This window comes from Chiloscyllium plagiosum, unplaced genomic scaffold (assembly GCF_037043375.1).
Source record: "Chiloscyllium plagiosum isolate Xiang-an unplaced genomic scaffold, Cpla_swu_hap1 HiC_scaffold_10, whole genome shotgun sequence".
NCBI classification, from domain to species: Eukaryota; Metazoa; Chordata; class Chondrichthyes; order Orectolobiformes; family Hemiscylliidae; genus Chiloscyllium; species Chiloscyllium plagiosum.
In genome coordinates this window covers 31,390,373-31,505,168 of record NW_028270148.1, presented here as the reverse complement: position 1 = coordinate 31,505,168, position 114,796 = coordinate 31,390,373, and the positions used below count along the sequence as shown (strand labels likewise).

Below are 114,796 nucleotides of genomic sequence, written 5' to 3'. Positions count from 1 at the left end.
CGAACAATGGAAGGAAGATGCGAAAATACAAACATCCCTCCCACCCACTTCAGCAAACACTGGTTTCTCGCCTGTGGCAGAGTATGCAGATTCAGCATTGGATTATTTCCCCATCTCAGAATCCACATTGGAGTGGAAAAAAGTCCTCAGGTAATCCGTCAGTTTTGAAAATAAGATGACTGATCTGATAATATTGGCAACTGCATTTTGCTGCAGTTTGGATTTTTGCCCAACAATGTAAACCCACTTATGGCACAATTGTAATCAGTGATTCAAAAAAAATCATGGACAAGCAAATGACCAGATCTGGAGCAGTGCAAAGATCGAGGGCTTGAGCATTTTCAAGATATAGGAAGAGGCAAAGTCAGCGAGAAGTTTGAAAATTAGTTTGATAACTGGAAAAAACTAAATGTTGCCAAATCTAGGACTATGTGAGATAGACAGCACAGGGGTGATGGATAATTGGGGCTTGGTATGAATTAAGGCAGCAGAGCTTCAGATGATTTTAAGTTTATGGAGAGTGCAAGTTATGACACTGACTAGGAGAACATTGGTATGGCTGAGTCCAGAAGTAACAAAGTATGTTTGAGGGATTGAACAGATGAGCTGAAAGAACTGTGCAATGACACAATGCAATGGAGGTTGAAATATAAAATCTTAAGTGATGTTGGAGCATAAGTGAGCATAATCTCATCTCAGACTCAAATATGATAGATTACTTTAGCCTCAAACAGTAATCAGGGAGAGGGACAGAGTCAGTAAGCAGAATGACTGCATGTGAAAATATTCCTTAACACTCAATAGGTAGTAAAGCTTGAATCATCCTATAAAAGTCAATGAGTTGACCACTGGAGTTTTTAAAATCAGACAAGAGTATTTGTTCGAGTGTTCACACAAAAACCCCTGTTGGCAAAAAGCTACCAGAAACCAATTTAAATTTGCCATTGCCAAATCTGTAGTCGCATCTCACTGAGGTAGTACATTGTAAACAAAGCCCCATTACTCCTGAAATACTCGCAAACATTAAAGATTTTATCAAAGTACTCAAAATTCTGTCTTTCAGACCCAGATTGACAAAGTACAGACCAAGTTTCTGTATGTAACAAGAATTACTATTTATTAAAAAAAATTCCAGCTACAGTTAAACAAATATATACTGTTGACATGTAACTCTCAAACCCTCTTATAAACTCCCCTACACCTACAACCAATCACAGGATTGGTGCAATGCGTGGAGAGAAAAAAACTGAGAGGGAATTTCAATGGTCCATGTCCACAGGGTTTTCGGCGTATCAAGATTTGCTGTTCATTGATCTCCCTCTCAGGCATTTTGCATTTCCTTGCAGAAGACAGAGAGTGATTGGTTCACAAGTTCTAAAGTCTCTGGCCTATTGGTTAAAAGTCACAGCTTATTTGAACTGCAGAGGGAAAGTAAACTTGCCTTGAGGTTGTGTGTGTCTTTTTACTGCATTCCTGTCTTTCCGGAGGTCCAAGGGTTTCTTGCTATCTTATTCTCTCTCAAACGCTCATATACACAAGCTTGTCAGCAATGTGCAAGATACTTGATGCCAGAAGAATTTCATCTTGCGCACATCATCTGCAAGTAAATATTTCCCTTGCATTGAATAAACAATAGTATCAATAGTTCTCGTAGCTTGCGACTAAAAACTTCAACAATTCGTAAAGTCCTTTTCCTATTTCAACCCACAATCAAAAATACAGGAAAGTTAAAAGAAAGATCTTTGCACTGCAAAACCAAGATATTTCAAGTTTAGAAGCATCCCAATATGAATAAGCGTCAAAAGGGACAAATGAAATAAATAGGCTTTAGATTGTATATTGGAATTTGGCATGGCATAGAAGTTATTTTAATTGTGAACACGTCTCCATCTAAAATACATCTGTTATGAAGATATGGGTGTACTGTACCTTTAAGAGAGTTCAAAACTAGCAGAACTACCTGACAGCACCAAGTGTTCTTAAAAAAGATACAATGTAATATGTGCCCCAGCTACTGGGGTAGCTAGGGTAGTTGGTTGCTTGGAAGTGACAAAACAGATTTGAATTAGGCCAATTAGTTTAAATTAAAATGCGGAAAATACCAAACTCCAATTCAGTTTGAATTTAGTATGTTGACAATCTTAAAAGCCAATGACACAATCCAATGCTTTGGGGGTATAAGACCAGGGAAAATTAAATAGTTGAGAGGAGAACTGCCAAGCTACCAGCATGTAAAGACTGTCTGAAGAAATAACTCTCTTAAAAAGTACTTTTATCAATCAGTAACCTTTGAAGCAGAACCCCCAAAAAGAAGAAACGAAGACAGAGAAAACTGAAAGCTGCATGGTTTTGAGATAAGAAGTTTTGTTTTGTAAACTTAATGGGGGGGGCTTATCAGATGAGTAGAAGGGGAAGATAAAAGATAGATTAGAGGAAGGACCTGTAAATAGTTGTTAGTTAATTATTCTTTGTTATACTTTAAGAAATAAAGTTGTTAGTTTTTACTTTAAATAGTGCTTGGCCTCTTGAATTTTCACAGATTACTGCACGGGATAAATCTTTTCTGTGTGGCTGTTTTAAATTAAGCAGGAGTGTTTACCCCGTGTTGTTAAAGTTTGGGGGCTTGGGTCTGTGATTTGAGTAGATTTGGGGGTACGAGAAATACAAGGTTTAAACACTCGCAGGTTAGTGTCCTAGATCTTTAAATAAAACGTAGGTGAGACAATTTGTTTAATTTCGGTGACTTGTGGTTGATTAAATTAACAGGGAGAGAAATGGTTCTTAAAATTGCTAAAGTGGTTCTGGGATTTGAAGATGATTCTCAAATTTGCCAAGAACGTTTAGAAGGAAAGAAAACAGCCATATTTTTAGAATTAGCAAATAAGTTAGATTTGTGTTTAACCAAGGACAAAAGTAAAGCTGAAATTGTAAGGGAATTACTCAAACAATTAGGAGTACCAGAGACACAGACAATTGCAGTAGAGGTAGAAAAACTTAAACTACAATTGAGGAAAATGGAGTTAGAAGATATACAGAGAGAGAGAGAGAGGAAAAAGAGAGCTCGTGAAGGTTCTTGGCTGAACAAAGAGAGAGAGACAGAAGAAAGGGAGAGAGAGGGAGGAGAGAAAAAAAAAGAGAGAGGAAAAAGAGAGAGAAAATTCTTAGCTGAGCAAAAAGAGAGAGATTTTGAACTTGAGACGTCAGCAAAGTCAAGTTAACAGGATGAAGGTTAAAAGAGAAGATATTGATATTTATAAATATGTCAAAACTCTGCCACACTTTGATAAGAAAGATGTTAAAGTCTTCATTATTACATTTGAAAAATTGGCTAGGCAGATGGAGTGGTCCAAGGATTTATGAGTAATGTTCTGGGTAAGACAAAATTGGTAGGCAGAGCTAGTGAGGTATTTGCCGCACTCTTGATGAGGGGTCAAGAGATTATATAGAGGTTAAATAGGCTATTTTAAGTGTTGATGAATTGATACCAGAAGCAGTTCAGAAACACAAAGAAGGAACCAGTTCAGACCTATGTTGAGTTCGAAAGAATTAAACATAGTCATTTTGATCGATGGCTGCGTGCTTTGAAAATAGATAAGACCATTGAGGCTCTAAGAGAGATTATTCTGCTGGAGGAATTTAAAAACTCACTTCCAGAGATGGTAAGAATTCACATGGAGGAATAGAAAGCTCAGGAAGTGAGAAGGGCAGCAGAATTAGCAGATAAGTGCATGTTGGTGCATAAGACAAGCTTCCGGACAGAATTTCGTCCTCTGAGGGATAGAAGTTGGGAGAAGGGGAGATCCTACACAACAAAACTAAGAGTGGAGAGTGCTGGTAAGAGTTTACCACAGGATTAAAAAAAAGAAGCCGAAGAGGGTGGAAAGGAGGTGAAAGGCCTCATGTGTTTTCACTGTAATGGAGTGGGACAATTACAGAAAATTACAGTGCCACTGGTTTCAAAAGGGTATAGGGAAAAGGTGTTTTCACTGCCAAAAGGTGGGGCACATAAAGTCACAGTGCTGGTTGTTAAAGAAAGGCACTGTGGGTAAAGCTATGGTAAAAAAAACTAAGCCAGTGGCATTACTGAAGATAGTAAAGGAGACCGCAAAAAGAGCCGAGGAGCTGCAGGAGAGTGCACAGCGTAGACAGGGGCTGGGTATGGAATTTATACGTGATCTCAACAAAGAATTTGCCTCTGCGGGTAAAATTTACTCAGAAAGAACGGGGGAGAAGGAAAAGAAGTTATAATTTTGAGAGATACAAGATCTAACCAGTTGCTAATGTTAAGAGATGAGTGAATATGCACTCTTTCTGATCTGTTACCTGAGAGTGTGGTAATTTGTGGAAGAGATGGACAGAAATTTAGCATTCCCCAATGTAAGATCAGGTTGGGATGCCAACTCAAGACTGGGGAAATTACAGTGGGAGTGATTGACAGAGTGTCAGTTCCAGGAATTCAGTTTATTCTTGGGAATGATTTGGCAGGATCCAAGGTGGGAGTGACACCCCTTGTTGTGAGAAGCCCAAGGTAAACCGAGAAACTGAGGAGTTAAAACAGAAATTTCCTGGTATTTTCCCAGACTGTGTGGTAACCAGATCCCACTATCACAAGTGACAGCACAAAGTGAAAAGTAAAGAGAAAGATGAAGGAGTTGAGGTTCAGTTAGTGGACACCCTGTTTGACGTAATGGTGCAGGAAAAACCTGAACAGGCAGATGGTCAGACAGAAGTGTTTAGTCCTGAAAGACTAAGAGACTTGCAACAGTAAGACAAGACAATAAAAGATATATATGTGGATGCGTATTCTGAAAAGGAGGCAGAGAATATTCTAGAGAGTTATTATGTGAAAGATAGAATCCAAAGACGGAAATGGAGATCATGACAGGTTAGTGCAGAGGAGAATTGGGCCGAAGTGTACCAGATTGTGTAGTTGGTAGCATACAGGCAGGCGGTGTTATGGATAGTACATGAACTACCTGTAGGAGGTCACCTAGGGGTTTGAAAGACTTAGGCTAAGGTACAAACACATTTTTATAGTCCTGGAATGTACAAAGGTGTGGTTAACTTTTGCCAAATGGTAGGTAAGCCACAGGCAGTATTAAAACAAGCACCTTTGTTGCCAATTCCCGCATTTGAAGAACCCATAATTGATTGTGTAGGTCTCCTCCCGAGAACTAAAAGTGGGAACCAGTACTTGGATGTGTTGTATCAAGGCAAAAAAGGTGCTAGAGGAGTTAATAGGAATTGACCAAGTGTCAAATTTTAAAGCTCAGCTGTTTAAGGGGGTTATGGATAGCAGAGGTATACAGCACTTTAAATCCAGTGCGTATCATCCTGAATCCTAGGGAGCTTTAGAAAGGTGTCATGACCATGTTGAGAGCATACTGTCAGGATTACCCTAACGATTGGGTTAAAGGTATCCCATTTGTATTGTTTGCCATTAGAGATGCCCCAAATGAATCTACTCAGTTCACTTCCTTCAAGTTAATATTGAGTCATGAAGTGAGAGGCCCTTTGAAATTAACGAAAGAAAAACTCACAGGACCAAAGTCGGAGATCTCACACTTTGATTATGTATTGGAGGTGAGGGAGAGGTGAAATAGAGTAGGTGAGTTAGCTAAACAGCATCTAAAGAGGGCACAGTGTAGAATGAGGCAGGTGGCAGATAAAAGCTCTGAGACTCAGTTTTCCTGACAGGATGACGTTTTAATACTGTTACCAGCAATAGCAGATCCCTTCAAAGCCAGGTTTAGTGCTCCCTATCAAATTGAGAAAAAGTTGAGTCACATGAACTATTTAGTAAAGATGCCAGATAGATAGAAAAGATATCTGATATGTCATGTGAACATGTTGAAACTGTATTATATGAGAGAGAAAGAACTGGTGAAACAGGTGTTGGTTACTGGCCCAGATTAAATCCAGATGATGTGGATTTTGATGTGCCTCAAATTTGTTTCAAAAATGAAGAAGCCCCTGAGGAGTGAGATAGGATAGTAAGCTATATGTCTTGGGAGCATAGAATGCAGTTGAATGATTTGTTACTGCAGTATAAGAACATATGTAAGAATCAGATGGAGGAGGACTAATGCTACCGCACATGAAGACTGCTCCAATGAAAATAACGACCCTTTTGGTTTAATCATTTCAAAGCCAGGCAGGTCCAGATGGAGGTGGAAGCCATGCTTGATGAGGACATCATTGAACCAAGCCAGAGCGAGTGGAGTTCACCAATCATCTTAGTTCCCAAACTGGACAGGACTCAACGATTCTGCATGGATTATTGGAAGGTCAACAGTGTTACAAAATCAGACTCATATCCAATTCCTAGATTGGAAGACTGTATCAAGAAAGTCGGACAAGCCAGTTACATCACCAAGTTGCACTTAATGCATAGTTACTGGCAGGTACCTTTATCAGAGACAGCGAAAGAAATTTCTGCGTTTGTAACCCCAAATGCGCTACATTAGCTTGGGATGAAGAACGCACTGCCATATTCCAAAGACTCATGAACAGAGTTGTGGCTGAGTTAACAAACTGCACAGTCTATATTAATGATGTAGTGATCTTTAGTAAATCCTGGAAAGGTCACATAGTACAGTTGACAGAGTTCTTTAAACGATTATGAGAAGCAAATCTGGTGATAAGTTTAAATAAAATGGAATTCGCGAAAGCAGAATTGGGATATAACATCGGTCATGGAAGGTTGACCCCACGGAACGCAAAGGTGAAGGCCAATGAGGAATCTCCAATACCAATCTCCAAGAAAGAGGTGCTTCGATTCTTAGAACTCAGGGGATTCTATTGGAAATTTGTTCCAAGCTTCAGCAGTGTAGTGGCACCGTTAAACGATTTGCTGAATAAGAACACAAAGTGTGGGTGGACAGAACAATGCTGGGAGGCATTCGACCATTTGAAAGTCATAAACACTAAACCAGTCTTAGCTACACCAAACTTTTCAACAATTTAATGTGTACATCACAAACAATGTGTCTGAGACAGTTGTGTGGACGGATCACAACCTGCTTACATTTTTAGAATGCTTCAAAGACAAGAATATGAGACTGTTTCGTTGGAGTCTTATGTGACAGACTTTAAATGTAAAAATCATACATATTGCGAATTGTAAGAATGTAATCATAGATGCATTAACTCCATCCTTTCATTCTGATGGTTCATGTTTTTCTTAAGGGGAGGTGTTATGAAGATGTGGGTGTACTGTACCTTGAAGAGAGTTAAAAGCTAACAGAACTACCTGACAGCACCAAGTATTCTGAAAAAAGATACAATGTTACATGTGGTCCAGCTACTGGGGTAGCTAGGGTAGCTGGTTGCCTGGAAATGACAAAATAGATTTGAATTCGGCCAATCAATTTAAATTATACCCTGGAAAATACCAAACTCCAATCCAGTTTGAATTTAGTGTACTGACAATCTTAAAAGCTGATGACACAATCCGATGCTTTGGGGGGGTACAAGACTAGGGAAAATTAAACATTTGAGAGGAGAACTGCCAAGCTACCAGTATGTAAAGACTATCTGAAGAAAGAGCTCTCTTAAAAGGTACCTTTATTGATTAGTAACCCTGTGAAGCAGAATCCCCCCCCAAAATAAGATAGGAATATAGAGAAAACTGAAAGCTGCCAAGTTTTGAGATAAGAAGTTTTGTTTTGTAAACCTTAATCAGGGGTTTTATCATCTAATATTGTAGAAGAGGATGGTAAAAGGTAGGTTAGAGGAAGGACTTGTAAATAGTTGTGAGTTAATTATTCAATGTTATACTTTAAGAAATAAAGTTGTTAATTTTTACTTCAAATAGTGCTTGGCCTCTTGAACTTTCACAGATGACTGCACAGGATAAATCTTTTCTGTATGGCTGTTTATAAATAAGGAAGAGTGTTTACCCTGCATTGTAACACATCTAATTATTTGGAATGAGAATCTGTGCCACGTTCGCTTATTGGTTAGCACTGCTCACTCACTGTGGCAGAGATCTGGGTTCAATACCAGCCTCTGGCAACTGTCTTTGTGGAATTTGCACATTCTCCCCGTATCTGCGTGGGTTTGCTTCCGTTTCCTCCCATAATCCAAAGATGTGAAGGGCTGGTGAATTGGCAATGCTAAATTGCTCATAGTGTTCAGGGATGTGTCGGTTAGGTGCATTAATCAGGGGCAAATGTAAGTAATGGTGAATAGGTTTAGGTGGGAAACTCTTCGTCGGGTCAGTGTGGATGTGTTGCGCCAAACAGCCTGTCCCCACACTGAGGTTTCATTAAAAAAAACACAATGATCATCTGTTAGATAAACTGTCCCAAGTAGAAGCCACGAGCAGCTCGTGATTCAGGAGAAATACTAGAACTACAAAACGTGGAACGTACTTTTATTCTGTGACATTATCAAATCATCGCTAATCAGAATACTTCCAAGTGTTTGAGATGATAAATCCTTTATCAAGAACTCTCTTAAAATCACGAACTTCTCCATGCTGGTTACAATACGAAACGAACGCAGGATGCGGAAAAAAAACTCAGCAAATCTTCCAATATGTGTGGAGACGAACAGCAATCATTGCGAGCTGGGTGTGACTTAAGAACGTTCGGACTCGAAACATTAACTTTTCCTGTCCATTTAGTAGCAGACCTGTTGAGTTTCTTCAGTGCTCTCCCATGGTGCTTTTTCATAGTGCTTTAATACATTTCCGAAAGTTTTAAAGCATTCATGAATAGACGAACAATATGTGAAAACTAGCACAGTGTAACAATAAAAACAGCAGCGTTGCCTGTACGACACAGGTTGTGTTTCCTTTACGTCCGGTAACTCAATTGTTAACGTTGAATTTTGATGTTTTCACTCAACATTCCCTGACACCGCGCTCACGTATCAAGCAACGTCAAATTAAATCAAAAACTTTGATGATGAGTATATTGATCAAAATTCGAGAAACCATCGAGGTCATGAAACTCATTCAAGAAGCAAAGACCACGAACGTCCCTGTAAACCGTAAATTTGAACCGTTGAACTGTGGGAATTGTAGTCGGTTCCGGGCCGCGCGGTTACCCATAGGTCTCTGTGGACCGGAAGGTGGCGCCGGGTGGATCGGCAGCAACCAACGGTTTTCCTCGCTCCCCGTTTTCCCAGCGCAATTGCGCATGCGCGGCCAAGGCATTGAAGCTCTGTCTGTTGCATGCCGCCGGTCCTTTAGACAATAAGGGATTGCGTCATCGCTCGTTCGTTAGTCCGCTTTTTGTGAATAGAAAATAGTCGCCGGTTGTCGTTGTTATCGGTGTACTTGCATCTCCAGCACAAAGGGGAACGAGTGTGAAGACGCAGTCATGTCGGCGGATCAGATCACGACGTTGTGCGAACAGTTGATGAAGGCGGTAAACGTGATAATGGATGGAGGCTCGAGTTCGCGCTACCGGCTGGAGGCCCTGAAGGCGAGTTCTCCCTAATCGAGGAGGCAATAGGACACCTTTGTCTAAATTACACCACCTGTGCTCCAACCACCCCTCTCTCATTACATTTTCGTTTCTTTATTAATTTAGCAAGAAGCCTGATTTTTCTTTCGCAGATTTTATTTGCCACGTTATGTTAGCAGGAAGTTAATCAGCAGCTGCACTAAACGTGTTCTGAAGGTGCGCGTCTCAACCTCCTATATTAATTTTAAATTAATCCACGGCCAAGAAACACTAGCGCCTTTGCGACGTGCTTTGCGTTTCATTCATTCTGTGGAGTTGCTGGATCAAGAGGTGCTTTCGTGCCAGCAGCTCCATGTATTAGCGATGCACGTTAACGTAGGGAGCTGTCCCAAGCGTTTTGCATAATTCGTATCGGCGAATTTGACACATGAAGTTTCTGCTCTGTGTTTCCTTTTATTTTGTCAGAATATTGGTTTCACTTTGTGCATTAAGAAATTTTCTTGCAGATATAGTTCACGCATAGTTCATGTACATAATAATGCATATGCCGGTAGAGTTGTGAATTGATGAGTTTTGGAAGCAACAGTTAGTTGGTTATACCTATTGATCTATTTCAGTTAAGTACTGAAATAATTTGCTACATATTTTGTCGTCTTAGAGTTGGAATGCCTTGATAGACTTTTCAGAATAATGTTTCTAGGCAGAATAAAGAAGTGATTGGTTAGTATCTGGAATATGTTGCCTGTGTGTGGTGGAAGCGGGGTCAACTGTACCTCACAAGAGGAGATTCACAGATGTACAGCATGGAAGCAGACTCTTTGGTCCAACTCCTCCATGCTGATCAGATATCCTAAATTAATCTTGTCCTATTTGGCTCATATCCCTATAAACCCTTCCTATTTGAATACCCATCCAGATGCCTTTTAAATATTGTAATAGTGCTAGGCTTCACCACTTCTTCTGGCAGTTCATTCCATACACACACCAATCTCTGCATGAAAAATGTGCCATTGAGACCCCTTTTAAATCTTTCTCCTCTCACCCTAAACCTATGCTGTCTGGTTGTGGACTCTCTTCCCCCCCCCCCCCCCCAACTCAGGGAAAAGACCTTGTCTATTTACCCTATCAATGCCCTCGCAATTTTAGAAACCTCGATAAGGTCACCCTCAGCCTCCGATGCTCTAGGGAAAACAGCCCCAGCCTATTCAGTCTCTGAAGCTGAAACCCCCTCATCCTGGCAACATCCTTAGAAATTTTTCTGAAGCCTTTCAAGTTTCACAACATCGTTCTTGTAGCGGGGAGATCAGAATTGCACACAATATTCCAAAAGTGGTCAAACCAATGTTCTGTACAGCCACAACATTCTCTCCAATTCCTATACTCAATGCTCTGACCAATAAGTGAAAGCATACCAAACACTGCCTTCACTATTCTATCTATTTATGATTCCGGTTTCAAGGCACTATGAACCTGCACTCCAAGGTTTCTTTTTCAGCAACACTCCCCAGGACCTTACTGCTAAGTGTATAAGTCCTACCCTGTATTGCCTTTCCAAAATGCAGCACCTCACATTTATCAAAATTAAACTCCATCTGCCACTCAGTGACCCATCTGAACAAGATCCCATTCTACTCTGAGGTAACCTTTGCTATCCACTCCACCTCCAATTTTGATTTCATTTGCAAACTTACTAACTACACCTCCTATGTTCATATCCAAATTGTTTACATGAGTGATGAAAAGCAGTGAACCCAGCACTGTTCCTTGTGGCACACGACTGGTCACAGGCCTCCACCACCCTCTGTCAATTATCTTTGAGCCAGATCTGTATCCCAATGGCAAGTTTTCCCTGTATTCCATGTGAACTAATCTTGCTAACCAGTTTACAATGAGGAACCTTGTCGAACATCTTACAGAAGTCCATATAGATCGGCTTTTGCCCGAAACGTCGATTTCGCCTGTCCTCAGATGCTGCCTGAATTGCTGTGCTCTTCCAGCACCACTGATCCAGAATCCATATAGATCATACCTACCACTCTGCTCTCATCAATCCTCTTTGTTACTTCCTCAAAAAACTCAATCAAGTTTGTGAGACATGACTTCCCACGCACGATGCAATGTTGACTATCCCTAATCATTGTTTTTACCTTATCCCTAATCAGTCCTTGCCTTTCCAAATACATGTAAACCTGTCCTTCGGAATGCCCTCAGTTTGCCCACCACCAATGTCAGGCTCATTTATCTCTAGTTTCCTGGTTTTTCTTTGCCATCTTTCTGAAATAGTGCCAGCCCGTTAGCCAACCTCCAGTCTTATGGCACCTCACCTGTGACTATTGGTGATACAAATATCTCAGCAAGAAGCCCAGCAATCGCTTCCCATGGAGTTCTAGGGTACACCTGATCAGGTCCTGGGAATTTATCCGCCTTTGTGTTTTAAGGCATCCAGCACCATCACCTCTTTAAATGGACATTTTTTCAAGATGTCATCATCTATTTCCCCACATTCTCTATCTTCCAAGACTTTCTCCATAGTAAATACGATGCAAAATAATTGTTTAGTATCTTCCCCTATCTTCTGTGGTTCCATACATAGGTTACCTTTGAGGGGCCCTATTCTCTCCCTTGTTAACGTTTTGTCCTTAATGTATTTATAAAATCCCTTTGGCAAATAGGGTTAAGGAGAATCCAAAGCTATTTCATGTGCCCTTTTTGCTCTCCTGATTTCCCTCTTGTATACTCCTACTGCCTTTATACTCTTCTAAGGATTCACTCAATCTATCCTGTCTCTACTTGACATATGCTTGCTTCCTTTTTCTTAACCAAAACCAAAGTTTCTTTCGTCATCCAGCATTCCCTACACTTACCAGCCTTTCCTTTCATCCTAACAAGAATATACTGAATCTGGATTTTCATTCTCATTTTTGAAGGCTTCCCATTTTCCAGCCGTCCCTTTCCCTGCGAACATCCGCCCTTAGTCAACTTTTGAAAGTTCTTGCTGAATACCATCCAAATTTGCCTTCATCCAATTTAATCTTCAACTTTTAGATCCGGTCTATTCTTTTCCATCACTATTTTAAACTATAGAATTATGGTCTCTAGCCCCAAAGTGCTCCCCCACGAACACTTTTATCCCAAGAGTTGGTCAAGTTTTGCACCTTCTCTAATTGGTACATTCACATACTGAATCAGAAAATTTTCTTGTACACACTTAACAAATTCCTCTCAATCAAAATCCTTAATACCACAGCCGTCCCAATCTATATTTGGAATGTTAAAAACTCCTACCATAACCACCCTATTATAATAGATAACTGAGATCTCCTTACAAATTTGTTCTCAACTTCATGCCCACAATTGGGTGTTCTCTTGTACAATCCCAATAAGGTGATCATCCCTTTCTTATTTTTCAGTTAATGTCATTCCAAATAACTTCCCTGGACCTATTCCCAGGAATATCCTCCCTTAGTACAGCTATAATCCTATCCCTTATCAAAAACGCCACTCCCCTCCTCTCTTGCTCCCCTTTCTATCCTTCCTATAGCATTTGTATCCTGGAACATTAAGCTGCCAGTCTTGTCCATCCCTGAGCTACGTCTATGTAATTGCTATGATATTCCAGTTCCATGTTGCGAACCATGCCCTGAGTTCATCTGCCTACCCCATTATGCCTCTTGGATTGAAATAAATGCAGTTTAATTTACCAATCCTACCTCGTTCTCTGCTTTGCACCTTTCTGCCTTGACTGTTTGACTTGTTCCTTTTCCCAACTGTCCCAGTCTCAGTTTGATCTCTTTCCTCACTATCTCCCTGGGTCTGATTAGCTCATAGAAAAATACTGTTGTTGGAAAAGACAGGTGAGTTGCACCAGTAGAATTATTCCTTCAGAAGGCTTGTAGCTGCTTCTGTGACCATTGCAAGATTCCAGTTATTTTGGGATGTGAAAGGGAAACTGCTTTCAATTTTGGAATTGATCAACGTTGAGACAGTTGAGATCTGAATTTGTTCCTGATGGAATTGACTAGCCTCAGTAATTAAATATCTGCACCAATTTCTGATTTCATGAACGACAGCATGATACAATTCACAATTCCACACATTTGAACCAAACTGGTGGCTGGTGAGAAAAATTGAAACAATGTAGATTTTCTTTGAGTTATTTTCTGTGGTAGAGTGTTTACATTTGTCTGGGCTTGCTACTGCCTGATCTGGGGTGGCTTGGGTATTAACTGATAAAAATGAAAAGTCCCTTCATATTGGTTGTATGATGGACGTTTGTGTATATTCCAGGCTATAGCATTGACTTAAATTATCTTTAACATCCTTGTGCTGTTTGAAACTCCCCAATTGCAGTATTACACATAACCACAGCTGTCTACTTCAGGCATGTCACTTTGTTCATAAACTTCCATTTGATAAACTTGAGGTCATCCATCGAAGGATTGATGAGCTAGATGTGGTTGGCATTTGGACCTTTTGTTTCCTCATCAACATGTTCAGAAAGATGTTATTACACACCTCTGAAGTGGGTGAGAGCCAGGCTTCTGGGTCAAAGGTAAAGGACACTACTTCTGCACAAGAAAACGGTGTATTGAATTGAGGTTACAACCGGATCTGTCATGATGTTTGGATGGCAGACAAGGCTTGAGGGATAAATGGCCTATTTCTAATTTGTATGTTGGTATATTTTTCTTAAGATGCTAAACTGAGGCCCATCTGCCTGCTTGAATGAAAATATAAGATCCCAAGACACTCATCTGCAGATGATCAGGAGGGTTATCCCTTGTGTTCCTCTAACATTTATCCTTTAATTAACATCTCAACAACAGCTTATTATCATATTGTATGCTGGAGCTTGTATGCACATTGGCTACCACATTTCTGACATTAGAATGGCCTACACTACTATTTTGTGTTTCTACGTGCTCCATTGGTTGTGAAACACTTTGAGATGTACTTTTTGTGAACAGTTCAATATAAACACTTAATCTTCTTTGGTTTGCTCAACCTGGAAGCATGTGCCGTGTCCTTTGGAGAAAAGAGTCGGTCATCCTTTCTGCTGTGCCTTTTGAAATGTGGATTTTGAAACTGAAGAGAGCCAGAAAAGCGGGTTTTACATTGGAGAAAAGGTGTGGAGGAGCATTCGGAGCAGAAGAGATGATCAGGAGAAGTGTACAGGATGAGAAAGATTTGAGGTCATAAATAATATTGCAAAAGACCGAGAGAAATCATGTTTTTAGATAAAATAAATAGGTTCAGAATAGCTATTTAATTGCAGAATATAGGCCAGTTCTGCTGAAAGCAAAACCAAGAAAATAAAATAGAGAACATGAATTCATGGTCTGAGGTTTTTGAATTTCATGTTGAGCTCATAGAGCTGTTAAGTAGCAAAATGGAAAATGACCTGTTTCTCTGATTTGTGGAATGTTGCACCAGACCGAGGACACAAATTTGAACATAAGAAGAGGCAGGATATGCTTGGAGACTGAATAAAGGTGTTCTTCAGAACAGTCAACCAGTCTGCATTTGGACTTCCCAATGTGGAGGAAACTGTATTCCTGATTGCTGTTTCAAGTGGAAAGGAGTGTTCGGAGCCTTGGACAATGATATAGAATGAACATAGCAACATAGTACAGTCTGTCAAACAGTCTGTACTCCACCAGTCAATGTAATTATGGACAGCGATGTTTGCAAAGATTTGTCACTCAGGTTGACGGGTAATTGAACACGTCAATGACTTTTACCCATCCTATCCTTAACCCTGTATGCCATTCGTAATCTGAAATCCGATCAATCTGTGCCTTGAATATATTCACACCGATGTCCATAACCTTCCGCAGTAGAGAGTTCCACAAATTCACAACCTTCAGATTTCAGGAAAAAAAAATCTCTTCTGTCGGACCTAAGTGTCATCTTATTCTTAACTTGCGCTCCTTGGTTCGCAAACAGGAGAAACATCTTAGCTGCATCTAGACTGTCTACTTTGTCTGTTTGTTATGCCTCACTAGGCTCGTGTGCTAGAAATAAAGCACAAAAGTCAAAATCACAAAAGTGAAAGATTTCAAAAAGCATGCAAAATTCCCCCCCCTTACCTGACTTTCCGACCCAGGTTAACAGAAACCGTGGACCAGATTTCTGAACTTATTATAAATAAATTCTAGCTGCATTTTATAAATGAAAGGAAAGAATGGGAAGACAGTTCACGGGTCCATGTTCGAAAGATTTGCAGAGATGATTCTTGTGCTAATCAGAATACTTCTTGATCTTCATTCCCTCTGTCCTTTCCCTTGCTTGCAGAGATACAGGGTGACTAGTTCGCACTTAGAAAGGCCTCTGACTGAACAATTAAAAATCACAGATACTGCTGAAGGAAAAAACAAACTGGTTTTCTTAGGCTTAATTTGTTTTGTTGCTGCAGATAATGACCTGATAGGGAGAAGCTATCTTGTTCACAGCCCAGAACTGTTCAGCTGCTTGAGAGCCAATCTCTGATTGGCAGGCAGAAGACCTTTGCTATCAATTGTGGTATTATTGCTGGACTGTTAATCCAGAGATGAAAATGTGTTGCTGGAAAAGCGCAGCAGATCAGGCAGCATCCAAAGAACAGGAGAATCGACGTTTCGGGCATAAGCCCTTCTTCAGGTTAATCCAGAGAGTCAGGTAATATTTGAGGGACCTGGGCCGAAAGCCTGCCACAATAGGTGGTAGAATTTAATCCAATACAAGTTCAGTGGTGGAATTCAGAGCCTAATGATGAGTATGAATTCTTTGTTGATTGTTAGAAAAGACTCACCTGGTTCACTGACATCCTCGAGGGAAGGAAAGCTGCTGTCCTTACCTTGTCTGGCCTGCGTGTGACTCCAGACATACTGCAAAGTAGTCGGTTCTTAAGGCATGGCAATTAATGCAGGCCTAGCTAGCCATGGCCTCATCCTGTGAATGTTGCTGCCTTAATCTCAATTTGTGCACCCTCCTGGGCTCCAGCTCCTCTGCAAACTTGCCATGCCTGTTGAACTGGCAGCTGTGTGAACAACACTTTGATCTCATGTCAAGTTGCTTGATTTCAGAAGTGCAGCAATCTGTCAACAATCCTTGGTTTTAAAAAGTTATTTTTCATTTCAGTTCACAGTCAAAAATATGTAAAAATTAAAACACACGGTCTTTACATTTTCAATAAGATCACCTTTTTGAAGAGAATGCGTTCTCCGTTTGCTTGATCACTTTTCAAAGACTGTCTCATTATCCCAGGACATATCTGGTCAGCATTTTTTGGGTCTAAATAATGATCACCGCCTGCCAATATGAGAGAAATCCATATATTTCTGTTCTTTTTCTATCTATTAACCAATTATTAATCCATGACAGTATATTATCTCCTATCCTACGTGCTTTAATTTGTCTAATCAGCCTCCTGTGGTGGCTTTATCAAAAGTATTTGAAAATTCCAAGTGTACTATATCCGTTGGATCTCCAATATTGGTGACTCAGTGGTTAGCACTGCTGCCTCACTGTGCCATGGATGTGTTTGATTCCAGCCTTGAGTGACGATGTGTGGAGTTTGCATATTTCCCTGTGCCTCTGTGGGTTTTCACCCACAGTCCAAAGTTGTGCAGATTAGGTGGATAGGCTGTGCTAAATTGCCCATACTGTCCAGGATTGTGCAGGTCTAGTTGAATTAGCCATGGGAAATGTGAGGTTACAGGGATCGCGTGGTTACAGGGTGGGTCTGGGGTAGTATGTTCTTCACAGTGTCACTGTGGACTCGATGGACTGAATAGCCTGCTTTCACACTGTTGGGATTCTATGATATTAATTTTGTTAATATCATCAAAAAAATGCTCCAAGCCCACGTTCATCAAACACTGTTTTCCAAGTGCAAATCCATGTTGACCAAGCCCAAATTTGTATCATCTTTCAGGTTTCTATGTATTCTATCTTTTATAATTGATGCGAGCAATGTCCTATGATTGATGCAAGGCTAATGGGTCTGTAACCATTTTTCTCTCTCACACCCTTGTATAGTGTGTTGACATTTGCTACCATAGGATTCATTCCAGAATCTGTAGAGTTTTGACAAATTATAAATGCATAGGCTATCTCTATAGTCCACCTCCTTCAAAACTCCAGAATGTAGATGAGTGGATGCTGGAAATCAACAATTTTCAGCCTCATGAATTTGTCCAGTGCAGTTTTGTTATGAATGCTAACTTCCTTCAACTACTAGTTGTCCATAATTATCCGTTTCTTATACACAGTCTTGACTTTTGATGCATTTCCCATTTCACCTCAGCAAATTTGTGCCTCGTGCCATCATTATTTCCCGGATTCAAATTTAATAACTTTGCTTCAAAATGAGCCAATTCACTTAGATCTTAATATTATGTTTCAATCATTTGTGGCCACTCATTTCTTAATGGTTCTTTAACAAGAAGATTGTGAATTTGACTTAAAATTTGATTTAAATTTGTATCCAAGTTGAATTATCTTCATTTTGCTTTAGAAAGCTTGACTCCACAGTTTTCTGCTTGGTTGGTTTGCCCAGTCTATAGGTGAAAGTGAGGACTGTGGATGCTGGAGATCAGAGTCGAAAAGCATGGTGCTTGACAAGCACAGCGGAGCAGGCGAAACCATGTTTTGGGCATAAGCCCTTCATCAGTCCAGTTTATATACAGGTTCAACTCAACTACAATAACTGTTGCCCACGCTCCTTGCTCATTTCATCTCCTGACTCGTACCGTGCCCTTCATTGCCATTACTGTTTAGTGAACCATAAATGAACTCTAACCCATATCTATTCACCTTACTGTTTCTTATTTCTACCCAAACAGGTTCCGCACACTTGTTTTCCTGATGCGAGATCCAATCTTCTTAACATACTGATCTCATCTTTTACTAAAACAGCACAATTCCACCTCCTTTTCCTTCTCAGTGTTGTTTATCCTTAAATATTCCGTTCCCTGTTCTGGTCATGATGTAGCCTTGTTCTTCAATGGCTTTTAGATTGTACCATGTATGACTCGTGACTTTAGATGGTCTGCCTTGTTGCAGAAGTTGCATGCATTCTGGTCAAGTGCTATGAACTTTGCCCTTTTGATGCCATTCCATTTTTGAAGCATACTTGATTCTCAGCTTTGTTTTTCCTGTGCTTTAGTCTCCCCAGTATATTTTAGAGTTCCTGTTAAGAATGTTACTTACTTCTGTAAGACCATAAGAGATAGCAGAAATAGGAGCCGTTCAGCCCATCGAGTCTGCTTGTGCCATTCAGTCATAGTTGATATGTTTCTCAACCCCATTCTCCCACTTTCTTCCATAATCCTTGATATTCAAGAACCTATCTATCTCAGTCTTAAATATTCTTAATGACCAGGCCTCCACTGCCTTCAGTGTTAATGAATTCCAAAGATTCACAGCTCTCCGGCTGAAGTAGTTTCTCCTTATCTCCATTCTAAAATGTCTTCCCTTTACTGTGAGGCTGTGCCCTCTGGTCCTAATCTCTCCTATCAATGGAAACCTCTTCCCAACAGCCACTCTGTCCAGGCCATTCAGTATTCTGTATGTTTGAATTAGATACCCCCTATCCATCTAAACTTCAGAGATCCCAAACGTTCCTCATATGTTACAAATGTTCCTCATTTGGGTTATTCCTCAAGTCCTATCCATATGACAAGCTAATTTAAATTCAGACGAACAACATAAGCAAATTTGCCTGTGAGGCTCGAAGTTCCTGTCCCAATCTCATTAAGGTGTAACTTCTCCAGCTTGTACAAGTCCCACCTGCCTGAAAACTGGTCTTTGTTCCTCAAATCAGATGTCATTCCTTTTGACACCAGTTCTCTAACCATTCATTCAGTTGGTGAATGCTCCTGTCTTTGTGATCTGTAGCATGTGGCACTGGAGTAATTTTGAGAGGAGGTCTTCTTGAGGTCCTCCTTTTTAATTTCCTTCCTAACTCTCTCAAATCTGGCTTCAGGGCCTCAAACCTATTCCCCTCCCAAGACTGGAATCCTGCATTTCCTCCGTTACAAACTTGTCCTTGGCACCAGCGAGGCAACATACCATCCTGGAATCCCATTTATTGCCACAGAAATTCGTGTCTGTTTCCAACTAGTGAGTAAGCCTATAATTATTTTTCTTCCTCCCCCTCCTCCTTCCCCCACCCTTTTACAGTTGAATGGACATGTAAGTTTAAAAAAAAGCATGTTAAACCTCTCGCGATTCCATGGGTGGGGGTTGGGTCAGTGAAGGGCAAAGAGTTGGGAGTGATAAGTAACCCAGGGAATCATGAAGGGAGTGGTCAGTTTGGAATGCTGACAGTAGAGGAGGGGGAAAAGACATCTTTGGAAATGCAATGCTTGTTACGGTGGCTAATGGGGTGGAAGGTGAGGGTAAGGGATGAAAGAGAAGTGATGAAGATGTGTCGGGATTATCATCCATGCTGTTGTGGGGAGATCCTTGGTTGAGGAATAAGGAAAGTGTGTCAAGCATTAATATGGAAGTAGAGTCATCAAACAGAAGCAGTGGAGAATGAGAAACTGGAAAATGCAGAAAGTGGGGCATAGGTAAGTGTCATCCAGGTAGCTGTGGGAATTGGTAGGTTGGTTAAATACAGTCTGTCTCCAGAAATGGGAGTAGTGAAGTCAAACTTAAGAATCAGAGATGAACTGTGTGGTGAGAGAAAGATGGAAATTGGAAGCAAAATTAATGAATTGTTTTTCAGCTCCTAAAGAAAGAAGGAAAGTACACCGATAAAGTAATCAGTATACCAGAGGAAGTGTGTAGGAAGCATGCACTTAGGGTGAATTATTCTAATGGAGAGAAGTCAAGTGTATGAATATGGCATCACATGGTACTGTCTGACTCTTGGATTGTGGTGCAAACTGCAAGCGAAACTGAGGACTGCAGATGCTGGAGATCAGAGTCTAGATTAGAGTGGTGCTGGAAAAGCACAGCAGGTCAGGCAGCATCCGAGGAGCAGGAAAATATCTGTTTTGGGCAAAAGTCCTTCATCAGGAATGAAGTCCAATGTCTTGGAGATACCTGCAATTGTGGCTAGATTTGGTATATGAAGGCTGGAATTTCAGTTGGAATCTGTATGGATGTTTGGAGCTGGATGAAATCATTTCAGGAAGGAGATGTGGCTGTTAAAGTGAATTTTGGTAAACACTGGAAAGGAATTAGAAAGCAGTGAAGCTGAGCAAGCTGAAATATGGAACAAAGGTGGAAATCTTGACAAGAGCAGGATTTCATGGTAATGATTCTGGAAGAGCAATGACAGTGGATTAAATATCAAATCAAAAACAAAATACTGTGCAAACTTAAAATCTGAAGTAAAACATATGGAGCATATTACCAGGTCTGAAAGCATTTATATGTAGAGAGAGAGAGAGAGAGAGAGAGAGAAGCAGGGAATGTCTTGAGTTCAGTATGACTTTGTTTTCATCTGAAGAGATGTAGAAATGTGATGGGTGGAATATAATGAGCAAGGTCAGTGAAAGGCTGAGACGAGAGACTAGAGATCGTAGTTATCACTGAACAAAAGGTCCAGAGAAAGGTAATGATCCTTTTTAAAAAAAAAAAATAGGAGGTAGGTCCAGACCAGGTGTTAGCAGATAATAGTTCAGCTCGGCTGAAGGTAAAACCAAGAAATCCAGATTTTGTGTTGAGTGGGGGAAGATATATCTCCATATTGAGTTTTAGTAGTAAACTTAACAACGAGTTGGCAGGTGCAAAATGTGCCCAGGACAGAGGACCTTGATGTTGTGGTATCCAAGCCTGAAGGACACAGCTGCTTAAGTTGGTCTGAGGTGATCATAAAACAACTTAAGGAAATAACCTATTAGATGTTGTCATGGCTGAACTTTGGTATTATTCATTTGTTAAGGGCAATGCCCTCTTGGTAAATGAGGCTGATCATATTTCCCTTGAGTCAATAGAATATTCAAATTTCCAGAACAAACTATTTATGTTGTGGATTTGTTTCAGTAGTTTGTTTTCAAAAGTATAAACAATGCAACCAATAAAATGAAAAATAACTTTGAATATTCAACTTAATCTGCTTGATTGGTTTGAGCCAACAGTATTTGGATAGATGAGGCAAACATTCTTGTGTCACCTCTTGGATTTCTTTTCAGCTTTTGATAGCATGCAACCAATCAAATTTGTTGAAGTATTTAAACGAGAAACTTTGACAATCCAACTCTACATCAATGATTTCTTTCACAAGAAGACCCAACAATTACTGTATTGAGCATTTAGCCCACATTAAGAATACTGCATCTCATCAGCAATTGTGTACTTCTTAGCTTGCTTTTCATTCTCAATATGAATGGTTAATTGTCGATCTGAGATGTTTGCGGACAATATAATGCATCTGTACCTCATCAGGAATAAACAAGATGATCATAAGCACTTAGTTTGTAAAATGGTGCAGACATTTTTTTTTGTTGTTTAACAAAATAAAATTCAAAAAACTACAGACTTCTAGAATATCAAGGAATAATAGACTTGAGGAAAAAGTCCATTCATGATGTTCCATCAAGTTTCATGACATAAACATTGAAATGTTAATCTATATGTATCTTTGTATCAAACTAGATAAGTTGAATTTGAGGGAGCAGTGTAAAGATTTGGTGGCCAAGAAATATATTTGGTCCAACTTCAGAAAGTTAAAATCTTTTCAAGTCGAACCCACAATCAGGTAAGGATTCCTGATTGTGAGTCCTACTTGGCTATAGTTGAGGAATGCTATTCTTTTTGGATATCCATCCTGATGATGTCTGAAAAGTATACTCTTCAAGGTTACAAGCATGATTGAAACAGTTTGGAAAGGTATTTGAGCAGATCTATTTTGATCTGTATTTGAAGAACTTTAGTGAAAGTAAAATATGTTATGACCATGAGAATTACCTACTGTCAAAGTGCTACTGTTGGATTCATTCGGGGAAAAGGGTACAGTTCTTAAAAGCAGAAAATGTGTGTTCTTGCACTGCTTCATGGCCTCCATTTTAACCGCTTTTATTAAGGGTTTGAATGTATGAAGCTCTGATGCCTGATAAGACTTGTTGATTTTAAACTGTCAACTAGTTAAGTGCTCCAAAATAGTTCTGTGATGGGATAATTTTTACTTTATGATTCATTTGCTTGTAATTTTTAATGAACAAGTAATGTACCTGAATGAATTTCTGTACTGACAATAAATTGTAATTAAATTGACTCTTGAATTTAATGAATATTTTTCACCTTTTCTTTCAGCAAGAGTTCACTTCCACTTGCATAGAAACAGCTTTTTTGATAAAGAACAAAAGTGGTGTGGACTTTTTGCTTGATCATGCACAATGAAACACTATTTTCTCACCAACTGAAAGTAGTTTTGTGACTTCATGGTGTGTGCACATTTTTCTCAAGTAGAATAACAATATGATCTTAAGAACGTATGCAGTAACAGGAATAGGCAATTCAACCCTTCAAGCCTGTTCTGCAATTGCGATCCTTGCTAATCTCATTTTAGCCTTGACTCCATTTTCCTGCCCAGTCTTTATAACATTTAAATCCATTACTAATTAAAAATCTGTCCATCTTCCCAAATTTTCTGAATGCCACGACATCCATCTCACTTTGGTTCCAACCTTTTTCAGAGAAGTAATTTCTCCTCATTTGTTTTAAATCTGTTCCCCTTTATCCTCAAACTAAACTTATTGTTCAAGTTTGCAACTAGAGAAAACGTGAGAAAACATTGTCTCCCTGTCTACTTTGTCGGTCTCTTTTAGCATCTTGTATACCTCAACCAGATCTCATTCTTCTAAACTCCAGTGAATATAGACCTGAACTGTTCAATCTTTCTTGAAAAGAAAAATCGCTTATCTCTTGAATCAACCTTCACTAAAACTGCTTCCGATACAACTACATCCTATCTCAAGGGGACCAAATTTGCATGCAGTGCTCCAGATCTGTTCTCAGTAATGGCTTGTGCAGGTGCAGCGTAACTCCCTCCTTTATACTTTATTTCTTTTGCAATAAATGCCAAATTTCCTTTTGCTTTTCTTATTACCAGTTGTACCCGCATTCAAGTTTCCTGCAATTCATGCAGGAGGACACCAAAATCCCTCTGCACTGAAGCATTCTGAAGTTGCCCTTAATTTAATAGTAAGTTGCCTTTCTATTCCTCTGATCAAAATGGACACCCTCTGACTTATTCATGTTAATCTGCATCTGCCAATTTCGATCTGTGCATATAACCTATGTGTCCTTGGTGAATTTCTTAATTATTCTTGCAGCTTACTTTTCCATCTGTTTCAGTGTTGCCTACAAATTTGTCAGTAGTACTTTGTATCTCTCCATTCAAATCATTAATGTAGATTGTGAAGAGTTGAGGCGTGTGGCACTTAACTGTTGTTGTCAATCCGTGAAAGACCCATTTAACCTGACTCACTCCCTTCTATTTGTTTGCTAATCTTCAATCCATGCTAATACATTACCCCTAACTTAATGTGATCTTATCTTCTGTGTTCACTTTGTGTGACACCTAATCAAATGCCTCTGAAAGTTCAGATGTATGACATCTACAGGATCCCCACTATCCACATTGCTTGTTACATATCTAAAAATATCTAACAAGTATGATTTACCCTTCATAAAACCATGCTACCTCTGGATTGTATTTTGACTTTGCAAATATTCTGTTATTACTTTGTGATGGATTCTAACAATTTCCTAATGACGTATGTTAAACAAACTGCCCTACAGTTTCCAACTTTGTTATTCTGCTTTTGAATAAGGATCTGATAAAGCACTTTTCTAATCCACTGGAACCTTTCCTGCAACTTAAATTTTGGAATATTATAATCAATGAATCCATTATATCTGCTGCCACTTCCTTTTAAGATCTTTATAGTCATTTGGGCCCTACGGAATTTCCTGTCTTAAATTCCAATGGTTTGTTCCATACTTTATCCCTATTGATGATTATAATTTTCTCCCTTTCTATAATGTTTACATTACCTGCTACTGTTCAGTTGGTACTGGTATGCACCGAAAACAATGTTTCACTTAATATGCTCTGCATATGAAAAACAAATATCTGGATCAAATTCAGCACATATTTTGTTTAAATGCTTTAAAATAGTGGCAAGTTGTGTGATTTTTTTTCTTTTCAAACTACATTCAATAATGATCCTTTTCATATTGTTCACAGGAATAATTGGATGCCATGCGTCCTTGTTTACTTCTGAAGATGAGCATCAAGTTTCACAAATGCTCTGTCACCTGGCTTTAGTAGTGTGGCTCTGAATTTTATATTTTGGTCTGCATTTGTTTTCAGTGAGCTTTTCTGTCCTCTGATTGCATTTGTGCATATGTTGATTGTTAGCTTCACTGGGCCACAACTTAGGTGAGCACAATTAGGTCATTAGCTACATTGAGTTTGCCCCGCTATTTGAGCATGGCTGATATGCTCCTCAACCCTATTCTCCTGTCTTCTCCCTATAACGTTTTGTTCCACTTAATATGCGCAATGATTTGGCCTCCTCTGTCTTTTGTGGCAATGAGTTCCACAGATTTACCACCTTCTGACAGAATAAATTCCTCCTCATGTCAGTCCCTTCACTCTAAGGCTATGCCCTCGGGTCCCAGTCTCTCCTCCAAGTGGAAGTATTTTCTCCAAGTCCACTCTATCCATTGAGTATAGATCGAGTTTTCACCCGTTCCTCAAATGACAAGCTTTTCATTATCAGGATTATTCTTGTAAATCTCTTCTGGACCCTCCCATAGGCCAGCATGTCTGTCCTTGGATAGGTCCTTGAAAACCGTACACTATTTTCTAAATACAGTCTGACCATAGCCTCAGCAGTACACCTCTTCTGTATTCGAGCCCTTTTGAAATAAATGTGAATGTTGCATTTTCCTTTACCTTCAGCTCTACCTACAAGTTAACCTTAAGGCAATCCTGAGGTAGGACTCCCAGGTCCCTTTGTACTTATATTTCCAAAGCCTTTCCCTGATTAGAAAAGAGAATAGAATCTATTCTTCCCAGCAAAGTGCATAACCTCACACTTTCCCACATCGTATTCCATCTTGCGCTTCTTTTCCCACTGTCCTAATATAAGTTCTTGTGCAGCCTCCCAAAGCTGAGACCACCCCATGAGAAAGGCATGAAGATAAACTGCAAAGATGAGTGTAGCTTGCAGCATTTGTGGAGCTGAGTGAGGAATTGCTCTGTAATTGTTAACAACGTAGTGCAACACATTTAAAAACTTGATCCCAGTCATTACGGAGCACTGCTATCATAGTGTGTGTGAGTCTTGATTTCTCCATGAGCTCTGAATGCAGTGTAATGTATTATTCAATGAATGAAATTTTGTAGTTTCTGAATTTACTGACCTCATTTCTATTGAATGGGGGTACGTTGTCACTCGCTTGAGGGATGGTCCAAAAATCAGGTCATGCTTTAGGTTGACTGCTTTAGTCGAGGTGAAGTACATGTAACTATTTCTGAACTGGAACCCTATTGTGGTTACAGGGAACAGATGTAACAGCGAGATCAATGTGAACTTGGAAGGTATGTAAGAATTTGGTTGTGTTGTTTGATATCATAAACACTATTTCATTGTTTATGCTCCACAATTTAGTATATTCTTGGGAATCGTATCTTTTCCTGAAGGAGGTAATTATGTTGACAATTTCTCCTGATGGCTATCATGTTAGATTTTGAACATGTTCTCTGGCTGTGGAGTGACGTTAGTCAGCAATGTCACTTCGGATGTGGAAGCAGCTCAATTCAAATATATGATCTTGCAATGTATTTCGACCATGCTCTCGCAATCATGTTTATATTCCTTAAATTTCATACAGCTGGAATTTTGCACCATTGTCTAACTTATCCAACTTTCGCACCACATTTACATTCACACAGTCAAGATGTTGTTCATCAAGTGATTCCCCCAACTTAAGTAGCACCCAATTGTAGGCAAAGGATGACATGAAAGAGGAGTTAGATCAGTTGAACTTGCCTGTATTAATTTTAAAATAGAGCTGGATCTCTTGTAGTATGATCCACTGTTATTTTTGAACATTATTTGTTGTGTAGATTGTTGTACAGACTTACCAGTGACCTACAATTGGTTATTGCCTCAAAATTGCCATTATGCATATGGAAATGGAAGTGTAAAGCACTTGACGTGATTGGGAGTGCTTTTGTCTGTTTGTCAGGAGCCTTGTTTTATGGGCCTGACAATTGTTGGCTAATTTGCTTTGTCCTTTTACTTGAGAATTGTGCTGAAGCCAGCTGGACTTGTCTCCGTGACCAGCAAGATAGAAGAGAAAAAACATACAAAGTGATAAAGATTAAAAGCTGACAAAAGATAACCAAAAAATAACCAAGAGGCAGCAAATAGATGAGGGCAAATGAAGAAAAATGGACAGCAAAAACATCTCAGTCAATGGGGGGAAAGATGGCCAAGTGGACACAGGTCCCTTTTGAGAACGAGGCTAGGGAAATGGTAGAGGAGCTGAACAAATACATCCTGATAGATTTCACATTATCAGCATTCTATAAATACTAAATCATCAAGGGACCCAAGAGAAGTGATGGGAATAAGCAGAAGAATAATCAATAGAGCAAAAGAACGAGGGAAACTACCCATTGTGCTGCTCTCTGAGAAGGGCGGCTGGGGATGATGTAACCTGAGGGTCACCATATCTCAGATGATGGATTGGGGGGGGGGGGGGGGGGTGGAAGGTGAGGAGTGTCCCTTATGGTAACCTCAGCCAATGCAAAGATTTTGAGGGATTTTTGAAGAAAGAAGCTTAAGAGATTATGAATGCATTCCTTGTGTTATAGATTATCTTTATTAACTTGCTCACCACTTGCTTTCTTCATTTATACTGGGTTCCTGTTCAGTCATTCATGACCCTTTACTAACCCATTGTTTACTCTAACATGGTTTTATTCATTTATTCATAAAACTGCGGTTCTGTCATATATTTTACTATCATAAGATAGACCAAATTCAAGCAATCCTTTCAACCATTACTACCTTTTCACATCGAAACATAGAGATGTACAGCATGGAAACAGATCCTTGGGTCCAACCTGTCCATGCCACCAGATATCCCAACCCAATCTCGTCCCACCTGCCAGCACCCCGACCATATCCCTCCAAACCCTTCCTATTCATATACCCATCCAAATGCATCTTAAATGTTGCAATTGTACCAGCCTCCACCACATCATCTGGCAGCTCATTCCATACACGTACCACCCGCTACGTGAAAAAGTTGTCCCTTAGGTTTCTTTTATATCTTTCCCCTCTCACCCTAAACCTATGCTCTCTCGTTCTGGGCTCCCCCAACCCCAGGGAAAAGACTTTGTCTATTTATTCTATCCATGCCCCTCATAATTTTATAAACCTCTATAAGGTAACCCATCAGCCTCCGACACTCCAGGGAAAACAGCCCCAGCCTGTGTAGCCTTTCCCTATGGCTCAAATCCTCCAACCCTGGCAACATCCTTGTAAATCTTTTCTGAATCCTTGCAAGTTTCATTACATATTTCCGATAGGAAGGAGAGCAGAATTGCATGCAATATTCCAACAGTGGCCTAACCAATGTCCTGTATAGCCACAACATGACCTCCCAACTCATGTACTTAATACTCTGACCAATAAAGGAAATCATACCAAACGCCTTCTTCACTATCCTATCTACCTGTGACTCCACCTTCAAGGAGCTATGAACCTGTACTCCAAGGTCTCATTGTTCAGCAACACTCCCTCGGACCTTACCATGAAGTGTATAAGTCCTGCTAAGATTTGCTTTCCCAAAATGCAGCACCTCGCATTTATCTGAATTAAACTCCATCTGCCACCTCTCAGCCCATTGGCCCATCTGGTCCAGATCCTGTTGTAATCTGAGGTAACCCTCTTCGTTGTCCACTACACGTCCAATTTTGGTGTCATCTGCAAACTTACTAACTGTACCTCTTATGCTCGCATCCAAATCATTTATGTAAATGACAAAAAGTAGTCATTTACCAGCACCGATCCTTGTGGCACTCCACTTGTCACAGGCCTCCAGTCTGAAAAACAACCCTCCACCACCACCCTCTGTCTTCTACCTTTGAGCCAGTTCTGTATCCAAATGGCTAGTTCTCCCTGTATTCCGTGAGATCTAAGCTCTCATGGGAAACCTTGTCGAATGCCCTACTGAGGTCCATATAGATCACATCGATATGGCACGCAGAGGGTGGTACGTGTATGGAATGAGCTGCCAGAGGATGTGGTGGAGGCTGGTACAATTGCAACATTTAAGAGGCATTTGGATAGGTATATGAATAGGAAGGGTTTGGAGGGATATGGTCGGGGTGCTGGCAGGTGGGACTAGATTGGGTTGGGATATCTGGTCGGCATGGACGGGTTGGACCGAAGGGTCTGTTTCCATGCTGTGCATCTCTATGACTCTATGACATCTACTGCTCTGCCCTCCTCAATCCTCATTGTTACTTCCTCAAAAAACTCAATCAAGTTTGTGAGACACGATTTCCCACACACAAAGCCATGTTGACTATCCCTAATCAGTCCTTGCCTTTCCAAATACATGTACATCCTGTCCCTCAGGATTCCCTCCAACAATTGCCCACCACCGACGTCAGGCTCACTGGTCTGTAGTTCACTGGCTTGTCCTTACCACCCTTCTTAAACAGTGGCACCAAGCTAGCCAACCTCCAGTCTTCCGGCACCTCACCTATGACTATCGATGAGACAAATAACTCGGCAAGAGGCCTAGCAATCACTTCTTTAGCTTCCCACAGAGTTCTAGGGTACACCTGATCAGGTCCTGGGGATTTATCCACCTTTACCCGTTTCAAGACATTCAGCACTTCCTCCTCTGTAATATGGACATTTTGCAAGATGTCACCATCTATTTCACTACAGTCTTTCTTTTCCATAACCTCTTCCACAGTAAATACCGATGCAAAATACTCATTTAGTATCTCCCCCATTTTCTGCAGCTCCACCTGAAGGCCGCCTTGCTGATCTTTGAGGGACCCTATTCTCTCCCTAGTTACCCTTTTGTCCTTAATGTATTTGTAAAACTCTTTGGCAAATAGCTTTGGATTCTCCTTAATTCTATCTCATGTCCCTGTTTTGCCCTCCTGATTTCCCTCTTAAATATACTCCTACTTCCTTTATACTCTTCTAAGGATTCACTGGATCTATCCTGTCTGTACCTCACATATGCTTCCTCCTTTTTCTTAATCTAACACTCAATTTTTTTAGTCATCCAGCATTCCCTATACCTACCAGCCTTTCCTTTCACCCTGACAGGAATATAGTTTCTCTGGATTCTTGTTATCTCATTTCTGAAGGCTGCCCCTTTTCCAGCTGTCCCTTTACCTGCGAACATCTGCCCCCAATCAGCTTTTGAAAGTTCTTATCCTGTCTCCAATTTAGAACTTCAACTTTTAGATCTGGTCGATCCTTTTCCATCATTATTTTAAATCTAATAGAATTATGTTAGCTGGCCCCAAAGTGCTCCCCCACTGACAGCTCAGTCACCAGCCCTGCCTTATCTCCCAAGAGTAGGTCAAGTTTTGCACCTTCTCTAGTAGGTACATCCACATACTGAATCAGAAAATTTTCTTGTACACACTTAACAAATTCCTCTCCATCTAAACCCTTAACACTATGGCAGTCCCAGTCTGTGTTTGGAAAGTTAAAATCCCCTACCATAACCACCCTATTATTCTTACAGACAGCTGAGGTCTCCTTACAAGTTTGTTTCTCAATTTCCCTCTGACTATTGTGGGGTCTACAATACAATCCCAATAAGGTGATCATCCCTTTCTTATTTCTCAGTTCCACCCAAATAACTTCCCGGGATTTATTTCCAGGAATATCCTCCCTCAGCAGGGCTGTAATGCTATCCCTTATCAAAAATGCCACCCCTAGTCCCCCTCTTGCCTCCTTTTCTATCCTTCCTGTAGCATTTGTATCCTGGAACATTAAGCTGCCAGTCCTGCCCATCCCTGAGCCATGTTTCTGTAATTGCTATGATATCCCAGTCCCATGTTCCTAACCATGCCCTGGGTTCATCTGCCTTCCCTGTTCGGCCCCTTGCATTGAAATAAATGCAGTTTAATTTATTAGTCCTATCTTGTCCCTGCCTGCCCTGACTGTTTGACTCGCTTCTGTTCTCAACTGTACCCGTCTCAGATTGATCTCTTTCCTCACTATCTCCCTGGGTCCCACCCCCCCACCTTACTAGATTAAATCCTCTCAAGCAGTTCTAGCAAATTTCCCTGCCAGTATATTAGCCCCCTTCCAATTTAGGTGCAATCTGTCCTTCTTGTACAGATCACTTCTACCCCAAAAGAGATTCCAATGATCCAAAAATGTGAATCCTTCTCCCATACACCAGCTCCTCAGCCATGCATTCATCTGCTCTATCCTCATATTCCTGCCCTCACTAGCTCATTGCAACGGGAGTAATCCAGATATGACTACTCTCGAGGACCTCCTTTTTAAATTTCTGCCTAATTCTCTGAAATCTCCCTTCAGAATCTCAACCTTTTCCCTTCCTATGTCGTTGATTCCAATGTGGACAATGACCTCTTGCTGGCCTTTCGTCCCCCGTGAGAACATTTTGCACCCTCTCTGAGACATCCTTGATCCTGGCACCAGGAAAGCAACACACCATTCTACGTTTTCGCTGCTGGCCACAGAAATGTACCTCTGACTAGAGAATCCCCTAACATTTGATCTCTTGGAACCTGACGGACCCCTCGTTGCATTAAAGTCAGTCTCAAATACCAGAAACTTGGCTGTTCGTGCTACGTTCCCCTGAGAATCCATCGCCCCCTACATTTTCAAAACAGCATACCTGTTGAAATGGGTATGGAGACTCCTGCACTAGCTGCCTACTCTCTTACCTTTCCTGGAGTTAGCCCATCTATGTGACTGTATCTGAGACTTTCCCCCCTTCCTATAACTGCCATCTATCACATATTGTTGCTGTTGCAAATTCCTCATTGCTTCTAACTGTCTCTCCAACCGATCCATTCGATCTGGTAAGATTCGCAGCCAACAGCATTTATGGCAGATATAATCCACAGTAATCCTTAAACTCTCTTTAAACTCCCACATCTGACAAGTACATATCACTCGATTAAAGGCCATTTTTGTTCCTTCACAATCTACAGACCCGGAAATTAACACCGTCTTATTTTTCTACAAACACTGCCCCAGGTTGTTAATAGTTATGGCTTATATTGTAAGTTTAATCAAGAGACATTTCTCTAAAAATATATGATCAAGAAAGAACCCACTCTACTCCATCTTCAGTTCTTTTTGGCCTTTGCGACACAAGCAAGTGTTTCGGCCTGTCTACCTCCTGAGTAAGTGTAGCATATTGATAACAATACCATACCTGCCATCATATCTCCAAAAGTTTGTAATATTAATCAGCCCTTACCAACCATGTCTCGGACCTGAATAGATTACAGAACAACAAAGATTTTCCCCAGTTAGTATGTACTTCCCAGATACCTTTTTAACTGGCTGTTATCCCTTTAAGAAACAGTCAATAGCACTTTAATGAAATTGAATGAAACTCACATCACCACACTTATCAAATCTGGTCTCCAGCATCTGCAATCCTCACTTTCTCCTGAAACTCTCACCTGCAAATAGTAAACAAATCTTACAACCCAGATGCCATCATCTGTTTAATGTCCTTTATTCTTCTAAGTTAATGTATCATTTTAAATTTTGGAGCATATAGGGCTTGTATTTTTTTATTAACATTTTACTAATTTAAAAGACAAAAAGACTAACATCTCTTAATTATACAAGCAGAGCGGACAGACACATTTAATTCCATCAGAAGTAGCACATGTTTTCACCCAATTCCTGTCTCCCAGGACAGAAGTCCCTCAAGCCTTTGTTTTATCTCTAATATGCAATGTAACATCGTATATATGTAAGAACTTTATATAAATAGGCTGCTGTAAAAACTGATTTCGGGATCCTATTTCTGCCTCAAACTTGTGGTTGCTGAATAAAAGAGGCTATTTTCACCACTCAGTGATTTTGGTTGTTATTTGAACACGATCCCACAATTTTCACCCAGCGACAGTCAAGGAATGGTGACCTCTTTCCAAGTGAGGATGGTGAGTGGCTTGGAGGGGAACTTGAAGTTGGTGGTATTCTCATATATCTGCTGCCCTCGTTCTTCTTTATGAAAGTGGGTATGGGTTTGGAAGGTGCTGTCTGAGGATCTTTGAATTTCTGCAGTGCATCTTGTAGATAGTACACACTGCTGCAACTGAGCATTGGTGGTGGAGGGAATGGATGCTTGTGAATGTGGTGCCAACCAAGCAGGCTGTTTTGTCCTGGATGGTGCCGAGCTTCTTGCATGTTGTTAGAGGTACCCCCATTCAGGCAAATGGGCAGTATGTCATCACACTCCTGACTTGTGCTTTGTAGATGATGGATAGGTTATGGTGAGTCAGCAGGTGAGTTACGCAGTGTTCCTAGCGTCTGACCCATTCTTGGAGCCACTGTTTCTGGCAAGTCCAGTTGAGCTTCTGGTCAATGATACATCTTAGGATGTTGAAAGTCGGGGTTTCCATGATGGTAACGCCATTAAATGTCAAGGGGCCATGGTTCGATTGTGTGTTATTGGTGATAGTCATAGTCTGGCATTTGTGGTATGAATGTTACTTGCCAATTGTCGTTCCAAGCCTGGATATTGTCCAGATCTTGTTGCATTTGAACATGGACTGTTCAACTGCTGTCAAGCCCATAGCCTTTGCAGTATCCAGTGTCTTCAACTGTTTATTGATATCACATGGAGTGAATTGAATTGGCTGAAGACTGGTATCTGTAATCCTGGGGACACTGGAGAAGGCTGAGTTGAATCTTCCATTCAGCATTTTTGGCTGAAGATTACTCCGAATGCTTCAGCCTCGTCTTTTTTTATTCTGATATATTGAGCTCTTCCATCATTGAGGATGGAGATACTTGTGGAGCTGCTTTCTCCAGTGGACAGTTTGGCAGGGCTGCAGAGGTTTGATCAATTCTGCTGGTTGTGAGATCGCTTAGTTCTGTCTATCACTAACTGTTTGACATACAAGTTGTCCTGCTTGGTAGCTTCACCAAATTGACATCTCATTTTCGGGTATACCTGGTGCTACTTCTGGCATGCGATGAACAGCTGAGGATCCTGGGATTGTTGTCATTAGAGTTTAGAAGGATGAGGGGAGATCTAATAGAAACTTAGGAGATAATGCATGGCTTAGAAAGGGTAGATGCTGGGAATTTGTTTCAGTTTGGCGGGGATACAAGGACCCATGGGCACAGCCTTAGAATTAGAGGAGATCAATTTAAAACGGAAATGAGGAGACATTTCTTCAGCCAGCGAGTCGTGGGCCTGTGGAATTCATTGGAGCACAGTGGAGGCTGGGATGTTAAATGTCCTCAAGGCAGAGATTATGATAAATTCTTAATCTCGCAAGGAATTAAAGGATACAGGGCAAGTGTGGATAAGTGGTGTTGAAATGCCCATCAGCCATGATTGAATGGCGGAGTGGACTCACTTGGCCAAATGACCTTACTTCCACTCCTATGTCTTATGGTCTTATTTAATGATGGTTGGGTGGGGGATATGCCGAGCCGAGAGATTACAGGTTGTGTTGGAGAAAGTTATGCTCTGCCTCATGAATGTCCAATCTTGAGTTGCTAAATGTGTTTGAAGTCTGTCCTATTTACCATGGTGGTTGTCCATTGTGTTTTATGGCACTTTCATTTTGTATTCACAAGAACTGTGTAGTGGTCACTTACTAGTACTGTCATGATGAGATGAAACTGCAGCCGGCAGATTGGCATGGATGGGTTCAAGTTGTTCTCTCCTTTTGTTGGTTCCTTCGCCACTTGCCATAGACACGCCTAGCAGCTATGTCTTTTAGGACCTCATTAGCTTGATCAATGTTACTGACAAGCCCCTCCAACTCTGTTTTATGGCATGGAATCAGGCCTTTTGCCCAACTTGTCCATGCCGCCCAGTTTTCACAATTAAACTAGTCCCATTTACTTATCCATATCTCCATATCTCTCTGTACCTATGCTATCCATGGACCTGTCCAAATATTTCTCCAATGATAAAATTGGGCTCGCTTCCACCACCACCTCTGGCAGTCTGTTCCAGGCACTCACCATCCTCCTTGTGAAAAAAATTGCCCCCCCACCCCCCATTGGTGGACTTTGAAATTCTGTGCTTCCTCCAAGTGTTGCTTGAGATGGACGACTATTGATTCAACATCTGAGGGAGGACGGTATGTGGTAATCAGCAGGAGGTTTCCTTGCCCGTACTTAACCTGATGCCATGAAACTTGGAGTCCAGAGTCAATTTTGAGAACTCCAGGGCTGCTCCCTCCCAACTTTATACTCTTGTGTCATCACGTCTGCCTGGTGTGTCCTGGGTGGGACAGGACATATCTAGGTATAGTGATGATGGTGTCTGGGACATTGCTTATAGGTATGATTGCTTGAGTATGACTTGTCAGGTTGTTGTTTGACAAGTTGGGGAGACAGCTCTCCCAATTTTGCCAATGGTCCCCAACTGTTGGTAAGGGGGAGTTTCCAAAGTTAATTTTGAAACTCTGATTCTGGCATTGTCTTTTTCTATGCCTAGGTTGATGCCAGGTAATCCTTCTGGTTTCATTCATTTGAGACTTTGTTGCAATTGCTACAAATGAGAGGCTTCCTCGGCCATTTCAGATGGAAATTATGGGTCAACCTTATTACTATGGGTCTGAAGCCAGGTGTAGGTCCAGATGGTTTTTTCAACAATTGATAATGGTTTCATGGTCATCAGTAGATTGTTAATTCCAGATATTTTTAATTTTATTAATTTTGTGTCATTTGCCTTGGTGGAATTTGAACCTGGGTCCCCAGAACAGTTTCTGATTGATAGTCTAGTGATAATGCAACTAGGCCATGATCTCCCCTAACCTGCTGAAATGTTGAGGGTAGCTATTCGCATGGATAGAAAATTGGTGAGCTAATACAAACAAGTGAGATTAAAGAAGCGAATAGCAGAGTGCCACAAGCTACAAATGTTTACAATACATGTTAATGACTTGGATGAAGATGGTAAATGTGCTATAACAAGTTTGTGGATGTCACAAAATGGGTAGCCATGATATGGAGGTGCCAGTATTAGACTGAAGTGGACAAATTCAGAAGGCTCACGACACCAGGTTATAGTGCAACAGGTTTATTTGACATCACAAGCTTTCAGAGCGCAGACCCTTTGTCAGGTGTAGTAAGAGACAAGAGCCTATAGATACAGAATTTATAAACAGAGATTTTAAAAAAATCATGCAAATGGTGTGTGGAGTGTCGAATAATAGGTTTCTGCAGATGACCAAGAGTGTTAAATGGTGAGTAAATTATTAACAGCTGAATAACAAGCAAAAGGACGACCTATAATCGGATTAAATGAGGTAGAATGATAATTACAATAAATTGAAAGTAAGGTAGTTCTGGAGACAAACTGAATGACTGGAACCACATGATAGGTATGAGTCGCATGACTAGGGTCTAACCAAAGTGACAAGTAATCCAAAACTGTACAAACTAATTGAGGTAGAGCGATCATAACAATTCATCAAGGTGATGGTGTCAAAACAGGACGGTAAGGAAGAATTTACAGATACGAAACAGTGTGGTGGGGCCACATGTAGCACAACATGAACCCAAGATCACGTTTGAGGCTGCCTTCATGGGTATGGAACTTTGTATCAGTTTCTGCTTGATGATTCTGCATTGTTGTGTATCTCAAAGGCCATCTTGGAGGACACTTACTCATAGATCAGAGGCTGAATGCTAAAGTGTTCCCTGACTGTGAGGGAACATTCCTGTCTAGCGATTGCTGCATGGTGACCATTCATCCATTGTCATAGCGTCTGAAAAAAAAATAGGTGGCAGGGCAGGTTTGTGCAAATGATACAATGAATTGAAATAGGTTGAGTGGCAAAAAACTTGACAGGTGGAATGTAATATGGGAAAATGTGAGATTATGCACTTTGGCAAGAAGAGTACAAGAGCTGAATATCAATTTACAGGCCAGAAAACTGCAGCACAGAAAGATTACACGTGCATAAATCACAAAATGTTGGTTTCCAAGTTTAGTGGATAATAGGAAAGCCAAATGGAATGTTCGTCTTTATTCCAAAAGGAGTGGAATCTAAAAATAGGGACGTTATGCTAAAGCTATACAAGGCACTAGTCAGACCATAGTTGGAACACTGAACAATTTTGAACCCTTTTATATAAGGAAATGTGTATTTGTATTGGGGATAGTCTTGAGAAAGTTAACAAATTTAATGCTGGGTATGGTGGGATGTGCAGTCAATGAGATTTTGAGTAAATTGGGCTTGGACTCATTGGAGTTTAGAAAAGTGAGTCAAAAAGTGTGGTACTGGAAAAGCACAGTGGGTCACGCAGCATCCAGGAGCAGGAGAATCGACGTTTCCGGCCTTAGCCCTTCAAGAATGTGAGGTAACTTTATTGATTCTTTTGGGAACTGACAGGAAAAATGCAGAAAAGGTGTTTTCCCCCTATGAGAGAGTCTAGGACCAAAGAGAATAATCTCAGCGTAATCTGTGGAATTTTTAAAATGCAGAGGGCTGTCGAGATTGGGTCGTAAAGTGTATCCAAAGCTGAATTGGGCAGAAGAATGCACGGTTTTGGGGATATGACAGCAAAATTAAGTTTCTGATTATCAGATCAGCCATGGTCTCTTTGAATGGCAGAGTAAACTCTAAGGGCTGAATGGCATTTTTTTTATTCCTATATCTTTTGGTCTAAGTTTTTTTTGGTTGAGGTCAGTGTTTGTACAACTTGATGACTGATTTTGATTTGTTGTAGTTTGCTGATCTGGTTCCTTCTGTCACATTGTGTAGAGAAGCTAAATGTAATAATGTCAGGAATGAAGTGATTACATCGTACAATGAGTCTGAGCAGATATAGTGTGCTCAGAATTTGCCACACTGTAGCAGATTGTACTTCCATTGGTCGTGAGATATTCCTGCACTGTTAAATGCGACCACATAATTCGATTCTGCTTTAATTGAAAAAAACAAGTACTTGCTCAGTGTGAGGTTGCATTCTTGCAGATTTTGTAGATGAGAATGTCATCACTGATATTTAGCATGCCTTCAAGTAGATGAAGTGCAGACTGAATGATACTGAAATACTGGAGTTGCTAAGTTATTTCCAAGTTGATGCTCTCATATTGGTTATGAGCAAAACGAATTGAGCTTAATAGAACATAGAACAATACAGTGCAGAACAGGCCCTTCGGCCCTCGATGTTGCGCCAACCTGTGAACTATTCTCAGCTCGTTCCCCTACACTATCCCAAAATCATCCATGTGCTTATCTAAGGGTTGTTTAAATCTCCCTAATGTGGCTGAGTTGACTACATTAGCAGGTAGGGCATTCCACGCCCTTACCACTCTCTGCGTAAAGAACCTGCCTCTGACATCTGTGTCCTAAATCTATCACCCCTCAATTTGTAGTTATGCCCTCTCGTACAAGCTGACGTCATCATCCTAGGAAAAAGTCTTTCACTGTTTACCCTATCTAATCCTTTGATCATCTTGTACGTCTCTATCAAATCCCCCCTTAGCCGCCTCCTTTCCAATGAGAACAGACCCAAGTGTCTCAGCATTTCCTCATAAGACCTTCCCTCTAGACCAGGCAACATCCTGGTAAATCTCCTCTGCACTTTTTCTAATGCTTCCACATCCTTCCTGTCCTGGGGGGACCAGAACTGTACACAATATTCCAAGTGCGGCTGCACCAGCGTTTTGTATAGTTGCAGCATGATATTGGTGTTCCGGAACTCAATTTCTCAACCAATGAAACCTAACACACTGTATGCCTTCTTAACAGCACTATCCACCTGGGTGGCAACTTTCAGGGATCTATGCACATGGACTCCAAGATCCCTCTGCACATCCACACGACCAAGAATCTTTCCATCGACCCAGTACTCTTCAAAGAGCATCTTAACAAATCCCTCTTCTATTGCTCTAACCCCAAATTTCCCACGGCCAGTCAATCTAACCTGCACATTTTTAGACTGTAGGAGGAAACAGGAGCATGTTTTAGCCATGTTTCCGTAATAGCTATGGTATCCCAGTCCCATGTTCCCATACTGTGGATGTGCAAACACTGCACCACAGAGCAATTCATGATTTTATGACTATAACTCTTGTTCCACACTGAAGCTTTTTTGGATATATCCTCAGGGCTGATCAATGTTCTTTCTCTTTTTCCAGGTCTTTCCTCAGACACGTCTTCCAATTTGGGCCATTTATTGCATGATGACATTTCAAATCACAGCTGAAACATCTCTTTGTAATTGCCCAGGCATTCCTGCTTCCATTTTTACTCCATTCCTGGCACCAGCCAGATCTGCCAAAAAGATCTCCATCCTCTTGTCTGTGGTTCTTCCGTTGTGTTGATATCTGTTTCCCATGTCTGATTGATCTTGAAATTCTAGGAATGTTGAATGCTCTGTTTTTTTTGTGACATTACTGAATGCCCCATTTGTACTATAAAAATCCAGAAAATAACTAGAGAATGTTTTTCCCCCAAAGCCAAGGAATTTGATGAAAAATATTTGAGAATTTTGCTCCAGTTAACACCAGGTACTGGGCAATAAATTGAAAGCCATCATTGAACCAGAAATTTGTAAATATACTTTATATCATAAAATTAAAACAGGCCAAGATTTGGTCAATAGCTGACCATATGCATCTGAAACCTTTTATCTAAAAGACTTAATAGATCATCCAAACCTTCCTCCATGCCAAACTGAATTCTCAAGCTTTCAAATTAGTTTGCATCCATCCTGCCATTGATAGAAAGTGACATTGCAAAGGCAAGAATCATCTTTGGTAAGGATGTAACCCATATCCATAATGTCTATTTAAATTTCTCCCATTGGTCATAACGCTTAAATTCAAAGAACATAGATGGAAAATTCTATCCTGAGGCCTTTTTGTGCTTTCAGCCATTCTAAAGAGTAGCTTCAATTATAGTCATTTGTCTGAAAAGTAATTCTTCTCTGTTTCCAATCTTCATTTTTAGGCACCCATTTTCTGTTAATGTTAAATAGATCTAAGCCAGGTGGTGAGGTATGAAGCAAGACAGTTATTTTCATTAACAGGTTTATTAACAAGATGTAACCTTAATCTGTTAACTAATTACCCAGTCACCCAGCTAATTCATGTGAGTCGAATTATTTGCCCATGATTCTTCATCAACAAAGTCAATGAATAATGGACATTAGTTGTAATTTGCACTGCAAATATCATTGAGTATGAAGGGTAAGGTTAAACAGTCCTGTTTGCATTGCTGATTGAGGAATGAATTACAACAGTTTCTTGCATGAATAGCTGCAGTTCTATCAAAATTTAAGATTAGCAAAGGTTCAAACAAGCTTTTCACTTGTGGCTCTGTTAGCAACAAAACAGCATGTAATTGTACTTCAGTTATAGTTTATTGCCGACATTTGCTGCAACTGCAGAGGTTGCATTCACCACTCATGCAGTCACAATATCACAATATCTATGAAGTAACGTGGCAGACCTGTATAATGGTTTACACAGCATAACTTTATAATGCCTAGTTTTTAGATATAAGGAATCATGAAAACATAGAGCAATTTCGTAGCATATCAATTTAATACATAAAAGTTTTTAATTGGTGTCATAGCCCTATTCACATGAAACTTATTTGTAAAGCTACAGACCCAGAGAAACGTTCAGGAGGGATTTTGCTGGATCACCTGCTGCCCTACTCACTGAGCAACTGATGAGCAGGGTAGTGACATTAGGTCCATGACAGTGATATTAAGTGCACAAACTTCCTATTCCAGTATGGTGCATATACACACTGCCATTACTGACATAGACTTGATGTTCCTCTGGCTGGATGCTAAACATACATTGAGCCGGAGTGTCAGTTTAGAATTGCCATCCTGGTATTTATAGCATTCAGTCGCAGTAGTTTTTCGATTTTAAAATGGCTTGCTGAGAGGCTTACTGCATTCATTTGACTTGTGGTTGTTTCTATTGCTGGAAAAAAAAATTCTCTAAGGTTGGTGACATTGTACAAGCATACTGAATTGATGTATATTTCTCTTAATGCTGCAGTTTTGTGAAGAGTTTAAGGAAAAATGTCCACACACAGTGCAGTGTGGGCTACGTTTGGCTGAGAAAAATAATACTGGAATTGTCCGCCACTTTGGCCTTCAGATTCTGGAGCATTCTATAAAGTGAGTTTTTTTTTTCTTGCATAGTTAATATCCTGTAGACTCTAATGCTATTGAACCAATTATTAATTATATTATACTATTAATACTATGTACAAAGTATAGTACAAATAAGGACCTTGTGCAATTGTAAATTTGAAATTTTATGAAATCTTATTTATTAGTTGTATTGTTTGCATTTATTTGAATGAGCACTGACACATTCATCTTTCAGTGGAACCTAGTGATGGCCATGGGTTTCAAAATTTCAGTCAATGGTAAATGAATGATACTTGCCTCAGATCATGTAAAAAAACAACGCTCAAAAATCTGGTGAGCTCTGACTTCTACATCCTACTACCTGGGATGTAATATACAACAGCTTGTATGTTTACAGCACCTTTTGATGTAATAAAAATATCTAAATACACTTCACAAGAGCATAATAAAATAAAATATGAACCACATAAGGCGATATTAAGTCAAACGACCAAAAGCTTACTCAGAGATTTAGAAATGATAAGCATTCACAAGTTGCCTCAGCTGCCTAAACCCTGAGATTTAGAAATGAGGTAGTTCTAAATCTCAGGATTTAGGCAGCTGAGGTAACTTGTGGATGCTTATCACATATCTTCTCTGACAGTCAATCGGGAAGTTCAGTTCAAATTGGTTCAGTAATTAATTGGATTTAAATAGGAAATATAGTGTTGATTATAAACTTAAGAAAAGTGGAATAGTTTCATTGTAATGGAAAAGTGTGATACAGCACAGTATAAAATTAGCATTTTAGGGTTAGTGAGGATGGATCATAGTAATTATGAAGTAAGTATGCCATTTAAAAACCCAATTATGCCTTAATTTATGGTGGAATTTAAGGATTTTTTTTCACAAGGCAGTCAATGGCTAATGAAATAAATAAGCAACAAATAACTGACCATTTCATCTTCATTACCAGTACAAAATTTTTGGCCTTTGATTTCCACTGTGGTAGATACATGAACATAAGTATATATTTATTTCCACGGACCAAATGGTTATTCAAAGCAAATTTGGATTGAATCCTTGTTCACGTCTCGTTCTTCTCCTCTTCCTCCTCCTTCTCCTCGTCCTTGTCCTCCATAATGTCTAAGCAGGGAAATTTTCTCCATCTGTGTAATTATTAATCCGTGGGCCTTTCCTTCATCCCATTTGTTGTATTTTACATTTTTCCAGATCTTGCTTCTGTATGTTGCCATTCTTTGCAAGTGGTAATAATGCTGACTATTGTAACTTTTTTTGTCCCTAAATATACATAATTCTCTCAAGTAACAAATAAGATTGTATGGTGTTTTTAGAATGATATAGTGAAGACAACTCCTTTAATTGTTTTTCAAAATTAGGTTTCGCTGGAATGGTATGATACACCGTGATAAAGTCCAGCTGAAGAATAGTGTGATGACTCTTCTATCCCGTGTAAGTTGTCTTATTTGCTTTTCTGACTTCGCTGAACAAATAATACATCATTTACAATGAAACTTGTGAAAACCTTTGTTCCCAAGTTAAGGGTGCTCACTGAAAGATCCAAATAAATTGCATCTTGAAAACACGGACTATCTCCGTTTCTGAATTATGAATGCCCTTTAACAACTGAGAACACTGAAGGCAACGTTCAGTCTGAGATGGCAGATAACTGTCTCTGGCTCTGTCTCTATGTTTGAGTATTTGCACAGCACTATCCCTGACAAAGGATTTCCCCTTTGCTGTGGAAAACTGCATCACACAAAGTGCAAACTGCTCATGGACAGACAAGCAGGTAGGGTTCCTTGAAATCACCTGATAAGATGAGATATGACATTGGTGACTTGAGTATGAATGAAATTGGAGAATTGAGGCTCAGGAGACCCAAGCTGCGATTGGGAGCTTCGAAGTAAAGAAACATGATTTCTTGTGTTCTGTTGTTTTCTCATTTCCATCCTTTGATGGTCCTCTGCTGCTAAGAACATTTTGCAACAACTAGTAACATGAAACAACAAACAATTATCCACCACAGCAAACCCAACCTAAGATAATTCCATTAATATTGATAGAAGCTGGGTAATCCAAAGCAATGTGTTCAAACTTCTGGAATATCTCCGACGAAAGTTAGCAACTTAACTGCACTGATGAACATTGAACATCCTTAGTACTTCTAACATAAGGAACTAGCACATAGAGGGGTTCTTAGCATGGGTCTGCAGAACACTAGGATCATGTTGGCAATTTAGCATATTGCAGTATAGCCATGCACTGGCTGTCACTATATCAAATCCCAGCATCTGGAATGCTTTCCTTCATGGAAACTGACCCTCCTATGCTGATAAACTGGGAAACCCAATGAGCTGATCTCACTTATAGATTCAGGCAAGATCCAAGTTCTGGGTAGGATGAAAGAGTGATGCAGGAAATCACAATATCTGCCTCATCCAGATTACTGCATGTACATTGAGCATTTCTCAGTAAAAGATCCCTGATGCAAGTCTCATTGGTGTCTCTTATTTGTGTGTATCTCTGCTCTGGCGCACTTAAGAATGGTCATAGATGATAATTCCATCACTTGCGAATTAGTTAATAGAACATGCGAATTAGCAGTGAGAGTAGGCTATTCAATCCTTGGAACCTACCGTGCCATGCAAAACAATCATGGCTGATCTTTGACCTTAATTCTATCTGTCGGCACTAACTTAATGCCCTGTATTCACTTCTCCAAAAATATATTTGTATGGCTTGTATAAACTCAACAATTGAGCAATGACACATTCTCAAGGGCATTTAGGGATGGACAATAAACGTGGGCTCCATAGCAAGTAACGCGTTATTTATCACTTTTGTATGATCAAACAGCTACTGAAAATAAAACTGTTGGAAATAATGGGATGAATGGGTCAAATGGCCTGGTTCCTAATTTGAGGTACCTAGAGAGCTATTTTATTTTCCAGAAATCCCCAGGTTATTCAAGGTAGGAGTTGCAGGGAAAACAGGGAACTTTACGTCGGTGTAATTTGGCAGTAGGGCAAATGCTAGAATATCTTACTTATTTAAGAAGCAATAACAAAATTGCAGTAATCAAATTTGTTGAACTTTTTGAGGTTGTAATTAGCAGGTTGGAAAAAAGAGTCATCAACCTGATTTTGGATTTTATGAAACATTGGAAAAAGATGCCAAATGAGATTATTGACAAAATTAGGGTTCAAGGTAATGGGAATATCAAATTAGCCTCAAGATTGGTTAATAGAAAGCAGTAAAAATCAGTGGGTCGTTTTTGTGTTGACAACTGTGATGACAAACCATTCCACAAGAATTGGTGCTAGTACTTCAGCTATTAGTAATCTATATTGATTATCTTCATGGGGGAACCAATAGATCAAGCTTGGCATGTTTGTTGAAGTTCAAACAAAGCCTGGCTATTAACTGTCAATCAGTAGCAATCTCCACATTAATCTTCAGATATTGTGCAAAAATTATTTTTTTTGTAAACTTGCGCTTTTGTTTGCTTACTACAGGACTGTAGTTTCATTTTGATACCCAGGTTGGTCTTTGAGAATCTGTATAAACCTGAAAAATGAAAAAAAAAATGTTGGTGACTCATTTCTTCTGCATCCTCAGGGTACTCATAATATTATGGTGGAAGAAGCTTACATTAAGGATGCACTTTCCCGAATCGTAGTAGAAATGATCAAACGTGAATGGCCACAGCAGTGGCCAGATATGCTAAATGAAATGGATAAACTGACTGCCATGGGGGTAAGTCCAAAGCTGCCAATAAAAGGTTCTCCAAAGTGAATATGTTCTTTTGTAATAGTTGGTAAAAATATTGTGCTGTTAATATATTCTTAATTCCTACTTCTCTTTCTCATTTCCATCTTTATTTATCATAGAGTCATAGAGATGTACAGCATGGAAACAAACCCTTCGGTCCAACTCGTCCATGCCGACCAGATATGTCAACCCAATCTCGTCCCACCTGCCAGCACTCGCCCCATATCCCTCCAAACCCTTCCTATTCATATACCCATCCAGATGCCTTTTAAGTGTTGCAATTGTATCAGTCTGCATCACTTCCTCTGGTAGCTCATGCCATACGTACAATTACAAAGAATGTTTTGCACAAAAAAGCATCAGTCAACTCATGTTGCTGTTCGTGTACCACTTGAGGCTCCTTATCCTACTAATGCAATGAGCATTATCCTCTATTTCCTTATCAGTTATGCTTATTAGTTTCTTCTCAAATGTGAGTTTAATGTCCAAGTCAACCACTCAGTGCTATTGACACCTTTTAATCAGAAAGTCATGTGAACAAGTTTCTTTTGAATTTCCTGTTTGAGTTCATGATAATCCTTTCCTATGAATGACCTCTAATATTTCTCCTCCTAAATGGAAATACTCTGTGCATCCACTCTGTCAAAACCTTTTATAGCGTGTTTAGTGGTAGAGTACAAACATTAGCTGACAAGTAGAAGATGGATTATAGCTCCTTCATGATACTATCACTCAATAAGTAACAAAAATAAATTAGTGAAAATTTTTGGTGTGCATATGTTGAAATCCTCAAGTATTTAGTATCCTTGTTTCTTATTTTCTCCATGTATACAATGTAACTTTTAAATTATCTTAGGAGACACAAACTGAATTGGTGATGTTGATCCTTCTGCGCTTAGTGGAAGATGTGGTGACTTTCCAGACCATACCTGCTCAGCGTCGTAAGGACATACAGCATGCATTAACTCAAAATATGATGCAGCTGTTCAGTTTTCTCTTGGACATCTTGCAGGAGCACACTCAGAGCTACAAACAGTTGGTAATTACTATATAATAATTGCTGATAATACTAGAATAACTCTTGAATTTCATAAGCTGTCCCCTGGAGCAATCAGAACCTAATGTATGATCTTGTACTTGAACTGACAAACCCATAAATGGTCAATTCCATGTTCTATTTATTATCTTTGCCATTTGTGAAATAACTGCTTCTAATATCTTTTAATTTCTTACAGAAAGCAGACACTACTCAAGAAAATAAGGTGGGTAACAATTTGTTTTTTATATGATTAATTGTTTTCCAAGAGGTTGTGCAAATTTTACAAACTAGCATAATTTTGCATTGAAGCTTTTTAGTTGCTAAGGTGTTGTGCAAAGTTCAAGTTGCTGGGTGGTTAAGAAGCTATTTTTTACTCCACTTGTGTTATGTTTCTCCCTGCTGCTTAAAGGAGCATGGCTAGATACCTTGCTACTATAACTCCCATTTGTAAAATGTGCAACAATCATTGCAGAAGTTTTAAATGTCTTTATAGATTCCATACATGGTGAATAAATCATGCATTTGTTTGTTTGAATGCTTTGCAGCTGAGTTTCTAAACTACAGATTTATTTTCCTTAGGCCAAGGCACACTGTCGTGTTGCAGTAGCTACTCTGAATACCCTGGCTGGATATGTGGACTGGGTTGCTTTGCACCATATTACGGCTGATAGCTGCAAGCTACTTGAAGTCCTATGTATGTTATTAACAGAACCCGAATTGCAGCTCGAAGCAGCGGAATGTCTGCTTATTGCCATTAGCAGAAAGGTAATATCTTCTAGCAAAAGATTGATATAAACCAGAGCAGACCCCCTCAAAATATTTTAGAAGGGTAGCCTAGACCTGAACTTTTTCTTCTTATTTTTAAAGGTCGGCATGAAATGCTGTGTTCCAGATGTGATGCGACTGGTCAAACTACTCTGTTAAGCAAAACACAATTTGTTTAACCACTAGAGTTGAAAGACAAACAAAAGAAAGAGAAATTTAGAATAACTTAACCGAATAATAGATACAGTACCTATTACTAACATCCCGTAAACATACCCCTTAGCAAAAAAAGGCAAATTCAGACGCAGATTCTTACATGTAGTTCTCCAATCCAGGAGAAAGAAACATCAAGAGATTTCAAAGAGTGGAGCAGCCAAGAGACGTATACTGAAGCTTCGGACTGTTTTGAGATGTCAACATCTTCTGACTGCTCAAAGCTAAAAGAGAAAAAAACTGGAAGGCCTGATCTGAGCTGACCACACCCATTTGGGCTGTTTTTAAAAAACACAATCCAAGGCCTCATGAGTTGTTTACGCTACTTGTTCTGGTAGACTGCTTGGTGCTCTACTTCACAACCTCTTTTCAATAAAAAAGACAAAATAACCTTTCAAAGTGACTGCATTGTCACAAGATAAACGATTAAGTTTCTAAATTTTAGGTTGGGAATTTGAAGTCTGAGTTTAAGCCCAAAGTAGAATGAACTTCTAATTATTCTTTGCTTTTTATAGTAAGGTTTAAAGAAATGTAAATTGAATAATCATTTCAAATAGTACAGGATGTTTTCATAATATGGGAATTATGTAAGTTGGACTAACATGAGAAGATCAGTTTCTGTGGGGTCAAGATTTAAATTGAGAATATTGATGAGCAGTATTTGAAAGCCAAATTATTTTATGTATTTAGTGCATTCTTACATTTTCAGCATTCCAGTGGTGCTCTTGTGTTGTATTTTCAGCTTAATATTCCTTTTATAATTAAATCTATGGACATTAACCGTGCAAGTTTAGCTGACAGCTTAACAATTGGTTTGCATATCATTACTATTTTGGTTGCTCAGTTAAAGTGACTAGCAACCATGAATGAGATCTCAATATTTAAGCATACCTGATCAAAAATCAATTGTTTTAATTGCTTTCAAAGGTTGAATTTGCTTTTAAGTTTCTTAAATTGTCCTTTCAAACATCCATGTCTGTTTGAAACTTGTATTGCAGGTTATGTCTTTAACTTTATCAGTTTTCTTCAGTGTTTCTATTTACTTTATGTCAAAGGCAGAAGCTTTGGCCGATAGCTAAATTTTCATAAATGTATGCTGAATGACCTTTGCTTTTTTTTGTTAGGGTAAGCTGGAGGATCGTAAGCCGCTTCTAGTCCTCTTTAGTGATGCTGCCATGCACTGCATTTTATCAGCTGCACAGTAAGTGGTTTCCTTGGAGTCAGAAAAAGGATGTTAAAATCATAAGTTTACTTACTTGACAGACATAATTTGCTTTTCAACAAACTGTACATTAATGTTAGACTTGTGTATTTGTGGCAACGCAAGTGGATCAAGTGGTAAAAAAGGCATATGTAATGCTGCCTTCATTGGTCAGGCATTGAAATAAAAGTTGGCAAGTAATGTTGCTGCTGTAAGAAACTTTAGTTAGGCCATTTTTGGTGGTATCCTGGGCAGATCTGGACACATACAATAAGAAGGGTGTGGAGACTCTCGAGAGGGTGTAAAAGAGAATGAAATGTAGATTGGAATGTATTAGCTATAAGGGGACGTTAGGCCTGAATTGCTTTCATTACAACATTGGAGACTGAGTGGGTGGCATGGTGGCTCAGTGGTTAGCACTGTTGCCTCATAGCACCAGGGACTGGGGTACGATTCCTATCTCTGGTGACTGTCTGTGTGGAGTTTGCACGTTCTCCCTGTGTCTGCGTGGGTTTCCTCCCACAGTCCAAAGATGTGCAGGTCAGGTGAATAGGTCGTGCTAAATTGCCTGTAGTGTGAGGTGTGTTAGTCAGAGGGAAATGGATCTGGGTGGGTTACTCTTCGGAGGGTCGGTGTGGACTTGTTGGGCCGAAGAGCCAGTTTCCACACTGTCGGGAATCTAATCTAATCTAATAGAAGCTGATAGAAATATGTAAAATTATGAGTCGTGTGTGGAGTGAATAGTCAGATTTTTAAGCTGAGGTGTGGCAAGTTTAACAGTTTAAAGACAAGCTTTTTTTTTGCAAGAACTTGATAGGTCCCTGGAATCTGTTGCTACGGGTGTTGGTAAAAGTAGATACAATTGTAACAGATGGACAGATGCATGAACAGGCAGGAAGTAGAAAGCTACAGACTCTATGCAGGCAGATAGGATTAGTTAAAATAGAAACATGGTTAGTATGGACGTGGTGGACTGAAGAGAGTGTTCCTGAGCTGTGGTGGTTTCTGTATTTAAAAATAAATATAGGCTCACAGACTTGGAGCAATAGGTGGCCATTTGGCCTTTTAAACCCCTGTTCTGCCGTTCGATATGATCTCTCCTCTCCGAATGCTGTAATCTGGATTTCTCTCCTAACCGGTTGGTGTCTTTAATATCTAAAAATGTATCCATCTCTTTTCTGAATATAATAAGTGACCCAATCTCCATAGCCTTCTGTGGTGATGAAATCCACAGTTTGATCACTCTGAAGAAATGCTTCTCCATCTCAGTCCTAAACGGCCTATTCTGTGTCCTGAGTATTAGATTACAGGTTCAAAACTCCCAACCAGGAGAAACATCCTCCTTACATTTAGTCTAGTCCTGTTAGAATTTTATTATTTTTAATCAGATCTCTTATTCTTCTACCCTCAAGAAATACTGGCTCAATCAAACCAGTCTCTCATTACCATCTGCTATTAGTCTAGTGAACCTTGCTGCATTTGCTGTATGGCAGTAGAGGGTTGGAAGTGCAGAATTCTATGTAATACTCCAGATGCGGTCACGCCAAGGCCCTATAGAACTGCAGTAAGAAATCTCTGCTTCTGAATTCAGATCCTTTTGCAATGTTGGCCATCATGCCGTTTGTCTTCCTAATTGCTTGCTGCACCTGCCTGTTGTCATTGACTGGTGTATAAGGACACCTTTGCACATCCATATTTCCAGAATATCACCATTTAAATAAAACTGCCTTTTATATAATACGAAAGTGTATAACTTCATATTTGTCTACATTATACTGCATCTGTAATGTGTTTGCCCAGACACCCAACTTGTCTGGATCACCCTGAAGTCTCCTTGCATGCTCCTTACAACTCTCAATCCCACTTGGTCATGTCATTAGCAAAATTGGAAATACTGCAGTTGAATCCCTCATCCAAGTCACTTGTATGTTTCGTGACTAGCTAGAGCAGGAACACTGATTTGTACTACACCATGTATCACTGTATGCCACCTGCAACAAGACCCATTTGTTACCACTCTTCAGTCTGTTAACTAGTTCTTGAGCTGTGTCAGTAGACTACTACAAATCCTGTGTGCTTTAATTTATCCCATTAACCTGTTATGTGGGACCTTGCCAAAAGCTGCCTTGAAATCCAAATAAATTGCACCCTTCATCTATTTTATTAGGCTATGGAATAACAGGAATGGTAGAACAGAGGATCAAGGGACCTTGGTGTATTTGTCCCTAGATCCTTGAAGGCAGCAGAACAGGTTGATAAGGTGGTTAAGCAAGCATGTGGGATAAATACTTGCCTTTATTAGTCAAGGTATTGGATATGAGCAAAGTTGTTGTGATGGAGCTACATATCATGTTAGATTGACCACACTGGAATAATGTGTACATGTACGATCACCTCACTATAGGAAGGTTGTGATTGCACAAGAGAACATGCATCAGAGATTTACCAGCATGTTTCCTGAGTGGAATGATTCAGCTATGAAGAAAGAATAGGTAGTCTGGAGTTGATTTACTTAGAATGTCGAAGGCTAAGGAGTGATCTGATTGAGATACCTAAAGTTCTGATAGGTATAGATGCAATTAGATAGGAAAAAGCGTTTCCCCTTCTTAGAAGGGCCAGTAACTAGGGGTAAAGTTTTAAAATAACAAGCATCGGGTTTAGAGGGCTTTTGAGGGAAAACAAATTTCATCCAGAGATTTGTGGATATCAGGACCTCGCTGCTTTAAAAGGATGGTAGAGATGGGAACCTTGAATTCTTGAAACATTACACAAGGCTACGGGTCAAATGCTGGAAGATAGGATTGGAATAGATGGATGTTTGCTTGGTGAGGACAGGATGAGCCTATTGGCTTTTATTGATGCTGTAAAAACTTAAACTTTAGTTGTGTCTTTGGCAACTTTTTCACGCAGAGGGTGGTATGTGTATGGAATGAGCTGCCAGAGGAAGTGGTGGAGGCTGGTACAATTGCAACATTTGGGGCATTTGGATAGGTATATGAATAGGAAGGGTTTGGAGGTGTATGGGCCAGGTGCTGGCAGGTGGGACTGGCTTGGGTTGGGATATCTGGTCGGCATGGACAGGTTGGACCGAAGGGTCTGTTTCCATGCTGTACATCTCTGACTGTATGACTCTATAAAACCTCCAGTAGATTTCCATTTAAGATTTAGATTTCTGTGAAGTATGATTTCACTTTAATAAACCTGTGATGACTTTGTTTAATTATAGAAATTATGGAAATCATAGAATACCTGCTATGTGGATGCAGGCCATTTGGCCCATTGAGTCTGCACTGATCCTCCAAAGAGCATCTCACCCATTACCCTATACTTGCAATCATGCAATTACCATGGCTCACCCACATTTCTCTGGGCATGACAGGTCAATTTAGCATGGCCAGTCCAACTAAACCGTGGGACGATACCAGAGCACCCGGAAGAAACCCACACAGTCACAGAGAATGTGCAAACTCCACATAGGCAGGGGGGTTGGAATCAATCCTGGGTCCCTGGTGCTGTGAGACAGCAGTGCTAACCACTGAACCACCATGCCACCCTGTTGATGCTTTCGAAGTTTTGTTAAATAATAATCTGAGCATGGAAACCTAACCATGAAACAACCAGTATAATGTGACTGGACTAAATTGAACAGTTCTTTCAGAGATCCATTACGGCACAATAGCCTATTGCTGACATTCTGTATTGTAACAGTCTATTCTGTGGAATGCAATGTGAACTGCTCTGTTTTGTTTTTCTATATCAGGACTGATTCAAAACTCTTTCTCTCTTTTATTACAGAACAGCTCATGGAGCAGGGCTTGTGGAGCAACATTACATGTTTCTAAAGAGGCTTTGTCAAGTTCTTACAGCCCTAGGTGGACAGCTGACAGCACTGTGGGTATGTTGAGCATATTGCAATCAGTTTTTTAATGGTAGTTCATGAAGGGCTTATGTCTGAAACGTCGACACTCCTGCTCCTCGGATGCTGCCTGACCAGCTGTGCTTTTCCAAAACCTAGCTCTTCAACTTTGTTTACGGTAGATTTATTTGTGTAGCCACGCTAAGATATGTGGTTTGAGACAAGTTGGTGAAATGTAGCAATGTCAGCATTTGTAGAGTGCACAAAATGGTTGTAGATTTAACCTTCATTACCCTTCATTTGGGTGTTTTCTCCACAGATACTGACCAGTCTGTTCCATGTTGGTGTTGTTTAGTATTTGGTTTGATTTATTGTATTATATTTTACATTTTTGATTTCAGGTTGACTATAAATCTAACAAATGTGCAAAGCTCTGCATATCTCTGGTTTACATTCAACCAAGCTAATACATGTTAATCTGTCAGATTTTCTGAACATGGTTGTTGAGTGATTTTACATTATGAATATAGTTGGTGTTGATTCTTTGAGATATCTCAACATAAATACTACTTAATTTCAGGCTGTAAATAATTTAGAAATTAATCAGATAAATTTGCAGTTTTGTTTTCATGGTAGTTGAAAAGGTTTTTTTTAAAATCTGTTGATTAAAACCTGTAAAGGCGAATAAAAATCCAATGCGATCATCTTCCAAGGAAGTTTTGATGCCACTAAATTACTTATGTTTGTACTTGCCTTGTTTCATCATTGTTGGACAGTCCTCAGCTGGACCATGTCATTTAATCTTATCTCTCCATAACAATGGAAGGTGAATTTAACTTCCACGAGTTATGTTTTTGTTTAGGATGCTTGTGTGCCAAAATTGAACTGAGTGTTATTTTCAGGGAAGCGATAAAGATGTCGGCCAACCTCCTAATTTCAACAAATATTTACAAGCATTCTTGGCTTTCACCAATCACCCTAGTCAGGTAATTTTCTTCAAGTATTTTTGTATGATGGAGCTTCTTGGCAACAATGAGTGCTTGAGTGCACAACATTCATGATTGATCAAAGTTTGTGAGATTTGTAGCTCGGGTGCTCGTTGTTGTGGCTCTGTTCGCCGAGCTGGGAATTTGTGTTGCAGACGTTTTGTCCCCTGCCTAGGGGACATCCTCAGTGCTTGTGAAGCGCTTCTGTGTTGTTTCCTCCGGCATTTATAGTGGTTTGTCTCTGCCGCTTCCAGTTGTCAGTTCCAGCTGTCTGCTGCAGTGGCTGGTATATTGGGTGCAGGTCAATGTGCTTATTGATTGAATATGTGGATGAGTGCCATGCCTCTAGGAATTCCCTGGCTGTTCTCTGTTTGGCTTGTCCTATAATAGTAGTGTCCTAAAACACTACATAGGACAAACAGGAAGACAGATAACGATCCGTATCCATGAACACCAACTAGCCACGGAACGACACGACCAGCTATCCTTAGTAGCCACACATGCAGATTAAAAGGAACATGAATTCGACTGGGACAACACTACTATTATAGGACAAGCCAAACAGAGAACAGCCAGGGAATTCCTAGCGGCATGGCACTCATCCACAGATTCAATCAATAAGCACATCGACCTCGACCCAATATACCGACCACTGCAGCGAACAGCTGGAACTGACAACCGGAAGCGGCAGAGACAAACCACTATAAATGCCGGAGGAAACAACACCGAAGCGCTTCACAGGAGGCTCCTAAGCACTGAGGATGTCCGCTAGACAGGGGACGAAACGTCTGCAACACAAATTCCCAGCTCGGCGAACAGAACCACAACAATTCATGATTGATGCCTTCAATTCATGTGTGGTTGGAATAGATAATTGTTAATAAATGGTCTGGATTAATAAGCTTAATGTTAAATGGATTTTAAATTTGTAAATGTTATAAAAAGGAAGTAAAAGTCAATGGTACAGCTTAGAATTTTGAGAAGGTTAGATAAGGCATGCATGTATCAACAGTGCAGTTAAAATTTTATACAAACATCCAAGAAGGAAAAAAAGTGACATTCGTGCCTTATGAAGGGATTTTAAGTAGCTTCAAATGAAGTTAAATGAAACATGGGAACTTATAAGTTGTTAATCGTGCCCAATGGTTGCAACATCACAATAATAAGTTGTTAATCTAGTTAACTATTCTGCCAAAACCACAGAAGTACGAAATGATTATCTCAAACTGCAGCGTGTGGTCCTAAGTTTCATAAATGTTCAAGCATTTGCAGCGTTGTAGTCCGTGTCAGTTGTTTTAAGTTTGGGGAAACAGAGAAAACCTCTGTACTGTATTGGACATGTCTGAACAGTCATCTTGCAGCAATGTTGAAGATTAAGAGATAAGTGAGCCAAAAATATTATTTTAAAATCTAAGTGGGAAATATAGTAGTAGTGGTCATGAGTTAGAACTAGTAAATGAACATTTTAGGACAGATGTCAGCAACTCTTTACATAGTTCACTAACGTGCAGATAAAGCTCAAATTGTAAAACAATTATGTGTAACATTGTTAAAATGTTCTTGTGAATTAGAAGTAACTGATTTAGCCTTCCAATTGTATGATAATGTTTGAAAATAATTGCCTGATATTTAGTAGTCCTGTTGCCATAAAATCCATCGCTTTTCATGTTTCGAAGTAGGGAGGTAGGTCTTTTGTTCAGGTGCAGATAGATGGTGAACCGTAACTGAATTATCTAATAAATAACCTAATAAAAATTATAAAGGTGAAAAGCGATACAGAATGACATTTCTTTCTGACACTAGATAAGGTAGAGTTGGAAGAAGGCTGATGTCAACTTTTTGTTTTGTTCAGTATTTAAGGTCATCAACTCAGATAGCCTGGTGTTCGTTTTTAAGACATGAGCATGTTTCTAAGGACCCTGTGTTGCTGGAGGTCATTCCACAATTGTTGCATGCAACAATGGCTAATCTTCTGAAGGTATGTACACTGGCACCTTCTTTTTCTTCTGTCAGTTTTCTCCTCTTAGGGTAATGTAAGGATTGTGTCTTCTGATGTGTTTTTAAAAACTGTGGACTGAAATAAGAAAAACTGCTTAAAAAGCAGTGTTTAAAAGCGTTGCTGTAATTTTCAAAGCAGGGAACCTGACATCAGTTGATGTTAAAAGTTGAGTTGCAGATAATTTGGAGTTGGGAATTCGAAGGTGTACGCATGTGACTTTTGCTGGCGTCTCGAAATTGGTCGGTTTGTCGATTAGTGACCAGTTATCAATGATAGTTTTTTAAAAATCTCTTAATAGTCAATGGCCTAGTAGTATTATCGCTAGACAATTAATCTAGAAACTTGGCTAATGTTCTAGGGACCTGGTTTCAAATCCTGCCATGCCACATTGTGGAATTTGTACTCAATAAAACAATCTATAATTAAGAATCTAATGTTGATCATGTAACTGTTATCAATTGTCAGAAAAAACCCATCTGGATCACTAGTGTCCTTTAGGGAAAGAAACTGCTATCCTTACCTGATCTGGATTACATGTGACTCCAGACCCAAAACAATGTGGTTGACTCTAAACTGACTTCTGAGCAATTAGAGATGGGCAATAAATGCTGGCCAAGCCAGAGGCACCCATATCCAGTGAGTTTTAAACAAAATGTTGCTGGTTTTCAGGCAACTGAGTAGCTTGGAGCTGGGAATAAATTACTAAATGAGTAGATAATCACTTGGATTATTTAACACAAAGTTATGGAATTTCAGTTTTTAAAAAAGAAGTTTTTAAAAGTTAATCTTTCTTTGATTATGGAAGCCCAATTTCAGTATGACTTTTAGCCCTGAGATAATTCTTGAAGTGATACAAAGGCAAGTTGAATTCTTTCCTTGTGGTATTCGAGGTATCCACTTCTTTTTTTTCCTATCAGAAAGATAAAATCCCGATCCTAGGAGCAAATAGCATAAATGCTACTCTTTCCCCGCCCCCCCCCCCCCCCCCCCCCCACACACACACACTTCAGTTCTGAAGAAGAGTCACCAAGATTTGAAATGTTAGCTTGCTGTCTCTCCATGGAAGCTCACTGACCTGGTGTGATCTCCAGCATTTGTTGTTTTCAGTACAAATCCTGATCCAAAACTGAGAAACTTAGAAGTCTACTGTAGTGCTGAACTTCCTGTTGTCACTTCAACACGGAACAGACTTGAGTATTTGTGATTGTACAAACCATTGTGTATTGAACTTGTAGAGTTTTTGTTTGTTCTTCTGGCATATGAATGTCCCTGACTGGGCCAGCATTTTCTGACTGTCCCTAGTTTCCTCTGAGAATGTTGTGGTAAGCTGCCATTACTGTTTGTGCTATGGGTAACCCACAATGCCATTAGGGAGCGAATTCCATGATTTCAACCCAAACATCTGTTAATTTAAGGACCTCTCTGAGGTTTCCCTCCATTGATTTGCTTTAGATTGAACGTAGCTGAAAATGCGTTCAAAGAAATTGTACAGATCTTTTTTGGAATGAACTTCTCTTTTGACTAGGTTGGATTTCCTTCCAAGAGCGACAGCCCAAGTTGTGAATATTCACGTGTGGACTTTGATAATGATGAAGACTTCAATGCATTTTTCAATTGTAAGTTCTATGTCGTGTATTGTTGCTTAAATATATTGAAGCGTATTAACAAATGCTTTGCATAGTGGTTTTAATTTCCTCTAATTATACAGTAATTAATTTATAAGGCTCCAACAGTTCAAGCATGTTTGTTTCAAACTTTGCATGTCTTAGAATTTACAACACATTTGAAATGAACATAATACTTTGACTTCACCGAGTTGCTATTGGAGAATTTGCACCAGACGTATAGAATAGTATATTTATTTGAGTAGTATATTGAAGTAGTTTAAATGTAGAGTTTTGTTAATTCAGAATAACTTTTTTGTTTTTGTAGCATTCCGAGCTCAACAAGGAGAGACCATTAGACTCTCTTGTCGTCTGTCACCAATGACTGGGTTCAACATGGCTTCTGAGGCACTGCAGTATCAGCTCACGGCAGTCATTGATGTTGGCCCAACAATGTGTAAGCTGTTAAGCATTCAGTTTCTATTTTAGTTATTGAGACATTTACAAAGTAACAGGTACTGTTAGAAGTGCTTAGATATTGGAATTTATAACTTAAATTATATATCTTGTTTGTTGAGCCTGGCCATAAATTATTGCCTAATTCTAAATGAAGAATTGGAAAATGTAGATGCATTGAAGGAACAGAGTTGGTTTTTAACAATGATTGTGTACTTCTGCTGAGTTCTGAAATTAGTTTGTGGATAGATTTAGGTATTAACTGTTCCAAACAGCTTGCGTACTGTTTCCAGTGTTGATCTCTTGTGGTGAACAGATTAAAAAGTATTGTGCTTGATAAGCAATATTCTACTCAAAAAGTTGTGGTTCTGTTCGCCGAGCTGGGAATTTGTGTTGCAGACGTTTCGTCCCCTGTCTAGGTGACATCCTCAGTGCTTGGGAGCCTCCTGTGAAGCGCTTCTGTGATCTTTGCTCCGGCATTTATAATGGTTTGTCTCTGCCGCTTCCGGTTGTCAGTTCCAGCTGTCCGCTGCAGTGGTCGGTATATTGGGTCGAGGTCGATGTGCTTATTGATTGAATCTGTGGATGAGTGCCATGCCTCTAGGAATTCCCTGGCTGTTCTCTGTTTGGCTTGTCCTATAATAGTAGTGTTGTCCCAGTTGAATTCATGTTGCTTGTCATCTGCGTGTGTGGCTACTAAGGATAGCTGGTCGTGTCGTTTCGTGGCTAGTTGGTGTTCATGGATTCGAATCGTTAGCTGTCTTCCTGTTTGTTGTACCATCACGTCTAGGAATGGTGTTGGTTGTCCTTTTCTTCCTCTCTAGTGAATCGGATTCCTGTGAGTGTGGCGTTGATGATCCGGTGTGTGTTCTCTATTTCTGTGTTTTTAATCATTACAAAGGTGTCATCATTACAAATCTTCTCACAAACTTTGAATTCTACTCAAAAATAAAACAAGTCTGTAAATTATGCTTTTGCACGTGAAAGATAGTATGAAATGGAAATCCCCATTATCACTCAAGTAGCTCTGATGGAGGTTTGGTCCAGTTCAGCCTGTGTGAGCTCCACTGTGTTAGTAATTCAAATTATATCTATACTTATATCCTATTGTTAGAAGGTTGGAAGTGGTTTACCATGTTGCCTTTTAGGGAATCCCAAAGAGCTTTGCAATGAAGTACTTTTGAAGTAAGAACCAAAAACTCAGGAGCTACTCAGTGGGACAGGCAGCAGCCATGGAGATGATGAGTTGGGAAAATTTACAAGTGGAATAGGTTTTAGACAAATGATTGTTGGAATAACCAAATTGAAGGGCATATGCCGTGGTGGATAAGCAATGAAGGGTTCATGGTGCAAGGTCACAGGAAGTGATGCTGGGATAAGTAAAGAAGTATGTCCAGAGGAATTGTAAGGCAATAAGATATAGGAGCAGAATTCGGCCATTTGGCCCATTACTGAAATTCATCCTCTTCTCAGTTCTAAGGGGTTGTCCCATTGCTCTGAGGCTGCACCCTTGGCTCCTAGTCTCTCCTATTGGAAATAGCTTCTCGACATCTACTTTATCCAGACCTCTCAGTATTTTGTAGGCTTCAATCAGATCTTCCTTCATCTTTTTAAACTCCAAGCACTGACCAAGAATCCTCAACTGCTCCATTTATGACAAGTTCTTTATCCTGGAATCATTCTTGTAAACTTCTTCTGGACCCCCTCCAAGGTCAGCACATCATTCCTTGGATATGGATCACGTTCACTGTCTCTCCTTTGTCTAATTTGCTTGTTACCTCTTCAAAGAATTTAACAGATTTGTCAGAAATGACCTCCCCTTGATGAAGCTGTGCTGACTCAGCTATGTTTTACCCTGAGCTTCCAAGTACTTCACAATCTTGTCCTTTCTAATTTATTCTCTTTTTCTGTCGTTCTGCCTGCCTGTCGTTCTGCCTGCCTGTCGTTCTGCCTGCCTGTCGTTCTGCCTGCCTGTCGTTCTGCCTGCCTGTCGTTCTGCCTGCCTGTCGTTCTGCCTGCCTGTCGTTCTGCCTGCCTGTCGTTCTGCCTGCCTGTCGTTCTGCCTGCCTGTCGTTCTGCCTGCCTGTCGTTCTGCCTGCCTGTCGTTCTGCCTGCCTGTCGTTCTGCCTGCCTGTCGTTCTGCCTGCCTGTCGTTCTGCCTGCCTGTCGTTCTGCCTGCCTGTCGTTCTGCCTGCCTGTCGTTCTGCCTGACTTCCTTCCTTCCTTCTTTTCCTTTTCCTTTTCCTTTTCCTTCCTTCCTTCCTTCCTTTCTATCTACCTTCCTTCCTTCCTTCCAATCCTCCGGTACAACTCCCGTGGAGAGTTAGGAAGCAAATATCCTCGCCAGTGGCTTAGCAACCTCCTTTCTTGCTCCCCAGAGCAGCTTAGGATAAATCTGGTCTGGCCCTGGAGGCTTATTAATCTTAACGTTTTCCAAAATTTCCAGCACATCAATTTTATCAATCTTGATCTGGTCAAGATTGTATCCCCGCTCCTCGAAGTTTTCATTCACAACAAGGTCTCTTTCCTTGGTGAAAACCAAAGCAAAAAACTCATTCAGGGCTTCCCCTATCTGCTCAGACTCCACACACAAGTTCCCTCTGCTATCCCTGATTGGCCCTACCTTCTCCCTGATTATTCCCTTATTCCTCAAGTATGAGTAAAATGAGTAAAATATAAAACCAAAATCAGTAATGAACCTGGTTGCAAAATGGAACAGATTTTATGGTGTGAAATTGTTGAACTCTAGGCACCATACAGCCTCCCACATTCAGTTTAAAAATGAGATACAACTTCGATTTCTAGCATTTGTAATATTTGTTTTGTAATGTAGACACTGTTGCACTGTAGGGAATGTGGCAGCCAATTATGCATAGCAATAATTATGTCCCACAAATAGCATTATTGTGCTCTGTTTGTGCTGTTGTTTGAGAGATAAATATTAGGAGCAGGTGCGAGCAGGATTCTGAGACATCCATTCGCATTCTCCTAGTCGAACAGGCATGTGGAGGGCCTTAAGGCATTTTGAAAATGTGTGTAATGCGTGAGAGGAGTTAGGTGAGGTAGGTTTGCAGGAATTAGAGCAAGGAGAAGAATAAATCAACTTTCATAGAAAGTTGAGTTGATTGAGCAATTTCTGCTTTCAGGGTTTGTGGAAGTGCTGAAGTTAAGAGAAATTAGTTTGATAAAGCAACCTGCAGTTACCAAAATTTTAATTGTTTAAAAGGTACTAGTAGAGGGAATGTAAGAAACTAGTGATTTCATTATTCATCCCATTTTTAAACGGTGACATTAAGTTAATTTTGCAAGTGGAAATGAGAATAAGTAAAATAAATTCAAGTAATAACTTGATTATTAAGTGTCACGTCTCATTTGTGGTCAAGTGGTGGAAATCAAGCCCCGCTAATTCTGGAGTTAGAACAAAGAACAAAGAAAATTTACAGCCCGGGAACAGGCCCTTTGGCCCTCCAAGCCTGAGCCGATCCAAATGTACTGTCTAAATCTGTCGGTCAATTCCTAAGCATCTATATCCCTCTGCTCCCCACCTACTCGTGCATCTATCCAGACGCATCTTAAATGAATCTACCGTGCTTGCCTCTACCACCTCTGCTGGTAATGCGATCCAAACGCCCACCACCCTCTGTGTGAAATACTTACCGTGTGTATCCCCCTTAAACTTTCCACCTCTCACTTTGAAAGCATGACCTCTTGTTATTGAATCCTTCACCCTGGGAAAATGCTTGTCTCTATCCACCCTGTCTATACCCTTCATGATTTTGTAAACCTCAATCAGGTCCCCCCTCAATCTCCTTTTTTCTAGTGAAAATAAACCTAACCTACTCAACCTCTCTTCATAGCTAGCACCTTCTGTGCCAGGCAACATCCTCATAAGACTTCTCTGCACCCTCTCCAAAGTGCCAACATCCTTTTGGTAATGTGGCGCTCAGAACTGTACACAGTATTCTAAATGCAGCCAAGCCAATGTCTTGTACAATTTTAATTACTGCTCCTTGGATGCTGCCTGAACTGCTGTGCTTTTCCAGCACACTAATCCAGAATACAATTTTAACATGACTTGCCAGCTCTTATACTCCATACCCCGTCTGATGACTGCAAGCATACTATATGCCTCGACCACTCTGTTGTCAGACGTTTTTAATCAGATTTTGCTAAATTACCTCACTTGTCTTTTTTGATCCATCTTAACGGCAAGAACTATTAAGGTATCTGTACAACAAAAAAATGACTATTCATGATAAATAGTTGCTTATTTGTAGCTAAAATCTATGAACTGTTGATCGGTAAGATATTAGAAGCTATTATGAATAATGTTGAATCAGGGCACTGAAAAATGTTAAAGGTAATCAAAGGTGGTAAGGTAAAGCCAGGGAACTATAAACTGGTGAACCTGACGGCGGTGGGCAAGTTGCTGGAGGGAACCCTGAGGGACAGGATTAACATGTATTTGGAAACACAAGGAGTGATCAGGGATAGTCAGCATGGCTTTGTGCGTGGGAAATCATGTGTCTCAAACTTGATTTGAGTTTTTTGAAGAAGTAGTGAAAAGGATTGCTGAGGGCAGAGCTGTGAACGTGATCTATGTGGACTTCAGTAAGGTGTTTGACAAAGTTCCCTATGGGAGACTGATTGATTAGCAAGGTTAGATCTCATGGAATACAGGGAGAATTGGCCATTTGGATACAGAACTGGTTCAAAGGTAGAAGACAAAGGGTAGTGGTGGAGGATTGTTTTTCAGTGGAGTGCCACAAGGATCAGTGCTGGATCCACTACTTTTCGTCATTTATATAAATTATTTGGCTGTGACCATAGGAGTTAGTAAGTTTGCAGGTAACACCAAAATTTGAGGTGGAGTGGACAGCGAAGAAGGTTACCTCAGAGTGAAATGGGATCTTGATCAGAGGGGCCAATGGGCTGATGAGTGGCAGATGGAATTTAATTTAGATAAATGCTAGGTGCTGTATTTTGGGAAAGCAAATCTTAGCAGGACTTATGGTAAGGTCCTGTGGCATGTTGCTGAACAAAGAGACCTTGGAATGCAGGTTCATAGCTCCTTGAAAGTGGAGTCGCAGGTAGATAGTATAGTAAAGAAAGTGTTTGGTATGCTTTCCTTTATTGGTCAGAGTATTGAGTATCGGAGTTGGGAGGTCATGTTGCTACTGTACAGGACATTGGTTAGGCCACTTTTGGAATTTTGTGTGCAATTCTGGTCGTCTTCCTATAGGAAGGATGCTGTGAAACTTGAAAGGGTTCAGAAAAGATTTACAAGGATGTTGCTAGGGTTGAAGGATTTGAGCTAACTGGAGAGGCAGAATCGGCTGCAGCTGTTTTCCCTGGAGCGTTGGAGACTGAGGAGTGACCTTCTTGAGGTTTATAAAATCATCAGCAGCTGGATAGGATAAGTACACCAGGTCTTTTCCCTGGGGTGGGGGAAGTGCAGAACTAGAGGGTATAGGTTTAGGCTGAGAGGGGAAAGATATAAAAGAGACCCAAGGCGCAACGTTTTCACACAGAGGATATTGTGTATGTGTGGAATCAGCTGCCAGAAGAAGTGGTGGAGGCTGGTACAATTACATCTGTGCGCCTGTGAATAAGAAGGGTTCAGAGGGATATGTGCCAAGTGCTGGCAAATGGGACTAGATTAGGTTAGGATATCTGGTCGGCACAGGCGAGTTGGACCGCAGGGTCTGTTTCTGGGCTGTCCTCCTCTATGAATATGGCAAAAGTGAGGACTCCAGATGCTGGAAATCAGAGTCTGGATTACAGTGGTGCTGGAAAAATACAGCAGCACCAGAGGAGCAGGAAAATCGACTTTTCGGGCAGGAGCTCTTCATCAGAATGAATATGACTCTTAGCAGAGTCACCATGGTTTGTGAAAAGAAAATAGTTTAGTTAAGTTATTGATATTCTTTGAGGAAGTAACGTGCTATGGTTACAGGGGATAACAGCAGATATACTAAACTTGAATTTCCAGAGTCATTTGATAAAATCCGTATCACGGTTTATTGTGGAAAATGAGCTCTTGATATCGGAGGAGCATTTTGGCATAGCTAACTAGTCAATTTTTACCTAACAGGAAATAGTCGGCATAAATGATGGTTTACAGGTTGGTAAGATGTAATGAATGGGGTGCCATAGTGATCAGTGGTCAGGTGTCAACTTTATGCAGTTTGTATGACTAATTTGGGTGAATGGTTGAAGACGTGCTTGCTAAATGTGCTGATGACATGAAGATAAGGAGGAATGCAAGTTTAGGGCATGTAGAGTAGGTTTAGTGAGTGAGCAAAGATGTGGGAAATGGATTATAATAAGGAAAATGGACAACTTCACATTCTATCAGGAAAAATTAAACAAAAAATCTAAGTAGTGACAATGCAGAGTGCTGAGATGAAGTGGGATCTGATTATTCTAGTGCATAAATTGCAAAAGTTTCATATGTAGGTCTAGCAAATAACTAATAAAACAAATGAAAATATTGTCATTAATTGCAAGAGGAATTGAATGCAGAAGGAAGGATGTTATGCTTTAGTTGTATGGGGCTTTGATGAAACCATTTTTGAAGCACCTTTCCTTAAGTGTCAGAAACCTCTATTTAGTAGGGTCAGAATAAGCAGCCTGGACTAGTTGGGCTGAAGTGTCTGTTTCCATGCTGTATGACTCCACAATAGCATTTCTAAGAATAATTTTCATCTAAGCGGCTAGTCCAGCTTCCTGGTGAGCAAATTGCTGTTAGTGTTTGCTAAGATGCAATTTTTACCAATGCAAAGCATGGGGTGACAAACAGGTTGAGTTCAAAAGGACGTTATAATCTTCACAGCAGGGTATTTTAGCTTTGCAATTTTACAGGCTAACAGAGGTAGAAATTGGACTTAAATTGTTTCAGAAGCCTCAAAGTAGTCCAAGGTGGAGAAAAGTCTGAGAGGCAGCCTTTATGTTCTGAGCAGAAACTAAAAGAGTCAGATTTGGTGAGTGTAAAGAAAGTTGGTGAAGGAAAATGCTCGTGATCTTATCAGTTGTGTGAAATATGTAATTGAAGATAGAACTGGTACTTGACTGGGTTGAAAGCTTTGTTTCACTCCACAATCTAACTGGGTCCAGTATGACCATCAGCTGCCTTGAAAAACTAAACTAATACCTGGAACAGGAGAGTTTGCCTATGAGGAAAGATTGTTGAGGCTGGGCTTGTATCTGCAGAAGTCTAGAAAAAGTAAAACAGGACTTATTTGAAACACATATGTAAGAAATCCTGAGGATTCATGACAGGATGGTGGTGGAAAGAGTGTTTCATCTTCAGAGAATTTAGGTCACTGATTAAAAATGAGGTTGATGATTTAAGACAGATGAGAGTTTTTTTTCTGAGGGTCGTGAGTCCTTGCCTGTATTTAAGGTAGAGGTAAATAGATTCTTGATAAGCAAATGAGTGCAAGGTTATTAGGGCTAAGTGGCAAAGTGGAATATTCAGATCAACAGTGCTTCTCTTGAATGATGGAGCAGGTTTGAGGGTTTAAGTGGTCCACTCCAAGCTCATACGTGTTATCAGCTAACATACTGGGTGAACCCTCGTGCAGCTTTTTAAAATAATGTCACTAGACCTTTTATATCCATCCAAGTTGACCTTTTGAAGGCCTTAGCTGGTGTTGAGAAAATCCTTTCAGGTGACCTATGTATAACTGTTCAATGCATGACACCTGCCTACTCCCTAAATTTTGTGGTTCCTGCTGGTGAAAAATGGTATCATTTCAGATTTAACTCTGCTTATATGCTTGCTGCAAAACTGTTAAAAGTTTCAGGATACTTCCTCACTCTGTCTGCTATTTACTAGCTTTTCTGTGGTGGAACACTGCTGATACGATGTCTGATTTGTAACATTTCTGCCATGAGGGCACTGCCTGTAGTCACTAGTTGTTCCACTCACCAGCTCAGCTACGCTACTGTACTTTGTGCGCAAAACTCAGCTTGGCTAATAGATGGTTTCTTTTTGTGCTCTGACCCCTCCCATCTTGACATATTTGTTCCAGGATCCCCTGTCGACATGAGGTTCTCTTGTCAGTCGGAGGCCCAGGAAACCCTTTACATATTGGTTTTCAGTCTATGTGCCATAGCCAGTTGCACTTTGACCAAGCACCAAACCCCCCATTGTGAGAATTCTTCGCAGCACTGAAGAGGAAAATCCATCTAGGACCTGTTGTGTGTACCCAGAAATAAAATTGTGTCTCTGCTTTGTTTTTTGTTTTAATAATATTGCATTGTGGCAATTACAGCCACTTAATGTACAATTTTATCTTGTAATAGAAGTGTTAGTACAGTTTTTTTTTACTGCTATTGATTAGCAATACTGTGTATCATCTGCAAGATGCACTACAGAAATTCACGAATGCTCTTTCGCACCTTCCAAACTATCTAGAAGGGCAAAGGCAGCAAATAAATGGGAATGCCACCGCCTGCAAGTTTACTCACTATCCTAACATGGACATATATCTTTGTTCCTTCATTGTCCCTTCATCAGTGACTAGAAAACTCTTTCCTGAATAACGTTGTGAGTCTCCCTACACCAAATGGGCTGCAGCTGTTCAAGAAGACAGTTGCCACCATCTTCTTGGGGACACAAGGGATGGTTAATAAATGCTGGCCCAGCCAGAGGTGCCTTCAACCTGTGAATAAATTTTTAAAAAAGTAAATAAATTGAAATAATTATTAGGTTACATTAACGTCTGGGACCTGTGCTGTGTTATTGCAAATCATATTTTGCATGAATTCAATTCATTATTTTCTTTATAAATTAGTGGTTCCATATGGTCATGGTTCAATGCTTTATTTTACATGTTTCTATTTTGTGGATAATTTAATTGATGAATCCTCTTTGTCAGTGATTTTAGATTTTCTTTTTCCTTCCACAGCTAAGACTGGCAAAGGTTTGTGCTCTATCTTTTCACCATCTTTTGTGCAATGGGATGCATTGACCTTCTTTATGGAGAGTGTGATGAGCCAGCTATTCAGAACCATGGAGCCTGAGGTGCGTGAATAATGAGAGCCGATACCCACTTGGGCAACCTTCCTTTTCAAATGGCACTAACCATTCCAATTGCAGTGATGACATACAAAATGGAAGCAAGCCATATGGCTCCTTTGCAAATTAGTAAGATTATATCTGACCTGGTACGTCAACTCAATTTTCCAGCCCTACCCTCAGATTTTTTTCATGACCAAAAATTAATTCTCTCATATACTCATTGACTGAATGTTCAGTGTTCTGAGCTGGAGATTTCTAATAATTTACTACTGTCTGAATAAAGAAAGTTTTATTTGAGTCTTAAATGGGTACACCCTTTATTCTCAATTTTCTAGCCATTTAAAACTCCGGATCTAACCTGTTGACTCCTCTGTAAATGTCGTTGTTTTTAATTGTCTTTAATTTCGTAATCTCTAGAGATTATATCCCTTCCTCCTTGTAGAACAGCCCCTCATCACAGGAGTCAATCTTGTGAGATTTTGTTGCATTGACTTTAATGAGATTGTAATTCATTTGGTGTTCACACAATTCCAAGTGTATTTTCAGGAAACCTTAATTCATGACTTTTGAGATCATATTTGGCAGTCTACAAATATATACTTTTGCAATTCAGACTTGTATGATGAGCATTTACATTTGCAGTTAAGAAACTAGAATGTTAGTCACTATCCTCTTGCCTTTTGTGTTGTTATCCACATTTCCACCTTATTCTGCATTATCTATGCTAGTCCATGCCTATTGAGCAAAAGGAGTTCACTATGTTCCCATTTTCTATCCCTTGCTTTTGGGAAAGAGCTCAGTGGAACAAACTACCAACCTTAATTTGGTGCATTGTCACAGAACTGTGGCCATGCTTGGAAACAGCTTTATTTAAATGTTCAGCCTGAGTTAAAGCTTTGGCAGTGATTTTGTTTGACTTGCAGTTTTCCACCCCTTTTCTCCACTTTTTCGACCAAATAAATGGGTCCTAACTCTTTTCTCTCCCATTGGCTCTTGATTTTATCTGAACTAGGTGGTGCTTGGGTATTATGGGAAAGACTCTGGTGATATTTTTGGGAATGGAGCAAATGTTTTAGTTTTGCACACCAGTTCAATTGGACTTGCGTCTCTTCAAAACGAAGCATTTAACTCTGGGTTATGATGCATGTTTATTGTTTTTATTTATGTGTGGAGAGGGAAATTGGGAAATGTTTTTAATATAACTTAAAATATGTATTTTAAAGATCCTAGTTTCTTAATGGAAACAACTATAATTTCAGAATAACATTTAAAATTTTAGTCAGCATTGAATATTGTTTGACTGTTATGAAGATGAGAGATGACATCTGGATACCTAACTCTTTTGTTTTGCAGCAACTTCCAGTGGCAGATGGAATTGAGCTGCTGAAAGCTGTTTTAAGTTATCAAACCCATGATCCGCTCATCCTGTCGTGCATCCTAACAGCTGTGTCCACACTTTCTCCCTTCCTTCTCCATGATGCCACTGTCTTGCCACAAGTCCTCGAAAAGGTATTTCTTTTTTGCATGCCAATCTGTAGAAATTTTGGAAAAATAGTTTTCTTCAAATATGCTGGAATAGATTCAAAAATGTTGCCAACAGAAATGCAGTCCATCTAAAGGCTGATCTGGTTCATTGTTCTAAGTCTTACTGAGTACAATTTGTTGTAAACTGAAACCAGTTAATTTGCATATGACAAAGCAGGTAAAATTCCACAATTTGCATCTCTGTCCTTTTTGAGTTTGCTTATCTGTATGGACTTAGTGTGCACCTTTTTCACCCCCTGCAACTTCAACGTTCATTCATCCTTAGTGGTTACTCCTGAAAACATGCTTTATGCATGTGTCAGACATTGCTTACTCTGCTATTGTCCCTGTGAACAATGAAACTTTACTTCAGTTAAGATTGTCATTTGGACGTCAGCTTGTTGACCTTTAAGCTCACTGTTCACAAAAAATTCCATTAAATGTGTAATGGGTTGGGAATACTTGTATGAAGTACAGTTATTTGCAGTGATGGCTTTTGTAATGTGATAAGAGAAAGTGAGCCCTATGGTGACGGAAATGCCGTGGTGGTCTGGAAGTGGGATCGTGTTTGACGTCCAGAAGACTGGAATATAGCCAATGTTGTTCCTTTGTTTAAGAAGGGCAAATGGATAATCCAGGAAGTTGTAGGCTGGTGAGCCTTACATCAGTAGTATGGAAATTATTGAAACAGATTTTTAGAGACAGGATTTACTCTCATTTGGAAAAGATTCAATGTGTTTGAGATGGTTAGCATGGCGATGTATAGGGGAGATCTTATCTCATAGGTTTGATATTTTAAGGAAGTGACTAAGATCATTGACGGTAGGGCAGCAGATGGTGTCTGCATGGACATTACTAAAGCATTTGACAAGATCCCTCATGGTAGGCTGGTCTAGAAGATTAAGTTACATGGGATCCACGGTGAATTGATAAATTGGATACAAAATTGGTTTGGTCATAAAAGACAGAAGGTAGTTGTGGAAAGGTGTTTTTCTACCAGAGGATCTGTGATTGGTAGTCTGCAAGGTTCAGTGCTGTTATTTATAACTTGCATAAATTGGGTGAGAATATAGGTGGAATGATTTGGTAAGTTTGCAAAAGAGTTGCATCAGTTATTCTTGGAAGCTTTTGAGATTTGATAAGGTGAATGGCAGGTGCCTTTTCCCTTAAGCGAGGGATTTCAAGACGAGGGGGTGTATTTTTAAGGTGAGAGAAGAAAGATTTAAACAGACATGAGAGGCATTTTTTTTACACCATGGTTTGTGTGTGGACTGAACTTTGGGAGGAAGTGGTGGATGTGGGTACAGTTACTTACCTAAATACCTTTTAAACATTGTAAATGAATAGGAAATACTTGGAGGGGTATGGGCCAAGTGCAGGCAGATGGGACTAAGTTTAGTTTGGGATTATAATCGGCATGGACTGGTTGAACCAAAGGGTTGTTTCTGTGCTGTATGACTATGACCGTAAAACATGAAAATTGGTAGAGCTTTGGATAGTGAGGGATAGAAAGGTTACAGCAAGATCAGTTGGAAAGTTGAGCAGAGAAGTGGCAGATGAAGTTTAATGTATGAGGTGATGCATTTTGGGAGGTCAAATGGAGGAAGAAAGAATACAGTAAGTGCAGGATTTGTAGGAGCATTAATATACATGGGGATCTTGGGGTACATTCCATAACTCTCTGAAAGTGGCAACACAAGTGAATAAGGTGGAAAAGGAGATGTATGTCATTTTTGCCTTCATCGATTGGGGCATTGAGTATAAAGGTTGGCCAGACATGTTACAGCTCTAAAAACCTTTTGTTAGGTCTCATTTTGGAGCATTGTGTGCAGTTTTGGTCCTAGTTATAGGAAGGATGTTGAGTCTTTGGTGAGGGTGAAAAATAGGTGTATCACAATGTTGTTTGGATTGGAATGTATCAGCTATAAGGGGAAGTTAGACGAACTTGGATTATTTTCGCGAGGGCATAGAAGGCTGAGGAGCAATTTGATAGGACTATTTAAAATTGAGAGGTGTGCGTGCATATGGTAGAAATTTCAAATAGTGGGAGCATAGACTTTAGGTAAGAGGGGGAAGTGTTTGAGAACACAATGGCAGGTGCCTGGAACATGCTGCCAGGGAATGTGGTAGAAGTAGATGTATTAGCAATGTTTGAGGCATTCAGACCGACACATGAACAGGCAGTGAATAGAAGAATATGACCAAGTGCAGGGAAATGGAATTAGTTTAGAATGGTATCATGATCAGCGCAAACATGGTGGGCTTGTTCCTGTGCTGTACTGTTCTATGTTCTGTTTGTCCACTTTTTGGTTCTCCATTCTGATAAAGCAAGTTTTTTTGTTCTTTGATCCCAGTTTTGGTATATTTGAATTTTGTGCATGGGTTTTGGTATTTGAACAGTTAAGTTTTGGTTTGGGGCTGTGAATATGATTTTAGGCTTAGAGTAAATTGTATTGCATTTCATACCACATGCTAATGTGCCTCAATATTTTTAACCATTTTTAAATTATCATGATGAATATAAGAGGATGGATATGAACCAATTTAAGCTTGTCAGGCATGTAGTGTGGGTTTTGTGTATATTGATAGCTACATATATTAGTACAAGCTACTGTATTCTATGCAAACAAATAATATACATGCATGTTGCTTGTCTTATTTAGTTGAAACAGCCACAACAACCATCCTCTGGCTCATTCCCGAGGGCCATGTTGAGACAAATGTCAATTCTGTGTGGTTTAAATTGAAACAAAACTTAGTAGTTAGTTGTCTGTCACCATTTAACTGGGGTGCATTCTCAGTAATGCTTCTACCAATCTAGTCCTACACTTGCCAACCAATCAGTGGTTTCTAAATGTATGATATAAAATGCTGTTTCCCTTACATTGGTATTCCTGCAGATATCCTGATGAGTGTAAGATGAAGAACTTCAAGCAAGTGTTTTGTTCAGCAGTACTCTGGTTCTGCATTACCAAGTGTCTTTTATTGATACTCCTAAACTTTCAATTTACCCATTTACATCAGTTAATATACTGGTGAAAAAAAACCAAAGGAAAAGGAGCAAGAGAAGCTCAGTGGTCATTTAAGTCTGATTCGCATTCAGTATGATCATTGCCTGATCCTCCATCTCACTACTACTTTCTTACCCATATTTCCTATGTTTCATGTGACCCTAACCGATCATTTTTCTATCTGAACCTTGAATATGGTCAGTGCACAACCCTCATGAGGAGACAATCAAAGTTCACAATTCTGTCAATTTCAGCTAAATAGCTCTTGATTTGTTTCAATTTATTTTTCTTTAGCTCTTTGCATCTGCTACTTTCGAAGTGGTCGAGGAGAGCCAGGTAGGACAACTTTCTTTATTAAAAGAAAAAAATTAGTAGTGAAATATTGCTAGCAGGTCTATACTTAGAATGTGCCTCTATTGGGGTTACAGGCTCCAAGAACAAGAGCAGTGAAAAATGTTCGTAGGCACGCTTGTTCGTCAATTCTCAAGATGTGCAGAGATCACCCAGAACTGATCATGGTAAGTACCGAAAGGTCTTACTGTTCTCTTGAAGAGGTGGAATTTGCTTTTTTTTTTGATTATATTTGGAAATATTTTCTTAAAACGGTATGTAGTCAATGTTATATCGCAATTGCAGTCCAAGTTGACCAGACTAAAACATTTAATACTTGGAGTAAGTGTTTTAGTTGGTTGCTTCCTTTTTCCTCTTTTTCCAAACCATTTTACTCTTTGGGGCATCTATCATGGCCCTGGACTGCTTCCCATATTTTCTGCAAATGGCTTTCCTTTGTGAACCTAAACTTTTGTGTGGCCGTGTGATTTTGTCTTTTTATAAGTTTATAAATTAATATTTATCTTCAGCTTTTTCTGGCTACAAGCTATTTTCCTGGTTCAGGAAATTTCTGAATTTTGCTAAATTTGTTAATATAATCTGGAATGGCAGTTGTGCCAGCAGTTCACTTTTGCACTTCAGCTGGGGACAATGTGGCTCAGTGGTTAGCACTGCATACCTCAGTGTCAGGAACCCAAGTTTGATTCCAGCCTCGGTCTACTGTCTGTGTGTGGTTTGCACACTTGCCCCACATCTGCATGGATTTCCTCCCTCAGTTCAAATATGTGCAGGTCAGATGCATTGACCTGCTGCATTGTCCATAGTGTCTGGGGGAGTGCAGGATTACAGGGATTGGGTATGCTGATGGGGGGTGTTGCTGTTGGAATGCTCTTCAGAGAGTCAGTGTGGACTCGAAGGGCGGAATGGCTTCTTTGCACAGTGTAGGGATTCTATGAAACAGTTCAGGTTGTTTTTAAAGCTGCCTAGTAGACTTTGCTGAAAAGGATATTTGTGGATATCTGGCATGGACTAAGATTTGATTTGATTAGATTAGATTAGATTACATTACAGTGTGGAAACAGGCCCTTCGGCCCAACAAGTCCACACCGACCCGCCGAAGCGCAACCCACCCATTCCCCTACATGTACTCCTTACCTAACACTATGGGCAATTTAGCATGGCCAATTCACCGTACCTGCACATCTTTGGACTGTGGGAGGAAACCGGAGCACCCGGAGGAAACCCACGCAGACACTGGGAGAACGTGCAAACTCCACACAGTCAGTCGCCTGAGGCGGGACTGGCGCTGTGAGGCAGCAGTGCTAACCACTGTGCCACCATGCCGCCCATAGCGGACAGGAAACAGAAAGTAGAATTAAATAGGTCTTTTTTCAGTGTGGAAAGTAGTGACAAGTACGGTACTTTAGGAATAAGACTATGGGTCACAGCTATTTGCAATATGTATCAACAATTCAGATTTAGGAATCAAATACAATGTTATAAATTTGCTTACAACACAAAACTGGATGGCATGATGACTGATGAAGACAGTGCAAAGAGTTTTCAATGTAGTTTAGACAAATTGAGTGCGTGATCAAATGCATGGTGGATGTAGTACAATGTGGGTAATTGTGACATTGTCCACTTCAGCAAGTATTATTTAAATATTAGGAAATATTGATATATAAAGGAATGTCAGTGTTCTTCTACACTTGACATTGAAAGCAAGCGTACAAGTGCAGCTGTTATTAAGGCAAATGAAACATTGGCCTTCTTTGCAAGAGGCTTTGAGGGCAGGAGAAACTTTGAGCAGGTCTCTATGGCTTTGGTGAGAGCAGACCTGGAGTGTTGTGTACAGTTTTGGTCTTCTTACTCAAGGAAACATATACTAGCCATAAAGTGAATGTAATGAAGGTTCACCAGTAATCTTCCTGGGCTAGTCGGTTTAGTATACAAGGAGAGTTTGAGTTGACTGGATCTGTATTCAGTCAAGTTTAAAAGAATTGGAAGGTGATCCACTTGAAATATATAAACTCTTAATGGGACAGACTGGATGCAGAAATGATGTTTCTCCTACATGGGTGGATGTTCTCATACAAAGGTTCACTATATCAGGATATGGGGTAGGCCATTTTGGACTGAGATGAGAAGAAATTTCTTTACTCTTAAGGTGGTGAACCAGTGGAATTCTCTACTACATGAGACTGTGGGGGCAAAATGACAATGCTTTTAAAAAAGTAATAGATTGCTAGTGGCTAAAGATGTACAGTGGTATGAGCAGAGAATGGAGGTATGGCATTGAGAGAGGATAAACAATGATCATGTTGAATGCAAAGTATGCTCAGTGGGCTGAATGGTCTACTCTCATTTTCTGTATTTCTGTGCTGTTTCTTTCTGGCAGAGTCACCTGTGCTTCTAGTATATAATCTGTAAGTAGAGATTTTACCTTTGTTCTCGATGGAAATGAAATTCATCAGCTTAATATTCTGAGTTAGGAGCATACATGGATAGAACAAAGGAGCTTGTGTGACATCAGAGTTGCAATTCTGTGCAGATGGATCACGGTGCCATAGTTGTATTGAGAATATGCAATTGGTTATAAACCACAAGGGTCAAAACGTGTGGTGCTGAAAAAGCACAGCAGGAGAATTGACATTTCAGGCATAAGCCCTTCATCAGGAACATTCCTGATGAAGGGCTTATGCCCGAAACATTGATTCTCCTGCTGCTCAGATGCTGCCTGACCTGTGCTTTTCCAGTGCCACCCTTTTTGACTCTGATCTCCAGCATCTGCACTCCTCATTTTTGCCTAGAAACCAAAAGGGGTTGGTAGGGAAGGTGAGTTCTCCTATCACATGTACTAATCAGCTTTGTCTTGGTGAAGTACACTTAACAAATTTGGTCTCGCTTATCAGGAGGGTGGCTGAAGTGATTGCTTAATTGTGGTGCCGTTCTCATTTTCTTCACAGGATTTATCCTTCTAAAAGAGACCACAGACGTTTGATTTAAATGGTTGTTCTCTTTTTAGCCGGTGTTTGAAATGTTCTATGCCCATGTCAAGCGTCTGCAGCAAGATGAACGGCAGCTTACACAGTTGGAGAAGTGTGCTTTAATGGAATCCCTGGTTCTCCTGAGCAACCAGTTCAAGGATTATGAGCGACAGAAAGCCTTCCTAGAGGAACTCATGGCTCCTGTTACTAACCTTTGGTTGTCTGAGGAGATGCAAAGGTATGTTATCAACAGGTATATTTGGTGTGCAGAAGTGCATGTTCATAACTGCTGCATATTGAAGTGTATTAACATGCCTTTGTATAATTAATTACAAAAGTTATAACCATTCTGAATTGAGATGTCAAGCAAACTAAAGCTGACTTGAAATGTCACAAGTGACTTTTAAGTAGAATCTACGTAAGTTTGGTGCTAAATGATTCAGTTAAATTTTGAGACGTGGCTGAATGGCCAACTCAGCACTAGTCTTTGAAAAATGTAAGAAGACTTATTATTGTGGATATATGGCTGAAAAACAGGCCATTCCACCCAACCAGTCCATGCAAGTCTCTACTCAAATCTTCTGTCTATTTTCATCTAAATCCTGTTTGGCTTCCCCATAAATACATCTGTATACTTCCAAACAACTACCACTTGTGATAAGAAGTCCTATATTCTCACTACACTGTGTGTAAAGAGCTTCTTTTTTCTGAATTGCTCACTGAACTTTTAATAACTCTACGAAAGACCTCAAGTCATTATCTTACCCATTTGGAAACATTGGCCCTATCATCATTCCAACACGATTGGTCAACTTGTCTGCATAGGGATGTTGTATTTCAATTTTTCTGTCAATTGGTGGACTCAGTGAACAAATTTTGAAAAGAGAAGGTTCAGCCAAACCGTGAATGTGACCTTCAGCGGAAAAGAAATTCCAAAGTAAAGGTCTAATTTAAATGAGAGATTCATTAATAAAAATGATCATTTAAAGGTGCTGAGCAGCTGAGCAAAAAAACCCTGCAATTAAGAATCTACTGGAGACTGTGAAATTCTGGTCGATTGTTCACTACTTTTCATCATTTATATCCATATGAACTCAATTATCTGAAGGACACAGGCGGGGAATATTTTGGTCGGTCAATTGAATGCCGGGTAATGGAATGCTGGATGACATAGTTTAACCAAGCATCGGGACCTTGCGATTTGCCGGGATAATCCTATATTTGGTTAATTGAATGCTGGACCATCGATTTCTCTAAATAACATAGGAGATATAGTTAGTAAGTTTGCAGATGACACAAAAGTGGAGGTGTAGTGGACAGTGAAGAAGGTTGCTTCACAGTACAATGCGATCTTGATCAGATGGGCCAGTGGGCTGAGGAGTGGCAGATGCAGTTTAATTTGGATAAATGTAAGGTGCTACATTTTGGAAAAGCAAATCAGAGCGGGACTTATACACCTTAATGGTAAGGTCCTGGCAAGTGTTGCTGAACAAAATGACCTTGGTTCATAGTTCCTTGAAAGTGGAGTCGCAGGTTAGTGAAAAAGGCGTTTGGTATGCTGTATTGGTCAGAGAATTGAGTATAGGAGTTGGGAGGTCATGTTGCGGCTGTACAGGACATTGGTTAGGTCACTTTTAGAATATTGCATGCAATTTTGGTCTTCGTATTGGAAAAATGTTGTTAAACTTGAAAGAGTTCAGAAAAGATTTAAAAGGATGTCACCGGGAATGGAGGATTTGAGCTATAGGGAGAGGCAGAATAGGCTGGGGCTGTTTTCCCTGGAGCATCAGAGACTGACGGGCGAACTTCTAGAGGTTTATAAAATCATAAGGGCCATGGCTGGGGTAAATAAACAAGATCTTTTCCCTTGGGTGGGGGAGTCCAGAACTAGAAGACATAGATTGGGGGGGGGGGGGGGGGGTGAGAGGAGCAAGGGACCTAAGGGGCAACTTTTTCAAGCAGAGGGTGGTGCGTGTATAGAATGAGCTGTCAGAGCAAGTGGTGGAGGCTGGTACAATTACAGCATTTAAAAGCCATCTGGATGGATATATGAATGGAAGGGTTTAGAGGACTATGCCAACTGCTGGCAAATGGGACTAGATTGGGTTAGGATATCTGGTCCACATGGACAAGTTGGAGCGAAGGGTCTGTTTCCATGCTGTACACTTCTATGACTCTGTTGGGGAAAAACCCATTTGATTCACTCATTGTCCTTCAGGGAAGGCAATCTGCCATCTTTACCTGGTTTGGCCGATGTGTGACTCCAGATCCACAGCGATGTGGTCACTCGTAACAGTTAGCAGCAGGCAATAAATACTAGCCTAATTTGTCATGTCCATACCATGAATGAATATTTTAAAATGCTGGATCTCAGCACAAGAAAATAATCTGTGGTGCTTTATCTTTCAAAGCTTTCTGCTGTCACAAGCATTGTCATTCTATCAACAGCAGACATTTCATAATGAAATCAATGTGGCCATGTTTATCTGCCAACTCAAATGAAGTTAAAATGGCATTTTTTGAGCGCATGTTTTGAATTGCAGATTACCGTTCTGACGCCAAGTGGCCAATTGGTGCCCTGTAATGCTAATTATTCAGAGCAGGAAAATGTTGTGTTGTACTTCAATGCATTTGGTTTGGTGTCCCACTGCAGTTTTAAATAATTACTTCATTGTGGCAGCACCTGCATGAGGATGTGAGAGCCTTGTCTTGCTGTGGATTCTGAGCTTTTGCCCCACACCCGCGATCAACTCCAAACCTTTTCTTCTGCATCCATAACACACATTCTGCCAGAGCAGAATCTCTGCCAATATCCTAGGCATGTTGACCTCAGGCTGCATTAAAATACTCATGTTTTCACAGCTTGCTACTCTTTCAATTGGAGGCTATTTCAATGTGTATTCGCTAGTTAGTATATAAGGAGAAAACATGGGAGTGATGTGGTCTCTGATTGGAGGAGCATCTCCTTTCAGCTTGTTCCACTTTTATGTCTTGCATTTGGAACCCTTGATAGATACATTGTGGCCCATGGGCTGCCTTTTGAATCAACTTTGTTCAGTGCAAAGAGCTCCAGGTCATCTTTATCATTTCATTTCTTAAGAAAAAAAACACACCTTATCAATCATTTCCTGATACATATTTATGCATTTCACTCTTGTAAATCTTATCTATGTCCTCTCCAGTGGCTCTATGTACTCTTCGTAATATTGCAGCTTATTGCTAGACTTGAAATAGTGGTTTCCATAGAATCCCTACAGTTTGGAAGCTGACCATTTGGTTCATCGAGTCCACACCGGCCCTCTGAAGAGCATGCCATTTAGACCCACTCCCTAGCCCTATCCCTGTAACTCCACATTTCACATGGTTAATCCACTTACCTACACATTCCTGGACAGTAGGGCAATTTACTATGGCCAGTCCACCAAGCCTGCGCATCTTTCCTCCCTGTGGGAGGAAACCGGAGCACCTGGAGGAAACCCCCACAGATATGGGGAGAATGTGCAAACTCTGCACAGACAGTTGCCTGAGGATGGAATCGCACCCGCGTCCCTTGTGCTATGAGGCAACAGTGCTAACCAATGTGGCCCTGTGGTCTAACAGGATTCATTACAAGTTTTGCATACTTTCCCTCCTTTTCACTTCTGTGATCCTAGATGTAAAGTTTAGTGCTTAGTTTAATTTTTATATCACCTTGCAAATCTATAGTGCATACTTTGGTGATGTATCGATATATCTGTAATCCAAGATTCCTTTGATCCTGTACTTTAACTAAATTTGCACTTTCCAACCAATCGTCTCCCTACCAGAATTTACTACCTCATTTCTGTGTTGAGTTTTATTTGCCATTCTTCAAGTTCATTAATGTTCTCTTGTAATTTCTGGCAATTATTTTCAGCATTTGCTAATTTAGAAAATTTGTTTTTGACTCCAAAGTCCACGTTGTTCGTGCATATTATAAACTCTAGTGGTCCCAGCATTGATCCTTCTGGAACACAACTTCTCACCTTTTTGCCACTCTTGAGTTAATAACCTTTTTACCCCTCTCTCCTTTCTGTTTGAAGCCAGCCAGCAATGTATTCAGCTATCTTACCTGACTGATTCCTCATTCTCTGAATTTATTTATCAGTGTCCTGTGAAACATTTTATCTGAGCCATCAAAAGGCCTTCGACCAATAGTGTCAACTGTGTTGCCAATGCCTATCCTCTGTTTATTTAAAAAAAAAAGCCATCTGGTTAGCAAAGCAAGATTTTCCATTTTAACGTCCTCGCTGACTAGTTCATTATATTTTTGCTTCTCTCTGTTCTTTAAATGGGGATTCAATTAATCTTTCTGAAGACTTAAGTGGTACCAACTGATCTGTAGTTGTAAGGGAGATGATCAGCTCCCCCACCCACCTCCACCCTGCCTGCACAAATATATGAATTACATTATCTGTAACTAAATAATGATTTTTTGCTTTTACAAACCTGTTGATCTTAGGAGCAAGCGAAGAGTTGAAAAGAAAATGAATTTTAATTGTTTTGCTTCAATTTTCAATGAATGATAATGCATAAAGGGAAGGAAGTGTTAAGTTGGTCAAAATATCTGGAGCTTTGAATGAATGAGATGGACACTCAGGAAATTAGGTTTGATTTTCTTCAAGAAAATAGTGATTCTCCTGATAGTTGCTGGCACCTCCTTTTTACCTTGCATCTGTCTAGAACTACAAAAGATGTGAAATGTACTGCTTGCATGGAACAATAGGGTCTAAGTCTTGAATAGATCTGAGTCATACAGAAAATATTGCTGAGGGCGACATATTGGTACTGGAGATAATTTTGAGTCTTATTAGTGGTATTTCGATTGAAAGTGTACAACTTTGCACTTACGTAGTATTGGAATTTTAAGAGTATGGGTCATTTGATGAACAGTATAAATTTTGAAGCTGGCCATTTCCTTTTGTGCAGTGTACTTAATGATTATTTTGTTTTTCAGAGTGCTTTCAGATCCAGCCATGTTTCTTTCATATATTGGTGCAGATGTCACTCCAGATGATCCTATTAGAGAAGACCCAGCAGGCATCAACAGATCTCGGGTGTGTATATTTTTATGGCTAAGGAACTACTCGTCTCCCTGGTGGTGTATTATTCTAGGAGAATGGCTAATTTACTGCTATCATGCTGATGCTTTTTAAATTCAGTCATACTGGAAAATTGTTTGTTTTATGATACCACTAACACCTGTCTTGCTACGTTTTATGAATGTTCAGATAATTTGTCAAAAATGATCTTGTATCCAATCTTAATTTTAGAATCTGTGTAATACAGGAATCCTCTTAAGGGATGGTCATGGAACATATCAAGGCCTGCTGTTCACGATCTATGATGAAGACTTCTACCAGTAGTTCTGAACAAAATGTTACAATATTGAAGTACCGTGAAGTGTTTTTTTAAAAAACTAAGGTCGGGGAGAGATTAAAGAAACTGTGTGAAATATATTTTTGAATTACAAGAAAGCTTATGTCAAACTGATCACAGTATGGTAAAGTTGGACAAGGAATTGGGGTTGTACAATGCAGTTGCTTAATCTTGAAATACTGGTGGCAATGAAGAACATTGTTTTGTAAATGGAAATAAGCTTCATTTGTCAGAGTGGCATTCTGTTATGGTGGATGGAATCTGTTACGTTGGATTGTTGTGGAATAATTGGTATAGTTTTGGTATGTCAAAAATGAGGACCTTGAAGCATGATTTATGTTGTGGCGCTTATTTCAGATTTCAATGGCAGGAGATGCTGCAGGTGTGCCTTCTGGGAGGGGAATGTTGATAAGAAAAAGATCTCTGTTCGCAAAATATACTTGCATAGCTTAAGATTAATACTGGGTCAAAATATACAGGCCATGTACAGTAGCAAATAGGAAATGTTTCATTTTATTCTTGTCGTCTTATAGTGCCAATTCAATATGTAGTAAAAGCAGTAGATTTGGACTGCATCTGGACTTGATAATATTTGATTCTGAAATCAAAAGATACTTGTGTATGTTTGGCACGGAGTACTGAAAACCTGCATAATACCTGTGTAATATCACGTTTTGAAATTCTTAGCACTTTCATGCACATTGCCAGCCTTTCCCGCCCCCACAAAAAAATCCTGAGCAAATCCCACTGTTCCTAACTGCTGCAGTCAGGAATCTGTTGCCACAGTTGCCTGGAGGTAGTGATCCCCAGGTACTACTGGTAAAGATCAGTGACATTTTGCGAGAGCTTTCATCTCTGCTTTTTACCTTATTTTGACAGATCAGCTTGTGTGTTTACACCATACTTGGAGTTGTGAAGCGGGCTCGCTGGCCTACTGACCTGGAGGAGGCAAAGGCCGGAGGGTTCGTGGTTGGATTCACACCCAGCGGGTCTCCGATCTACCGCAACGCCTGCACTGAGCATGTCATCAAACTTCTTGACAACCTGCTCGCCCTGATAAGGTGAATCAAGTTGGACAAGAGTAGCAGCACGTAAACCAAAGCCATTATACCAACACTGGATCTAGGCCAGGAAAACATGGTCTTGAGCCAGTGAAAAGTAAATGTCAAGACAAGTACACTATCAGCAAGTCTGTATAGTGCTCTTTAAAAAGTCTTTCATTTTGGAGCTTGGATATTGTTGCTTTCAGCCTTTGTAGTGCATCAAGGTTGAGGAAAATGAGTAATAATTTAGACGGTGTGATTTATTTTGCATTGCCTAAATCACCATATAGCTCATAAACTTAGAAAGTGTTCCTCTTCAAGTTATTCATCTTGCCTAACTTTGAATTTTTCTGCAAAGCCTGTTTGAAGACAATTCAGGTAGGTTGCAAGGTGAGTAGGTTCTTTAGAAATGCTTATGTTCATGTGAAATGGAGCCCACAATAATTAGTATATTCCAAATTTTTGAGGAATAATTGTTCTGTGCATTTCTACTTGACTTTAAAAATTGGCCATTTTTGACCACAGAACTTACCTCCTGCAATTTACCCGAGTGATGTAGTCACTTCCACTGATGGAATTTGGAAACAAAAACCATTTAAAATCATCTTCAGTTAATGCATTTTGCACGATGTGTTGAACATCTTCACTGGCCTCATTAAATGTTTTCATTGAGCAGATAACCTTGGTAACATTTTTTGAATATTCCTACTGCTCGAATTTAGGTTTAGACTTCTCTTTTTCCAGAACGTGTCACATTCTTTACTCTTTGAAAATAAATTCTGATTATCCATTTTAAGTCCATAAAACCTGCTCCATTTTTAATAGAATGTAGCTAATCTTCAATTCAATTTTGTTTAGTTCAACTCTGATAAATGCATTTAACTTTCATCTTTTTCCACAGATGTCCAATTTAGCGTACTGTATTTACTAAATGACTGGAAATGCAAGACTCACCTGGCTTTATGTTTAAAACTTGAAGAAAATGCTTATTAAATCGACAACCTCGGCTGGCTTTTAATAAGTTGTAGATTGCAGACACTAGCTTTTCATGTAATTTTAGCCTTGTAACAACATTTCATCCACACACGTTATGATTTGAAGTCTTCAACTCAGCATATATGGGATAGCAGCAACCCAGAAATGATGGGATTGAGGTCCTGCTGTTCCATTATGCGTATCCCTACATTCACCAGGACCAGCCATTGGATAGCTGGACTGTCTTTCTGGGTCGGTTGTTTAGCATTTTAAATATTCAAATTGAGGTCCTAAGGAGTATGTAGATCCTGAATGTCATTTTGGCTATCCAGCCAAAGATGAGTGCAGCAGGTAAGTTTTTAAATCGTTTCTGTGAAAACTGGGAGTAGCAGAAGTATTTCTCAGCCTCCTAAATAAAATTAGACTTGGGCTGTTGTTGTACAAAAGCCTAGTCGTCTTCTTGGGACTCTGCTTTCTGGCCAGACTGTCTGGACAGGAAGTTGGCCACCAAAAATCAAATTGTAAGTTTTTCGACTTTAATAAAGCTGATTACTGTTTTGCAGAGATCGATTGCCTCCTGCCACTAGATGTCACCAGTTACTAATGTCTACAGTATGTTGGAGATTATCAAGTCTTTCTTATACAAAAATCCATTTGGAATCTTGATTTTAAGTAATGGAAACATTTTTATTTCCGGTGTAAAATTTGAAATGGCTCTTCAATTGTTCATGTACTTTTTGCATTGCACTGTCAACATTGATCCTTAAGTATATATCCAATTCCCTTTTGAAAGTAAGCATTGAATTTGCTGCCATCGCTTTTTCGGGCAATGCGCTCTGGTTCTTCTTCATCATACTACATTTACAAAAAAATCCTTATTCCCTGATTTTTTTTTTTTACCAATTATCTTAAGGTACAGACCTTCACTTAATGATTCTTTACCAGTTTAATAGATTCTGATTTCCTGTACAAAAATCTCTTCATAGCTTTGAACACCTCCATTAAATGTCACTGCTCCAAAGAGAACAAACTCAACTTCTTTTCTCTCCTAAATACATCACTGCTCAGTTTGCATCTGTGTGAGAGAGAGCCCCTGGGTTGTTTCTTGTGCATCACTTCACACCCCTGCATTGAATTTCCCGTTGTTTTCGCTAGTTTATCTTACTATACTCTGTTAATATCTTTTGTGCTGTTTACTACATTTTTAAATTTTGAACTTGTGCATTCTCGTCCTAAGTTTAGGTCAGTAATTTATATCAAATAAAGCAGTGTTTTACTGTACTTACCTCCAATTGAACAACAGCAATTGATCACTACATTCACCTTTCTGTCTTTTATCTATTTACTCTCCAATCTGTTATTGCCCCTGTAATCCAATGGTCTGTAGTTTTCTTAAGCAGATTACTTGATGACTGAAAATCCAGACATGCATCAAGTTCGGTACTTTCCTGTGCTGTTAATTCATTGAACATAATTAGATTTGCCAGGCACAATTTGTTTCCGCTGTTTCAGGTGTAATTTGTTAACTTAGGTTTTTCCACGTGAATTTTTTTGCTCTAGGAATATGGTCTTTAGAAGTTTTCTTGCACTGAAATTAAAATAATTGATCTTGTGATGAAAGCCAGGCAGTTGAAAAAAAGAGCTTTGTTTTATTATCATGTCACTTTTTATTTCGGAGTAATTTGTTGATTCCTTGATTTCGTCTTCAGAGCCTGTATGCACAGACATCTTGTCAGAGTGAACAGAAAAGAAATGTTTATGATCCTGTTTCACCATAATTTGAGGGAGATGGTGGCTAACCTTTAATGTTTCCTCATCTAGCACTGGCACAAGTGCCTCTCTTGAGAAACACATGTTAGCAGTTATGAGGCAACCATTACCATTTTGTGACCTACCCAAGGATTACTGAAGCAAATTGCAGCTGATCTTGCATGCCAAAACAGCCAAAATATGGCTGGTCTGCTTGTTTATAGTCAGAAAAGTGTTTTCTTTCACCTCAAAATAGAGGTTGAAATCTGAAGCATTTCCAAATCATCTATTATTTGAATTAAATGATGTCAGCTGCATATTGGATTAAATATGAGATGGGGGAATTTGAGTGCAGAAATGTTAAAGCTAACAGACATATATTTTATGGTTTAATATCTGGAGAAATTGTAATTTTGAATATAACATAAATCTGAGAAGGAATGCTGGATGGCTTGAAGGTCAAAGGTTTTCAGCAAAATGGGAAATGTTGAACAGCCAGTGCCTTTCTGTGTTTTTCACATTTGCAGAATTAGTCCCTGCTTTTGGGGCTTCCTAGTTGTCTACGTTGTTTCCCAATGTTGCCTTAGTCCCAGCATTTTTTCCATTATCCATACTGATGATCTTTACCTTACTGTAACTAAGCAGTGTCATGTTGATTTATAAATTATTCATGTGTCTGATCAGACAGTTTACCTCTGCAGAGGTTGTGGTGGAAATTTAGCTTTGCTGTATGGAAATTGTGTGTAATTTATAAAACATATTTCTCTGCTAGAGATTCCAAACAAGTTTTTAGTAGAATACACTATGTTATGGAAATTACTAAATATTAAAAGCAAGAATCTAATCCATTAAAGTGATTTGCTAAATTACCTTTTTGGAACAACTATCTCCCCTAAGTCTGTCCTTGGTAAATTAAGTTTGGGCATTTTTAACTATGTACTTTTGTTGTTTGTAACTTGACTTGCTTGTAACAGCTGATAGCTAACTTGTTGATATTGTGAAGGAATCTGATGGGCTGAAATTTTAGGCATGCCCCCACTTTTGTAGGGAATGTAATCTCGGAACAACACAAGATTCTCAATACTGAGATACAAGCTATTAGACTAGACAGGATTGAGGTTCATAAGGAGGAGATGTTAGCAATTCTGGAAAGTGTGAAAGTAGATAAGTCCCCTGGGCCAGATGGAATTTATGCTAGGATTCTCTGGGAAGCTAGGGAGGAGATAGCAGAGCCTTTGGCTTTGATCTTTATGTCATCAATGTCTACAGGAATAGTGCCAGAAGACTGGAGGATAGCAAATGTTATCCCCTTGTTAAAGGAGGGGAGTAGAGACAACCCTGGTAATTATAGACCAATAAGCTTGCCTTCAGTTGTGGGTAAAGTGTTGGAAAGGATTATAAGAGAGTGAATTTATAACCATCTAGAAAGGGATAATTTGATTAGGGATAGTCAACACGTGCCCTTTGAGAAGGTGACCAAATAGGTGGATGAGGGTAAAGCAGTTGATGTGGTGTATATGGATTTCAGTAAAGTGGTTGATAAGGTTCCCCATGATTGGCTATTGCAGAAAATACGGTGGCATGGGATTGAGAATGATTTAGTGGTTTGGATGAGAAATTGACCTGCTGAGAGAAGACAGGGTGGTGGTTGCTGGGAAATGTTCATCCTGGAGTTCAGTTACTAGTGGTATACCGCAAGGATCTATTCTGGGGCCACCACTGTTTGTCATTTTTATAATTGACCTGGATGAGGGCGTAGAAGGATTGGTTAGTAAACTTGGAGATGACACTAAAGTCAATGGACATGTGGATAGTGTGGAAGGATGTTGCAGGTACCCTTGGGACATAGATAAGCTGCAGAGCTGGGCTGAGAGGTGGCAAATGGAGTTTAATGTGGAAAAGTGTGAGGTGATTCACTTTGGAAGGAGTAACAGAAGTACAGAGTACTGGGCAAATGTTAAGATTCTTGGTCGTGTGGATGAGCAGAGAGATCACAGTGTCCATGTGCTAGATCCCTGAAAGTTGCCACCCTGGTTGATAGGGTTGTTAAGAAGGTGTACAGTGTGTTAGCTTTTATTGGTAGAGGGATTGAGTTTCGGAGACATGAGGCTATGTTGCAGCTGTACAAAATTCTGGTGTGGCCGCACTTGGAGTATTGCGTACAGTTCTGGTCGTCGCATTATAAGAAGGAAGTGGAAGCATTGGAAAGGGTAGAGACGAGGTTTATCAGGATGTTGCCTGGTATGAAGGGAAGGTCTTATGAGGAAAGGCTGAGGGACTTGAGACTGTTTTCGTTTGAGAGAAGAAGGTTAAGAGGTGACTTAATAGAGACATGATTAGAGGATTAGATAGGGTGACAGTGAGAGCCTTTTTCCTTGGATGGTGATGGCTAGCTCAAGGGAACATAGATTTTAAACTGAGGGGCGATAGGTATAGGACAGGTGTCAGAGGTAGGTTCTTGACTTGGAGTAGCCAGGACATGGATTGCCCTGCCTGCAGCATGAGTAGACTTTCCTTAACTTCAAGAGTACTTAAATGGTCATTGGATAGGCATATGGATGATAATGGAATAGTGTAGGTTAGTAGAGCTTCAGATTGGTTTCACAGGTTGGCGCAACATCGAGGGCCAAAGGGCCTGTACTGTGCTGTATTGATGTATTCTATTCTATAACACTAAATCTACCAAGGCAATTTGGAAAAAACCTATTTATCCAAAGTATGGTAAGAATCTAAAAGTCGATATACAAGGTGTAGTTGAGATGAATTGCATAGCTGTTTTTTAAAAGGATGCTAGAAGACACAAGGGAGAAAGTAATAGGATATTTGTTGTAATGTTATATGAAAAGGATTGGAACAAGGATCTGGTAGATAAATGACAACACAGATCAGTTGGGTCAAATGGTTTGTGTCTTTGCTGAAGGTTCGAAACAAATGTTTTTAATAGAATACTCTATTATGGAATTTAGTAAATATCAAAAGCAAGAATCCAATCCATTAAAGTGATTTTGCTAAATTACCTTTTTAGAACAATGATCTCCCTTGAGTCTGTCCTTGGTAAATTAGGTTCAGCGAATTTAACCCAGTTAAGATATTTTTCCAGAAAATTAACAAGTTATAAGTAGTTCACTCATGCGCATTTTCCTGTGCAATTCGTTTGTTTGTTTGTGTGTTTTACTATTTTTTGGATGAGATGTTAAATTTTGGCCCTATTTCCTCAAGTGAGAATAAACGATCACATAGCATTATTTGAAGAAGAATAGTAGACCCTGTCACCTTAAAAATGATCACATGGCAGTTTATTGCTCTGTGCAAATTTGATGTCATGTTTTCTACAATACAGTAATGACCACACTTCAAAACTACTTCATTGTGTGTAAAGTGCTTTGGTATTCCAGAGGTTATGTACAGCTCTGTAAGTGCAAATTATTTTCCTCCTTTATGCTCATGTATTTAAATATTAGTTTGGCTTTCATGGCAAAACTCATGGTTTGTGATATGTGAATTCTCCCAATTTTTAGTTTTCAGAAGCATGACTTTCATTATTTCAACTCTGGTGTCTTGAATTTGAGAATGTCATGTGACACTCAGTTCTTTTATTGGCATATTTTAGAATTGGAAAAATAGGTGTGTGTGGAATATCATATACTCAGGATCATTGTGAAATGCCTGATGTAGTTGTTTGTTTATTTTTTCTGGTATTTTTGGGAAGCCTATTGGCTGCATGCTGAAAATGAATTTGCATAACCATTCTGAAATTGATATTATTTGACATGTTTCTTGAAAATTCTGATTTTGGGTTTTATGGTTAATGTTTAAATGCTAGGAAGTAATTTGAAAACAAAGAAAGATTTGGTATATTTTTAAGTGTTTCCTTGGATTGATAGTTTAGCTCATGTCTGAATGGCAGAGGTGGTGTAATACACTTTGTGCAAGTTAAAATGGCAAATTGTTTTGGTGAGATAGTATTTTATCCATGTATGAGAGACCGTTCGATTTCTGGAAGTGTATCCCCAAGTTTGTACTTGCCTTTAAACACTTAAAACTATATTGAAGCACCCTTTGTGTAATTAACATACGACATGAAGTAAGTTTAAATACCTGGAATCTATTGTAATGTACAAATTTGATTTTGAGTATGCAGGTAAGTGATGTGGTCCCAGAAGGCTAATAATTTTTGTGGATGACTATTTTATATCCAACCATCCTTCCCTTTTCTCACATTTTTTCCCTTTTTTTAATATTCCTTTCATTTGTCAATTCTTATATATATGTTTAAAAACAAATTGCTGTTGTACTTCTAGAATGTTGTCCAGGAATATGATTACTGTTTTTACTGGTTAGAAAATATTTAAATGAAAGAGAACAAAGAATTATTGAGAGAATTTTCAATGGATAACGTGGAAGTGGAAAAGTTAAATATTTCTTCATCCAAGACCCAAGGTTTTCCCTCAACAGGATGCTTAATACTGATCTATTCAAAAAAAATTATCTAAAGTGAACACAGGCCTTGACCTTTCCAGAAATGTTGTCTGTGATTGATGCTTTGTGTACTAAATCACTGAAGCTCCCAAGCATGGAAGAATCCAAACAAATTTCTGTTGATGGCAAAGGATGAGTCAGTCTTCAGTAAATTTGGAAACATTAAAATGGGCAAAAACTATGGGACTGACGATCAAATCAGACAATCCTCAGTTTTTATGAGGATGACATTGCTTACGACTGTTCCCCTTTGCCATGCTAATCTTGGGTGACTTGTGGCAGTGACTGACTTTTTCCACCATTCAATACATTCTCATTCTTGGGATCCTAGTTCAAGGCTGTGAAATCCATAAATTAAAATGTGGGAATAACATAAATAAGATGCATGTTCTTTCAGCAAAGTTGTGGTGCTTTACCTGTTATTCTAGGACATTATAAGTGGACAGTAGCTTCACTTTATGGGAATATATTCGAGTAACAATCTCCATATGCTGGCAGTAAAAAAAAAAATTTGAACAAATTCAATTTTGTGACATGGTTTCTTCAACACAACTAAAGAAACTGTTCAAACTGTTTATAAAAAAAGATTGGTTTTAGGATTTTGCTTTGTAGGAAAAAGTACTCTTGCAAGTGCACTGTATACAAAAGTGCTAGCAATTTGGGTGGAAAAAGTCAGGGCTCATATTGACTAATTTGTACATGCTCAATGTATTTTTTTGATTTTCGTAATTTTGTTTTTTTTCTTTGCCTTAATTGCATCATTAGTGTCAAATATTTGACACGATCTGTGATTAATCGGATTAATATAATTCCTGATAATAAATAGTGCCATGCAATTAGTGTCTTCAGCAGCCTTTTATTGCCTTGAATTCTGGACCTTTATGTAACTAGTCTTCCGTTAGATTTGCAGACTTATTCCAAAAAAATGTTTTAATTGGAGGCCTTGAAGGGCTTCTCCCACTTATTATCAATGAATTAGTTTCCCACCCTTTGTATTCAACAGATGCTTGGGTGTAGAGGAAAAACTCTGACATCAAAGCGATAAGAGTTCTGGAGATTAATAACTTCAGCATTCTTCCGTCAAAATTCTACGTGCATGTACTTTTTTTTTAGGTTTTTGATTTTTTTTTTCTTTAGTTGTCTTTATTCCCAGTATTGGAACCACACATCCCTTTTTGATGGTGTGTAACCCTCAAGGGATTAGGAAAGTTAAAGTAATCTGTAACTTATTAGTACTGTAATGTTTTCTTTTTTTATAGGACACATAATAACCTTTGGCTGCCAGAGATGTTGGCCCAGCTCAGCCCACACTTTACAAAAGCCCATGACATGCTGGAGGTGGAAAAGAATGCGATTCTTGGTAAAAAAAAAAGTTGTTCTGTATTCTTTCAATCTGGAGTGAGCACTAGCCTGTATTTGCAGATTTTAAAATATGCTTATTTTACAAGCTTTGGCTAATGTCTGTTTTGCTCCTATTAGTGCTTCCACTAATTGTTTGTTCTTGTGTAAAATTAGTTTAAGCATCCACCACTTAGTCTTGTAGGTCTTCCCATTTACACTGAAGCAATTCAGCTTTATTTGACAGTTGTATAATTTTTTTCTTTGTATCAATTGCTAATTTGCACATCAAGTAGCCTCAAGACTTGTTATCTAAATACGCCTTTTCGTTATTTCATGTTTTAGTAAAAACAAAACTGAAATCTTACTTAATAACTGTTTTAAACAGCATGTCTGGTAGTACTTACAACTTGAAATCTCCAGACTGAGTGGTTTTGGCCAACAATTACTATATTAATGTAAAACAAGTTTTTAAAAATTCATTCGTGAATTGTGGGCCATCATTTATTGCCCATCCCTAAATGCCCAGAGGGCGTGAAGAGTCTAACATGTTGCTGTGGATCTGGAGTCACTTGTAGACTAGAGCAGGTAAGGATGGCAGATAATCTGACATTGGTAAGTCAGATGGCTTGTTATGATGATCAACAATGGCTACATTATCATGATTAGACTTTTTTAATTCCATATTTTTTAATTGAATTAAAATTCCATCCTCTGCCATGGTAGGATTTAAACTCATGTCCTCAGAACATAAGCTTGGGGTTTTGCATTATTAGTGTAGTGACATTGCTATTATGCTACCGTTGTCTTCTCCTTTTTTTTTAATAGCAACTATGTTTATTTTTCACATAAATTACTTGTGGGACGAGCTTGAGGGGGAGAGGAAGGTGATAGGACAGAGAGGAGGGTGGAGTGGAGAGATGGAAAAAATTTTGGAAAGGTCAAGAGGGCAGTGCCGTGTTGGAAGCTTGGGACTGGGTTTAGGTCGGGGGAGGGGAAATGAGGAAACTGGTGAAATCCACATTATTCCCATGTGGTTGCAGGGTCCTGAGGCAGAAGATGAGGCATTCTTCCTCCAGGTGTCGGGTGGTTAGAGTTGAACTGTTTAGGGGGGGTGGTGGGATTGGTTGGTGCGGGAGTCCCGGAGATGTTCTCTGAAACAATCCGCAAGTTGGCATCCTGTCTCCCCGTGGTGTCCTGGCGCCCACACTTTTTTTTTTCCCTACCCTCCCCACTTCCATCCAAGGCCCCAAAGGATCCTTCCACATCTGACAGAAATGTACCTGTACCTCTACATTGGGGAGACAGGACGCCAACTTGCGGATTGTTTCAGAGAACATCTCTGCGACACCTGCACCAACCAAGCCCACTGCCCTGTGGCTGAACACTTCAACTCCCCCTCCCACTCCACCAAAGACATATGCAGGTCCTGGGCCTTCTCCATTGCCAAACCCTAACCACCCGACACCTGGAGGAAGAACACCTCATTTTCTGTTATGGGACCCTGCAACCACATGGCGTTAATGTGGATTTCACCAGTTTCCCCCTTTCCCCTCCCCTCATCTTATCCCAGTCCCATTCCTCCAATTCGGCACCACTCTCTTGACCTTTCCACCATCTTTTCTATCTATCCGCTTCACCCTCTTCTCTTACCTATCACCTTCTCCCCCACTTTCATTGAGCTATCGCATTCTTAGCTACCTTCTCCTTCTCCATCACCCCCCCCATTTATCTCTCAGTCCCCCTGGCCCATAAGTCTCGTTCCTGACTAAGGGCTTCTACCTGAAACGTCGATTCTCCTGCTCCTCGGATGATGCCTGACCTGCTGTGCTTTTCCAGCACTACACTCCTGACTCTGATCTCCAGCATCTGTAATACTCACTTTTTCTTTGTGGGAATAGTTCCCTTCTTCCAGACCCCCAACACCATCTCTCAAAATCATTGATTAATATTTAAGAATATAAAACTATAAAGAATAAAGTTTGATTTACTGCTATTCTCTTCATTGTATTGCCAGTTATTATACTGGGTTGATTTTACTAGTTTAAAGTTTTAACGAAAACTGAAGAAACTCATCATCTTTGTGCCAGATTTTGTATCATTTGTAATTTTGATAAGCTTTTTAGAGCAGTTTGTAACTTTTATGCAACAAAACTGGTTTCTTGTTGCCTTCTGTACAGGTATTCCACAGCCTTTGCTTGATCATGCTGATGCTCCAGTGTACAAATCTGTGTTGGAACGAATGCAAGGGTTCTTCTGTACTTTGTACGACAATTGGTAGGAGGTTGTTTTGTCACTACTTCAGTATATATTTAATGAGCAACATAGAATCAAAGAAACCCCACAATGTGGAAGCAGACCATTCAACCCATTGAGTCACCCAAATCCACCCACACTCATTCTGTATTGCCCATGGGTAATCCACTTGGCCTGTACCTCCCTGGACACTGGGCAATTTAGCACAGCCAATCCACCCAACTTGCACATCTTTGTACTGTGGGAGGAAAGCCACGCAGACAGGGAGAATGTGCAAACTTCACACAGACAGTCATGTGAAAATATGTTCTGAAAGCTAAAGTGGTGGACTATGCATGTGGTTGAGCATGAGACACTAATAAATGATGATTCTTTTCTGATGTGACAATATCATGTCAAATCATAAACCTGTGTTTCTGTGATTCTGTTTGTGCTTTTATATGCACAAATGCAGCAGTTAAAATACTGTTCACTCTGCAATGCAAGCTTTTGTCGTGAATGTTAATTTTACTATCAATACTTTTTTGGTGTTTTACCAATAATTAATTTCTCGATACGTTCCTTTGTGATGGTGGTTTGTGTCGATATATACTTCGGCCTATGCCAAAGTCCTTGAGTGCCTTGCTGCAAGTCTACAGGAGGCGATAGTGTTGCTAGCTTATTCAACAGTAGAGGGCAACATAGGTCAAGCTATAGTAATTTTGCTAGACTTATTTTCTTCATTCATATTTTACATCAGCAAACTGTAACATCTCTGTTGCAAACTTGACATGAGTTTCAACCATGGCCTTTTCCATCTTTGTAGCTCAATGCTGCATCATTTGTGTGTACAAGCTTAAACTATTTGTAAATATATTTCTTTTCTGTAAGTATTTGATGCTTTATATGGTGCTTTAAATTGCATTTTGATTTTGAAACATTACACTGTTTTAACTTTATCTTTTTAACAGTTTTCATATCCTTGGGAATGCTGGACCAAGTATGCTTCAAGATTTTTTTGACATAACCAATTTTGCAGAATCTGTAATAAACTCCGCTTTTGTGAATCTGGAGAATATTCCTGACTACAGGCTCCGTCCAGTGCTACATATCCTTTTGATTTGTGATAGTATTCTAAAGTCATAAAGTATTCTGGATTAGTGGTGCTGGAAAAGTACAGCAGTTCATGCAGCATCAGAGGAGCAGTAAAATCGACGTTTTGGGAAAAAGCCCTTCATCAGGAATACAGGCAGAGAGCCTGAAGGGTGGAGAGATACCCTTCAGGCACTCTGCCTATATTCCTGATGAAGGGCTTTTGCCCGAAATGTCGATTTTACTGCTCCTCTGATGCTGCCTGAACTGCTGTGCTTTTCCAGCACCACCAATCCAGAATCTGGTTTCCAGCATCTGCAGTCATTATTTTTACAAAGTCATAAGTAGTAGTGTTTTGTAAACTTGAAATGCACTTTGAGTGAATTCATATCTGTGATTGGCCCAACTTTTACATTTGGATTGTGCCTTGAATCTATAAAATGTTAAAAATTAATCTGAAGGAAGAGAGGAGAAAACAATGGGGTTTTTCTTTGATAAATACTTGAACAAATTAACCAATGTAAAATGAAAAATATGGAGTTGGAAGCATAGAAAAAATTACCTTTAGCTTTAATAAGTATAAATGTAACAACTTTTGCTTTAACATTTTGCTTCATCATAAAAAGCCAGTGAAAATCTCTGCTATATTTACTTACCATCCTGATTGGTTAGGCATGTTGTGATATTGACTGACCACAAGTTTGCTGTATAACTGAGAATGAGAAATCGTTTGTGGTACAGCACTGAGTTCTGATGCAAGTTTTGAATCTACATTTTCCCAACAAGATCTTTTGCATATTGTTATCATGGATACATGCTTGGTAACTTGGAGGGTAGAACACTGAGTAATGTCTGGTCTTTATTGATTTGCCTTTCTGATATGTATTGCTGTGAAGAAAATAGAAGACATTTACTTAACTTGTATGTACGCGTATTTGTGAAACCATTAGTCCAGTCCTGCCCACCTGAACATTATGAATCTGTGCTGTGTCCAATTCTCGGACCTTTGTTCTCCTACTTGCTGCAGGTATGTCTTAAAAAAATTCTGATGGTTTTTTGTTTTTATGAAGAAGTTTCTTTAAAAAGTCCCCCAATTTTCATAGGTTATTTGTTGGTTGATTGTATTCTCAGTATTGCAGACATTTTAAATATTTTGTGGATTTTTATTCTGGTAGTAAATAGAAAACAGCAATGTAAAATATGAAAATAGATTTTATGCAGTTTTCTATAATTTTCGTTTAAATGAAAGCAAGGATATAGTATTTTGGAATACTCTGGCAAGAGCATCAGTCAAGTGAACTAAACTTTCAAAATTCACCCCAAAAAGCTGTCAAGACTTGAGTAATCTAAATTTAATATAGAATGATGGAAAGAGAATTCTGTGTAGTACTAGTACTAAGTCAGTTAAGCATCTGAACTGTAAACTGCCTTTTCTCTCAGAATCTGTTTGAAGTCCTCTAATATAATATTTTCTGTTGTTTCAGATTACAGTATTTAATATTGTTTGCATTTAGTGAACTGTAGAAAAATGCTATAAAGCTGAGAGAAGCAGAGTATATATTTATTCTGTTTATGCATTTCTCATAAATGGAAGCTTTACTTTCAGACAGCTAGTCAAATAGTCCAGATATGCCTGAAATAAATGTAATTTGGATTAATGAAAACTTGAAATCTTTACATACATTTTCAAATGTTGAGTGTTTAAAACACCCCAGATACATTGAGCATTTTTATAGCATTTTGAAACTGGTTTATTAATAAATAGTATGCTTAGAATTCAAGTTCTAGAACTTTCCCATCTGTCAGTATAACATGTAACATTATTGTTTGCCTGACAGAGACTAAGTGCCAAGTGGGTTGTCATCAATCAGAGGGGCCTGTTAGAGTAAGTTCAAACATCATGGTCATAAATTTAGATTTTAAGACTGCTTATTGTCTTGAGTATTGCTTAAATGTAAAACAAATGTTTTTATTTGAATGGAATAATTTTGATTTTTGTTGAGTAAAATTGATACTTGACTTTGCAAATGCAGAGTTTCAAATGTTGGAACCAACGATAATTTAATTTCTCTTAACAAAATTACATGGTAAAACAATTTTGTTTTCAGTTTTTGGAATTATGACACTTAAAGACGCCAAATCCTGCTTGCAAACTTTCTTGTTTAACTGCTAAAGTAATCGATGATACTCTACCTTTCATCCTTAGATTTCTGCATTTTGTTGTGTGCAACTTTCCTTAGTGGTAGCACATCTAAGAATCAGAAAGGTTTGGGCTTCAAAACATTTATTAGGTTTAGATGAGTAATCTAGGTTGATTCTTCAATGTAGCATTGAGGAAATGTTTCATTGTCCTTTGTGATGTCTTTTAGATAGAATTTCATATTCAACGACTTAATTTTTTCTTTATTCATTCATGGGATATGGGCACTTCAGGCCATGCCAGTATTTATTGCCCATTCCTAATTGCCTGAAGGACAGTGAAGAGTAAACTACATTGCTGTGGGTCTAAAGTCACATGTTGGCCAGATTAGGTAAACTGAGTTAGGATGGCAGATTTCCTTCCCTGAAGGACATTAGTTAACCAGATGGATTTTCATCTGACAATCGATAGTGCTTTCATGATTAGATATTTTAATTCCAGAGATATAATTAAATTCAAATTCCACCATCTGCCATGAATGTCGGTCCCCAGGACATTACCTCACTCTCAGAATTAACAGTCCAGTGATAATGCCACTGGGCCTCCCCATGACATTTAGTCAGAGAAGAGCATGAGAATTTTTCTTTTGTTCTGGCCAACATTTTAGATTTTGCCGACCACCTAGACTCTTTCTTCCAATTACCAAATTCTTCCATCTTTCTCCCATTGCCACTTATGATGTGCACAAATTATGATTACCTTTTGTTTAATATATACTTTGGTTGAACATTTTTTTGACAACCTGAATTCATGTAAGCACTTTTCATATAAGCAAATGCTTATTCCTTTAAATTGTGACATTAGTATTTTTATGTTTTAATTGCCTGGTAAATCAAGGATGGTAAAAAAATTATTCAGGATTTATTTTTCACTTCAGTTTTAAATTGAGTATGTTTTATTGATGAGCTGATTCACAAAGATGAATGCAATTAGAGTAAATAAATAAAGTCAGAATTTGCTGATCTGGTAGCATCTGTGGACAGGAAGCAAAGTTAACACTTCGGATCCAGTGACCCATCTTCAGAAGTGGACCTGCAACATTAGCTCTGCTTTTCCTTCACAGCCGGACCTGCTGAGCTTTTCCAGCAACTTGATTTTTTTTAAATATTTCCAGCGTCTGCTGTTTTGTTTTGTTTAGAGTCAACTACACATCGCCTTAAAGTAATATAAATTACACTCTTTCTCATCTTGTTGTGAGGATTATAATATGTTTATTTTTAGGGCTGAAAGTGGTGCTCCTGAGGAGAATCCTGAATCCCAAGAAATGCTGGATGAGCAACTGACTCGACTTCTCACGCGTGAATCTATTGATCTAATGAGTATGGAGAATAAATACTATTCATTTTGTTAATAATTTATTATATAAACTGGTTATAGTTTTTATTTTGAAAAAATCTATTTGGGCAAATAAATCTGTTGTTTATTACCAATTTGAAATTTCCTTCAACGATTAAAGCTGTAATATTTTTTGAAAAAGCTTTTGTTGCAGAAGTATGCAATTATATCATGTGTTCTATAGTGCCTGACCATATAGAAGAACCATAACTGTTGACTTTGAGTAATGAACAGCTAAAGTAAATTCCAAAATTCTGAACATTTTTGCTTTGTAAAATAATCTAACCCTTTTATTTTGGCCAAAATGTTTTTTTGAGCATTATAATCAAATTTCATACTTAAATAGTAATAAGCAATAAATGGCCTTTTTCTGTCTTTCATTCAAGTGAAACAACACAAATTTTGGTTCTTGGGCCACTTTGAGTTCCTTCTCTTTGATTTCTTTTTACTGCAATTTCTCTTTTTTTCAGTAGCTTCCTCTTGCCCACTACCCATTCCTTTCGAATCGTGTTGTTTTTCATTATCTGTCTGTCTCTCCAACTTTCATTTGGGTATAAAAATTTTTACACAGGAAACTCCATCTTGACTGTTTTATACAGTTGTTCAACTGAGCATTGTGGCCCTCACAATGCTTTCCATCAATTAGCACTCATGGCAGTTTTCTAATATTAATGCATTGAGCAGGTTGGTTCTGAATATTAAGTCTATTTTTGTTTTGCAGCTGTTTGCTGTTGTGTTAAGAAGGGCCCTGAGTCCATATCAGGTGATATGGATGGTAAGTAAATGGGTAATTTTTCAGACTTTAGTCATGTAATGTTTGACCTTAAATGTTTCAAGTTAAAAGAAAATGTTCTGACTAAAACCAGTGGCCTAATGAAATAAAATATTTTCAAATCCAAGAATCGATATGCCACATATGTGTGGAGCAAGTACATCATGTCTTTGTCCCTATGTAGTTCAACACAAATCTCATGGAAAGAGCAGAGAAAACAAGAAGACTTTACATGTTAAGGTTTTGAACATTTTGCATTTCTACAGATACAAAATATTTCACAAATGTTCTCGAGATTAAATATAGAGTAAATTGAGCATAAAGGAGAAAGTGAGGACTGTAGATGCTGGAGATCAGAGCTGAAAATGTGTTGCTGGAAAAGCGCAGCAGGTCAGGCAGCATCCAAGGAGCAGGAGAATCGACATTTCGGGCATGAGCCCGAAAGAAGGGCTCATGCCCGAAACATTGATTCTCCTCCTTGGATGCTGCCTGACCTGCTGCACTTTTCCAGCAACACATTTTCAGCTAAGTTGAGCATAAGTCAAATCATCTGATGTGATTCTCTGCTACTACATCCTACAAAGCTAGAACAAGATCTTTAAAAATATAAACACAGTAGGGGGGCAGCTTGATTGTCTTTTTGTATGGTTAGCATTACATTTGAGCTCATTGCTACTAATCACTCGAATAAACTGATATGTTAATGAAGCAAGTTCAGTTGAAAGCTAAGAAACTAAATACAGTTTCACTCTGCTACATGTATCTTAGTAAGCTAGTAAAGTTGGTTTGCAAATTAGCCAACCTTGAAATTGGTAGATAAAATTAACATGTATAGTGGGCATGTTCATACAAAAGTGAATATCTCACTGTATGCAGTCACCATTTTCTGTTACTGAAGCATCTAAACAAGACTGTATGCAATGCAGCTGACTTTATTTTAAACCAGTGGTTCTCAAACGTTATCATCTTTGAATCACTAGGATGGAGATTTAGTACACTACGATGCGGTATGAATTGTTGAAAAACTAGCTGTGCAGCAAAGGAAGGAGTTTATTGTTTTCTTTTACGACTCCTATCTGTAAATATGAAATTGATGATTAGTGCATCTGGTTAATGATTTTCACTGTATAACTTAAGAAGCAACTGCTTGCTTTAAATGTTAATAATTTGGTAGCGACTGTTGCCCTTTCTTCTGAAAGACTTTATTTGTATTCTAACTTTGAATCCATTTCAAGTAAGTGGAGTATGAAAACTAGGAAGTCTTGCTAAAGGTATAGAAGGGACTGGATCAACAGCTAGAATATTGTGAATAGTTTTGGTCCTTTTATTTAAGATATAATGGCACTGGAAGAAGTCCAAAAATGAAGTCTGAAGAATTTTTTTTTTGAGGAAAGGTACGTATTCTTTGAGGTTGTATTCACTGAAGCTTTGAAGAGTCAGAGGAGACCTTTTCAGAAACGGACAAAATTTGTAGGTATCTTGAAAGGTTTGTTGCACAGAAGTTGTTCCTACCTTGTGGGAGAGTCGAGGATCAGAGGCATGATCTCAGAATAAGGGATCACCCTTTTAGGAGACAGAAAAGAGAGATTTCTTCTCTGTGTGGGTAGTGAATCTGTGGAATTCTTTATTGCAGAGGGTTGTTGAAGCTGAAAGATTAATTTTTAATAACCAAGGGAATGAAAGGTTATGGGGATAAGGCAAGGAGGAGTTGAGGATTATCAGATCAGCCATAATCTCATTGAATAGTGGAGTAGACTCAATGGGCCAAATGACTTAATTGTGCTTCTAAGTCTAATGGTTTCTTCATGTTCCACGTCTTGATTGGGAGGAGAAGCCATAAAACCTTCCTGACTGTTCTTAACCCATTTCAACAACCAGAGGAAGCCAAAGACTTGAGCTTTGCTAATTCATGCAATATGGATCTACCCCTGACCTTAGCTAACTACTGAGTTGAATGCATGCTCTTGAATAATTTTTATATATTCAGAAGAAAAGGTTGCCTGTCTGCTTCTATCACTGTCTTTCCAAATGTGTTAGCGATGTATTTTATTCTATCATGAAAAATAGACATTACAGGCAAGGCCAGGTTTTATTAGCCAGGCCCAATTGCCCTTGGATTGAATAGCTTGATAAGGCATTTTAAAGAGCAGAGTCAACCATATTGTTGTTTTCTGTAGGTCAAACCAACTTATGATGGCAGGTTTGTTTCAGTAAAGGATATTAATGAACCAGATGGATTTTTATGATGATCTGACATTTTCATGGTGACTATTACTGAGACTAACTTTCAATTTGAGATTTTTTGTTTTTTAATTGAATTTAAATTTCACCAGCTGCTGTGGTAGTGTTTTAACCCCGTTTCCCAGTTCATAACCTGGGTTTTTGGATTACTAGTCAAGTGCTGTTAATATGATGTCAACTTCCCCCTATATGTTGTGAAAACTTCAATGGTTGACAGATTGTATCAAGCTTTAAGCTACCTTCCCATGGGCTTAGAGTCATTGATTCCAGTTGAACCTTGAGTGATGCAGTTTGTGTGTTTCCAATAGAATTTCATGTGAAAGTTGATTTTGTATGTATGGGTTTTCTTAAGTAGATGACGAAATGATGAACACAAGTGATGGGCCACATGTTGGATCTGAAGAACTCACTGACCTTGGAAAATGTCTGCTCAAGTCTGAGGTAAACAGTTTGATTTTCTTTAATACTGGATAAAACAATTTTGGTTGATAGCTTTTTAAAGGAGAAGATTGTTAGGCACAAGCCTTGATCCAAATATCTCTTTCAGTATATATTGATGATATTTTCACTTCTTGTTTGGTTTGGATGTGGATCAGAAACCAACTCTGAAGTGGAATGCTAATAGTTTTGACAGATCTCCTTTGTTCCTTCTAGGATATCTGTAAGGCACTGTTAGCAACTGCCTACAGTGCAATCACTTGGAGTGACACCATTACATGTCAGCGAGCAACACTTCAACTTTGCTGGCCATTGATCAAACAGGCAAGTATAGAAGTGGACGAAGAATAAATGTGAATGTTTTTGAGAGAATCTGAATTTCAGTGGTTTAAAGATGCACAGGATCTGCGTAGCACAGGAGGCCAACAGCCCATTGAAAACTATTTTGTTCCCCACTTACTCTGTAATCAGAACATTTTGAATTGAGCAAGTTCATTGGGTTTCCAAAAGAATACTTGAGTTGGACGATTTTACTATCGAGGGCTTTATAGCAACCGGAGGTTTGGTGATAATTGGAGAATGATTATTAGTGGGATTCAGTCAGTTTCCCTGTTTTCACGCCGCCTTTTGGCTACTTGTAATACTATTATTTGATTGGACAACAATTTAGTGTATACCAGAGTTTGTACTTGAGACTTTTCAGTTTAGGTCACTGAGCTGAGTTCGATAGTTTTTTTTTAATCAACGAAATCTAAGAAAGTACTTACAGTTTCAGGTTGGTTTAAATAAGATTTTTTTTTGTGATTGCTATTAGTTTAGATCCATTTAGTATTGGTCTTAATGTATTACTGTTTGCTTGGCATGACTTTTCATGCACAGCTTATTTATCTTTGAAATCCTAGTTATATTGTGTTTGGAAAATTATTTTAATATCTTGTTTTGTGGGACTAGCAATACAGACAGCTTTGCAATGTTGCAGAAATTATCCCTATGTGTTGCAGGGGATTTTCTACAAGAGCTATAAGCATTGTCTAATGATATCACTGTCATTTTATTTAATTTTATGTTTGCCATCATTAGCAAACCAAAGATTTATCTGTCTGTGTGCAACATACTCCACTAACCCTCCCAATATATTTACCAAAGGACTTCCACTCATTTTAGAAAAATCTTCTGTGTCCAGTGTTTGGAAACCTTCTATTTAAAAGTTGGATCTTTCCCACAAAAATTCTTATACCTAAATTACAGAGCTGTTTCATTCAATGAAATGTTTGATTGGTTTGTAAAGGACTTAAATGTTTAAAGGAATTGTCAAACATAACTAAAACTATTCTTTTGTTGCTGTTGAACAATTTTTTTCCTCCAATTTGTTTTTGGGAAATTGAACATTGAATGTCTTGGATATTAAATGAAATTTTGGGTTGATCATTACATTTACCCATCAGTTCTTTTGATTAAATTGCAACTTGCTCATGTTTTATCCTGATGATCTTATTTAGCCAGGCACTATTCTTTCTTTGACCCAAATGTTTATGAAAACAAAATAAATTGATTATTCCTTGTATTCAGGTATTGTCTGCAACCCTGCATTCTGATGCAGCCAGTTGGTTCTTCATGAGCGTGCTTAGAGGGCTGCAAATGCATGGACAACATGAAGGGTGCCTCGCAGCACTGGTCAATCTTGCTTTCATGATCTACGAGGCATTGGTAAATAGCATCTCTGAATGGAGAAGTGTGTTATAAAAATGATTGATTCAAAGGCTCTCTGTTTGTATTTTCTATTTATTAGGGGAAAGAAGAATGGCAGGATGACTTAGTGGTTAGCATTGCTGCCTCATAGCATCAGGGACCCAGAGTCAATTACAGCCTCTTTGATTGTCTGCCTTTGTGGACGTGTTTAGGTGGGTTTCCTCCAGGGCCCCGGTTTCCTCCCATAGCCTAAAGATGTGCAGGTTAGGGTGGATTGGCCATACTAAATTGCTCCGTACTGTTTTCAGGGTTTCTAAGCTAGGTGGGTTAGCCATGGTGAATGTGGTGGTACTTGAGGGGGTGTGGCGCTCTTTGGAGCATGAGCACAGACCTAATGTGCCGAGTGGCCTCTTTCTGCACTGTAGATATTCCATGATTATATATAACGTACATAAAAGCATGAGAAATTGTAGTAGGAGCTGATCATTTGGCCCTTCAAGCTTGCCTTACCATTCAACACATGGCTGAAGTGACCCAAGCCTCCCTTCCTGTTTTGTACCAGCTCAGCATAGCCTTCCAGTATCTGATATTTCAATAATCTATCTGCCTCATCTTTAAATATGTTTGGTCATTTGGCTTCCACACTTCTCTGGAGTAGACTATTTCAGACATCTACTACCCACTGGAGAAGAAACTTTTGTGTGTCAATTTTAAATAAGTCCTTTATTCTGTAACTATGTCCGCCAGCTTGAGATTCCTCCCCTGGCGGAAACATAATCTCAACATCTAAACTATCAAGCCATCTTCAGAATCTTTTTATCTTTCAAAAGATTGTACATTATTCTTCTGAACTTTAAGTAGTAAAGCCCTAACCTGTTTAGCTGTTCTTTATATGGTCTTCTTCCCAGGAATCAGGCTAAGTGAATTTCTTTTGAATAGCATCCATTCCAGGTATATCCTTTTTTAAAAACCGGGACCAAAATTGTACACTGTATTCCAGGTACAGCCTTACTACACCCTGTACAGATGTAACCACACTTCACTTTTTTTTAAACTCTAAATGCCTACTTGTATTATTTTGGCATGATTCAAATTGCTGCCTTTAATTGCTTGCTGCACCTGCATGCTAACCTTTTGTGATCCATGTACAAATGCATTCAGAACCCCCTATGCTGCACAATGTTGGAGTTTTTCTTCCATTTAAATGAAGTCTGCTTTTTGATTTTACCTACCAAAATGCATGCATTCCCACTTTCCTATAGTAAACTCCAACTGCCATGCTTTTGTCTATTCACTCAACCAATCTAGATCCCCTTGCAGATTCCTTATGTTGGCCCCAACATGGCCTCCCACCTTTTTTTTTATTGTCAGTAAATTGGAAGACATACTGTCTTGCCACCCCCTGGACAATGCATACACACATCATTAATACCGACTTGTAGAAAATTGAGGACTGATCCATGTAGCACTCCACCAGTTACATCTTTCCAACCTGAAAAAGACCCATTAGTTAACAGACAAGACAGTCAGGGCTAGTTCATAAATCCGTACCAATGCATTATCTTCAATGCTACAAATATAGGAGTGTGGGGGTATGGACCATGTTTTAAACAACACGGTCTTCTATTAATATAGCATCTTTAATGTAATAAAGTGTCTCAAACTGCTTCACTGGAGCATTGTAAAACAAAATGTAACTCCAAGCACTAGATGTTAAGCTAGATGATGAGTGGTTTGATCAAAGATGGTTTCAAGGAGTGTTTAAAAGGGATAAGTATGTTGTAGAGGTTAAGGAAGAGAATTAACTCACGTCTGTAATGTGATGGAATACAACTGCTTGAACAAGTTTTGAAGCAGAACTCAAAGCTGTCCATAACAAAGCACCTACTTAATTAGCACCTTGTGTACCAGTTTAAACAATAATTCCTTCCACTGACTTCTGTCACCTAGAATAACAAGTACAGCAGATGCAGGGAATACTCCCTGCAAGTTACACTCCACACCTCTCACTATCCTGACTTGCAAATATCATGGGTCAAAGTTGAAACTTTATTGCTGGAACAGCACAGCAGGTCAGGCAGCATCTAGGGAACAGGAGATTCGACGTTTCGGGCACAGGCCCTTCTTCAGGAATGAGCAGAGAGTGTTCAGCAGGAGAAGATAAAAGGTAGGGAGGAGGGACTTGGAGGAGGGGAGTTGGAAATGTGATAGGTGGAAAGAGGTCAAGGTGAGGGTGATAGGTCGGAGTAGGGTGGAGGCGGAGAGGTCAAGAAGAAGACTGCAGGTCAGGAAGGCGGTGCCGGGCTGGAAGGGTCCGGCTGAGACAAGGTGGGGGGAGGGGGGATGAAGAAACTGGTGAAGTCCAAGTTCATCCCCTGCGGTTGGAGGGTTCCCAGTCGGAAGATAAGACGCTCCTCCTCCGACCGTCGGGTTGTTGTGGTTTGGCGGTGGATGAGTCCAATGACCTGCATATCCTCGGTGGAGTGGGAGGGGGAGTTGAAATGCTGTGCCACAGGTTGGTTGGGTTGGTTCGTCCGGGTGGCCCAGAGGTGCTCCCTGAATCGCTCCGCAAGTAGGCGGCCTGTCTCCCCAATATAGAGGAGGCCACACCGGCTGCAGCGGATGCAGTAGATGATGTGGGTGGAGGTGCAGGTGAATCTGTGGCGGATATGGAAGTTTCCCTTGGGGCCTTGGAGAGAAGTGAGGGGGGAGGTGTGGGCGCAAGTGTTGCACCTCCTGCGGTTGCAAGGGAAGGTGCCGGGAGTGGTGGTTGGGTCGGTGGGGGGTGTGGATCTGACAAGGGAGTCGCGGAGGGAGTGGTCTCTACGGAAAGCTGATAGGGGAGGGGAGGGAAATATATCCTTGGTGCTGGGGTCTGTTTGGAGGTGGCGGAAGTGACGGCGGATGATGCGCTGTACATGGAGATTGGTGGGGTGGTAGGTGAGGACCAGTGGGGTTCTGTCCTGGTGGCGGTTGGAGGGGCGGGGCTCAAGGGCGGAGGAGCGGGAAGTGGAGGAGATGCGGTGGAGGGCACCGTCGACCACGTCGGGGGGGAAATTGCGGTCCTTGAAGAAGGAGGCCATCTGTGTTGTACGTATTTTGAACTGGTCCTCCTGGGAGCAGATGCGGCGGAGACGAAGGAATTGGGAGAATGGGATGGCGTTTTTACAGGGGGCAGGATGGGAGGAGGTGTAGTCCAGGTAGCTGTGGGAGTCGGTAGGTTTGTAGTAGATGTCCGTGTTGATTCGGTCGCCTGAGATAGAAACAGAAAGGTCTAGGAAGGGGAGGGAGGAGTCCGAGACTGTCCAGGTGAATTTGAGGTCGGGGTGGAAGGTGTTGGTGTAGTGGATAAACTGTTCAACCTCCTCGTGGGAGCACGAGGTAGCGCCGATACAGTCATCAATGTAGCGAAGAAAAAGATGGGGGGTGGGGCCAGTGTAGTTGCGGAAGATGGATTGTTCCACATACCCTACGAAGAGGCAGGCATAGCTGGGGCCCATGCGGGTGCCCATGGCTACTCCTTTTGTTTGGAGAAAGTGGGAGGATTGGAAAGAAAAGTTGTTCAGGGTGAGGACCAGTTCGGTCAGTCGAAGGAGGGTGTCGGTGGAAGGGTACTGGGTGGTACGGCGGGAAAGGAAGAAGCGGAGTGCTTTGAGTCCTTCGTGATGGGGGATGGAGGTGTACAGGGACTGGATGTCCATGGTGAAGATGAGGCGTTGGGGACCGGGGAAGCGGAAATCCTGGAGGAGGTGGAGGGCGTGGGTGGTGTCACGAACGTAGGTGGGGAGTTCTTGGACTAATGGGGACAGGACCGTGTCGAGGTATGCCGAGATGAGTTCGGTTGGGCAGGAGCAGGCTGAGACGATGGGTCGTCCGGGGCAGTCAGGTTTGTGGATTTTGGGCAGGAGGTAGAAACGGGCGGTTCGGGGTTGTGGGACTATGAGGTTGGAGGCGGTGGATGGGAGGTCCCCTGAGGTGATGAGGTTATGGACGGTCTGGGAGATGATGGTTTGGTGGTGGGGGGTGGGGTCATGGTCAAGGGGACGGTAGGAGGAGGTATCTGCGAGCTGGCGTTTGGCCTCAGCGGTGTAAAGGTCAGTGCGCCAAACTACTACTGCGCCTCCCTTGTCAGCTGGGACCTCACTTGCAGACCTCACTTTCTCCTCGAAAATATCATGGGTCAAAATGCTATACAGTCTACCAGAATATACTGCAAGTTTACCTGCACCACGAAAATTGCAACAACGGAAGAAAACAGGTAACCACCATCTCAAGCAATTACGGATGAGCAATAAATGCTGTCCTTACCAGGGATGCCTGCTATCCTGTGAAAAATTTAGAAGAATGTAAACTTGGTGTACAGTTAGGTTGCTCTGTGCACATTAAATCTTTCCAAATTTTCAGAGCTTTAATCCTTTTATTATCTTGTAAATTTTTATATTTGAGATTTTTTAGGGAGAAAGTGCTCCTTCCGCTAGCTTGCTCTTTTCTGTAAACGTAGAGCTAAACAATTAATATTGCTCGTTAGCCTTTCCTTCTGTTGTCTTTGATCAAACATAGGACTTACCTAAGTGAAAAAAACTACATTTTTATTTTGTTTTACTTTCGATTATGAACTGAAAAGGACAATTTTACAACAAACAACTGAGGAAAGCAATCAGTACTTTTAAAAAGCAAGTTACTGAAACTCTTTGTAGTTGGTGTTGCTTTGCAAGCTGTGAGGAAGATCTAAGAAGAGATGGCCTGGCGCCAAGATGTGCATACAATGAGAGATTTGGCCGGGAATAGGTTGCTGATTGATTTGTGGAATGTGACTAGTTGTGGGTGCCAAAGATCAGCATGACCAAAATTGTCTCATTAGTTCCTGGGTTGCTCAATAGTATTTAGTTGTGAATGATAGTGAGAAACCTTCAAACCTCTGGAAGGGAAAATGCTTAAAGCTAAAGTAAGCTAGTTTACTCTCACCAGTTGTAAGCTGCTACTTTCATCCAATAAGTCAGAAACTTTATAATTTATAAAACAGTTGTTCTGAGCCTTCCGTGAAGTGAAACAACCCGAAGGAAAAGACGAGTTGAAGGACTTGGGAAACAAAAGGAATGCTCGATCAAATCTTTGATACTGGTGCCATTGAACTGTTTCCTCAGTATATTTTTTTCCCTCTCACCCACAATACCAATCCTTAGGTATACGTGGTGTTGGAGTGTATTGGAATGGGGTTAAGGTTTTAAATAGTAAATTTATATGACGACAATTTATTGTTGTTTTTCTGTGGTTAGAATCTATTTGTAATAAATAGTTCTTCTGAAGTACAGAAACCTGGTCCATATTTTCTGTTCACCTGGATCAGAGAGATTGGTAAATTGGGGATCCTGCAAACCTTTATGATGACTCCACGAATAGTGAGACTTGATTGCCTGCATGCTATTGTCATCTAAACCAATCGCCCGGTGTAGCACACTGGAAATGTGTATGAGGTAAAGGCCATGTGTGCACTCCTAGTAATACAAAAGCCTAAATTGCAAGTCTTGCTCCGTATTCGGTCACAAGTGCTATGAGGCAGCAATACTAACCACTAAGTCATCCTGCCATCTTTCCAATGCGCTAATGTTAGACCTGTGTATTTGTGGCAACGCAAGTGGATCAAGTGGTAAAAAAGGCACATGTAATGCTGTCTTCATTGGTCAGGCATTGAAATAAAAGTTGGCAAGTAATGTTGCTGCTGTAAGAAATTTTAGTTAGGCCAGTTTTGGTGGTATCCTGTGCAGTTCTGGACACATACAATAAGACAGATGTGGAGACTCTCGAGAGGGTGTAAAAGAGAATGTTACCTAGATAGGAATGTATTAGCTATAAGGAAACCTGAATTGCTTTCATTACAACATTGGAGGCTGAGTGGGCGGCACGGTGGCTCAGTGGTTAGCACTGTTTCCTCACAGCACCAGGGACTGGGGTATGATTCCTGCCTCTGGTGACTGTCTGTGTGGAGTTTGCAATTCTCCCCGTGTCTGCGTGAGTTTCCTCCGGGTGCTTCAGTTTCCTCCCACAGTCCAAAGATATGCAGGTCAGGTGAATTGGCCATGCTAAATTGTCCGTAGTGTTAGGTGCATTAGCCAGAGGGAAATGGGTCTGGGTGGGTTACTCTTCAGAGGGTCGGTGTGGGCTGGTTGGGCCAAAGGGCCTGTTTCCACACTGAGGGAATCTAATCTATTCGTGCTTGTCTACTGCTGAAACTTCATCCTTTTCCACATGTGGGTTTCTAGCCAACTCATTTCCTTCATTCTTTGTAAACTTCAGTGCATATTCTTGCATATAGGTTGTTTTGCTAACCTGCATTTGGCTATTGGTCTATCAACAACTCCAATTTTAAAATTCCAGTCCTTGTGTTTTAAATTCCCTTGCAATTGTTCCCCAACTCTTCGTGTAATGCTGTCCTCTCTCTTTTCTCTTCCCCCCCACCACATGCAAACAAAATTGTTTTGACTGTTGGCTTGTCTGCCCAACCTTGTTTATCCCCCTCTCTTTCTACCTTTTCAGATTCTCCTTAACACCACCTTTTCAATTAAGCTTTTGGCCACCTGTTTTTTTTTCTTCCTTTGACTCAGTGTCTTTATTTCTAATTAATACAACTAAATTAAATTGTTATTTTGCATGTTAAGTGCACAGTGCAAGTAACACATCACATTTAGACCCAAATATATTTGTGTAGCTCCTTTCATATCCTCATGATATTCCAAATACTTTATAGCCAAATGAATTAGTCTAATAGAAACATGTTTGTCATCAAAAGTGAAAGAATGGTCTTTTTCTGGTGTTGACTGAGGGTTTACTTTAGGTCAGGACATCAAAATTCCCTTGCTCTTCTTTGAACAATGGAAGGGGTCTTTAATAATCACACATATGCCAAGATATATTTGTTTATTCAGCGTTTCACGTGAAAGCTGGCACATCTTAGAGTTCAGCAGTTCCTCAGTAAGGCACTAAACTGTCTGCTGGGTTATATGCTGAAGCCTTGTAAGAGGTTTGATGGCATGACCTTTTAACTTGGGTTCAAGTCTCACCTACTCCCTGATGTGTGTAAGAACACCTTGAGCAGGTTGCTTAAAATATTTATATATTTATGTGTGGGACATAATTATATTAAGTAAGTAAAATACCAGAGGGGTGTCACTAAGCTTGGTGATGTTTTGTAGTATCCTAATGATGTACCATGTTGATTTATTTTATTTATATGTACTATAGGTGTTAAATATTTTCTTTTTGAATTGAATTTGCAGAGACCACGATATCCCGATTTAAAAACAGTTATGCAGCAAGTTCCTCAAATCTCTGGAGATGCTTTAGACCAGTTTGATACAAAACTTCTGAACCCATCATCTCATAAAATGGGTGACAAAAGAAGAAAGGACCTCTTCAAGAAACTCTTGTCTGGTTGCATTGGGGTAAATTATGGTGTCTTCAAAAACTTAGCTTCCACAAAATGTGTAACATTTGAAGAAGTTTTGAGGAAGTTACAAAAAAGATTGAGGCCAGAGTAGTATATGTTGTTTACTTTAGAAAAGCCTTCAAGGATTGCATGGTCGATCAATTAGGAAAGTTAGGTCACATGGGATTTAGGGTGAGCTTCCCAATGGGATATATAATTGTCTTAATGACAGGAGAAAGAGGGTGATGATGAGGGACTGGAAGCCTGTCACCAGCAGTGTTCCACAGGGATCGGTTCTGGGTCCTCTTTGGTTTGTCATTTATTTAAATTATTTTGATGAGAATATAGACGGCTTGGTTAGTAAGTTTGCGGGTGACACCAAAACTGGTGATATGGTAAGCAGTGAAGAAGGTTTTACAAGATTATAAACAGATCTTGATCAAATGGGCCAATGGGCTGAAAAATGGCAGATGGGAATTTAATCTGGATAAATGTGAGGTGTTACATTTTGGTCCAACAAACAAAGATAGGGTTTATATAATTAATGGTTGGCCCTGGGGTAGTGCCAACCAGGGGTGCAGGTACATAATTCTTTAAAGTTTCCATCACATATAAACAGGGTAGTTTAAAAAAAAAGCATTTGGTATGCTTGCCTTCATTGCTCAGTCCTTTTGAGATAGGAGTTGAGATGTCATGTTGAGGTTGTATAGGACATTGGTGAGGCCTCTTCTGGAGTACTGTGTTCAGATGTGGTCACCCAATTATAGGAAGGAAAGATGGAAAGGGTTCAAAAGAGATTTATCAGAATGTTGCAGGGTATGGAATGTTTGAGTTAGAGTAGCTGGGACTTTTTACTGGAGTGTAGGAGGTTGAGAGGCAAACTGATAGAAGTTTATAAAATAATGAGGAGTATAGATGGAGTTAATGATGGTTGTCTTTTTTCCCTGGGGTGGGAGATTTCAAGACTAGGGGGCAGATGTTTAAGGTAGAAGGAGAGATTTTCAAAAGATATGAGGGGCAAATTATTTACGCTGTTTGCATGTGGAATGAGCTTCCAGAGGAGGTGGTGAATTACAACGTTTAAAAGACATTTGGATAAGTACATGAATAGGAAAGGTTTAGAAGGATACCAGCTAGGAATAGGCAGGTGGGACTAGTTTAGTTTGGGATTATGTTCGACATAGACTCATTGGACCAAAAGGTCTGTATCTGTGCTGTATGACTCTAAGCAGTGATGTTTAAATTATATAGGACTATTTGTACATTCTCCAAAGGAATACTAAATTGTTATGCATATGTTGTATTGAAGTACTGTTGGAATTCCATTGGTAGGAGGCTGAAGAATCTCAAACTAGGTTTAACTTGGAGTGAGCTTGGTCTACTAAATTGCTGGCTTCCCAAACTCCTATCCTTGTTTTCATGTTACTTGATATAAATAGCTCTGTCCTCTGGTACTATATCCTGCTCATTAAAATCTGATATCTATCTCGCAAAAGAACAATTTTAATACCGCACCCCCTTGTCTCTTCAAACTGACACCCCATTGCCAACCTGTCACTGATCCCAAGTTGCACCTATCTTCCTCAGCTCCATGTCTCGCATTCTTCCAGTCAAGTTGATGCTCCTTTTACCCTACTGAAATAGCTTTTATAGATTATGAAGATAAAATATCACTTGTCCTTTTCAACTAGTCTACATCTTTGCCATATTCCCCCTCTCCAATGCTTGTCCACTTCAAGTTGAATTAGAGTAGCACTCATCTGTCTCCATTCTTTGCTATTTTGTCACAGAATCACCTATTTGACTCATATTCTTGCTCCCAGCCCATTGACTTGAGTCTTTTGAGCATTTGTTCCTTTGCTGACATTATTCAAAATAACATTTTTAAAAATGACTTATGTTGACTACGTTAGCTTTACCACCCCATTTCATTTGACTATCTGAATTGCTCAACCATTTATCCAGCATTCAATGTTAGATGAACAATATCTTGCTCTTAATTAAATATTGAGAAGGTGAAGACCATCATCATAATAGGTCTTTGCTACAAACTCTGTTGTCTTGTCATTGACACTCTCTCCTTGATGATTGTTGCAATAAAAGTAAAATACTGCAGACAGTGGAACTCTGAAATAAAAAAAACAAACTCAGCTAGACTGGCAGCATTTTAGAGAAACAGTTGACACTGAATGAGATATGACTCTTCAGAACTGTATTGTTTCCAAAACTATCAGTGACCGCATATCTGTTGGAGAACTCCCCTCCACAGCTTCCAATCTCGTGGTACCCCAACCCTGCTCAGCCCTTTCATCCTTTTGAGGGATGGGCTAATTTTAATTTATGAGGAGAAAGTGAGGTCTGCAGATGCTGGAGATCAGAGCTGGAAATGTGTTGCTGGAAAAGCGCAGCAGGTCAGGCAGCATCCAGGGAACAGGAGAATCGACGTTTCGGGCATAAGCCCTTCTTCAGGAATGAGGAAAGTTTGTCCAGCAGGCTAAGATAAAAGGTAGGGAGGAGGGACTTGGGGGAGGGGCGTCAGAAATGTGATAGGTGGAAAGAGGTCAAGGTGAGGGTGATAGGTCAGACTGGGGTGGGGGCGGAGAGGTCAGGAAGAAGATTGCAGGTTACGAAGGCGGTGCTGAATTCGATGGATTTGACTGAGACAAGGTGGGGGGAGGGGAAATGAGGAAACTGGTGAAATCCGAATTCATCCCTTGTGGTTGGAGGGTTCCTAGGCGGAAGATGAGGCGTTCTTCCTCCAACCGTCGTTTTGTTGTGGTCTGACGATGGAGGAATCCAAAGACCTGCATATCCTTGGTGGAGTGGGAGGGGGAATTGAAATGTTGAGCTACAGGGTGGTTGGGTTGGTTGGTCTGGGTGTCCCAGAGGTGTTCTCTGAAACGCTCCACAAGTAGCCGGCCTGTCTCCCCAATATAGAGGAGGCCACATCGGGTGCAGAGGATGCAATAGATGATGTGTGTGGAGGTGCAGGTGAATCTGTGGCGGATATGGAAGTTTCCTTTGGGGCCTTGGAGGGAGGTGAGGGGAGAGGTGTGGGCGCAAGTCTTGCACCTCCTGCGGTTGCAGGAGAAGGTGCCGGGAGTGGAGGTTGGGTTGGTGGGGGGTGTGGATCTGACGAGGGAGTCACGGAGGGAGTGGTCTTTACGGAATGCTGATAGGGGAGGGGAGGGAAATATATCCTTGGTGGTGGGGTCCGTTTGGAGGTAGCGGAAATGACGGCGGATGATGCGCTGTACATGGAGATTGGTGGGGTGGTAGGTGAGGACCAGTGGGATTCTGTCCTGGTGGCGGTTGGAGGGGCGGGGTTCAAGGGCGGAGGAGCGGGTCCTTGGTGGTGGGGTCCGTTTGGAGGTAACGGTCCTTGGTGGTGGGGTCCGTTTGGAGGTATTTTAATTTATCCCTTCTAATTGTAGTTATAATCCGTATTCTTAACTTTGTGTAGTACTTTGAGGTGAAATCAATAATCAGTTGTTGACAATTTTTCTTTTACAATTCTGCACAAAAAAGTCTTCAATTTATTTAGCTCTTGATCATTTGATTAAAGAATGTTTTTTTCACTTGTATTTTTCAGAAGCCACTTGGGCAGAAATTCAAAAAAGAGGTGCATATCAAAAACTTGCCTACTCTTTTCAAGAAACCAAAACCACAGCCCACCACACCAATAGAAGAAACTAATGAAGACAATGTCCTAACCCCACTCTTTGATCCAAGAGCTCAGGACATGTGAAGAGTGACAGGCTCTGTTTGGCTTCCACTCCTGCTTAATGGAATAAAATGGACCTTTTATGTTGATTTTTAAATTTGTAGTGTGTCTTTAGTTGTAAAGTGTTCAACAACATTAGCATAGTGGAAATTAGCATCAAATATCTACTTTAAAATGGCTGCTCACCTTAAAGAGAATACTTTCATGAAGCCAAGATAATAACTTTAACAAATTGGTAGCCAGATGTTTCTGGTAGACACAATACCTAGTTAACTGCTGACGGTAAAAGTTATACCCCATAAAATTGTTTCTGCCACCAATTCTTTTAGCCAACCTGCAGAACTTTGTAATGCATTCTATGGTGGAAAGAACTGCAAACTGTGGTAGTTCATTATGAAATGCCTTAAACTTTTCCGAAATTGAATTAATAAATTGAGTTTGCAGCAATCTGTTTATCCATGTGTTGTATACTGACAGTTTGTGCTCTCCGTACTAAAATAAATCAGAAGTATCCTTTTGAGGTTTTGTTAAAATATTTTGTATGCCATTGTTTAATATTAAATTTGACTGTCTGGGTTTGTGTATGAACGTTTATCTTCTAATGCATGTCAAGACAACCAGATCTTCATAACTGCATATGTTTTGATTTTTTAAAATCAGTCTGAGTCTAGACAGGTAAAATTTCAGAAGCAGAAAATGATGGGAACTAGTAACTTCATTTTAAAATTTGTTACCAAATTTCTCTGCATTTAGCATTAGCAACTCACTTTACACTTTGTGTGTTTTAAATGTAGATTTGGAAAATGAACTGGAAATTAACATTAAAGTGATGGTTGTTCCTGTTCCAAGAATTTTTGTGGAAGAGTCTTTTATAATAGTTGTAAGGTGGATGAACCATCTATAATTAAATGTTTTTCTTCCATTTTTATTTTCTCAGCTAATTTGATCAGCTCATTTATCTTTGTATCTTTTGTATCTTAGTAATAGGTGAAATGGCATCATTATGATATGAGTTATGTGACACTTGTGATAATATTTGTTTTGAAAATACATTCTTACTCCCACTGGTTTGTAATTAATATAAACATACCTAAATTTTCAGTTAATCACCTTGTAATGCATTATAAAGTGAAGAACTTATTCTTCATAATGGAAGTAGATATTATTGAGAGCTGTATTAGAATAGAACTCTTTGTCTGACATAAAACCCCTTACTGTTAACCCCAATGAAGACACTATTAAAGATATTCATGAAATGTTAACTTTTAACATTTTTTAGTATAAAGCTGGTTGCCCACATTTTAAAATAACTGCCAACTCTTCAATGACAATGCACTAGCCATAAGTTCTGAAATTATTTCTGTGTATAGCAACAGGTGGCATGTTAAGTTGATCAATTTTCATTTATACTTTACTGGTAGTTATATTGCATGTTTCCTTAATCGTACTTTAAATCTGGTAAAACTATTTAAAAGCAAAACTGCAGAATTCTGCTCATTTGACACAGTTGAGCACTATAAAAGGAAATATTATTTTATTTCAATTTTCTTTCCTCAAAGATTTTGTTGAGACTTGACACAGGAATGATATGAATTGGAGGAAAATACTGTCACTTGCTTTGATTTTTATTTCACCAATAAAGATAATTTCGAATGTATTGTTGCTCGCCTCCATATCAGTAAATAACTTGGTTGTTAGCTTCTATTATTAATCTTTTTTGTTAATTGATATAGTTCAATTAATGCATGCAAAAGAAAACTATTAGCACTTTTCATCAGTGTTTTCTTCCATCCCACAGATATTACAAGAATATTACAGCAGATTATCAGATCATTTGAATTATTGACTGTGCAAATCTCTTCACATCAGTTGCCTATTTCTAGTCCTTGTATATTTTAAATGGCCTATCAACTATTTTAATTCTAATTTTAAAAATGCACAAATTAAATTGCAAAGATAGTGTGGACAAAGTTTAAAATACTTTCACTGCCTTCTAGAACAATTTATGAATGAACCATATAGAAAGTTGTTATTTGTTTAGAATTGTGTAATGAGACACAGTTGACTTGCACTCTTAGTGTTTAAAAAATCCTTGCATGAGGTGAGGGGGAAAGGAGGGATATAAGTCATCTGTCTGACCTAAAGAATGCAAGTTGAAAAATGCCAACAGGACATTTTTCAGCAGGACTCAATTTCTAGACGACAAAGCAACTGATATTCAGAAAATTAATAAGGAATCAGCAAATTTGATAACTGCTGTAAAATGATAGGTATGTAAGGTAAATTTGAGGTTAGGATACTGGGAAAGTAAGGGCTGAGGTCAGGTGCCAAATGATTAGGGTGCTAGCTGGATAGATTACAAGTGGGTCACGAGTGGGGTTGCCAGGTGGGTAGGATGCCAAGTGATTAGGGTATTGAGTGATGTGGAGGTGTGGTTTGACATTGAGCCTCAGCTCCAGATGAAGGAAGAGGATAATGGATCCCAGAGTGGGAGAAAGGGTGAGCAGGTGAAGAGATATTGAGTCCATACAGGGTGAATGGGGTATCAGGTTGCCAAAACCAAATGCCAGGGATCAGGCCCAAAGCAGAAAAGAGTGGGTTGAGTCCAGAGCAAGGGAATGGATTTCAGTCTGGAGAGGGTATATCGGGGTTGGGAAGAATTCGTTTCTATACTGGGGTGACAGTTGGACGTGGTGGGGGGGGGGGGGTGTGGGGTTGGCAACCATGAAATGAAGTGGCCGGGGGGAGGAGGGAGTGGAACATCAGCCTCCGAATAGGGGAAAGGGAGTCAGGATGAATGGTCCGTTTGGCTCCAGGGTGGGGGAAGGATGGGAGCAGTTCTGCAGCTGGTAAAATGTGTCTGCTCTTGAGCTTTCTCTAGAGTGGGGTGGGGATCTTGTCTGGAACAGGGCAGGTGTGTATGGCGAGTGTGAGTATATGGGAAGTGTAAATGGTCTGGGCTGGTGTAGTTGGGGTGTGTGAAGTGAGTATAGGATCAGTTATAGAGTCATAGATATATACAGCATGGAAACAGATCCTTCTTTCCATGTTGACCAAATATCCTAAATTAATCTAGACCTATTTGGCTCATATCCCTCTAAATCTTTCCTATTCATCTACTCATCCAGATGCCTTTTAAATGTTGTAATTGTATCAGC

The 114,796-nt window shown here is 39.7% G+C and overlaps 1 protein-coding gene across 4 annotated transcripts; it reads left to right on the top strand.

Moving 5' to 3' along the window:
* Positions 1-9,151: 9,151 nt before the first annotated feature.
* xpo5 (exportin 5) lies at positions 9,152-113,295 on the top strand. 4 transcript variants are annotated; one of them, XM_043695602.2, is made up of 32 exons: positions 9,152-9,434; positions 40,635-40,756; positions 42,112-42,184; positions 44,354-44,491; positions 45,363-45,545; positions 45,742-45,768; positions 46,125-46,310; positions 47,648-47,724; positions 51,520-51,619; positions 52,483-52,566; positions 54,419-54,544; positions 56,091-56,181; positions 56,498-56,626; positions 65,541-65,656; positions 67,007-67,162; positions 70,483-70,524; positions 70,617-70,706; positions 73,547-73,746; positions 78,484-78,583; positions 79,785-79,966; positions 88,411-88,511; positions 90,670-90,766; positions 91,696-91,832; positions 92,746-92,843; positions 93,655-93,701; positions 95,238-95,335; positions 96,073-96,126; positions 98,717-98,805; positions 99,019-99,126; positions 100,372-100,509; positions 107,766-107,930; positions 111,507-113,295. In XM_043695602.2, exons 1-32 carry the CDS (start codon positions 9,330-9,332, stop codon positions 111,660-111,662), a joined length of 3,615 nt encoding a protein of 1,204 aa, XP_043551537.1. In that variant the 5' UTR covers positions 9,152-9,329; the 3' UTR covers positions 111,663-113,295. The 4 variants fall into 4 exon arrangements, with proteins under 4 accessions (XP_043551537.1, XP_087847379.1, XP_087847378.1 ...); XM_087991253.1 differs by having other exon boundaries at positions 70,483-70,525; positions 70,609-70,706; positions 98,720-98,805; XM_087991252.1 differs by having other exon boundaries at positions 70,483-70,525; positions 70,609-70,706.
* Positions 113,296-114,796: the final 1,501 nt, after the last annotated feature.

Bases quoted from the DNA above. Each gene is read 5' to 3' on its own strand.
- xpo5 (XM_087991252.1), top strand. From the start codon at position 9,330: ATGTCGGCGGATCAGATCACGACGTTGTGCGAACAGTTGATGAAGGCG. The intron at 9,435-40,634 runs GCGAGTTCTCCC...TTAATGCTGCAG, and splicing joins ACCGGCTGGAGGCCCTGAAG to TTTTGTGAAGAGTTTAAGGA. The intron at 65,657-67,006 runs GTGCGTGAATAA...TTTGTTTTGCAG, and splicing joins TCAGAACCATGGAGCCTGAG to CAACTTCCAGTGGCAGATGG.